The following is a 104,493-nucleotide window of genomic DNA, read 5'->3' on the forward strand; positions in this document are numbered from 1 at the left end:
AAATTTTCATGGATCATCTTGCGAAATATCACAGAATTTCTAGCAAAATATTTCCAGGATTGTGAACTGGAAAATATTTTAAGACATTTTCTGTGTTGCAATGCATTCTCAGGTTTCATGAAGTGTTAGAATTCTTACCGAAGGTGTACTAAATAGTTAAAGCCATCTACTTTACACGTTTTTAGATCAGTAAACGTAAGCCAAATATATCTTTTTTGTGGTTCCAATTTAGAATTAAAATGTGATAATTAATTTCCAAATTTAAAGCAAAGTATTTTTCTTTAGATTTAACTTTTAACAGTAAAACATAATATCAAAATAACTTTTTATCATTTCTAAGATTAGAAGTGGGTATTCTTTGTTCGCCACCATACATTCAGTGCGAATGATCGAGTTTCAAATTAGATTTCGTAAAAAAAGACCTTAAACTGCATAAAAAGAAACTTTAAGGGATAATCTTGCGAAATATCACAGTTTCGCGCAAAATATTTCCAGGCTTGTGAAATGGAAAATATTTTAACGCATTTTCTGTGTTGCAATGCATTCTCAGATTTCATGAAGTGTTAGAATTCTTACGACTGAAGGTTAACTGAATAGTTTAAGCCATCTATTTTTACGTTTTTAGATCAGTAAACGTCAGCCAAATATGTCTTTTTTTGTGGTTCCAATTTAAAATTAAAATGTGAAAATTAATTTCCAAATTTAAAGCAAAGTGTTTTTTTTTTTTCAGATTAAACTTTTAACAGTAAAACATAATCCCACCAAAAACATTCTGTAAAAAACTAGCCAAATCTCGATGGAGCTGCTTGTTTATCTCTAAAAAGTAATGAAATCTAGACAAAGTCATGTCAAGTCGAAGGTTCCTTACTGCGATTTCTTTATTGTTATAGTTAATGTTGTGTGACTTGGCCGTTAAACATTCTTTATACGTTAGTGGGTACAAGTCAATTTTGTTTACACGTTTTCCAAGTGGCAATTTTCCATCGTCAATGGGTAGCGGTTCTGGCGACAGATTGGTGCAATCGCGTCATGGAGCACCTGGTTTTGTACCCTTGTGTACCCTTTAACGGCCAAGTCACACAACATTAACTATAACAATAAAGTAATCGCAGTAAGGAACCTTCGACTTGACATGACTTCGTCTAGATTTCATTACTTTTTAGAGATAAACAAGCAGCTCCATCGAGACTTGGCTAGTTTCTTACAGAATGTTTTTGGTGGGATTTCACTTCTTTTTGTAGAAACATTTAATTTGTGTAATATTCGAGTAGACTAAAGTTAGGCTAAATTAAATTAGAAGATGTGTCCCACTACGCTGGACTTTTGCAATGACAGTCGATTTTTTTATGTACCAATAGTAGACGGGAGCAATACCATATCTCTAATACAGCTGAGGGTTCTTCATTAGATACTTCAGATTTTCGATTTTTGACATCAAATGAAGCGGCCCACCAAGTTGAATATTTTTTGTAAAGGCAGTATGTCGATCTCTAATAGTTTGGTTGGGCTCTTGTGTTTTCTTATCAGGGTCACTCCAGATCTTCGATTAGCCTAGTTTTTATAGTTTTCCCTTTATGTGACCATTAAACTGTAACTCTGTACCAAAGTTCAACTCTCTGAGTTTATGGGAAGTACTAGTTCTATTTTGATGATCATGAGTGAGTGAGTGAGTGAGTGTCATAAATGCGAAACTTTGCTTTCGCTTAACTTCGGAACTAAATGACCTACAGACTTGAAATTTCGGATTTTAAGTATGTGATTATAGCTTACTAGATGACGAAAATTTCTGCGTTCTGGTCTCATCAGAAGGTTCTCAAATAGGAGTCTGAAAATGCGGCGAAATGGTTCCAGTAAAGGATGGTACGGCAGTGTTTGCTTCGCGCTCGACTTGGCGGGGGCACTGCCGTGCCCCCAGATATCAATATATCTTTTTATCATTTCCAAGCTTAGAAGTGGGTGTTCTTTGTTCGCCGCCATACATTCAGTGCAAATGATCCAGTTTCAAACGAATTAGATTTCGTAAAATAAGACCTTAAGCTGCATGAAAAGAAATTTTCATGGATCATCTTGCGAAATATCACAGAATTTCTCGCAAAATATTTCCAGGATTGTGAACTGGAAAATATTTTAACGTATTTTCTGTGTTGCAATGCATTCTCAGGTTTCATGAGGTGTTAGAATTCTTACGACTGAAGGTGAACCGAATAGTTTAAGCCATCAGTAAACGTGAGCCAAATATATCTTTTTTGCGGTTCCAAATTAAAAATAAACGAGCTGATGTGTACATCACATGACTTCCTTTTACTCCAATTTAATGTCATTTCCCCATTATTGGAAGTTTTAACGTGATTCAATAGTTTGCTCTCTAAATATCAATAACAATGGCCAAATTGAAACAAGATTTTTAAAAAAAAGTAAATCGCCAAATTTGTCGCTAAGTTAGCTACCTGACTAGCTAGACTGACGATATATCGCCTAGTGTCCACCAAATTATAACATCACTTGAGTATGCACCGAAATTAACAATGATTTCCCCGCAAAAAAGGTGCAAAAGGCCCCTTTAGACACACCCGAATGCAACCAAAAGGGGAGGTGCAAAACTAGAGCCCACGCGGAGTCTACGTACCAAATTTCAACTTTCTAGGACATACCGTTCTTGAGTTATGCGACACACATACGCACATACATACGTACATACAGACGTCACGAGAAAACTCGTAGTACTTAACTCAGGAATCGTCAAAACGGATATTTCTGGCATCTATACGTTTTTGGGTATGTATGCACGTGTAGTCAGGTCGAAAAAAAAACTCAACATTCATTCGGGGGTGAGTAAAGTGGAAATTAATCTCGATTTTTGAGTGAAAATTTTTTTGCGAATACAACAATTCCTTTTTTAAAACTAGTATGTTGTGGCCATCACAAAACTTTCTTCTATATTTTTCTTTTTTTTTTTTTCTGATCCCTCCCCATGCTTGACGAGGAAGCAATATTCCCAACAAAAACAAAATTACACATGCAAAAGCTTGACGACCATCCCAATGTCTGAATTATTGCAAAAGCAAAGCAAAGAGCGAAAATTGAAAGTTATTTTAAAAGCCTTGCTTGAATTAATTACAAATATTTTATTTGTTAACAAACATAAGATGGCAACAGTTAAAAATTTTAAATCATTGAGATAATATTTCCGATCATTTCCATACAATTAAAATCACGAGAAATACGCAGACGACAATCTTTTACGATTTATCTTTCTTATTGTTGCATTAATAAAAATATTTTTATTCGCAAAAAAAAAAAAAAAAAAAAAAAGAAAAATCAACACCTCTTGGAGCGATCGGCGTCAAAATAGAACCAAAGCCTGTTTACATATGGATTCACATATATTCCAAATTTCAACCAGAATGTAGCATTATTTCTTGAGATAGGGCACTCAAAATGGAAAAAAAAGAACGGGTGATTGCGCTACCCCCTTTTTAGCTGTTGACACAAAAATAAAATCAGTTCTTATACCCACTAAGGGCTACTTGCCGATAAATTTTTCTTTCATTCCGTTCATTATTTCTTGAGATACAGCAGTCACAATTGACGACAAAAAACGTTCTATAGCTCAACCCCCGTTTGAGTTATTGACACCAAAATTGAATCAGCACCTGTTCCTGTTAATACCAACATATGGACCAAATTTTGTTTGATTCCGCCAGTAACTTCTTGAGGAATAGCAAGCACGCGTAACTCGAAAAACGTCCCATTGCTCCACCCCCCTTGGAGGAATTCGCGCCAAAAACTAATGGGCACAAGTTCACATAGGGGCACATATGTGTACTAAATTTCGTTCGATTTCATGCGGTAGTTTTTGTTGTAGAGCGGCCACAAAAAACTGGTCACACACAGACGTGACACACATACATACACACACACACACATACATACATACACACACACAGACAGACAGACATTTTCCAAAAATGGTCGAAATGGACTCAGCACACCTCAAAACGTTCGAATCCGTCAAAATTCGAAAATTTGCACGAATCCAATACTTTCTTCTATATATTAGATATAGAAGAAAGTAAAAAGGAAGTAATGAAATGAGAAAACTAATTTCCAAATTAAAAGCAAAGTATTTTTCTTCAATTTAAACATGTAACAATAAAACATAGTACCAAAATATCTTTTTATCATTTGAGTTTGCAAAAAAGTTTACAAAGTGCATATAAAATTGTTTTTATACGCTTTTAACGATTCGTCGTACACAACCGTAGAAGGCCTGTTTGCGATGTCTTCCTCCATTTCAGGTGCTATTTTTTCATTTGAAACACTTTTATCAGGAACTGGAGACACATCTTTTGTTCTTTTATAAAATCTGGACAATACAATTTTTTCCAATGCCAGAGCTGGAGCTTCGATTACCATATTTACTGCGAAAGCCACCCCGAAGGAGACACAAAGATGTCCGAAAAAAAGCCAGACCTGCAAAAGAAGCAAATCATTAAAGATATTTAATTCGTATAATTTCGACCGCTTTTCAAAGTTATAGCACTAAAAATGTCTTGAAATTTTCCTAATATATAGCAAGAAATGGGTCATCCTTGCGAAAGTGGTTCAAATTGTGTCTGAGAGTTTAAAAATGTTTTAAACCTTTTTTACTTCCTTTTACAAAAAAAAGGAAGTATTGTATACGCAAAAAAAATTTCACTCAAAAATCGACCTTGATTTCCATTTTGCTCACCCCTGAATGAATAATGAAATTTTTTTTCGACTCGACCACACGTGGATAGGTGCCTAAGAAAGTGTTTACAAGTTTTCTCGTGAGGTCTGTATGTATGTATTTATGTGCGTATGTATGTCGCATAACTCACAAGAACGGTATGTCCTAGAAAGTTGAAATTTAGTACGTAGACTCCTAGTGGGGTCTAGTTGTGCATCTCCCCTTTTGGTTGCATACGGGTGTTTCTAAAGGGTTTTTTTTTGCCTTTTTTGGGGGGAAATCATTGGTAATTTCGATTGAAACTCAAGTGGTGTTATAATTTGGCGGACACTTGGCGATACATTGCCAATATTTTGGTTGCCAAGTTTTGTCGCCAATTTGGCGACAAATTTGGTAATTTTGCGATTTTTTTTTTTAAATTTGGTTTCAATTTAGCTACTGTTGTTGATATTTAGAGACTAAATTAATAAACCACATTAAAAAATGCCAATAATCTGGAAATGACATTAAATTGGAGTAAAAGGAAGTCATGTGATGCTCACATCAGCTCGTTATGGATATAGTCAGAGAGAGAGCTTACTTGCACGAAATGGTCCAACTGTATTTGTGTACGTAAATTTCCGACAATAATGATCTGCACTATTGGATGGATGAGAAAGACAATGAATGTCAGTCGACTTAAAGGAACAAATGCTTTCCATGTAAGTATGTAGTTGATTATACCTGAAAATACATACAAAGTTAGTAAATGCTGCGTAGTAGTTGTAGTCAACAGTCATCACATTAACTAAAGTGAATTTACCGTAATTCTTCATTCTGTCAAAAAGATACAAAATAGTTGTAGTTAGAAAAATTTTATGCCTCTCAAAAATCAGTAAGAGAGAGATAAAACAATTTTCATGCGCTCTTTTTGAAACTTCTATCTATCTTCCATTGAAGAGGGTTGGTCCCTTTTTTTTTTCATTTTCTTTTTTAAATTCTCATACGCAAAAGGTTTTCACACATGTTCGAAAAAGTATGCATAAAGATAAATACTTTCTGTTTAGAAATCCCTTTTTTCGTCATTTCATGCGTTATTTATTTTTATTTTATTATTAACATTTCAAATAGTGAAGATCAATCTATTATATCACAAGCGCAGCAAAAAATACCTGCTACTTAAATGGGTGATCTCTTATGACACAGCAAAACGGAAACTTAAAAGTTTCAGCACCATTTTTGTTTTAGTCTACTCTCAAAGCTCATAAATAATGTAAAATAAAAGCATGAAAGACAGTTGTGCAAAGAATTGCACTAATAGGAAACATAAGTCAAAAACATAACAAATAACTTCATAAGAATTTGAAAATAAAAAAGCTAGATTTCGATTTTGAAATGAGGAAATATGTAGCTGTTTATTTGTCCTGTCTAAGAGTTGAGAAGAGAACAATTTGATTCAACCGAAATATTTTCTTTTATGTCGAACGAAAAAATAAAGTTTAAAATACTGGAGCTGGCGAAACGCTTTGTATAAATAAACGTCTTTTATAAATGTTATCTCGAAAACCTATTTCAGTTATTTCATCTTTTATTAATGTGATTTCTTATACAAGTGCAAGCATTATTTTGCTTGCAAAAAAAAAAAAAAATTAATTTGAATTTTGTCATCTTGAATTCAAATTATGTTTTTCGCAATCACGAGTGTGTGTGTATATGTAAGCGTGTGTGTTTGCGTGTGGGGGGTATGTGTGTGTGTGTGTAGGCATGTGTGTTTGTATCTGTGTGTGTAGGCATGTGTGTTTGTGTCTGTGTGCAGGCATGAGTGTGTGGGTAGTTGTGTGTATGTGTGTGTGGGTAGTTGTGTGTATGTGTGTGTGGGGGTATGTGTATGTGTGTGTAGGCATATGTGTTTGTGTCTGTGTGCAGGCATAAGTGTGTGGGTAGTTGTGTGTATGTGAGTGTGTTTGTGTGTTTGTGTATGTGTGTAGGTGTATATATGTATATGTGTGTAGGTGCGTGTATGTATGCGTGTAAGTGTAGGATATTGACGAAACCTGGAGACTGTTTTCGCTAGAGGTGCAGCATCGTGAGGACCCGGTCGACGGTGATGCTGTGGAGGGTGGCGGTGGGAAAAATGATAGGACATCAAAAACAGTCAAATGAAAGCAATAAGCAATCGTGATTGCTCAAAAAAAAACATACATATTTACGTTATAATAAACATACATATTACGTTTATATAAGGAATTAATTAAACGAAAAACAGTAAACATTACATGGTAAAACTTTGATTTTTTCCCTAGTCCTTTAGATTCTGTAAAATTTGGTTTATGTATTAAACTCAAAAAAACACATTGCGTACCGTTTTTAGGAGACGCACACTGAAACAATATCGGCTAGGCTTTCTTTCCGGCTTCTGAAAGTTCATTTTCAAACTCTTCATTGATTTAAATGCCAATAAAACTTCCTTCATTTACCTTTGCTTTTCGTAAAATTTAGAATTTGTTCCTGCGATGCACAAAAAAGCAACTTTTTCAGAGCTTTTTTACAAATATTATCATTTAACTTATGTTTGATGGTACGAAAATGGAACGTTCACAAGTGGTTTGTGAAATATGTTGTCAGCAATGAAATTTTCTCTTAGAGGTAGTTATTTGGAGGTCACTGAATGGGGTGGTTTCCTTCAGTCAAAAGTACTACTTTTAGTCATTGAAATTGATCGAATGAGCAAAAAATAATTACATGGACCCAGAAAATATTTTCAATTTTCCAACAGTTATTTTTTAATTAATTTTTTAAAATGTCCGATTTTTAAACAAGGCGTGCTCTTTATGACGTCACAAATGATGCGTTTTGGCGCATCTTTCTACCACGTTTCCACGTTATGATAACCAACAAGCGAATATATTGCGCTCTACGCTTGCTATCAAGCATATCGTTGCCAATACACGTGAGTAAAGATGCGTATTAAATATTTTGCTCTGTGAATGGGAACACTGAATGGCATTTAATCATTTGTGATGTCATCAGCAAGAAAAAAAAAATTCTTAAATAAATTATTAAAAAAATTTTCAGATCCTATGTTTTTAAACGTGACCTTTCAGAAAAAAATACTTTTAAAATTTTGGAAACGACCCCAGTTTTTAAAAAGTTCGTGAAATTCAGATTGCGAGCAAAGAGGTGCGTAATAAATGAGAGAAATAATTACAGATTCGTTAATTTTAGTCGAATATGCACAAAATGAAAACATACTGTGCAGCGTTATTGGCACAACGGACATAATCAAGTAAATCATAATATAATCAAGTGAGTAGAAGACAAAATTTCAGAACACAAACCTCCATGCCCCGTCACGCAGCACAGAATTATCCAAGCCACACCAAGCGCCCAAGCGACTCTGCTGAAGCCCGCGTAAAGTACTCTACTCCACAACAGTGGTTCCACCCCTTTGTTCCAGTTTGTGATGCCATATAAGACGGAGAAGTTGAGGAAGAAAGCGATGCACCATCCCAACAGCTGGATGGCCTGAGAAATAGATGTAAATAAGTACCGTAAAAAGACCAGTGCAGAATGATTTGATGTTTAACACATTTATCTATATTAACTTATAGAAACAATCAAAATGCACTCCGGACGTACAGGTTCTTGTTCATTTATTATTTTTGCTACACCATGCGTTGAAAGCACAGTAAAAATATTTTCTTTACACAAAATTACTATGTAATAATACCATTAAAGTATAAATGTAGCTTCATTGCTAAAAATTAACCACAAATGCGAACAAGAAGCTCATCATTCTCAGTAATAATACAGTGCTGGTAAACAAAATTGCATCACCCTCGCATTTTCGCAACGATGAAATTAGGTGAGAAGTTTTGGTCGATCTATTAAAGTTGAATGTATGTGAAATTCTGCAAAACTTATGAAATAAACATTTAACCTCAGGAATCCGATCATTGTTTACGTAGATCGGGGCTGTTTCCGGGACGAGGCAAACTGCTGACCCCGTGCTCATTTTTCCATTTCTGAACCTGCGTGTGAGTTTAGAGAGAAAAAATTACTTAACCCCACGTCAATTTAAGTCTAATGGCAGGATAAAGGTTTTTGAATCGCTACTTACCAGTTTTGCCCTATGGCACGGGGCAGAATCATCCTTGAAAATGAGTTTGGAACTGAAGTAAATTGATCCCGGATAGCAGGAAGCAATATCTCCTCCAAAATGCCAATATACACCTGAGCGTTTACTGTTGTTCCTCGCACAAAGTAAAGCCCACCAACTCCTTGATCAGAAATACATCCCCAAATCATTTGGGATACGGAATGCTTGACTGTGTGTTGAATGCAGTCGGGATGATATTCCTCTCCTTTGCGACACGGGTGATGCAATTTTTTTTTTAGCCCTACTGTTTGTGCCACTTTAGAAGAATTGCTTGAAATATGTTTTCCGATTGAGAAACTTATTAGTAATTACTCACAGTGGGTATTTTCAGACTTGGTTTTGCTGCAATGAAATAACCAGTGAGCAATCCGACACAGTAGGGTCCTCCATGAACGATTGGGCTAAAAAAAATCTCAGCCCAGTATTTGTTTCTTTGCCTAAAAATTAAAGGCATACGTGTTATCATTTCATAAAATTAACTATCGAGAATCAGTACATGCAAAAAGTAAATAGTTCAAATTTGTGAGCGAAAAAACTTTTTTTTTAAATTAATTTCTTTGTGACTAATTAACACTCATGAATGGCAACAGTTTTTGAAACATAGTTTGCTATTCTTTGTAAGTTTTTTTCTCTGCAGGGGCGATTCCGTGTTTCTTACTTTGCATGAATTTCAGAATTATTTTAAGTAGTTTTAATTACACCAAAAGTTCATACAAAATGAAGATACATGAATCATATCCTTTCAAATTATGTACAATGATACACGAAGTAATCATAAAAAATGATTGAACTATGTAGTACGAAATATCCACAATTGTAATAATTAATCATAGTTTTTGCTTTGCGATCCCTGAACCTGTGAAATATTATGGCGCAAACCGCATATGCAAACGACAATTTGTTGAAAATATTTTTAAATGTGTCTAGGACTTTTTGTACACGCTTTATTTCAAACAGGAATTTCTTCCTTTTTACTTCCTTTTACGAAAAAGGAAGTATTGAATTCGCGAAAAACTTTCACTGAAAACTCGAACTTAATTTCCATTTTGATCGCTCCCGAATAAATGTTGATTCTTTTTTCGACTCGACACACGTGGATAAGTGACTGAGAACGTATAGACACGCGAAATATCCATTTTGACGGTTTTCAAGTTAATTGCAACGAGTTTTATCGTGACGTCTGTATGTTCGTATGTATGCATGTGCGTATGTGTGTATGTGCGGATGTATGTCGCATAACTTAAGAACGGTATGTCCTAGAAATTTGAAATTTGGTACGTAGACAACTAGTGGTGTCTAGTTGTGCATCTGACCTTTTGGTTGCAATCGGGTGTTTCTTTGGGGGTTTCGGGGGTCTTTTGCCTTTTTTTGGGGGGAAATCATTGTTAATTTCGATGTAAACTGATGTGGTGTCAAAATGTGGCGGACACTTGGCGATATATCGTCAGTCTTTTGGTCGCCAACTTAGTGACAAATTTGGCGATTTTTTTTATGTGCGTTTGTGTGTATGTGCGGATATGCGGATGTATGTCGCATATTTCAAGAACGGTATGTCCTAGAAAGTTGAAATTTATTACGTAGACTTCTAGTGGGGGCTAGTTGTGCACCTCCCCTTTTGGTTGCATTCGGGTGTTTCTAAATGGGTCTTTTGCCCCTTTTTGAGGGGAAATCATTGTTAATTTCGATGTAAACTCAAGTGGTATTATAATTTGGCGGACACTTGGCGATATATCGCCAGTCTTTTGATCGCCAAGTTTTGTCGCCAACTTGGCAAATTTGGCGATTTTTTTTTAAAACCTGGTTTTAATTTGGATACTGTTGGTGATATTTAGAGAGTAACCTATTGAACCACATCAAAACTGCCAATAATGGGAAAATGGCATTAATATGGAGTAAAAGGAAGTCATGTGATGCACACATCAGCTCTTTTTTAGAAAATATTACGCTTCTATTTTATAAATCAGTATATCTTAAATCTAAAACCATCATTATAGCGAAAAAAATCGTCTACTCACTCTTCTTCTGGAAAAGCAGCTAACAAGGTTGGAGGGAGATTTTTCATAAAAGTCAACAGACCGGAATAAACTATCGAGGCCGAAATTCCAAGAACGCACAGAAAGATTCCCAACTTTGGCCACCTAGGAAAGCAAACATTTGTCTGTTGCTCGTTTCAGAAACCAACTCTATGTCTGGATGAGCTGTGGTATTCAGTAGTTGAACAACAGTTTGTTAAGTTAACTAATTAAATTTAATTTACCTTAAAAAAGGAAGCAGTACAAGGAGAGCTGCTGTGTATAGTTGAAAATCTACTGCAAGGTACCAAGTTTGAGGAAGACACTGAAATAAATGTGATTAAAATTGTAATATTGTTTTGATTCAATGGTTTATTTTATTATTACTCTTATTTTACTTTTATTCAAGGGATTTCTTCAGGATTTAAATTGTTACAGAGCTTTCTATAAATATCAGCAAACACATAGCAAAGTTTTTCAAAACAATCCTGAAAATAATTTAAACTCATCGGAAGTTCTTACACAAAAGGCTGTTAGCGAACCTTTTGGCCTAAAAGAGGAAACACGCAGAGAATCTGTATTTATAATAAAAATTTTTGAAAAAAAGTAATAGAACCGACTTTAAAATTGCTCTAAAAAGTGAAAGATAATTTTATTCTTTAAACACCATCGATAATGCTTTTAAACATAATTTTTGATGTTGGCGCAAAAACGATAGATAAAATCAGTCACAGCCATAACTAAAATACAACTATAAATTTAACCAGGCCCAGTTTCTCCACTATCACATACATTATGCATTGATGACAGCATATTTGAATAATGATATAAATGTTTCATTCGTAACTTTGGATGCTTTTCTGAAAAAAATATAAAACGAAGCATGGTTACACTGGATTTCACGTTTTGTTTTTCTGCCAACTTCAAAAATTATGTTTAAAAGCATTATCGATGGTGTTTAAAGAATAAAATTATTTTTCACATTTTATAGCAATTTTGAAGTTGGTTCTATTTTTTTTTTTTTTTTTCAAAAATTTTTATTTCATTCTTTTTAGTGTAAATGTAGGTATTTCAGAAATAGTAAGCAGTTACCATCATGAAACTTCACCTTTTTTTTTTCATAAAAATGCTCCATAGTAAAAAAAAAAAGCTATAAACACGCGTTAAACTTTTAGCGATTGGCACTAAAAACATATCTTTGTTCCTCTCTGGAATTTATGTGTAGTTAATTTAATTATAACCATTTAAGTATTACGTTTTCCCTAACTAATTTACATTTCACAGCATCTAAGTTGCTCATGATGCAACCCTGTATTTTCTTACTTAGCCCCGATCATCTGTTATTGGCATAAATGATAACGAAAGAAATACTACTGTAGTTGAGGCAAACTTAATGGTAGCATTGTGAAGGATAAGCAGATTCTAATCACTGCACCACCTCGCTTCCAGGTTAGGTTTACCCCCACTATAGATCAATGACACTGAAGAAGGGAAGATTTCGATAACTCACATAGGGTTACTATAAATCAGCAGGGTTACCAAAATAAATTATTTACGCCAAAAATGAGACGACAGCGCCAGATTCCCGATTATCGAAATATCCCCCTGAAGCAACTTGATGCTTGCTTCAGAGAAACCTTCATTCAAAATTATCATTACAATTACTATTAATGTTACTGTCGTATGGCACCAAACTTTCATAACAATGAGTTTTATAAATTTAATCATTAAATAGGGAAATTGCATGAAATTTATTGGTTTTTTGCTCATAACTTTTTTCTAAAGGACAAATATGGTCAAACAAAGTAATGGGACCTAAGTTGAGCCATCCCCTATCCATTAAAAAAATAATCATCAAAATGGGTTCATTAGGTGAGACTCTGTGAGTGGACAAAAAAAAAAAAAAACATACATACGGTATGAACTGATAACCGCCTCCTTTTTGAAGTCGGTTAAAAATACAGTCTGGCCTTTTCTTTTAATTCTAGTGTTTTCATATATTCTAATCAACTTTTAAAATCATTAAGTTCTAATCAGTTTTGAAAGTACAAGCAAACTTCATAAAAAATAAATCTTTGTTGTGGTATAAAATTCTAAAATATGACTTCCTTCTCTTAAATCTTTCAGTTTGCGAAAATTTGCTATAAAATTGGAATAAAATCTCTATTTTTTTCTGAAAAGATTCCCCCCCCCCCGTCATCCATGACCCTGTAAAATCGAATGTTTTTGGCTTTCCTAAAAATGGAAAGTCAGATTGACATGTTAGCATATTAATATACGATTGCATTAACATAAATAATATCCTATTAAATACATAGTCATAGTTTTTTTCTAATTTAAAATTTGAATTGAAATTGCGTACCATTCTCTCCGCTTCATAGAAATTGTTAATAAATGCTAAATTCATCCACCAATTATGATTGCAGTCGTCAATGTATCGGTCTACGCTACTGTGCCAGATGGGTCCGGATCCCAGGCAATAAACCAAAAATATTACAACCACTATAACGGAAGCATAAACTGGCACTAATCTGCAAAAAAAACGGAAGTTCAATGAATTATTTTTGAATGTTAAAACAGAACGTTAGTTATTTATTTGTATGGACAATGAAAGCTTTTTCAAAGATTTGAAAAACTTAGGAATAACTTTGCAGGGCACAATTGGGTCGTTTCCAAAATTTTAAAGGTATTTTTTTTTCTGAAGAAGCATGCTTAAAAACATAAGATCTGACAATTTTTTAAATAATTTATTTAAGTTTAATATTTTTAAAAAAATACTTAAATTGGTGCGCTTTCATTGTTTACACTTCTGTCGTGTGACATCACAAATGATGAAATGCGATTCAATGTTGCCATTCACAGAGAAAAATATTTAATTCGCATCTTTACTCACTTGTATTGGCAACGATAGGGTTGATAGCAAGCATAGAGCGCAATATTTAATTCGCTTCTTGATTATCATAACGTGGAAACGTGGTGGAAAGATGTGCCACAAATTGCATCATTTGTGACGTCATAAAGACCACGCCTTGTTTGAAAAATCGGACATTTTAAAAATTAATTAAAAAATAACTGTTGGGAAAATGAAAGTATTTTCAGGGTCAATGTTATTTTTTTACTCAGTCTAACAATTTCACTGACTAAAAGTAGTACTTTTGACTGAAGGAAACAACCCCATTGGCATTCACTTGCTTTAAAATAAAATTATTCGTTTGAATTTGGAGTTTTTTTGCAGCTTAAAAAGAAAGCTATCCTTTTCGCTAACACACACAATCTCGAAAATTAAAATTACTTTATCCGTATAGACATATGAAACTGCGAAACATGCTATAAAAATTCATGCATTTCACTTTACAGATGTATATCAGTTAGTTATCAAAACTAATAAACATAAAAATGCTACAATATTGATAAACTCATGCGAAAGGTACATGTATTTAAAAGACGGGAAAGAGAAACAAAAAACTATTATTATTTCATTATTTGTTTGTTCATTTATTTTATTTATGTATTTTATTTCACATTTAAAAAAAATATATACTAATTTCTTTAATTTTAAATCTTTTGCAAGAACTTTCGATTTTATTTTGTTATGCAATTGTTATTTTGTAAATTTAATTAATTTGTTTTGGCGGATGAAGTTTATTTTATTCATTTCTTCATTTTTTAAATTTTTTGCAATATTTGTTTCTTTTTTTTTTTTTTTCATATTATTGCTACTTGTATTTGTTTTCTGTTTTAAGTGAAAAAATTCATAACACACCTTTTTGACGTGATTAAAAATCGAGCATCTTCCTTACTCATAAACTAAAATATCAATAACTATAAAAAACAAAATAGTATTGATTTAAAAACGAAAGCACGACATTTAAGCATATATAAATTTGAAGAATTTCCAAAATATGAAATTAATCTTCACATGTTTAAAAAGATTCATTTGTTAACTTTTTTTTAACATGGAGCCTAAAACCTTCTCTGTATGGCTAATGAAGTACGAAGTGATTAAAGAAAAGTAGCTGCGCTCGTAATCCCCTTATACTTGCTTTAGTCATTTTGGGAAATTTCATTCATTGTGGGCTCTTGGTGCGATTTTACCAAATTTTCAGGAATCGTTTTGGGATACCTTCGATAAAGCCCCCACTTCTTCCCTTACTTTGTAAAACGATACGTTACTAATTTTCGTTAGAGATATTGTCGCCAGATGCTGAGATATTTTTGGTCACCATAAAATGGCACTTAACAGTTTTGACCGAAATGCTCTCAAAAAGGGTAGTAACATTTGGTGACTGTTTGAAATTGTGCAAAAAGAAAAATTTATGGAAGTGTTTGTGCTGTTTAGAGATTTGTCTAAAATAGTTTCTGGATTATGTTACACATTAAGAGAAGTTTTTTAAAGATTCTTTGATTGGCGATAGTTTGTTTACATGGTGAAAGTTGAGAAACATTATTGCGTAGTCTTTGGTTCAAAAACAGCGACAGTTGGAAAAAACTGCCAAATGCATTAGCTACTGAAATCTTTCTGCAAAAATTTTGGCGATATTTCTGCTGGTTGATTGGATAGTGAGTAAGTGTCCAATAATCATAAAGAACAATAATAATAATAAAACATTAATTACATTAAAGTTCTGTTTAAATGGAAAATGATCAGCCAAATCCATTTATTATTAGCCTATCTTGTGGGAAAACATTACTTTAAGATTTAACTCTCGAACAGTTAGACAAAACGCAAAAATATTCAAAAATGCAACAATTCTAGCTATCAACTAGGAGTTGAGATTATGCAATAAATAATGAATTGGGTTGATGAAAGCCTTCGAACATGGAACAAAAAAGCTCATAAAAAGTTGTTTTGTACAACTTAGAACTTTCTAACAGATGCCATCTTCAGCAGAAAAAATAGCGCTTTCGATGGACACAATTTTAATATGTGCACGTATTTTTTCACCCCAATATTGAGGCATTTATGCGAAAAGTGGGACTTAAATTGGAATAAAAAAGGAACTATCAAATCGGATTTTTTTTTCGAACTGGTCTTTAAACCTTCCCAGAATCAAAAAGAACAAATGGTGAAAGTTTCAGCCAAATCTGCCCGGTAGTTTCTGAGATCTTAGGGAACAAATCCACAAATTTACCAACATCCATTTTAGTACAGTAAAATTAGGCCAAAAAATGGCCAAACCCAAACATCCAAAAAAAAAGTGAAACCTGTTGCAAATTACTTCTTACCCTTCCAGCAAGAAGGGGTAAAAAGTCCCAGCACTTTGCGCGTCGGGTTTTGGGGGGAAGGGGGGGAGACGAAATAATCCTCTATTTAAATAAAAATAATTTCTATTACTTAAAAAAAATTCTGAAACCTCGCAGAAACCACTCTATAATAGTAAAACAATAAACTCTCACATAAAAAAATTCTAATTAACCGGGGTGTACAGGCGGGGGGGGGGGGATGGGGGGGTTGTCCATGGAGCAGCTTTGCGTCATTGGAATTTTTAAGGCAGTTTTTTTAAGAGGTATTTCTTTCTTTATTGAGGACTTTTATTCTTGATGGGTACTACGTCACACTTAAGGGGTGCGCCATCGCTATGAGGGGGGGGGGACCCTGAATTTACATTCCAAAATCACAGTGAGTACACATTTGCAGTGAAGTTCACGAAAAAATTTCCCTGACTTAAACTTTTCCGAAGTACAAAATGAATCACAATGATATGGTAATGTCAGAATGATAATTCTAAAAGATCTAAGCGAGCTCAGTAACCAAATTATTTGTGACTGGAGTTATTAAACTGTTTAGAGCGCTGGAAAAAAAATTCTTGTGCAGCATAAAAAAGGTCCAAATTGACCAAAGTTTCCCTACTTCTTCTTGATTAACTTACTTCAACTTTTCTACAATCTTTTGCCATCACCGCAAGGGTGGGACAAACCGGAATTGCCAATAGTGAGACGGGCAATGTTGCAATTCTGCACCCTCTAAGTCGGTGGGGGTTCTCATTTGCAAACACCAAGCTACCTCTCTTTTACGCAGCTGGTTATGTGAATTATGCTAAATATGCGGACATATACTTGCAACTCTATCTGAAACTTTTGAGTACATTATGCGATAAAAAAAATTTGATCACATCAAACATCAGCTATCCATCGATCTAACGCAGTGACAAATTCAGGTGGTCTAGAACCTGTAGTGATTCAACGATAGAACAAGTCTTGATGAGAGCAATGAGCAATACATCAATAGAATGCTAAATATTTACACCTTTTTGTCTCTCAGTTTGGAAATCTCAATCCGTTTCTAAAGCCCCAGAAGTTTCTTCCCTCTCAAGTTGGTATGGGTATTGCTCGCTGATGATAAGGTGAGTTGCGATAAGACCTTTAACGTTCGGGTAGTAACATCAAATCATATTGAAGTCAAACAATTTTGTGGCATTTCTTTGTAAAGGAGGTAAGCAGTTATGTCTTTAGCTTCTGTTACGAGAGTAGTTACTATCTGTAAAGATGTGTAAGCCCAAACCATCTTTTACACCGAATGGTATGAACAGTAAAGATGGAATAACAAATTGCTAAAATCTTCTGGTACGAGTTATGCGCTGATCCTCCATCAGTATTCGATGAATCTGGTTTCAGAAGGAAAGAAATCCTGTATCGTTAAAGTACTATTATCTGAAGCGAAAGGTTCATCCAAAATCACAGAAAGAACAGCTGGTGTTATATATGAGGCAGTGAGAAGCAAAGGAATGTAAGTGGACATTTTCAAGTTTTGAATAAAACGCGTTTACAGATAAGATCCTAGGTAGACTTTCATTGATTTTTTTTCTAAATCATGCTGTATAGAAGCAACTACCAGGTCTACTAGGACCATTTCTTGCCCCAAGATATAGGAGAGGTTCACCAACCATTTGTACTGGTTATCTCCAAATTTTTAATTTTGCCCTTTGCTTCTCACTGCCTCATATGTAATAGAAGGAAGATACTGGTAATGATATGTAAATTTCAAGGAAATATGCCAGCAATGCAGCGTGTAGGTCACTTGTAAGTATGGGAAAGCTAGTGTCATTTTTGATGGGTGTAAAGAAAGCACCACAGAAATATAAATGAAGTCCTATTACAACAGCCAAGCCTTCTGCTCTAGAAGACTTTCTGCGTCTCAAATCTTGTGCTTGCTCTGAGGGGTTCATTGGATGTAGTGAATGTTTGAAAAGTCTGAAAGTAGACTGAAGTGCTCAATTATATGCACAAACTGTGTTAGACATAGCTGCAACAATAACGATTTTGCTGAGGATCTAGATTCCAAAAAACATCTTGATAACGAAGACTTTTTGTTACAAGCTTAGGAGAAATCATTTGAAAGCAAAAAACAGTTCAGCGTTATTTTTCTGGCCATTTAACCAAATGTGCACCATCAAAGGGGGTGGGGGGGGGAGGAGAATATTTTAGTACATAATTTCGTTTTGGGACGTGAGCTACTGTTCTTCTGGGGTGGACAGTCCTGATTTATGCATTTTAGATTTGCATGAAATAATACTTCTACTTGAAGTAAAAGTTGGGGGGGGGGGGGGGTAAGGATTTATTTTATTTGGCAGAGGGGGAGGGGTGTTGTAGCTTTGAGAGGAGGTGCACCATCGCTCTTGGAAAATGGACACACTTGATTTCTAACAATTTTCTTAGCATAAAATAATGTTTCCATATGAAATGTATGGAGGGGGATTCGGGGGTACTGCTTCGTTTTACGGGGATAGGGGGGCTCTGTAGCATTTGTGGGGTTTGTCATCCCTCTTGGGGGTCAAACACCTTTAATTTTATGCTTTTAAATTTAGTATAACATAATATTCTCACTTTAAATTTATTCTAAAAATCCTGAAAAAATACTCAAAACTGCAATTTTTAGATGCCCCCCCATTCCAAAACCCGACGCACAATGGGGTGGGACTTTTTACCTGTTCTTATTGGGAGGGTAATAAACAATTTGCACCAGGTTTAGCTTTTTTTTTTGGATGTTTGGGTCCGACCCCTATTTTTACTGTACTCCGTCTTGATTTAAGATTTTCGTACTTTAAACTTATGTTATTTTCTATTAAGTGGAAGTTTATTTATTTTGTTACTCAATCATATTCGATTTTGATGCATTTTTTTACGAATTAAATTATGTATTATGACGTACTCACCTAATTAACCTGTGAAATATATGAAGTACGATGTTAAAAGGCTGACCGCCATCTTTCGCTCTTTTGACGATAACGTAGCTCACCAATAAGCCCCTGGAAATATAAAGAAATCCAAACAGAAACATGAAGATGCGGTGAAAAAAAAGACAATCTTGCAAAGAATCCCGTTTCAAAATAAAAGTATTGAAACGCCTTGCTCAATGTTCAGAAGTGTTTATGATGAGAATGGACAGAATTTTCGCTACCCCGAACTTAGTTTTGGATCATCATTACGAATAATAGTAGGGAAATGTGGGACAAAGTGAAATAAAGGGTGTTTTTTTAGAGGAATAGAACTTTAGGTTCAAATAAAACACGGTACAGATGTGATATACCCCCCCCCCCCATTTGGCGACATCCGATTTTTTGTACAAAATTGAAATATTTTTCTCGCCAATGAGGCGATAATTTTTTAAGCATGGCATCACTGGCGAAATTAACCTGTGTTTGGTAACTTGAAGGCAAGCTAGTTAGATCTGTTCAAACTTGTTTACTTGGTTTCACGCAGATACGTGTTGTTTCGTGCAATATACCTTACAGGAAAGCTTATTTTGTGTTTGTTTAAATTCAGTAGTTGTGTTTTGAAATAAAAACATTAGAAAATGCCAGTTTCTTCAAACTTGAACGTTAATTAAAAGTTAACTCCGACGTGGTGTGTATCTGTAACGTGCCATTGTCATATGATGTATTGTTTTAGACTGAGTGTGAAGATTTATACCATTAAAAGGTAAGTTCTTCATGTTAGAATTTTAAAAAAAAATCCCTCTCACTTCCGAAATTCTTTGTGTTTACAAATCCTTGAGGGGTTCTTGTCGTTTTTAACTTTATTTTTGCTGTTTGAAAATTAATTTTTCAAAAATAGTACGGTTATTTTGTTTTGAAAGTTAATTGTTTTTGATGCAACGAATTATTTTGACATTCTATTAACGTGCTTCCTTTAGGTACTGAATTTCTGAAAATAAGTTGACTCCAGCATTCTATAAAAATATGCAGGCGTTATTTTATGTAAAATATAATAGGTATTTTGAAAGCATGTCTGGATAGCAAATAAATGTATGGTATTTTTGTACTGTTTATGTTTAGGATGTTTTGTTAAAACATTTCTACTTTTCATACATCGAAATTTGAGTAACTAAGCACTTTTTGGCTGAAATAGTTATTGATTTTGGGGGTGTTTTCCGCTTTAAACATCGCAATTTGAATCGCTTTGCTCTTTTTTAGCCGAGTATGAGAAAAGTTTTTGTTCGATGAGAAGCATGATGGAAAATAGCTTTTATTTCTATTGGTACATATTTCATTGGTGAGCTGTTATAGTAATTTGTCAATTTAAGCATTTTAAATACTTTCCAGTAATTGTTCTTTGTGTACAAAAACTTTCTAGTTTCTGGTATTTTTGAAGCGTATATTCGTGGTGTTTTTTTGTTGTGGTTTTATGTTGTTTTTATATATATTGTGTGCTTTGATCATATTTTTTATCTGATTTTTTCCTGTTGGCGCTAAAAAAGCATCGCTAAGAACGATGTATGACATACAGTAGCTCCCAAAAGTGTTCGTATACTTACGACTTTCAGCGAAATTGGCCCCTATCCATTGGTTAGAATTAATATTTCGGAACAGGTATTTAATTATAAGATCTAAGATCAATTTTTAACAAAACTACGTGAAAAGTTTTCAAAAAATATTAAAACTTAATTTTTTAAAAATAAAATTTCCGGCACTTTTTGGTTTTTTATCTCACAAAAGTCTTCGTACACTTTAAAAAATATCTATATATTATTGAATAATCTAACTTTTTATTAAGTTATTATTTAGTAGAATGTCATGCAGTATCAACAACACCTTTTAAACGCCTGGAAATAAATTTCATTCTTTTTTCTTTCTTTTTTTTGCGTAATTTCTAAGTAAGTGTTCAACAACACTTTGAGTCTTACTGTTATTAGCTCTATTTTCGTTCTAAAGCCGTATTTTCGTAATCTAGTCACCAAATATCTCTAAATATGTTGCATTAAGTTCAAATCTGGAGATTGAGGGTTTTTTTCTAAACTTTAGGACAATTTTCGAGGTACTAGACGCAAACGTTGGATACCGTGTGCTTCTTATCGTTGTCTTGATAAAAAACAAAGTTGTTTCCAATAACCAAATTTTTGGCTAAGATTTCAAAATTGGGTTTTAAAATATTTAAAGGAACATGATGATTCATTATTTCATCAAAAAATTCCAAACTACCAAGTCCTGATGCTGATATGCACCCTCACACTATAACACCTCCACCGTCTTGATTAACTGATCCAACTAAGTTCTTAAGATTAAGTTCCAAATTTTTTCTTCTACTTACAATTATACAACAATTTAACCAAAAATGTTGAATTCCTTTTTATCTGAAAGTAAGACGTAATTGTAAAACGTTTTTAGCTTATTTATCATTGATTTTGCGACGAAAAACGTAAGCTTTCTGTTTTTTGCTCGACCAAGAAAATTGCAGCGGGAAGAGGTCCCATTTAATCTAGCTAAACAGAGAACTTGGCGAACAATTTTGGGTGAAAATTATATGCAAAATTTTTCATTTAACTCTGCAAAAACATTTACAGCATTCAAATGTGTATTTTTCATAATTTTTTTAACTTTAAATCTTCGATCACGCGTTGTACACTTTGCCAGTTGACCTTTTCTTACCTTGTTTTCGGTCCGATTCTTTTCTTTAAAGCATTTTATCTAACACTTTACTATGGAATGGTATAAATTATCTTATTTTGAGACATTTTAAACCAATTTACCGCTACCGTGCGGAAAAAAAAATCAAATTTCGAATGGTGTTTGTTGTTTTTTACGAATACCAGCCATTTTAAAGTAATAAGCACAATATTAAGGAATAAATAAACAAAAAATTAAAGCCAAATGACTTTTAAGGGTTAACACAATGCAAAAATATTAAATAAACAGCATATGATACTTTTAATCATGAATTTATTCGAAAATGTTTAAGTGTACGATGACTTTTGTGGCGTGTTATTTCTCTGTCTCTTCGTTTTTTGACCCATTTCAAAAAGAAGATCCGTCAATATTTTGAAAAAACTACTGGGTTGTATTTAGAATGACATAGGAATGATGTGAAAAAATATTGGATTTCGAATTCAGTTTTGCGTTATTTTGGTTTTACTATAAAATTTCAAAGTGTACGAACACTTTTGGGAGCCACTGTATGTCGTCATATATCGTTTTCTTGGCGACGCTTTCTTGGCGCCCACAGGAAAAAGTCGCCAAGGGATGATATGATATAAATCGCCATGAATTTTGCTTTATTCGAAAGATGATTCTTTGCCTTTTTTATTTAAATGTGACTTCTGATATATGGTCACTTCGGCTGGCTTGGAGAACGTCTAATCGGGAAGTTCAATTTTCTATCGATTTTGGCAGCAATTGGGGCCGTATGTGAGTGAAATGCTTCGAATGTTCTTGTCCAAGACGTCAATCGTCTGTGCCTTATCTGTGTAGACCTGAGACTTCACACAGCCCCACAAAAAAATAGTCCAGCGTAGTTAAATCTCATGATCTCGCAGGCCAATTCACGGGTCCATTAAGCGAAATTATTCGTTCACCGAAAGTTTCTTTTAATAAATCAATTGTGACACGCGCTGTGTGGCGTGTTGCACCGTCCTGTTGTCTATTCATGGTGAAATGGCAAACCAAACTAAACACAAAACAAGCGACAACTATCAAAATGGCCCACAGATCAAACAGTGTTCCCGACTTAAAGTACTATAACTCTAAAAAAACACCCTTTAGATGAGATAACTTACCTCATTCAAAATAACCAAATTAGAAATTTGTTTTAAATATTACAGCATTAACGAAAAGACGATGTTTTTTATCAACTTCATTTGAAGAATTATTTTCATTTTTAACTGTAAATTTTGTAGCTTAAAAAAAAACTAAATTTTTACTTGAAGTACATGGGGCAAAGTAATTTTTTTCTAATGGAATATATTTTATGTGAGTAACTAGTTGTACTCGACGCGCGTTGCTACGCCAACAAAAAAATACATCATTATACTGATTTTCATGACAATCGGTTGAACGGGACAGAAGTTGCTACTCTGCAGTGCCACCTGGTGGCGAGTGGCTTCAATGAGCATATTATGCACCTTCTCCGTTGAAAAATACATATATATAGCAATTTTCATAATAATCGGTCCAGGTATCAAGTGAGGCCGTGACTATACTCAAATTTTGTACTCACGCAGTTTGCAAGATCAATCAATCGCTAAAAATATCAAATAGAAAAAGTTTTAAATCAACCCGTTGCATGAAAAGCCATAAAACAATAAAGAAAGAATTTATTTGTTCAAACTCAAGAAAAATGGCAACAGCTAACTTCTTATCAATGAGATCTTTCACGCGAATTAATTTCTGCAGCCGATCATTTTATTCGTATTTATCCAATGGATTGTGACTTAAATTGGAATAAAAAAGGAACTATAGATCGGATTTTTTTCAAACTGGTCTATAAACATTCCCAGTACCAAAAATAACAAACGGTAAAGTTTCAGCCAAATCTGCCGGGTAGTTTTTGAGTTCGTGGATGACATACAGACAAACATTCATTTTTATATATATATAGATAATATATTCGTCGAGTAATATCGAGTAATAAATAGTTCGTCAAAGGACGTAATGCATAAATGCATACAAAAACAATAAACAAATAAGTAAGTTAAGTAATCGTTTAGTATCTAATAAAAAAATGTGTAAATAAAAGATTTAAAAAAAAGTGAATAAACAAGCCACACTTTCCCTCTGCACACTCGAATACAACTGCATCAATGCGCCCACGCAATTTTTATTCGCTGTACCTTATTTTTATTACAACAAAACTATTTTTGATAAACCACAATATGTAACAATTGTATTGTTATATATCTAAAAAAAGTAATAAAATTTGACCGTTAAAAGTGAAATCTTTTTCTATCATTTGAATACTGATGTGATACCAATTAATGTACCACCTAATTTTTCTGTCATTTGAATAATATTTAAAATACCACCTATTTCATACCATTAGAATACTAACTATGTAATACCATTACAAATAACACCTTTTTTCTGTCATTTGAATACTGATGCGATACCATTTAAAATACTACAGTGGTGGCAAAAAAATAAATAAATAAATAATGCATCACCCGCGCCGCAAAGAAGAATATCATCCCGACTGCGTTCAACACAAAGTCAAGCATCCCGTATCCCAGATGATTTAGGGATGTATTTCTGATCAAGGAGTTGGTGGGATTCACTTTGAGCAAGGACCAGTAAACGTTCAGGTGTATATTGGCATTTTGGAGGAGACATTGCTTCCTACTATCCGGGATCACTCTAATTCAGTTCCAAACGTCATTTTCCAGGATGATTCTGCTCCGTGCCATAGTGCAAAACTGGTAAGTAACAATTCAAAAACCTTTATCCTGCCATTAGACTTAAATTGACGTGGAGTTAAGTATTTTTTTTTCTCTAAACTCACACACAGATTCAGAAATGGAAAAATGAGCATGGGGTCAGCAGTCTGCCTTGGCCCGGAAACAGCCCCGATCTACGTAAACAATGATCGGATTCCTGGTGTTAAATGTTTATTTCATAAGTTTTGCAGAATTTCACACACATTCATCGTTAATCGGTCGACCAAAACTTCTCACATAATCCCATTGGTGAGAAAATGCGAAGGTGATGCAATTTTTTTTTTTTACCAGACTGTAGGTGACTACATTTCACTTTGTTTCCCATTGCCCCACGTTGCTCTACATTATCATGAAAAAAGTACAAAGCAAATAAAATTTTGGAAATTAATGATTTAAGCCGCATTTTAACAAAGTTTCAAAAAAAAAAACAGTGATTCATATTATAATAGGTTTTATATAAAACTTACCCTATACAGAAAAATGTGTCCGGAGCATAAGAGGCATTGAGAATTGCTTGAAAAGCAAAATCTTTGCAGCATTCTCGAAGTTTTTCCAGGTTCACTGCAGATATAATATTTAAATCACATTTTTTATGGAAAAATACAATACCGTAAAACACATAACCAAAATGATCGTTTGATAGTTTTTTTAATCAAAATCTAAAAAAAGATTTTTAGATAGATTTTTAGATATAGAAATATATGAAACGTCACGTGCGGGACAAAATTACCGTTTTCTGTGGAATAGCCCTATTGTTTGTTTTATACTATTTTGTGAAATTTCACTCGAGTTTGTTTTGTTTCGTTCAAAAATAATTAAAATTATCAGAAAACCAAATTTAAAGCATTAACCTGAGAGGAATTAACCGCCTCCAGTTTGTGACGTCAGACGGGAGCAGCATTCTCCCTCTAGGTGGTACTATCGCTCCTTTTAGTACTATCACCTGCTATCACTCCCTCAATTAGGGTGGTTCGAAAATATCGATTTTTATTTTCTTCTACGAAGTATAGGAAGTATTGTATCCACGAAAAAATTTTGACCCAAAAATAGGCCTTAACTTCTATTTTGCTCGCTCCGAAATAAATGTTGAGTTTTTTTTTTTTTTTTTTTTTTTTTTTTTACCAGACCACACGTGGACATATGCCTAAGAACGTATAGACACCGGAAAAATCCGTTTTGACGATCCCCAAGTTAATTACAACGAGTTTTCTCGTGACGTCTGTATGTAGGTATGCATGTACGTATGTGCGTATGTATCGCGCATAACTCAAAAACGGTATGTCTTAGAAAGTTGAAATTTGGTACGTAGACTCCTAGTTGTGCACCTCTCCGTTTAGTTGCATATGGATGTTCCTAAGGGGTCAAACTCAAGTGGTATTTTAAATAGTCAAACACTTGGCGACATATCGCCAAACTTTTGGTAACCAAGTTTTGTCGCCAACTTGGTGACCAAAAATTTGGCGTTTTTTTATTTGGTTTTATTTTGGCCCCTATTGGAGATATTTAAAGACTTAACAATTGAATCATATTAAAATGTTCAATATTGAGAAAATTAATCTGTAAAAAACGTTTTTTTACTTTGATTCGCAACAAACTTGGGGAAAAAATATTTAAAGTGTTTCTTTTTTCACTCCAAGGCACTACTATTGTCATTTCACCAAGTCATATTTTCGCCAAGTTGGCGACAAAATTTGGCGACCAAAAGACTGGCTATATATCGCCAAGTGTCCGCCAAATTATAACACCATTTGAGTTTACATCAAAATTAACAATGATTTCTCCCCAAAAAGGGGGAAAAGGCCCCTTTAGAAACACCCGAATGCAACCAAAAGAGGAGGTGCACAACTAGATCCCACTAGGCGTCTATGTAACAGATTTCAATTTCTAGGACATACCGTTCTTGAGTTATGCGACATACATACGCACATACGCATATACATACATACACACGGATGTCACGAGTAAAGGCGTTGTAATTAACTCGGGGAATGTCAAAATGGATATTTCGGGTGTTAATACGCGTGTGGTCGGGTTGAAAATAAAACTCACTCAACATTCATTCGGGGGTGAGCAAAATGGAAATTAAGGTCGAATTTTGAGTGAATTTTTTTTTCGCGAATACAATACTTCCTTTTTTGTAAAAGGAAGTATAAATCGATATTTTTCAAACCACCCTACTATATACGCACTGTAAGAAGTACTTAGCAAATATGTTGCTCCAGAGCATACTAAAAACAATAAAGTTCTTCATATTACGAGATGAAAGATGAATACGTACGAAAAGCTTGAGTTGTTATCGTGATGAAGTATGTATTAGCCAGCACGATCCATGCACAGCAGAAAAAACGAATCCCGTGGAGACAGCTTAGGTGCTGAGCATCACTTTTCGTGTTAATAAACTTTCTGAAGTTCGTCATCAAAGAAAAGGTTAATAGAATTCTTACAGCAGCATCTGCAACAGCGAAAAATTGAATAAGTTTTGTAACAGTGCATAAGTGGGGGGGGGGGGGAAATTGCGTAGCCACCATAACCACATCTATCAAATCAACATGCAGGTTATGGCAAAGGATATAATTAAAGAAAGAGCAATAGATTTTGTAATAAAACTTGCAAAGCATTATTTTTTTGAAAATTGCTTTTATTAAAATACTAGTGGTACCAGCACGGCTTTGCCCGTAGTTGAAAAATTAAAAGGTCATTTGATTCGCCTGTATATTTACAAGTAATGTATGATGACTTTCTTGCCAATTTTCTTGTCCATGCTATGGTTCCATGTTATGATAATTTCGAAATTTACTCGTCCATCTTATGAAAATTTTGCTCCGAAAAATGTTCTTAAAATTGAAATAGAAAAAGAACAAAATCGAATTTTGGAAAAATTGCTTCGAGGTGCACACCCCCTGCTACAAACTAACTTTGTGCCAAATTTCATGAAAATTGGCCGAACGGTCTAGGCGCTATGCGCGTCACAGACATTCAGACAGACATTCCGGACATAGACTTTCAGCTTTATTATTAGTAAAGATTTATTGATTTTCAAGGATAATTTCTCCTTGACTGGAAAAGACTACATGTGCTACTACAGAGTTAAAATATTCCCAGATAAGTGGCGCTGGAATCAGAGTAAATATTTCACCATTTCACTTTGCTCCTTTATTTCACTTTGCCCCACATTTCCCTACGTGTATGGATCATTTTAACAAAAATAGTGCAAGTCTTGTCCGTCATTATTGGCTTTGGTTAATCAATGTAGCTAATTTCCGACAATTATTTTTTTTTAACTTAATTCTCCATTTATTTCAAAAATAATTGTACCAGCACGGCTTTGCTTGTGCTATTAAATTTAAAAAAATAAACTCTTGAAGCGTATGTAATTTTCCATTCTCACTCCAAAATGAAAAAAAAAAAAAAAAAAAAGATTCCACCCCGTTAGTTAAAACGTGGACACATAATGTTATCTACGCTGTAAGCGTATTCCATGAAGTAATTAAAAATCTTGTATAATGAGGTCAAACTATCCGTGAAATCTACTACTTTCAGAGAACAAATAGATCTAATTTAAGCTACCTTTAAAATCCTTCAAAACTACCGTAGCTATAAGTTTAAAGTTTAATATATGATAGTAAATTGCAACTATCCAACCCTAAAAAATCGCTATGAAAAGAAGCAAAAAAATATATCATTTAGTTTGAATTTATCTTATAAAAATATTAATAAGTACATGAAAAATAGTAATAATGAAAACAATATTTAAACATGTAAAAAAAAAAAAAAAAAAAAAACAGAAAATATTAAAATTTAAAAAAATAGTTTTTTTTTTTTCAAAAAATAATATTCATTTTTTATGTCAAAAATGTCTTTATTATTTAATAAAGAAATTTTATTTTTCAGATTTTTTTGTTTTGCTTAATATGTTTAGTTCAGTAAAACATACCATGTACACATGTGCCTTTTTTCCTATATTCATATATATAACGTTTGTGTGTTATAAATAAATATCAATTTATGAGATAAAAGCACTGGAATGACACAAAATTACAGATGATGAAATGAAGCAATCAAATATCCTTACTCGAGCAGGTCGTTTTGGTGTAAAATGCGTAAGTGTCAATTAATGATCCAATAACCATTAACAGTCCTAGCAAACTAAAGAAGGATCTAAAATAAATAAAAGTATTAATCAATTAGTATATAACGTCCATGACGAATATTACGAATATTACCCTTTTCTTTCGAGTGAAAGCTCCTGCATAAATTGTACAATAAACTATTGTAATCTAACAAACATTACTGCAGCTGAGATATAATGATAAAGCGATATGTATTCAACCTACACACGTTTTTGAGCCAGATGACTTGGAACAATTTTTACTTCCTTTTACAAAGTGAAAGAAGTATTGTATTCACGAAAAAATTTCACCCAAAAATCGGTCTTAATTTCCATTTTGCTCGCCCGCCAAAGAATATTGAGTTTTTTTTTTTTTTTTTTTTCCCCAACCCGACCACACGTGGATATATGCCTAAGACCGTATAGACATCCGAAATATCCATTTTGACGATCCCCGAGTTAATTATAACGAGTTTTCTCGCGACATCAGTATGTACGTATGTATGTACATGCGTTTATATCTCGCATAACTCAAAAACGGTATGTCCTAGAAAATTGAAATTCAGTACGTAAACTCCTAGTGGGGTATAGTTTTGTATCTCCCTTTTTGGTTGCATTCGGATGTTCCAAAGGGAGTCTGTTATACCTTTTCAGGGGGGAATCATTGTTAATTTCAATGCAAACTCAAGTGGTGTTGTAATTTGGCAAATACTTGCGATAAATCGCCAAGCTTTTGGTTATCAAGTTTTTTTCGCCAACTTTGTGTTAAATTTGGCGGGTCTTTTTTAAATTTGGTTTCATTTTGGTTCAACTATGAGTTCGTTTGTTAGGAATTATGTGAACAAATATTTTGACATTTTTTAATGTCTTCAGTTCTATGCAATTTCGTTACAAATAAGAGTTAAGTCTGCTTATTCAAGGATTTATTTTTGTTTAATACCCATATTTCCCAGATTATCTGCGTTTTGTATCATCCGGATTGTTGGTGGTCACAATTAGTCCGGAAAAACAAAGTTGTACTGTACCACCACAAAAAATATACATGCGTTTTTTATTAAAGTTTTTATTTGTTAAAGTTCCACAAAGAAGAGATCAGATTAAATGGAGTCATAAAAAACCCCGATTCTGACATACCTGGGTCGACTTCATTAGATTTTAAGGGGAAATATTTTCATTTAACATCATTAATAATTTAATATTTTTTAAAATTTATATTTAAGTTGTCTTCTGCTACGACATCTCTTGGGTAGCTTTGTATTTTCTACGGCTTTTTTCTTATTTTTTTTTTTTTTTTTTAATTTGAAGGAGTTAGTTTAAAAAGGTAAAAAAAGTAAAATGGTTCAGAGCGATAAGTCATTGCGCTTTCGCCCTTAAACAAAACTAAGGATTCATTGAACAAAAAATCCTTGTGTTCATTAGTATTTTAAGTATTTCAAGATTACGATTTTACAAAGACAGTGCACATTTAAAAACAAAAAACTTAAACGTTTTATGCAAGTGAGGAATACCAGAAAACAATATATTAAACTATTATGTCTGTTTACAATTTCCTGCGAAAATTGAAACATTTTTTTGAAAGGAGGTTTTAGCTGTCATTGAGGTTTTTTTTTTTTTAATTCTAATCTTCAAAGAGTAAGAAAAAACAAATTAATTTATTGATATTATGAAATCGATCATTTTACTTCGAGAAAAAATTGTTTTTTTAGTTAGTATTCATTTTTCTTCTTACTTAAAAATATTTTAAGAATTACTTACATCACCAAAATAGTCGAAATAGAAAAAGAATTTTCTTCCTTCATTTCACATCTTGATACTGTAGCTTTAAGTGAATATTTCTTAACCGCTGAAAAATGGAAAAATAAGAATGATGAACTTAAAACAAGTTGTAATACATTGCTGTATTTGAAACTTTTCTAGCAAAAGGTTACCCAATAAATAACATTTACCAAAACATAGTACTGACAATTTTATAGAATGAATTTAATATTTATTCTGCATTAACAAATAAATTTTTTCAACATTAGTTGTAAACGATACAAATTTATGCCGTAAAATCACCAGTAGTTGACAAATCTACTACTGGATGACACTGCGCTAATAGTTGACAATGAGGCCGTTTCCAAAATTTAAAAAAAAAAATTCTGAAAGAGCATGTTTAAAAACATAAGCTCTGACCATTTTTGATAAATTTGTTCACGTTTAATATTTTTAAAAAATTACTTGAATCGGATCGCTTTCATTGTTTACGGCTTCTGCCGATGACATCACAAATGATGAAATGCCATTCAGTGTTGTCATTCACAGTGCAAAATATTTAAAACGCATCTTTACTCACGTGTATTGGCAACGATAGGGTTGATAGCAAGCATAGAATGCAATTTTGATTCGCTGTTTGATTATCATAGAGTGGAAACTTAGTAGAAAGATGCGGATAAGTGCATCATTCGTGACGTCAAGATCACGCTTTGTTTGAAAAAATTTAAAAAAAAAAAAAAAACTGTTGGCAAAATGAAAGTATTTTCTGGGTCCATGTTATTTTTTTTTATCATTCTATCCATTTCAAAAACTAAAAGTAGTACTTTTGACGGAAGGAAACCACCCCACTATCTTCTATACATATAATAAAATAAGATGTTTGTGTGTGTATGTGTGGCGTGCTTCCCGGGAAAACGGCAAGGCCTAGAAAGATGAAATTTGGTATACAGGTGCTGTTTTTGCCGAAGATGTGCACTTCGGGCTTTGATTTTTGATATTTTAATTAGAAAAAAAGTTATTTAATGTTTTATGTATTTTTTTGCACTTTTTAGCACGTTTTACCTCGCAGACTCCGAACCAATCGCACCACACAAATGTTTTTTGTACTGTAGTGTAGGAAGTTTAATTTTAAATATGATGAATGAAAAAAATTTGAAGACAGAGCAATTTTTGTACTTTTTACGAATTTTAGAAAAAACCTTTAATTTGAAGTTTTTCCCGGGTTTTATTTTTTTCTAATATCATCCTGCGAGAAGTATCAAAGCCTCATTTCTAAAATTTAAGTTGAAAATAGTAAAAACATTTCGCCCTCTTCAGAAGAAAAAAGTTCTTAAGAATAAGCAATATTTTTTTTTTACAATTTTTTTAAGCTGAACACATCATGTCTTTCCACGCATCGGTCGAAAAAAGGTTCTTCATTCATTTATGCATCTGACGTCACTACTTGGATTTTGATTCAATATTTACGACGGAATCTTAATCGCAAACAATGTTAATCTTTTTTTTTTTTACTATATAGCTTACTTCTACATTTTATGACGTGATGACCACGTGTTTTTCCGGCAGCGCTTGCTTTTTTTCTTTCCTTTTTTGTTTTATTTAGGGATTGCATTTATTTCTTTTTCCATCCCCCCACCCCCAAGCTGGACGTTTTATTATATCTATAAAACGAAACATTTCATAGTTGTGCGCATTTAATTCAATAAAAACAGCGAGATTTTCTTTTCTTTGTCAAACGCTACTTTTTGCACACTACGGAGAATTTTGGAGATAACTTATTTTTGCTCAAATTAAATTAAAAAAACGGTTTTTTTGAGTGATCTTTGTTTTTATTATGAAATGGGCGGGGAGGTTAAAATAAATAGAGGTGGATCGTAAAGGTAGATAGCCGCCGAAGGCGGCAATGTTGCCATTAAAATGTGAATGGCACAAAAAAAGATAGAGATGGATTGATTAATACTGCTGCCAAATTTATTTAAACAGCCGCCGAAGGCGCCAAACGCTAATTAAAAAGGTAAAGTTAGCCAAACAGCCGCCGTAGGTGGCTGCTTGCACAAAAGGCGAATGGCGTAAGAAGTCGAACCAGCTGGTCGCCGCAGGCGGCTAGTAAGGAATAAAAAAGTATAAACTAAGAGGCAAAAATTGCAAATTTAAACACAATTTCATAATTTTCAGTACAATATTGAAGAAATGAATCTTTCGTCTATATCATGGATCTAACGTATAATCGGTCATGTAATCGCTACTGCGAAATTCTTCTATTCGTAAAAGCAGAAAGATTTCGATAATTGGTAACATGGCGTACTTAATTCATTGCCAATAGCTTTCTGTAGTGCCTGAGCGAAAAATGTTTTTCCTTGAAATACGTAAACATAGAATAAGGAAATATCTACCATAAAACAACAAATTTACCAAAATAAAGTTCGCCAAAAAAAATTTGGCGACCGCGCCATGTTCCGAATTATCGAAATATCCCAGCCAAAGCAGAATCGAAGGCGAAAATCGAAAATCATTTAAATTCCGTGCTGAAATTACTTTTAAACATTAGGTTTGTTTTCAAATAGAAGATAGAAACATATAAAAAATGTAAATATCATTGTGATTTTTCCAATTATTTTCCAACAACTTAATCGCGTGAAACGCTTTCCAGAGCAAACGACATTTTAATATGATTTCTATTGTATTAGTTAATATTTTTATTAATATTTTTATTCGAGCAAACGATTGCAAAAACCAGCCCCCCTTAAAACGATTAACGCCAAAATTGAATCAGCACCTGTCAACCTGTTGGTTCACATTTATTTCAAATTTATTTTAAAACATTACTGTTTGAGATATAGCTCTCAAAATGAACAATAAAAAACCGTTTGATTGTACCACCCCTTTTCGAACATTCGATCGGTTCACCTCCCTTGAGAAATGGGCGCCAAAAACTAATGGCCATTAATACACATGGAAGTACATATATGTGTCAAATTTCGTTCGATTTTATGCAGTTGTTACTTTTTATATTTAGAGCGGCCACCAAAAACTGGCACATATACAGACATTTTCCAAAGATTGTCAAAATGGACTCAGCAAACCTCAAAATGTGCAAATTCGTCAAAATACTAAATTCGGATTATTTCACAAACCCAATACCTTTTCCGATACATTAGATACTGAATTATGTAAAAACAATGAGCTTAAATGTGTGTAAACCAAGATTATAGTATATTGCTTGAATTCGCAATGCTTACCTTTCAGCTCATTCTTTATTAGTGACACCTACTAGTGCAGTGTCCATTAAAAGTGCTAATTGCATTGTCAAATATTAGTGGTTTCACCTTATTTGAAACAATTTGTAGCCTAGAGCAAACAAGAGATTTTCGTTTAAAAGAAATTAGATAATTTTCTTCGCATTGTAGTTGAACATCTCTTCTAGACTTTTGTTACAATTCTGCCCTTTTACTTTCATGGCCTTATTAGCATTAATTATTGGAAAAAACTTTTTGAACAGTCATACAAATAAATTTAAAAAAAAAAGGGAATATATTATTTTTGTCTCCTGCTTACCCATTTTAGCCAAGCTATCAATGTCGTCAACTGAGCATCCGGATGGAACACAGACTCCCAATTGCAGATTAAAGAAATAAAACGAATGTGCAACCTTCGCAATTTCACTGACAGCCTGAAAGCAAGAGCATAAAAGTATTATAAGCCGTATACGTCAAAATACAGAAAGCAGTTGCTCTCATAGCTACCTGAGCGTACGATGGAGTAAGGCGTTGGAGGTTTCCCATAGATCGCTTCATTCAAAGCAATATTTACAAGTCTAGTATGTTATTATATGTGTCATATGTTATTATATGTGTCTGTATGTTATTACATGTGAGAAGTTTTGGTCGATCACTTGACGATGAATGTATGTGAAATTCTGCAAAACTTATGAAATAAACATTTAACAGCAGGAATCCGATCGTTGTTTGCGTAGATCGGGACCGCTTCCGTGGCAAGGCAAACTGCTGACCCCATGTTCATTTTTCCATTTCTGAACCTGCACGTGACTTTAGAGAAAGAAAAATAATTTAACCCCATTTCAATTTAAGTCACATATATGTTATTATATGTGAAAGTTGTATGAACGTACTGGCCTCTCATGACCTTCCTCCACACCGTAAGTTCAAAGTGTGCTAGTGACTTAACCAGCACTCATAATAAATATATATTATACTGTCAAACTTTTTATACTGTGACATATTATTTAACACATTTTTAACAGCATACTATGCATCCATACGTTTTATACTGTCGAACTTTTCTGCTGTGTCAGGTTATATAAAACAGTTTCAACAGCATACTATGGATTCATCCATATGGATCTGTCAACAAGTTTCTACAGCTTTTTTCTATAAAATTTTAGGACTGGTACACTCACTGACCAATGAATTATTAATCCAAAATCGATATTTCATTGGACTTCCTTTTGCATGGATAACTGCTCTGATTCGTTTGGGCATCGAGTCTACAAGCGTCTGCAGTGTATCCACACAATACCATGCATTGGCTGGGCAGCTTTTTTGATCTTGTAAATTAGATGGAAGAGAGGAGAGCTGTCGGATGCGTCTTTCCACCATATCCCACACATTTTCTTTGTGGTTAAGAATCACGTTATGCGGTGGTCAGGGAAGGTGTTGGAAGTCAGACTGATGCTCTACGGATCAATTTTCAACCCTCCTGGCAAGATGTATAGTTGGATTTTCGTCCATGAAGTATCCGTAGCCATCAGAATACAGTGCTGGTAATAAAAAAAAATTGCATCACCCTCGCATTTTCACAACAGTGGGATTATGTGAGTAGTTTTGGTCGACTGATTAACGATAGATGTATGTGAAATTCTGAAAACTTATGAAATAAACATTTAACAGCAGAAATCCGATCATTGTTTACGTAGATCGGGGCTGTTTCCGGGCCAAGGCAAACTGCTGGCCCCATCGTCATTTTTCCATTTCTGAACCTGCGTGTGAGTTTAGAGGAAAAAAATTACCTAACCCCACGTCAATTTAAGTCGAATGGCATGGATAAATGTTTTTTAAATTGCTATTCACCAGTTTTGCCCTGTGGCACGGAGCAGAATCATGCTGAAAAATGTTGTTCGGAACTGAAGTAAAGCCCCGGATAGTAGGAAGCAATTTCTCCTCCAAAATGCCAGTATACACCTGAGTGTTTATTGTTCCTTGCACAAAGTGAAGCCCACCAACTCCTTGATCAGAAATACATCCCCAAATCATCTGGGATACGGGATGCTTGACGGTGTGTTGGATGCAGTCGGGATGATATTCCTCTCCTTTGTGGCGCGGATGATGCAATTTTTTTTTACCACCACTATAAAAATGCAACATAGCAGGGTGCGCTCGATCTGCCAGTATATCTAGTTACCGCATGGCTGTTTGTTTACCCTCGAGGAACACCAGGGCACACCCCTTCCATACCAGTAGAACATGCTCCGCATCATGATACTCCCTCCAGACTATAGCTCAGTGTGTAGAAAATGGACTGTAAATAATTAATATACTAGTGATAATATATTAGTAATCGTGTAAGGTCTTGGCCGTTTGTTTAACCTTTTATCTCTTCATTTGGAAACAGACGGGTTTTTCTTACAAAATTGATGGAACAAAGATTTTAGTTTAGTTTTGTCAAATTCATTATGTATGTCGTAAATATAGATGGTTTTTACTTGCAAATGCTTTATTGATGTGTATTAAAGTATTGCGTTTAAATTGCACATGAGTTCTTGATTGAGTTTCAGGACACCGATCCCGAGTAAGAGTTTTTTGATCGGTTTCCAACACAGTGCGATTAAGGCGAGAAGTTTCTCTTTCAAAGGTTTCTAATTCATTCAGTGAGTGTATAAACGCTTGCATAGAAATTATTGTCAATGTGTAGTTGCCACGTTATTACAGACGAAGTAAAAATAAGAAAAATATCCTACCGTTCCACCTTTTGTAAAGTCCTTAAGCTCATCCAAAACCTTATACAGAGTAATGACATCCGGTTTTGGTGGTAAGGGTGGTGATAAATTGACCATGCAGTACTGTCCTCTGAAAGGAGCTTTATCTTCGGGTGTTTTAGATTTTGCTCCGATGTTTAGGCACTCGTCATAGTCGCCAAACGAAGACATCGATCCTAACAGCATCCCATTTACGATTTTTGCGCTTGAATCAATAACTACAAAAATTCAAAAACTAAAATTAAAAAGTCATAAAAATGCCTCTTTAATCAAAACTAGGAAATGGTGTTTGATACTAATCAACAGAGCAGTTTTTTTTTTTTTTTCACCTACAGTAGATTTGTTTGGAACCTTCAATATTTTGATAATTGGGAATCTGGCGTGGTCGTCTCCTTTTTGGCTTAAATAATTTTATTTTGGCAACCCAGCTGATTTATAGTAACCCTATGTGAATTTCTCTTTGTTTAGATTTGCGAAGAAAAATAACTCTCGTGCAGGCGCTGGAGCCAAAAATTGACGCCAATAAGGAAAGGTCGCCAGATTCTTAATTATCGAAATATCCCCTTCAAAATAGTTAGAATTGTACGTACAAGTGTGTTTCAGCTAAAATTGGAAACCTTACTCAGTGCAAGTCAGTAACTAGCTTTTTTTCATTTTATAAATGTTATTACGGCTTTTTTTTATTTTCTGCTGGTTGCAGTTAATTTTTAAACGATAAATCTTTTCGTATCTCTTTGACATCACAGTAAAAAGCACTTAAAAAATCGTGGGACCAAGAAAGGCTGTCACGTGGTTTAATTGTAAAATTGTCTAAAAATCTCAATAATTTAAAACTTATATCTGTTGCCATCTTCCAATTATTAACAGATAAAATGTTTAGTTAAAATAAGCAAGGCTTTTTGAAATGATTTTCAATTTGTGATCTTTGATATTATTTTTGCAGGTACATTTCAGTAATAGGGAAATGACACGGTGGTTATATTTTTGCCTGGGTAATTTTATTTTAGTAGGCCTGTTTTTCATGGTAATCCAATGCAAATTGATATTTCCCTACCCTGTTTTTAAGCATGCAAAAGGAAAGCATTCCTAACAAAAACATTAGGCCAAAAATGAAACCCTGATGAATTGCGATCACAAATTTCCCAAACATCGAAATCTTTCTGCTTTTGCGAATAGCATAATTTTGTAGTTGCGATTATACTAGATCTAAGAAAGCATAAGCTAGACATAGCCCATAGTTTCGAGATGTCCACGACATACTAGTTTGAATTGTTGTCGGAAGTCGTAACTTGTCAGGTGAAGACTTAAACATGTTCCTAAAAAATCTCCGTTTCGGTCAACTTGTAGGAGTAGAATGAGAGGAATAAGTTACGGTAATGCCTTAATTAGCCAGTAAGGAGATTATTAGGCAACTGGCTATGTATATAATACTACGATTTCTTGACGGACAGCTTTTCATAGTTAGGTGACTGGTGTTCAAATGCCGAAGAATTAACGATTACTACTTAGCGTCGTACACACTAACTACGTAGATATCGTCAGTAATTGTTATTCGTACCAGGTGTCGTCCAAGTACTTGTCACGTGACCACAAGGCAGAGAAACTACCAAAATACTCATTCTTTCAACAAAACAACTCAGTGAACAGTTAAAAAACATGAAACATCGACTCAGGGGTAACTACCTGGGGGGGGGGGGTGAACATGACGTAGACTGCGTCATTAAACTTTATAGAAAGGGGTTGTTTTTAGGGTTATTTTTCTCTTTTTTGGGTGTGGCTCTCACTCTTGGGTAGGGGACTCTTCGTGACATTTGGGGGGGGGGGAGTGTGCCTTTGCTCTTGGGGGGCATGGACACTCCTGCCTCGACTTTACGTGAAACTCTGAGCTCTCGTAAAAAGATAGAAATTTCTAATTCGAGGAAGCAACCAGGGTTATTTTGTTTGCCCACCTTAAAGGTACATGGATGTCACAGCTGGTCATGATAAAAACACATTAATACAAGCATAAGGTCCTAACTTACACTTCATCGCCCAGGTCTCGATGCCTTCCTCAGCATTCAACAGTTGCATGCCCTGAAACATACACTGCTCGCTCACGTTGACGGCTGCTAAATTTAACATCATCTGTTGCATTAGCGTCCGAGTAGCACGTTTAACATCATCCTTAACAGCTTTTTCAAGTGTCTGCCATTCTTGAAGGATGGTTTTGTTTTCTTCCTTGTTGAGATCTTTGGAATCAGGAGGAGGAGTTGTCTTCTTTTTCGCTCTGACTGCGAGTGATGAAGTTGCAAAGCATACGAGGATGATTATAGTGCTTTGGTTCATGGTTGGGAATTGTGCTTAGACTGACCGACATTACGTGGTTCGTATTTCGGAGATTTCATTCACTGGCAGCTTCATCATAACAATACTTCGATGTTAATGTAGCATGTTGTGCTTCCAAATGTATTTTGATGTTCTGAAATTAAATAAAATATTTGATGAAATGACAATGTCTGTTTTTATAAAAAATATATATTGTTACGAATTCGCTGTAAATAGTAATTATATTTATGATCAATTTGTTGTAATCTGGCTAAATTTGGCGTTTATTCTATTATTTTTCATTTAAAATTATCTAATTAACGTAACCTGTAAATAGTTTCTTGTAATGTACATGCAGCCCTTTAAAATTCGACTGAAGTATACGGTCCCCCCATTTCTGATTGATCCACTCACTGGCATCTTCATCATAACAATACTTCGATGTTAACGTAGCATGTTGTTTTGCCAAATGTATTTTGGTTTTCTGAAATTAAATAAAATATTTGATAAAATGACAATGTTTGTCTATTTTTATAAAAAAAATATATTGCTACAAATTTTGTCAATAGTAATTATTTTTATAATTAATTTGTTGTAATCTGGCTAAATTTGGAGTTTATTCTATTATTTTTCATCTAAATTTATCTTAGTAACATAACCTGTAAATAGTTTCTTGTAATGTACATATAACCCCCTAACATTCGACTGAAGTATACGGTCCCCCATTTCTGAATGATAAGATTTGTGAATGGAATAAAAAGAAAATATGAGAAATTGGTAGAACATTGTAGGATTTTCTGGATATTTCTTTGCTGGGTATAAAACACTGGGCGTCTTGTGATTGGAGGAGTCAGTCAGTTTGCTTTCTAACTGTGAGGCTCGTTTTCAGCCGTTGCAATGGAAGGTGTATTCCCCTTTGCGCTGCGCTTTTGCGTATTTTTGATGCAAATACCGTTTAGTTTACGGTGTTAATTGATATTTGCTTAATTGCTATGGTTAATTTAGCAGTTGTTAACGATGTTTCTTGTACATAGCTGTAAATAAATCTCCTGTATTTTTCTCAAGAACTGTGTCGTCATTTAAAGAAAGTTGGAAGTTTCACCGGATTCGTAACAATATTTTGCATGGATTATGCATAAAAGTTTATAAAATTAATTTTTTGCATTCACTAGTGCAAAAAATGGCGTAAATGCTCTAAAAAAGGTTAAAGATCTCCTAAATCACAAATGTTTGTAGTTGTTTTATTCCCTTTACTAGTGTCATCCGCACGGCTTTGCTCTCGGTAGAAAATTAAAAGGTCTTTTGGTTTGTCTGTACATTTACAAATAATGTAAGATGAATTTCTCGCCTATTGGCTTGCTCATGTTACGGTTCCACGTTACAATAACTTGGTAATTTACTCGTCCATCTTACGACAATTTTGCGGGGGAAAATATTCTTAAAATTGCAATATAAAAAGAACAAAATTTACGAGGTGCACATCTCCATGCTACAAACTAATTCTGTGCCAAATTTCATGAAAATCGGCCGAACGGTCTAGGCGCTATGCGCGTCACAGAGATCCGGACATTCAGACAGAGATCCGGATAGAGAGAGATCCAGACAATGAGATTTTCAGCTTTATTATTAGTAAAGATGATATTAATTCAATAATGCCTCGCCAGAACATGCCTATGAGCATAAACAACATCTTCATTCAAATACTTGTTGTACACGATTTAAATTTATTATATCTGTCGCAATAATCTTAAAGCCTTAAAGTAATTTGAATTTTTTTTAATCTATCATTTAATTTCTGAAATATATTACACGGGGAGCTTAGTAGTTCAGACATCTTACTTTAGATGACAAATAACAAAACCCTACTATAAATTGTAGAGAAACGTTGAACAAACACAGTAATCGAAATTCTGTTTCCGAAATTTCTTTTTATAATATGTGTCGACTTTGAACTTTGATATTTGATGCAGTACATGAATAGCAAATATTAGATGACAAAGAATCAAAAAATTTAAAACTATTTTAAATGTTTAATTTTCCGGTAAACTGTGATGAAGAGGAAGTTAATAAAAATACAAAACAGCTTAAATCACAATACGTTCATGATCGATGGTTACTTTCAGATGAAGAATTTTTTTTCTTTACTATCAACATTTTTATTATTAACTCTGGATAGATATGAGTCATAAAAGTTATTTTTTAGATCGTTTTTAAGTTTTCACTTTCAATTTCATTGCAAAAATGCAAAATTTTTCAGCATTACAAAACAATTTTACTTGGGGAATTGGGCATCAATTCAATCATTTACCTCAAATGCTGCACCATTAAAAACTTTATACTTAACATTTACCACTTCTGAATTAAAAAAAAAACGAGCTGATGTGTGCATCACATGACTTCCTTTTACTCCAATTTAATGTCATTTCCCCATTATTTGCTATTTTAATGTGATTCAATATTTATTCTCTAAATATCACCAACAATGGCCAAATTGAAACCAAAAAAAAAAAAAAAACTCCGCCAAATTTGTCGCCAAGTTGGCGACAAATTATAACGCCACTTGAGTTTACATCGAAATTAACAATGATTTCCCCCCAAAAAGGTGCAAAAGACCCCCTTAGGAACATCCGAAAGCAACCAAAAGGGGAGGTGCACAACTAGACCCCACTACGAGTCTATGTACCAAATTTCAACTTTCTAGGACATACCATTTTTGAGTTATGCGAGATACATACGCACATACGCACATACATACAGACGTCACGAGAAAAGTCGTTGTAATTACCTCGGTGATGGTCAAAATGGATATTTCGCGTGTCTATACATTCTTAGGCACTTTTCCGCATGTGGTCGAATCGAAAAAAAAACTCAACATTCATTTGGGGGTGAGCAAAATGGAAATTAAGGGCGATTTTTGAGTGAAAATTTTTTCGCGAATACAATACTTCCTTTTTTGTAAAAGGAAGTAAAAATGAAACGGTTTTTTAAAACGTTACAAAAAAATAGAAGATGTCTTGTCATACGTTGATGATAACTCGCAATTGTTACCAGAGTTCACTGGCAGATCATATAAAATACAGTAAAACCTGTGAAGTTGACCACCCTTGTAAGTTGACCACCTCTCTAAGTTGACCGCTGTTTTCAGGCACAGAATTAGATCTTATCATATAATCCAACCTCTATAAGTTGACCACTCAAGTAATGCACCGCGAGTGGTTAACTTACACAGATTTCACCATTCTTCTTCTTCTTCTTCTTCTTATTATTATTATTATTATCGTCATCATCATCATTGTTATCATCATCATTATTTTTATTATCATTATTATCTTGTCATTATTATTATTAGTAGTAGTAGTAGAAGTAGTAGTAGTATTATTATTAGTATTATTAGTATTACTATCATCATCATCATCATTATTGTTATCATCATCATTATTATTTTTATTATCATTATTATCATCGTCATTATTATTATTATTAGTAGTAGTAGTATTAATATTAGTATTGCTAGTATTATTATTGTTAGTATTATTAGTATTATTATTAGTATTATCAGCATTATTATTATTATTAGCATTATTAGTATTATTAGTAGTAGTAGTATTATTAGTATTATTATTATTAGTATTATTATTAGTAGTAGTATTGTTTTTATTATTTGTTACTTTATAGTATCAAGAATCTGTTTCAAAAAGAAAATGTAAAACATGTTCGGGCATTATGGTGTTATTAAAGGATAAAAGAACAAACTTATTTGATGCTTTAAGAGTTAAAAAAACATTCTTAATAAGCGGTTGAAATTAAAACAAATACAAAATTTGCAACTCAAATGTACCTACTTAATAGAAGCAGACTGTGCAATATCTTCAGCATCTGAAAAGTTCTCCGGTGATTTTGGAAAGGAAAAACATTCAGTAGGCTCCTCCCATCCGACCATAAGTGTGCTAAGTAAACTACTTAAGAGAAACAGAAGTGAAGGGAAGGGAGACAATGCCGGTGACGTCATCGAAGAAAGAAAACGACGCAAAATGAATTCGTTTTCTTCCACACTTAGCATATGTGCCAGGTGCTGCACTGATTCTAAATCCGGTGCTAATATACGAAAAGTACGAACATATAATAACTTGACGTAAACTAGAATGGGGTGGTTTCCTTCAGTCAAAAGTACAACTTTTAGTCATTGAAATGTATAGAATAAGCAAAAAAAAATAACATGGACCCGGAAAATACTTTCATTTTCCCAACAGTTTTTTTTTTAATTAATTTTTTAAAATGTCCGATTTTTCAAACAAGGCGTGGTCTTGATGACGTCACAAATGATGATCTTTGGCGAATCTTTCTACCGCGTTTCCACGTTATGATAATCAAGCAGCGAATTAAATATTGCGCTCTACGCTTGCTACCAACCCTGTCGTTGCCAATACATGTAAGTAAAGATGCGAATTAAATATTTTGCACTGTGAAGGGCTACACTGAATGCCATTTTATCATTTGTGACGTCATCGGCAGAAGCCATAAACAATAAAAGCACTCCGATTTAAGTAATTTTTAAAAAATATTAAACGTAAATAAATTTATCAAAAATGGTCAGATCCTATGTTTTTAAACATGCACTTTCAGAAAAAATACTTTTAAAATTTTGGAAACGAACCCATTAAAGGATTTTCGCGCACAAAAACATTATTTAGACAGAATTTAAATGGTCTTGTTAGTGGGTATGAAAAATAGTATTATCTTTACTAATAATAAAGCTGAAAGTCTCTGTCTGTCAGGATATCTGTGACGCGCATAGCACCTAGACCCTTCGGCCGATTTTCATGAAATTTGGCACAAAGTTAGTTTGTAACATGGGTGTGTGTATCTCGAAGCGATTTTTCGAAAATTCAATGTGGTTCTTTTTCTATTCCAATTTTAAGAACAAAATTATCAGAAGATGGACGAGTAAATTACGAAATCATCATAATGTGGAACCGTAACATGGGCACAAGCCAATTGGTGAGAAAATTCAGCTTACATTATTTGTAAATACACAGGCGAACCAGAAGGCCTTTTAATTTTATATTACGGGCAAAGCCGTGCGGGTGCGACTATAATACATAAAACGATATAAACAATGTAAAAAAAGGACTATAGTATTGAAACAAGAATCAAATAAGCAAATCCTTTCCGATTCTTGATTGGCTTCATTAACAACAACAACAGATGCACTTTAATGGCAATAAACAATTTTTTATAACAGCTTTACAGCAATTAAAGAACAGGCTTGACATAATAAATACGTTTAAGTAACGTATACGTTTAATTGCGTTTAAATAACGTATACGTTTAAATACGTTTAAATAACGTATACGTTAAAATACGTTTCAATAACGTATACGTTTAAATACGTTTAAATAACGTATACGTTCAAATACGTTTAAATAACGAATACGTTTAAATGCGTTTAACGTATACTATTAAATACGTTTAAATACGTTTAACGTATACTATTAAATACGTTTAAATACGTTTAACGTATACTATTAAATACGTTTAACGTATACGTTTAAATACGTTTAAAGTATACGTTTAAATACGTTTAAAGTATACGTTTAAATACGTTTAAATAACGTATACGTTTAAATAGCGTATACATTTAAATATGTTTAAATAACGTATACATTTAAATGCGTTTAAATAACGTATACATTTAAATACGTTTAAATAACGTATACATTTAAATTTGTTTAAATAACGTATACATTTAAATACGTTTAAATAACGTATACATTTAAATAGCGTATACATTTAAATACGTCTAAATAACGTATGCGTTTAAATACATTTAAATAACGTATAAGTTTGAATACGTTTAAATAACGCATACGCTTAAATAACGCGTACGTTTAAATACGTTTAACAAATCATGCTATTTATCTTATTTACAAACTTTAAGGCTTGCCGATTCCGTACCATACAATAGATAGTAGTTCAATTGGAAAACATTTCAGTTGATAAAATTCAGGTATGATAATCTTGGTTTTATGAGAGCACTTTTTCGCCAAACTTTTGGAGCATAGTTTTCATTGCCTGTAATGACTTGCGTTAAAAAAGGAAAAAAAAAAAAAAAACTTTTTTTTGAGCAATCACATTGCTTATTGTTCTCACTTGACGGTTTTGATGTCCTATGATTTTATTTTCCCCCCGCCTCCCTGTGCAGCACCACCGTCGACCAGCCCCTTCCAATGCTGCTCCTCTAGCGAAAACAGTCTCCAGGCTACGTTTATATCCTACACACACACGCATACATACACACACCTACACACACGCACACAGACCCCTACACCATACACGCCCCTACACACAAACCTACACGCCTCTACACACACACACACACACACACACACACACACACACGTGATTGCGAAAAACATAATTTGAATTCCAGATGTTAAATTTTTTTTTTTTATGTTTTTAATTTAGTCACAATTGCAGGCAGTATTTTATTCAACTGCGAATAACTTCAAATTTAATTCATCCATTTTTACTCACGGAGTTCCTCAATCGTCTGTGACAAAGCAATGGCTGTGTTCATTCGAATTGTTTCAACTATCTTAAAAGCTTCGAGGTTATACGTTTATTTTATGACGTTCAGTTTTTTTTGCGAGTTTTAAAATACGGTGATAAAGCGCAAACATTTAGAGTATTTTTTATTGTGTGTGCGTGTGCTCGTCTTTGTGTTGTAAATTTCAAAATTTAAAAATATTGTTACCATTTGTAATTATTTGTTTTGCAAAGTCAAGGTACCAAAATGCTTCTTTTACAAAAGCTTGATGTGAACTAGAATTGTATAAATTTTGCCCACAAAAACATACACTGTTTTATTTGTTCATTTTTACGGATACAGAGTTGCGGACGGTAAATTTCATACTGAAAAACAATATGGTATGTAATAACTTGTTTTAGAAATAATTTTACAGAATTTAAGTCCTCTTGCTTCAAAAATCTTGTTTCAGCATTTTTTTTTTTTTTAACCTTGTAGAAAAGCAGACTGACGATAAGAAAAAAGGACTTGTACTCTTGCAATGTTTACAAAAAATCTTTGAAAAAATGGTGAACTCTTAGAATAATAATCGAAGTAAAAAATCTTTTTACTAAAGCAAAAAAAAAAAAACTTTCTGGAGCCATTTATCAAAAAAAAGAGATATTACTAGTTTCGTTTTCACATGTTTTCCAAACTTTTCCTTTTTCCCAAACTTTACGAGAAAATATTTTTGCCAGATCTCCAAGTTAGAAAGCAGATGTTCTTGCCGGGCTGCCATATATTCAGTTCAAATGATCCAGTTTCGAGTAAATTAGATTTTGCCAGATAAGAACTTGAGCTTTGTGAAAAGAACTTTTTCACGGATCATTCTGCGAAATATCAGGGAATTTCCTCTGAAACATATTTGCCAGATTGCGACTGTTTATGTTCGTTTCAAGTTAAGATTTTTCACGTAGCCAGTATAATAAATAATTGTTCAATACAGTATCGTATGTCGTTCTGTCGTTGTAAACATAGTAGAAGGAGCGTTTATTGCGTTAGACATACTGTTGGTTATAACATATTTTTAATCACTTTGCAGCATTTTTACTTCCTTTTACAAAAAAAAAAAGGAAATATTGTATTCGCGAAAAAATTTTCACCCAAAAATCGGCCTTAATTTCCATTTTGCTCGCCCCCGAATGAATATTGATTTTTTTTTTCAACCCGACCACACGTGGATACATGCCTAAGAACATAGACACCTGAAGAATCCATTTTGACGATCCCCGAGTTGATTACAACGAGTTTTCTCGTGACGTACGTATGTATGTGCGTATGTGTGTATGTATCTCGCATAACTTAAGAACGGTATGTCCTAGAAAGTTGAAATTTGGTACGTAGTCTCCTAGTGGGGTCTAGTTGTGCACCTTCGTTTTTGGTTGCATTCGTATGCTCCAAAGGGGGTCTTTTGCTCTTTTTTGGGGGGAAATCATTGTTAATTTCGATGTAAACTCGTTTGGTGTTATAATTTGACGGACACTTGGCGATATATCGCCACTCTTTTGATCGCCAGCTTGGCGACGACTTTGGCGTTTTTTTTTTTTTTTTTTAAATCTGGTTTCAATTTGGTCATATTTAGAGAGTTAACCATTGAATCACATTAAAACTGCCAATATTGGGAGAATTTCTCTGTATAAAAGGTTTTCTTTGCTTCGGTTCGCAACAGACTTGGAATGAAAGAATTTAAAGTGTTTTTTGTTCACTCCTAGGCTCTATTATCTTTAAATTATAGTGAAAGGAAGTCATGTGATGCACAAATCAGCTCGTTTAAAAAATGTTTCAATGAATATCATTTATGAGTTTCTTATTTTTTATGTAGAAGTAATTTATGGTTTGTCTTTTTTATGTAAAAAGTAATTAATACCTTGCCCACAAACTGCTTATTTCATTTAGTTTCAGAGCATAGAAACGCCTTTGGGCATCATAGAAAAAATTCATCTCCTATCGTAACATTGACAAAAGTGGAGGTTTTAAACGTTTATTAAGTTCTTGGATTTTCATATACAAACACGTGAATACTTTTTGGTTAACTCCTCTTTGGAAATAATGTACCCATTTTTATTGTATTTACAAACAACGCAGTAAGGTCCATGAGGTAAAATCAAGTGCTTTTGCAATCAAAAAAAAATGTAGGCAGTTTATTTTTTGCTCTAATTTGATTGCTTGGAGTAGTTTTATTTTGTAGCTAGCCGTCTGCTAAATCATAGTTGTATTCATTAGTTTTGAATGCGAATTCAATTTGTTTCTACTAGTGCATGCACTAGAGACAATTTATGTAGTTTTTAATAGCTTTGTTGGAAATTATCTTTCGATTAGTCTCCCTTTGAAGGTATTGCTTCTTAAAAATATTTATTTGAAAATCATTTCGGAAAACACTTATACAACAACTATTGCCCCTTGAGTATTAAATGTTAATTTTTTATTAACGTTTCAAAAACTATTTTTCTACGATTACGAGTACGTAATCTTAAAGTTCTACTTTGTTTATTCAAATATATTAAATTTTATTGCCAAAAAATAATGTGAAAATTATTTTTAGCTTAGCCTTTCAAAAGCAGAAAGCAAAAATATGTATATTCATTAGGGTCAAATTGTAATTTCTTACGGAAATTTGTTTTTGAATCTCATTTTCATAAATAACTTGCCATGAATGTAGCACAATATATTTTATTACAAATTATGATTTTCTAATTCTTAAATTATTGTTTACTAGCAGTACCCGCACAGCTTTGTCCGTAGTAGAAAACTTGAAAGGTCTTTTGGTTCGCCTGTATATTTACAAATAATGTATGGTGAATTTCTCGCCAATTGGCTTGCGCATGTTACGGTTCCACGTTATGATAACTTGGTCATTTACTCGTCCATCTTATGATAATTTTGCTCAGGAAAATGTTTTTAAAATTTGAATAGAAAAAGAACAAAATCGAATTTTCGAAAAATCGCTGCAAGGTGCGCACCCCAATGCTACAAGCTAACTTTGTGCCAAATTTTATGAAAATCGGCCGAACGGTCTAGGCGCAATTCGACATCCAGACATCCAGAGAGACTTTCAGCTTCATTATTAGTAAAGATTAATTAGTTTTTTAGTTTTTACAGGAAGTAAAAAGGCTTTTTTTCAATGAAATACGAAGCATTTTAGTTTAGAAAGACAGCTATTAAACAAAAAAGAAAAGGCTAGCTAGCACAACTTTCACTTATTGAAATGCAAAATCTACTGAAACAAAATCTACAAAAACCCGACACCAAATCTGATGAACAACGTTTCTTTAGTCAAATACATCTAAAAAAATTTCCTTTGGTAAAGTCAAAAAAAGTTTTAAACCAAACTAGGTTTCATCTCATAAAGAACTCTCCCCAGTTTTACCACAGCCTCGTTCACATTACGCATACTTTTGTTGAGTGATTTGCAACTTTTGCCCCTAAATCTTTAGCAGTGGAACCTGTCTCTAAATTCAGAATTCGCTCATAAAAATTCAAACCTCCAATCAGTTCATCAACAGGGGACTCTATTTCCACCGCTGTATGGCAGCGTCTATCACATCAGCGAATAAAATATGCAGTTTGGATTCTTCCCGGAATTTTAAAAACTGTAGATGTGTTAAAAGAAATTTCAGTTGTCTAACAGAAGCCAAAGCGAACTTTTGAATACTTTAGAATAAAGTTTGCATTCATTTGAAATCTTGTGTCTTGAAGAAGAGGTTTGGTGTTTTGCAAATGTGTCAGAAAAAAAAGTTTTATAAAATAAATAGAAGTAGAGACTAAATGCTTGTGTTGCAAAAGATTTAAAATTGAATTTTATAAAATCAAACCCTGCCACATAACAATTGTTCCTAACTATTTATTTACCTTGCCTGTAAATAAGGTGGGGGAAAAAAATTGAACATGTTAGATATTATTACTGCGTTTTGTAAATTTGTCCTCTGCAGTGCTTCATACACATTTTTTTTTTAATCCGCTGCAATTAACTTTATTTGTGACTAGCGGTATCCGCACGGGCTTGCCCGTAGTAGAAAACTAAAAGGTCATTTGGTTTGCCTGTATGTTTACAAATAATAATTGAAGAATTTCAGCCAATCTGCTATGTTAATTTGCTACTCCGTGTTATGGAAATTTGCTCATCCGTGTTATGATAATTTACTCGTTCAAGGTAATTCGCTTAATAAAATTGTCTTAAAAATGGAATAGTAAAAGAATAAAATCGAATATTCGAAAAATCGTCCGAAGTGCTCACCCTTATTCTACGAACCAATTCTGTGCCAAATTTCATGAAAGTCAGCGAACGGTCTAGGCGCTATATGCGTAACAGAGATCAAGACATCCAGAGGTCTAGACTTACAGCTTTAATATTAGTAAAGATACTTTATGTTGAATATATAGTCTGCGATATACTTTGGTTTTGAAATAGCATCGGGAAAAAGAAACAAAATGAAATGAAAGAGCATCTAGCATTCAGGTTTTTGTATTAATTTAAATTTTGAAACTATTAACTCAAATTATGCTTTTTGCAATCACGAATCGCAATAGGACCCTATTCGTTGGGCTCCTTGCTTATACAAATGGCTCCTATCACAACTATGATTGCAACAAACATAAGGAACGAAGATGAAGAGCTAGAGGATGGTCAGTCCCATGGGAGGTGCTTCTATCTGACACAAAAAAAAGAGCATTAGTGAGATTTCGTTACTCCAGTAGGTCCTTTATCTTAACAAGAAGTTCAGTCTAGAACTAAACGAGCCTACTTTCCCGTATGCCCAGACTACTTTCTAGTACCTGATCAATATTCTGAAAAATAGCTAAAATCGCAAATTGTTTCAAACATATTTTTTAAATATTTTAAGCTGATTTCTAGAAATAAAATATTCCTCACTTATCTTAAAAATTAGATGCGTGAAAAAAAAAAAAAAAAAAAAACTAACAAATGAAATCGCAGCACCTTTTAAACAAAGCAGCTAATACACTTTTTTCCATAAATTTTTTTTTAACTGCTTTCAAAACGTAAGAATAATAAATAAAATTAATAAGCTCATTAAAATAAATACATCATATCAAAAATAAATAAATAAATAAAAATCTTTTCTTTTTCCCCTGCTGCCAAAAATATTTTTTTTAATGAATTAATGCACTTAGCAAAATAAATAAAAATAATAAAATGTCAACTTAAAGAAATAATTTTCATTGTCAAAAAAAAAGAAAAAAAATCGTCTGCGGATATCTTTATGTAGAAACATAAATGACTTCGAGTTTATCTGTCGAAAACTAATTACCTAAATTAAAACTTTAGCGTGAAAATAAAAACAAGTCATATCAATAATAATAATTTCTTAGTTAAAAACCATAGCTGCTGAGTCGGAGTCAATCTCACTTTGGTATAAAGGAGTCGGAGTCGAATATCCAAGAATCGGAGTCAGTCATTTGTCCTCCGTGTATAAATTTTTGCCAAAATTAGGAAGTCAGAGAAGAAGTCGGGGAGTCGGAGTCCGATTAATTGTCGGGCACAGGAGTCGGAGTCAGGTGCTCCTAAATTCTAGGAGTCGGAGTCTGAGTTCGGCGTCAAGAGCTACAGTCGAGTCCCGACTTACGCGAGGGGTGCGTTCCAAGACTCCTCGCGTAAGTTGAAATTTCGCGTTGTGGAAAAATATATGCATAAAATTTTTTTAAAGCATACCAAATACTTTTAGGCACTTATAAACACCCCTCAAACTGCTCTAAAGCATTCCTTAACCATTACAGTTTCTTTCATAAAGAACTGAACTTTTACTGTATTTAAAAAATAAAAAACTGTTATTCAACATGAAATACTTAGGGTGCACAAAATGAATGACTAATGGGAATAAAAGATATAAAATAAAACAACACGGTATGCACTGCATGCAGTAAAATTAAAAGGATGCACAAAATGGTAGTGTACAGTAGATACAGTAGCAATATTTACGAGTTAAAAAATGAGGATACTAGTGATGATTTATGCTCCAAGATCAGATCGTTATTCTTATCTAATACATTTTTAAATACGCTTCACCTTTTACTTAAAACGTTTCAATTTGTGGCTAAATCTCCTCTACCTGATATTTTTATTAATCCACAATGCAAGAGCGCGCGTAGCTTCCATTTTAATAATTTTTACTTTACTCGACTGCTCTGCAAGCTTCAATATTGAAACTAAGTTCTAAACTTTTACGGACATCTTTTTGTTTTGACTTTTAATTGTACATATGGAAGATTCACTAATACTTATAGTCGCGCTACCTTCGACGTTTTGTAATTGTCCAAGCATATGGAGAATCTTAGCCTTTTTAAATTTTTTTATCAGAAACATTCTTTTTCTTCACATTTTCAAACTTTAGATGAAAGTGACACTAAGGTGCCATTATGGTTATTTGATGCACTAGACTAGTTTGGCGTGGGAACTTTGGCTGTCAGTGATGCTCAAAAGGACGTGCGTAATAACATTCACCGAATCAATATTTAGTAGCCAATAACGGAGCTGATACTTCCAAAAAAAAAAAAATTCATGTTGAGGGCGAAAAATTCGCGTTAGCTCTAAGATTCGTTACTCGTGAAAAATTCGCATTATAGCCATTTCGCGCAAGTCGGATCGCGTTGTAGCGAGAGTCGACTGTATATCCAACAAAATTTGTTTGAAGTAAATCCGCCTTCAAGTACGGAATCTACATTGACTTTCAGTTTCCCCGTAGGCGCGAATGTTAAGGGATTTGAACTGTTCAAAATTGAACGGAAAATTGTTCAAATCAAAAGGATATTTTATATACAAGTTTTTCATCAAAAGCTTTTTCCAACAAAGTTCGTTTGAAGCAAATTCGCCTCACAGTTCGGAATTGCCTTGAATTTCCCCGAAGGTGCTAATGTTAAGTTTTTTTGAACTGTTCAAAATTGAACGAAAAATAGTTCAAATTAAAAAAATGAAAAATAGGAATGAGGTGTCCTCGCCGAGATCTTTCGAACAAAAAAAAATTGTTCGCAATCGGACTATTTACTCAAAAGTTATTAGGGGGGACAGACAGACAGACATTTTTCCCCATCTCAATACCCTACTTTCCAATTTTTAATTCTTCGATATTTATTTAATTATTTTATTTATTTTTGACTTTTTTTTATTTTTGCGATATTTTTAAGATGCATTAAGCCTTCTTTCATTTTTTTTTTCTTCTTTTTCTGACTTTTACTGGGAAAGTAGGCTAAAAACAAGACCCAATCTCAACTTTCTGAGTGGAATTTCGAGTTTGTCGAAAAAAATATTTTGGAAATATCTTATTTCTGAGCGCAATGCATTTTTGGTGTTGGATAGTTTTACTAATGCACAAACCATTCATACTTTATACTAAAGGAGAACATATAAAAATTATGTATGATCAGTATGAGTAACTCATAAATATTGATAAGCAAAATTCAAAACTGTTGGAAATGATTTCTGCTATTTCCGTGAAAATGGCCCGATTGTATAGTTCCTTCAGCTGAAAACTCGGCTAAGAAATTAAAGTAAAATAAAAGTTCAATTTTCTACAACTAAAAAAGATTAACTGAAGCTTCTTTTCGTAAGCAAAAATGTTCTTGGTTGAACTTCACATTACTCTTTCTCCATTGGAATATATCCAACAAATAATATATTAGATAATATATTTATTTCTGATTATAACTTTCTGACGTAAACTAACAAAATATTCTCATCCGCGCTCAGTATTAATTGAAGCATTGATTTTCTTTTGGTGGACTACATTAAAAGATGTACGTGCCGTGGAATATAAAATAGCTCTTAACATCGAATCTAAGAGTCTTCAAAACAAATAAGTCATAATAAAATATTAAATCGCCTTTCATAATTAATAAAAGCAAACAGACGTAAGATAAAAAATATGACTATTTTTAAGAATGACTACACCCTTTATTGTCTTTGACAGCTACAAAAATGGAAGAAAGCAGCTTTGAAAATTAGAAGTTATTTAGTTAGAATAGAGATACTGTATACAAGGCGGTGCAAAAGGTACGGAACAAAAGAACCTGATGTTTTCATTTTAAATAAATACTCTCCAAAGTATTGTAATTAATAGAAATAACGTTTTCGTCAAAGACAATTAATAATTGGTAATTAAATTGACGCTTCAGCGATAACGAAAATGAATTTTCTTTATGTTTTTGTTAATATTAAGTAGTTTCGATATCATTTTGTAATTTCGCTTGTATTCATTAATTATATGCTTCATGTAATGAGGATTTTATATTGTTTTTTCTAAACTTCTTCCCTTAAATTACATTTTAATTATTTTAGTTTTATAACAAACAATAGGATGAATGTTGAATTTTTATTATTAATGAAACATTATGAAAAGCAAGTCGTTTTAATTCTAGCAAATACAAAATAATATTTAGTGGATCACTGTGAAGTTTTATTTTATATAATTAGTGTACTTATGAATAAATTAGTGAATTATTTCCTAATATAAAATTAAAAAAATAACTATTTAATATGATTTAAGCTAATGATATACTGCAAAAATAACATCATGTTAAAAGTAATTTATTGCATTTCCTGTAAAAATCAAGAACTTTTCTGTTTTAATGAAATTAATTTTAAAAAGCATTCTATTTTAGAGAAATGTATGGTTATTAATATTTTCTGAAAAGTCATAATTTATGCTTTATACCACTTTTAAAAAAAGGACTTGAATGACATCCTCATATAAATAACAGCCGATAATAAAGTAACCCGCGTGTTTCAACATGAAACTCGCGCCACGACATGATAATTCGAAAATATGTTTTAGTAATGCTTAACATGCATGGAAAGACTTTATTGTGACAATGCTGAACTCGATCCGGCAACTTAACAGTTTTTAGGAAAACGAAGGAACCAAAACAATTCGCAACTCCAATAAACTACAGGGGGCGCTGCAGCCACTGTTTAATGGCGGATGAAAAAGGTAAAACAAGCGAAAGCCGTACGCTTTGTGAATGACAGTAATTTTTCATCGTGTTTGTGGGAAGCTTTCTTTTCTATTTTTCTGAAATTACATTACACCATAAACTGTCTGAAGCCTGTAATTTACCCCAAAGAAAACAATTGGAATGGACTGTGTAACCTTTTTCGTTTGTATTGTTAATCACCGCAAGGTAGCGCATTGGAGCTTTTGAATTGTGAATTGACGCTATTTATTGGAGTTTAGGGTTAATCCACTGGTGTTAGGGTTAAAATTTCAACTATCAAAATATTATCAAACAGACAATTATTCGTTCAAAGGTAGAAACAATTTTCACCCGTCATACCATGACGGACGACTTTCTAGTTTTTAAATAAAGCCCGTGCTATCACTGTGCTTTAAACAAATACCTAAAGTTAAAGGAAATTTGAAGGCATTCATCTTTTGTTAGAACAAACATTAAAACCCCGTCATTTTTTTTTATTAATAAGGAACTCGTATTATCATGATAACAGTCAATCGAAAATATTGTATCTCCTAAAGCATAAAATTTATGCTGTATCATATATCGGTTGTAGTACAAATGGTCTGAACGTTCTTATTATCTACACAAATGTGCATATTTTACGTAGGCTGAATTGAAAATCTGAAAAAATAATAATTTTTGCTGTAATTTGTGTATTCATTTATATTTCATAAGAATTAATCCAGGAATTATAATTTTGTCTACTAAAAGTTGCGAATGGCTGCCTTATGCTGATACTGCGGGATGTAAAACTCCTGTTTTATTTTTAATGTAGTCAACTTAGGCATACATTTTCAAGCAAAAACAAAAATTTTGTTTACAGTATTAAAATATCTAATATTTTTTATGCTTTAAAAAAAAAAAAAAAAAAAAAAAAAAAAAAAAAAAAACCTGCATCATTAAGAGAGAGAAGTAACCTTGTAGGTTTATCTCCCTAATCTATCCTATCTCCCCTATCTATCATAATTAATTTCGGAACATATTAATACGTTATTTATTACCCTACGCAAAAAACTTTTCAAGTTATCGTAAAAATGCGTAACCTTTCCCCGTGGATATTTATGTTAACAGCAGCTTCTTTTTCTCAGGTGCCGATTTCTCGTTTTGCGTGCATGATATTTCGAAAAGTTTCCTATATATTTTCGTAAAACTTTTAATGCATGTTTGTCTGGTTTATTTTTATGATCTGAACCTAAATTTATTTATTTTTTTAAAACTATTTATTTATTTATTTTTTTAATTTTATATGTTAATATGAAAATTTTCCAAAATTTTGAACAAAAATATTTTCTGTTTAATATCAACTTTCATTTTTAGTTAAAATTTAGGTTCAGATAATAAAAATAAACAAGATAAACATGCGTGAAAAGTTTTACGGAAATATATAAGAAACGTTTTGAGATATCACGCACGCAAAACAAGAAACCGGCACCTGAGAAAAATAAGCTTAAACAGTTGCAGTTAACATAAATCTCTATGGAGAAAGTTTATGCATTTTTTACGATAAATATGGTATCTGGCAATAAATATGGTATCAAATTCTTCAGAATTAAACATGCATAACATATATTTTTTTCAGAAAGTCGAAATTTTGAAGGTTAAAGGTCCTTAAAATGGGTTCTGAAAAATGAACAATTGTGCTCATCAAGACGAATAATTAACTATGGAGCCTAAGGTCGCCTACCATTCTCTGCGCACAATTCCTTCATTATTTTAGTACAAATGTTAATAATGTTAATAAATGGTTACAGCTTCGTTTATGTCTTTGTTTATGTCTTCGTTTCCGCGGTTGACAGTTTGATTTGAAAATTGCAATCAGCATTTTTTTTCTTCAACTAATTATAGCATCTGTGTGTATATCAGAGTGCGACTCTGTGGCCCATAGTAAATATAATTTGACCAGATGGACACAATTAATTCTGTCAGTTCCACTAGATAAGTGCGATCACATCTCTTAGTTCGACTTAACGAATGCGATCTCATCTCTTATTTTGACAACATCGTTTAAGCATTATATATTGTACTTTAAGTGCTTTACAGTGGAATTTCATCCATGGAAAATGTGTGGGGAAGTTTTCGGAACTTTTTTGAAGTCTGAGAGTAGAGTAAAATTTAACTAAGATGAACGCATTAGTTTTTCTTTCAAGGAAAAAGAAGTTCTGGATGCTAAGCATCTAAGCAGCATACCGCACGTCGGTAAAAACAAAAAAAAAAAAAAAAAACTCGAATTTGAAAATAAAATCTCTGTCATATATAAAAAATTATTAAATAAAAACAAAAAACCCGACTGCGTAAAAACCAAAAAAACTAAAAAGAAGAATGTATAAACCCAGTAGTTTAGAATGTATTAAGTACTACTGAATAACTACGCCGTTGAAATAGTTTTATAACCGTACACAGATAAGACAAATCATAAATTCAAAAGCAGAATAGAAGGATCAACATTCGGGGCCCGTTCAGGGCCTAATTAAGATATCAAGGGGCCCTAGGCCAAATACTTTTTTGGGGCCCCCTGTATTCAAACTTTATAACTTTATCCATTGGCTGAAACAATTTTAACCATTGACTAAAGTTAATTTCAGCCATTTAGGGGCCTCTAAATATCGGGGGTCCTAGGCCTGGTCCTAGTTGGCCTATTCAGTAATCAGGCCCTGGGCCCGTTCCTTTCTGATTCAAGGAACCTCGTAAAATTTGAATGGGCCCCGACTGTTGATCCTTCTATTCTGCTTTTGAATTTATGATTTGTCTTATCTGTGTACGGTTATAAAACTATTTCAACGGTGTAGTTATTCAGTAGTACTTAATACATTCTAAACTACCGGGTTTATACATTTTTCTTTTTAGTTTTTTTGGTTTTTACGCAGTCGGATTTTTTGTTTTACATTTTTTAGTTAGTTTTTATTGACTTAGTTATTATGATTACAAGACGGTACACTTCGCAACCTTGTCATTTCTTTGAGAGAGTTTGTTTGTATCGTGAGGTTTATTAAGTAACTTGCGGTGGTCTAAACTACTGATAATTAGTCCCTCTAGGGACCTAACTCGGCTTAAAGCTACATGTGCTTGACCTTCGGCAAAAATGCGCGAACATAAGTCAACCACAGCACAGCTATATAAACACCCTGTATAACTCATGATGACGCGAAATCGGAAACCTCCCGTCTGTCAAATCTTTCTCGCAAAACTAAAAAAGCCTCTCAAGAAAGTACACGTCGCGAAACTCAGTCCCTTGAATCAAGGCAAAAACAAATGCAACATGTTAGAGTTGAAAATCGAATTAGTAGACTTTCTTTCTTTTGGTGGTTATTGCAGGGGTTTATTTTGATGAGGACTACAATCTGAGTGGCTTGCCTTCGTTACGCATATATTTTTTATTACAGTACAAAATACATATGAAGAACACATGAAAGAATTTTCATCAGAAAGAGGGGAAAAGTACGTCCGGAGCGAGGGTGTCTTGACCCACCGCCTCTAGTGGGAGAAGCAATCGCTTAGACCACTCGGCCACTGAGACCCTCAATTAGTAGACTTAGTAAACAAAAAATTCAGGCAGTGAAAACTACCTACATTTGTCGCACGCAGGTAGCGTGCGACACAGTGTGCTACACCCAGCGCGCGCCGATCTCAACTGACAAAATGGCAACTGTTTTTTTTTTGAAATGGTACTTTTGATTACTGTCATGTGTTTAGTGACACTCCCAAGGTTAAGAAAAATCGATTGACGTAAGAATTACCAAAATTGGCCAAGGCTTTTAGCCTGTAGAACGCCACATAGGAACAGACATACATACATAGACTGATAAACACATTACCCTCCTTTGCGTCTTGCACGCACAGTCGGGTAAAAATAAAACTAACAGACCTTTTTTACTCTAATTTTACGTGGAAATGAATACTAAATCTAAGTGATTTAATCAAGTGTCTGCTAGAGCAAGTATTCTAAAATGTTCCACGGTTAGAACAAAAATTTTAACGCAAAGAATCCTCAGATGGCAACCATCTTGTAATTTAGGTGTCAAACTTAGACAAACTTTTCGGGGCCGGAGGGGCTCGGGTTCGATCCCCGCTGGTCGAAGACCCACCGTCGTCATTAAAGGGGACTGGGCGACGTTAAATATGCTCGTGGTCTCAATGTCCTCCAAGTGAAACGATACCTCTGGGGGTGCTAGTATCAGGTAGCTATTAGCTCTTGAACTACTTCTAAATTCTCATTAACTGTTCGATCCGGTGATGGTGCTGCCATCTATCGGTATATAAAATAATGGAGGCAAGGCACTTAGTATGCAGTCCTCGACATAAATACAGTTGAAGTCAGTTGTGACTCTTGAATAGAATAGAATAGAATAGACAAACTTTGAAATCTTGTGGTACTGTTTATAGAACACGTTGGAGCTGTTTTTGTAGCAGGTAAGTTTAGCCTGCTGCATAAACAGCTCATACAGGACACTAAAAATACGTTTACAGCCAAAATCATGTTTACTCAGGTAAGTATTTGACCGTTCAATCGTTCTATATGCAGTATGTCTGATGTTTCAATCAACACGAAATTTTCATTACATTAGGGGATTTATTTTATTGGTATCGGAAAATTGATAGATCCCCTATCAATATTTGTTTCACCACAATTTAAACATCTCAGATTTCTAAATGCTATGGCATAAATTTAATATTTTCCATGCAACTTTATAGAATCGTTTCGTGTATCGTATCATGGTATTGATCATTTTTATACATTTTTCATAATATTGCTTACGTAGAATGTTGACATATTGAATGCAACTAATTAATAATCAACTAAAATGTCACAAATTTAGCACAAAACAACTATTTTTATTATGCAGCATTGTAAAAATAGTTATTTTGCGTACCATAACATTTTCTTATGTTTGCATCATTGATGTAGTATAGAAAAAAACACCTCCTTGTTATCATTCTTGGTGACAAACACGGCATTCTAGAGTACGTTGTAACGTTAGAAAATGTGTGCTAGTTTTATGTATATCTTTTTTTTTTAGTCCTTTAAGTATTTACAGTTAAGCAGTGTTATAGTGTCGCTAAAACGGGGAAAATTCACTTTTTAACTATGCAAATGAACAATTCAGCTAAAATTTTGGATATCGCTGTGAAACTTTATCCTTATTAATTTATCAATCACATAAAATTTTATCTCAGATCATGTGCTTTTTAAATGACATGTTTTTTGAGCAGTCACATTGCTTATTGTTCTCATTTAACTGTTTTGAATTCCTATGATTTATTCTCCCCCCCCCCGGCCCGCCCCTGCAGCACTACCGTCCCCTCCCGATGCTGCTCCTCTAGCGAAAATCTTCTACAGGTTGCTCCCATAACCTACACACACATGCATACATACATACACCTACACACACAAATACACATACACACACTTACACACATGCCTGCACACAGACACAAACTTCTACATACACACACCTAAACACACAAACACACAAAAATACACATTCACACATGCCTGCACACAGGCACAAACACACACGCCTAAATACACACACATACTCGTAATTGCGAAAAACATAATTTGAACTCCAGCTGTACAAATTCAAATTAATTTTTATTTTTTTTTTCTTTTGAGTTAATTTACACTTTTATGCATCAAAGGCGCTGAATTCGATGGTGGGGTCTACTTTTTCGCATTTTACATTTTACACGCGATTGAAATATAGCATATAATGGTATGCTTCAATGGCGTAAGTCTCGATGTTTCGGATAGGATCTGGAAATTTTTCATGCACCTTTAAGACAAATTACAGCTAACATTAAATTTTACGACTATTTTTGTAAAAGTATGGAGCCTGTTGATAATCCTAGTATGGATAGTAATTTATGCAGTGCTAGTATTCTTTGGTACGGAGATTATGACTTGGAATTTGTTGGTAATCCTAGTTTGTTATTAATTTATGTGGTACGAGTATGCTTTGGTACTGGGTTGAATATGTTTGTCCCATCGAGAGTAATAAAGTTTTAATTGGTTATTTCAAGAGAAGTTTTGATACACCGTTTCCGAATTGTTTCATGTCGTACCTGGAGTTTCTGGTATATGGGATGGGTCGTGGATGCTGAATTTCTCATCCTTTGCCAAACCTTATCCAAATGCTCTCTTGTGGACCACTACGGGGAGAAGAGAGGCTCTTTGGGATCTTTTGCCTTCCGCAACAGCTACTTTTCTTATTCTTTATTCTTATTGAGCAATCACGATTGCTTATTGCTTTCATTTGACTGTTTTTGGCGTCCTATCATTTTATTTTCCCACCGCCACCCTCCGCACCATCACCGTCGACCGGCTCCTCACGATGCTGCTCCTTTAGCGAAAACCGTCTCCAGGTTGCATCCATGTCTTACACACGCACGCGCATACATACACAGTTACAAACACATACACATACACACACATGCACCTACACACACAAACACACACGCATATATACAGACACACATACACACAACTACCCACACAATTATGTCAGCACACAGACACAAACACACATGCCTACACACATATACACATACCCCCTACACATAGACACACATACCCCTAACACACAAACACACACGCCTACATACACACACTCGTGATTGCGAAAAACATAATTTGAATTCAAGAGGTCAAAATTCAAATTAATTTTTCTTTTTTTTTAAATTAATTTATTTATTTTGTTTTTTGCTCGTTCTCCAGGCAAGTGTTTGTGTCTGTTGCTACAGCTGTCTTTCAATCTTGCAATTACAATTTTAAAAATTATTAAATAAATGAATAAATTCAGTAAGTTAACGCCCTATAGCCGGGGCTAAGGCAGACATACATAAAATACACCGCCAGTTCAGTCAATTCCAGCCGAGGACTGCAGTTTCGGGCTTATTAGCACTCATCAGCCTGGCGTAGGAAGTGACTGAGCTGGAGGTGGAAAACCTCTTAAGGAAGCCAAGAGTGCCAAACAAACTGGTATCTAATATAGAATTAGCACTGACCAGATTCAATTGAATTTTTATTAATTCTATATTAGCTACCAATTTGTTTGGCGCTCTTAGCTTCCTTAAGAGTTTTTCCACCTCTAGCTCAGTCACTTCCTATGCCAGGCTGATGAGTGCTAATAAGCACAAAACTGCAGTCCTCGGCTGGAATGACTGAGCTGGCGATGTATTTCAAGTAAATGGAAAAAATATTTTCATTAAGTTGTAACATGGCTGAATGAAGCAATAAAAAATAAATAAATAATACAGAAATTTATTATCTATATACATGGCATTATTAATATGCATAGGTTTATATGTATATATATTTTTTTATTTAGAGTCCACATATGACTGCATCAATTTATGACCGGCCAGGTGAAAAAATGTTCTGTCTTAAAACAAAAATTATCGTTTACTTTCCTCAGAAGCCAAATGTTTTACCCATTCCACTGTTCCCAAGACATTCGAAACATTCAAACGAACATTTTCAACCGTCGAAACAATTGTTATTTATTTATTTGCAGGAGAAAATTTTTACCACCCGACTCATAATGTCTTTTGAAAATTGAAGAGCGTCCCAAAAGTTTAATAGGCAAAGTTTATTTGCATTTCCTCGACATTCCTTTTAAATAAATGACTGACATTTGCATGCGAAATTCGATAAAATCAGAATATTACCAAGTAACGAAATCAGCGGAATGGAATAAACGGAATGGTTCAATCTCTTGTCCTCTCCTCAAAGTGGTCCTCGAGCAAAGAATGTGATAATCTTTAATAAGATCTGGTGAAGTTCGTCTCTCTCTCTTTCTTTTTTTTTCTGCTGGAAGAAGATGAGACGAAACGCAGAGAGCGAGTTGGTCGGATGAAAGTTGTCAGACATTTAGGTCACGTGCCCTTTAAAAAAGAAGTCTTCGTTTTCCGAAGGGGGTGAGCTGCAAATTGAAGGATGGGACTTGAAGATTCGAACAGGGGGTTTATATAGTGAATTCAAATGAATGTAATTTTTTTAGTTGGATTCAAAAACTTACTTTTTAATCAAACGGCATGTCAAAAGTCTCGGACATGTATGAAAAAACTGACGCGGTACTTTGATACAAATAAATTACATTTGAAAACTTTTCATTGAAAAAAGGCCCTCGTCTCTGCTTTGATCTGCACCCAAAAGAAATGTCTTCACGCAAATAATTTTCTGGAAAACAAACCGGAAAAAAATGGTGTGCTTAAATAACGTTAATGTATTCAGATTTCAAGCTAAGCTTGACCACATTTCCTTTTATTTGATAAAACAATGTGGTCAAAATGCTAATTAGTTTTAATATAAGGTTGTTTTTTTCTTAACGATGTTTGCTAATTATGTATGAAACAAAAAAATCTTCTAAAAACCATGTTTCAAACAATAAAAAAGTTCTACAACTAATGTAAATGTTTTAATAATTATTAGAAATGAAAAAAAAAGACAAAAACAATTAGTGTCTGTCGGCTATTTAAAAGGAATTATTGGGTATTGACCTTCTTTTTTTTTTTTTACGTTTCTCAAAATAATAGAAAAACAGAATTTAAGTTACGATATTTCATAATCAAAGTAATGTAAATTTCAAAACAGTTAATAGTAAGATGACAACCGTTTTTTTAAGCATGTTTACACCTGATGGTACATTTTTTTTTAATTTCCATTTGTTGATTTTTGGGCTGAGGTTGAACTGCATGATTGATATGCATTGTAAATAATATTTTACTTTTTTAATACAGCCGGCTAAAAATACGTAACAAAACACACAATATAAAACACATTAGTAGAAAATGAGCAAAGTTCTCTCGCTTCCCGTAGCTGCGCATAGAATAGCAAGAAGCTACAAACGGATAAGTTACTGTGTCGCAAATCGTTGCTCAGGTTGTACCACGTGGAGGTGAATTCCTCCCCAATCAATAGGGAAGTTTTTGATTTTTCAATTTTATTTTTATATGATAGAGTAACATGTATGAACATCATAGGTGAAAAAAATTTTGCGATACGATAAGTAGTTTTTTTTAAATTAATTTTTTAAGTTAAAGCGCTTGTGACGTCAAATGGCATAGGAAGTGACGTCATGCGCTCTTCCGGTAGGGGAGAAGCCGAAGGTCACGCATTCGACTTCGAAGACGAAACGTAGAAGGCTTATCTCCTCGCGTTTAACTCCTCGCGTTTCTGGAACATTAAACCTCTCATCCTCTCGGAAATATTGGAATATCATCATTGATGTTACATGAGGAAGATTAGATTGTGCTTTAACGAATCCGGCCTCCATAGTATGTTCAAAAGGATTATTGAATTTCTAAAAAATATGAATATCAGCGTGCTCAAAATGTCCCTAGCGAAAACAAGGGATCTTCGGCGGAAGGCTGCCCATTCGCGCCCTGTGACGTAGGCTGTGATTTTTTTTAAATGTCTCCTTTACTTTGGTTAATCAAATGAAGATTTAGTATTTTGTAAAATTAAAAGGTTAATTGAAAAGAATCTTTATTTTTTACTCTAATGTCTTTTTCTTTAATACTTATATGTTTTGTAATGAAGTAGTTAATATTTGTTTAGTATATATTTAGCGACCAAGGCAAAAAAAATCTCCTATACCACCTGTGAGTAAAAACACAAATCAGTAACTTAGTATAAATTCCCTAAGTAACTATTTGTCAATGTTTACAAACATAACTATTTTTAGTACTTTCAAGTATACCTCGAGAACAAGGTATTTCAAACTACCAGTTATAGAACAAATGAAGAGGAAATTGCCCATACGTATCCGGTTGCCAGCACTTCTGTTTATTTCAGAAGCAATTAATGCATCCACCAACAACGCGGGCCACGTGCTTTTTGAAGAAAAAAGTCTGCCGTGTTGGCGTGGAGTATTTTGGCAGACGATCAGGGGCGGGAGGAGAGGCGTTATGGAAGCAAAATCCAAGCCCGCGACAGATTTATTCCTTGAGGATATTCTTGCTCACTTAAGTGAGGGATTTTTGTCGTCCCATAAAGATACCGTCATGTGAAGGTAAGTTGAATATATTTGTGTTTTCTAGATGATAATTGTGTCTGACAAGTAATATTTCGCTTAGGGCATTCATTTTAGTTAATGTTTACCAAGAAAACTTCATCTGTTTCTTTTCCCTTTTGTTAAATTTATTTCGTTGCCATTAAAAAAACAATAGATAGCGCAGCCGATAATTAAATAAAATAATAAAAATAATTACAAAGCATTGCAGGCGATAATTTAATTCTCAACTCCAATAAACTATAGGGGGCGCTGCAGTTACTGTCTAATGGCGGATGAAAAGGTACAACAAACAAATGCCGCAACTTATAACTTGCTTTGACGCTTAATGAAGGGCCGGAATTTTTCATCGTGTTTGTGGGACGCTTTCTTTGCTATTCTTCTGAAACTACGTTGCACCATAAACTGTCTGAAGTCTGTAATTTAGTCCAAAGGAAACACGTGGAATGGAATGTTTTACCTTTTTCTTTAGTATTGTTAATCACCGCAAGGTAGCGTATTCGAGCTCTGGAGTTGCAAGTTATACAATAACAATAAATTTAAAACATCGCAGAAGATAATTAAATAAAAAAAAAATAGGTATAAAACATTGCAGACGATCAATTTACAAAAAAAAACAGTATTAGTATCTTTTTTTAGCAATATTATTTTAATTTCCATTAATTTTGAAACTTCTTCATACATTGTACAACGAATTACTCTAATCTAGCAAGCATCGCTTATTTGCCCCAATTCTTTATTAAGATATGTTGAAAATTATCTTTATATTTTCTATTGTCTTGTAAAAAGATCAATGTAATTCCATAAGAGAAAAATGCTATGAGACATTTGTTACTTTATGTAAGCTGACGACTCCAGATTTTCTATAAGTGCTTTTTCCTAGTATTTGGTCCACAACTCCTCCCAAAGTTTAGTTTAAAACATTATCTCTTTCTCTCTCTTTCTCTCCTTTTCTGTTTTCTAAAGAGTAATTCTAGTAAACTCTCATTTGTGGTTGATAGTTATGAAAACTGAAATTAACAGGATTTATAAGTGACAAAAAAAATTACTATTTATCAGATTGATTATTAAGACAAAGTTGCAAAGTACAAAGTCACAAAATTAGAATACACCTCCTAAAACATGCGAGTTCGTTGCTACTTTTTATATTTCTCGCGCTTTAAGCCAACATATATAATTTTCTGACATGAGAAAGCCACTTTCGATTTGCAGGCTAAACTAAAATGTATGCTTATGAAACTTTAACAAACGAAGTTTAGCAAGCAAAGCGAGCAGTGGGCGAAGGACCCTAATAAGTAAAAAAAATGAATTTAAATCGTATTTCCTTTCTCAAAAACCTTTCCTCATTTCAGAATCTAAACCAGAAGATAAATGCCATGTAATATCCCATGACGAGCAATTCGAAGCTAAAACTTCCTTGAATCTGGTAATACTTTAAAGAGATCTAAGAAGGGCAGAATTTGTGCTTCGATTGCTGCTTTGAGTTCTACAATCAACAGAAGAAAAAGGTGAGTCTTATTCTTTTTTTGAGCAATCACGATTGCTTATTGTTCTCACTTGACTGTTTTTGGCGTCCTATCATTTTATTTTCCCACCGCCACCCTCTGCAGCATCACCGGCGACCGGCTCCTCACGATGCTGCTTCTTAAGCGAAAGCCGTCTCCAGGTTGCGTCCATATCCTATACACACGCGCATACATACACAACTACACACACACGCACATATACACACACGCACATATACACACACGCACATATACACACACACGCACATATACACACGCACATATACACACACACGCACATATACACACACACGCACATATACACACACACGCACACACACATACACACACACGCACACACACAAACACATACACACACATACATAAACACGTATACACACACAAACCACATACACACACACGCATACATACAGACACCTACACATACACACACACAAAAACATACACACACATACACACAACTACCCACACATTCATGCTTGCACACAGACACAAACACATATGCCTACATACACATACACATACACCGCCTCTACACACACGAACACTCAAACACACAACTACCCACACCCTCATGCCTACACACACATACCCCCACACACACCCACGCCTACATACTCACACTCGTGATGGCGAAAAACATAATTTGAATTCAAGATGACAAAATTCAAATTATTATTTTTTATTTTTTTTATTTATTTATTTATTTTTTTAGCAATCACGGTTGCTTATTGTTTTCATTTGACCGTCCTTGATGCCCGGTTCCTTTTTCAACCCCACCCCCCTCTACAGGCGTGACTCCTCCCGGTATCCGCTGCTTATGGTCGGTGGCGTCCATGTCTCAGACACACGCACGCTCATCACACTCACACACATACACACACGCGCCTTTACACACATACACACACGCCAACGTACATGCACACATGTCTACGCACACACGCAAGCCTACAGCAAGCGAGTGGAGTAGTGACCAATGAGTAGGGTCCTGTCGCAACTCGTGATTGCGAAAAACATAATTTGAATTCAAAATTTCAAAATTCAAATTAGTTTTGAAAATTCGAAAGTTTTTTTTTTTTTTCTCAGCTACTATTACTAGTCAGTTCTGTTGCATTTGTATTAAGGATGCAAGTGTTTCTTTTCTTGGAACTGCAGACTGAATAACAGCTTTAGATTTCATTAATTTGAATTTTGAATTCAAAATTTCAAAATTCAAATTAATTTTGAAAATTCGAAAGTTTTTTTGTTTTTTTTTTTTTTTTCCTCAGCTACTATTACTAGTCAGTTCTGTTGCATTTGTATTAAGAATGCAAGGGTTTCTTTTCTTGGAACTGCAGACTGAATAACATCTTTAGCTTCATCATTTTAGTTTGCGATAGTTCTGTAATTGTAACCTTTCTCAACAACTAGAATGATTTGTATAGGCTTATTTGTCCACTTCCTGTGAAATGAAATAGTCAAAATATTTAAAACCTCTTTGCAAATAAATCAGTTATGTACAAGCCAGTGATACTTTATGATACACAAAAAAAGGGGGAAGTCAGTGGATGATAAATATGATTAGATGACGGAAATCAAGAAATTGATAAAAGAAATTCAAACTGGTCGGATATGATCTGTACTAGTTTTGATGGTTCCCACTTTTTTATTCCGTGGACCCCCCATCTAGGGCTAGTTTCAAAACTATCAAGGCAGTAAAATATTTACATTTGAAAGTTTCAAAACAGAGTGGAAGTAAAGATGATTGTTTACCTCAATGTGTTCTAAATCATCAGATAAAAGCAAAATGTATGGAAAAACCACTGGACAAATAAAATTTTACCCTTCAATGCGAAAGTTTACATTTATATGAAGAGTTTTAGATTACACTTAATATTGAATTTTTTAACGATTAACTTCAAACACATTTTGGACAATTGGCGTCATCGGGCAGGAGCCCAATGGTGCTGAATGCCACACCGAGTACACTCCAAGTACGTGCTTAAAGAATACATGGGTTCGAAAGTCCCAGGGTTGGTCACTAGAAAAGATCTCGGATGCAGGGTACTGGAGACCGTTCCTCCTCTTCAATAATATGCCGAAATGATGAAGGTCTCCAGTGATCCAGTTACCACGATTTACGACGGCTGGCTTAACCCCAATAAACCAATTAAAATTTTATGTGTAGGGGTCTCTTAAGTATAAAGTCGCGTTTGGATATTACAAAATTGAAAGCATTAGTTGATTGGTTATCTTTCAGGTAACCCCAACCTTAAATCTTCTCAATCATCATTGCAAACATTATGCCCACAAAATGGCATATAATGGCTCAAATGGGGATACGTGATCGAATTGAATGTAGAAAAAAACCGAAACGATTTTTCTTCTGCAAAAAGACAGAAAATAAAAACCCCTTTATTTTCCCAACTTTAAAACACAATTTTAAACCAAATTTTGGCGGAGTTTGCCTTTCTGTAAAGTCAAATCGTCTACTCTTGTTTGTAGTCAAGTATTATATTAGTAGTAGAACACATAGTTTGAAACAATGTTAGGTTTACTATAGCAGTTATAGAATGCTTAATTCTTGTATAACTTGCTTAAATTATATTTAAACTAATGGACCTTTAACTGCATCTCATTCACACGCAAATTTTTTCTTTCATTGATATGGACCCCTTGGAAGTTGACGTTGACACATGGACCATGGTGGTTCATGTGGGTCACTTTAGAATCTACTGGTTTAGAAGAGGCCATTGCATTCATAGCATGTTTATATTGATAAAAATCATTTTTCGTTTCAGGTCGTTTGGAAGACCAATCCCATGCAATATCCCATGACGACCCATTCGAAGCTAAAACCTACCAATTCAGATGGATAACAGAAGAGTCTCCTTCCACCACAAGTCCCTCACCAGCAAGATCCTCGACGGACAGCATGACGATGAGGACATCGCCCCTTCCAAAAGGAAAGGCAGGCCCCCCCTGGAGAAGCAATACTCCAGATCCTCCCTCCGAAGAGCGTCCATGGTCGGCAATCGCAAGGGAAGTGCGTCCATTAGGAAACTGTCCACGCACACCATAGCCTCCCGAGGGAATTGGGGGTCAAAGTGGGAGTTCTTGCTCTCCTGTGTTGGACTCTCCGTCGGCATCGGAAATGTCTGGAGGTTTCCATATTTGGCGTATGAGCATGGTGGAGGTAATTTTCCTTTCTGAAGTCTTACCTTTAAGAGTGAAAACACATATGTTGCTACTTAAAATACACCACCAGCTCAGTTATTCCATCCGAGGACTGCAGTTTCGTGCTTTTTAGCACTCAGCAACCCGGAATAGGAAACACATGAGTTGGTGCCGAAAATCATGTTAAGGGAGCCAAGAGAGCCAAACAAACTGGTAGCTAATGTAGAATTAGCACACCAGATGAGTGACCGCAGCAATGGTGCGGTTCAACTCAAAGATTGATGGCAAGGCATGGTATTTTGTAGTAAGTTACCGCCCTAAGCCAGGGCTAAGGCAGAAATACTTAATTTACACCACCAGCTCAGTTAGGTGAGTGCTAAAAAGCACGAAACTGCAGTCCTCGGATGGAATAACTGAGCTGGTGGTTTATTTTAAGTATTTCTGCCTTAGCCGTGGCTTAGGGCGGTAACTAACTACAAAATACATATGTTGCTATGTTGTAAAACTAGTGGTACCCGCGAGGCTTCGCCCGTAGTAGAAAATTAAAAGTTCATTTGAGGTACTGAGAAGCAAAGGGATGCAAATGGCAAAATCAAAAATTTGGAGATACACATGGTAGGTGAACCTGTCTAGAGATAAGAGATGGTACTAGTAGCCCTGGTAGGTGCTGCTGTACAGCATGATTTAGAAACAAAAATCAGTGAAAGCCTACCTAGGATCTGATCTTTAAACGCGTTTTACTCGAAACTTAAAATAGTCCACTTGCATCCCTTTGCTTCTCACTGCCTCATTTGGTTCACCTGTATATTTACAAATAATGGATGGTGAATTTGTCGCCAATTTGCTATGCTTACCCATGTTATGATTCCACGTTATGGTAATTTCGTAATTTACTGTTCCATGTTATGATAATTTGCTGGGTAAAATGTTCTTAAAATTGGAATAGAAAAAGAACAAATTCGAATTTTCGAAAAATCGCTTTGAATTTCACACCCCCATGCTACAAACTAATTTTGTGCCAAAATTTCATGAAAATCGGCCGAACGGTCTAGGCGCTATGCGCGTTACAGACATCCTACAGACATGCAGACAGAGAGACTTTCCGCTTTATTATTAGTAAGTAAAGATTACGTACATATTCAAAAATGTCACTTTTATTCACAAGTGTTTCCATTATTTTGATAACTACCTGTACATATTTCTTTTTATTAATGGATCTAATGTTTTGAATTTTTACTTTCTTCTATATCTAATATATAGAAGAAAGTATTGGATTCGTGCAAATTTTCGAATTTCGAATTTTGGCGGATTCGAACGTTTTGAGGTGTGCTGAGTCCATTTCGACTATTTTTGGAAAATGTCTGTCTGTCTGTGTGTATGTGTGTCACGTCTGTGTGTGACCAGTTTTTTGTGGCCGCTCTACAGCAAAAACTACCGCATGAAATCAAACGAAACTTGGTACACATATGTGCCCCTGTGTGAACTTGTGGCCATTGGTTTTTGGCGCGAATTCCTCCGAGGGGGGTGGAGCAATGGGACGTTTTTTGAGTTTTGCTCGATTGCTATTCCCCAGGAAGTAAATGGCGGAATCAGACAAAATTTGGTCCATATGTTGTCCCTAACAGGTACAGATCCTGATTCAATTTTGGTGTCAATAGCTCAAACGGGGGTTGAGCTATAGAACGTTTTTTGCCGTCAATTGTGACTGCTGTATCTCAAAGGGTATAAGAAATGATTCTATTTTGGTGTCAACAGCTAAAAAGGGAGTGGCGCAATCGAACGTTCTTTTTTTTTCATTGTGAGTGCCCTATCTCAAGAAGTAATGCTACGTTCTGGATGAAATTTGGAATAATTATGAATCCATATGTAAACAGGCGTTAGTTTAATTTTGGCGCCAATCGCTCCTGGGGGGGGGGGCTGATTTTTTTTTTATTTGTGTGAATAAAAATAGCTTTTTAATTGCAACAATAAGAAAGATAAATCGTAACAGACTGTCGTCTGCGTTCAGCTCGTGCTTTTAATTGCATGGAAACGATCCGAAATATTATCTCAATGATTTAAAATTTTTAACTGTTGCCATCTTGATTTTGTTAACAGATAAATGTTTGTAATTATTTTCAGCAAGGCTTTAAAAATAATTTTCAATTTTCATTCTTTGCTTTGCTTTTGAGATAAATCAGGAATTGGGATGGTCATCAAGTTTTGGCATGTGTAATTTTGTTTTCGTTGGGAATATTGCTTCCTCGTTAGGCATGGGGAGGGATCAGAATTATAAGAAAGATATAGAAGAAAGTTTCGTGATAGCCACAACATACTAGTTAAGATTGTAGTTGATAATGTTGAAATAATTATTGTAGGTGCTTTCCTGATACCGTACTTGCTGATGCTGCTACTAGCAGGGAAACCATTGTACTTCATGGAACTAGCTTTCGGACAATTCGGAGGTTTGGGTCCACTAGCTATATGGAACTGTTTGCCCATTGCTAAAGGTAAAACAAAGTCACATTTCATTTTCTGCTGTGTGTGCAAATCTTTTTAAAGCAAAAACAGTAATAAATTTTAGTGCTTGATTTAAAATGTGCTCTTTTAATTAAAGCTTTAATAATGTGCTCATGAGCAACAATATTGTTTCGCATTTTAAGCCGTATTTAATTAGTTTGTTTTTATCTATTTTTCAATTAATAGAAAGCAGCAATATTTTATTTCTTTTTTTTCCTTGCCATTAAAGAAATAATAAGAAAAGTGAAATACACCGCCAGCTCAGTCATTTCCAGCCTAGGACTGCAGTTTCGTGCTTATTAGCACTCATCAGCCCGGCATAGGAAAGTGACTGAGCTGGAGATGGAAAAACCTCTTAAGGAAGCCAAGAGTGCCAAACAAACTGGTAGCTAATACAGAATTAGCCAGGGCTAAGGCAGAAATACGTGAAATACACCGCCAGCTCAGTCATTTAGGACGGTAACTTACTGAATATACCTGCCTTGCCTTCAATCTTCAAGTTGAACCGAACCATTGTTTCGGTCACTCTTCTGGTCAGTGTTAATTCTGTATTAGATACCAGTTTGTTTGGCACTCTTGGCTTCCTTAAGAGGTTTTTCCATCTCCAGCTCAGTCACGTCCCTCTGCCGGGCTGATGAGTGCTAATTAGAACGAAACTGCAGTCCTCGGCTGGATTTGACTGAGCTGGCGGTGTATTTCATGTATTTCTGCCTTAGCCCTGGCTATAGGACGGTAACTTACTAAATAAGAAAAGTGTACATGCAATTTCCAGAAGAGTTAATTCAACTAACCGCCTCCCGTTTAGGCGACTTAATGGGGTCGTTTCTAGTATTTTAAAAGTATTTTTTCTGAAAGAGCATGCTTAAAAACATAGGATCTGAGCATTTTTTAAATAATTTGTTTAAATTTAATATTTTTAAAAAATTACTTAAATCGGCAGGCTTTCGTTGTTTATGCTTCTGTCCGATGACCTCACAAATGATGAAATGCCATTCTGTGTTGCCATTCACAGAGCAAAATATTTAATTCGCATCTTTACTCACGTGTATTGGCAACGATACGGTTGATAGCAAGCGTAGAACGCAATTTTAATTTGCTCCTTGATTACCATAGCGTGGAAACGTAGTAGAAAGATGCGGATAAGTGCATCATTTGTGACGTCATCAAGACCACGCCTTGTTTGAAAACAATTTAAATGAGAAATATATTGGCAAAATAAAAGTATTTTCTGGGTCCATGTTTTTTTTTTCCTTTTTTTTTTTATTATTCTATCCATTTCAGTGACTAAAAGTAGTACTTTTGACGGAAGGAAACCATCCCATTACACAGAATAAAAAAGAATGAACTAAAAGGCAAAAATTGCAAATTTAAACACAATTTCATAATTTTCACTACAATATTGAAGAAATGAATCTTTCGTCTATATCATGGATCTAACGTATAATCGGTCATGTAATCGCTACTGCGAAATTCTGCTATTCGTAAAAGCGAAAAGATGCTCAATCGTGGAAGAAAGATGCGCCAAAATGCATCATTTGTGACGTCATCAAGACCACGCCTTGTTTGGAAATCGGACATTTCAAAAAAATAATTAAAAAATAACTGTTGAAAAAGTTATAACTGTGAATGAAAGTATTTTCTGGGTCCATGTTATGTTTTTTCCTTATTCTATAAATTTCAGTGACAAAAAGTACTACTTTTGACTGAAGGAAAGAACCCCATTTGCAAAACAAATTGTCCTATTTTGATGCATTCAGTAGTGAACGTAGGCCGCTTAACACGCCACTTTAAAGCTGTGAGAGGATTTATCATCAACAAGAAGATACATCAAAATGAACGTTAGAATAAATACCGGGAACAAAAAACCGAGAAAAAAAATTTTGTTGAAAAACATAATAAATAAATATGATGTAGATTTTTTTTTTCGTCTTAAGTCACAGTACCTTTCAAATATTTTTTTTAAATTTAAGTACATTTTATATTTCATTGAAATCATAACATGCATACTTATTTCTTAATCAATAATTTATTTTCAAAATTTAAAAATATTGTCTACTTTTTTTTAAAAATTCAAAAAGTTGAGGAAAATTTCATTTTTTAAAATAACTAAAGCTTTTTTATTTTTCACTAATTTAAAAAAAGATTTTTGCTAAACGATCACTATAATCATCTCTAAAAATCTGTGCATTCATTCGCTTGTGAGTTTATTAGAAAGTTTTCTGTGATTAATTATGTAAAAAAGTTTTTTTTTTTTAAATTGGTTTTTAAAGGTGGGTCATTCCATAGAAATGTCAACCTCATCCTCAGAAATTTTTTTTCCACAAAGCCTTAATTGTGACCTATAATTTCATTCAACATACTTTCTTGTATATAAATGCAGTAACAGTTTGCAAAAATTTCCTTCGGTGTTTGTCTTCTGGCTCTAAACGAGCGAGGTTGTAGAAAAGTCTTAGCATGTGCAAAAAACATGCGTCTACGTTTTCTTGTGTAATGTAAAAATTTTTGCAAATTTTTAAAAGAACTATGTTTATTCTAAATTATTAGATGTTGACCCAATAAAATTGACTGTTCTTTTTGCGTACATTATAAGATAAGTATTTTAATTAGTTTGGTTATTTTGCTGAAAATATTTACGTTACGTTAGTCACGAAAATGTACTATTTTCTGCTTAAAAACGAAACCAGATGATTGAACCAAACAGCACTTTTTATTTTCTTACATCAGTGTCATATCTACTTAAAAAGTGCATAATATTTATTTTAGTATTAGTAGATATAAAATAATTAGTGTGACTAATGTAACATTTGAGCTGTGACTAACGTAACAGTTTGCATGTGACTAACGTAACATTTTAAAAATGACTGCTAATATGTAAATCTTATTTAATTTTATGTGCATTTTCATGAACAGTTTTGAATATGTAGGCATTCTATATTGATTAAAAATTTAATGGGTGAAAAATATCAGTAATATTTCATTGTAGATCTTCTGTTTACTTAGAAAAATACTTTTTAAAAGTCTTTAAAAAGATACTTCCAATTTAAAGAATTATTATTAAAAAAAATCTGAGTAAATCAAAATGGGTACTTTGCTGAATGTGCATTCAACACAAGAATCCAAGCTTAAAAATTAAGATAATAGAAATACAGTCTTAACAAAGGAGAACGTCTCTATTTTTTAGAAAATACATCTCCACCTATTAAAATGAAGTAATGGCTGCTTGTTGGGAAACATTTGAAGATGTTACATGATACAGTGACAATAAGCGCTGCTGCCATATATTTCACAAAATGCAAGAATGATCATTTAGAAATTCAAGCATTTGCGGTGATATCTGGAATTAAAATGCATTCTGAAAAAACGTTCGAATATTTTTTTTTTCAATATTACATTTTAATTCAAAAGGATGTACAACACTATTCGTTCGATGATTCAGTAAACTCTTAAAATTAATATGCCATTGAGAAGTACTAGGAGTTTCTTATGTCGATAACTAGTATATCTGCAGAATACAAGAATTCGATGAAACTATCAACTTGTATAAAGTTAATTTTTTAAAAGAGAGATATTTAAGATTTAATTAGTCCAAAATGATGTTATTCAGTTTGTAAAAGCAGTTTTTTTTATTTGTTTACTTTTTTTGCACATTCAAATTGAGTTAATTGAACTGAATCCTTCCATTCAATTTCTTACACTAATATAGAAAAAAAAGTAAAAAAAGAACCATAATGCAACCCAAAGAAGTTTCCTAAAAAGTGTAAAAGTAATATAAGAGCAAGAGATTAATTACAAAATGTTTTTTATATGCATTCATTGCTTGTTATTCGATGGTTACGTTAGTCACGTTACGTTAGTCACACACAGTTTTTCGTAAAAGTACCATTAAGGGCCAAAAAAGCTTCATCTGTAATAAATCTGTAGTACATTTTAAAAAATAGATTGTTTCGCTCTTACAAATATATCGGCCAATTTTAAATGCCTGCGTAAGTTTCAGAAAATTTTGCCTCGTAACATAAGCATTGTTTCTCAGGGTTGCAAAAATGTTACGTTAGTCACGATGCCTTTTTTGGTGAAAAAACACCTGCCAGCGCTTATTTTGCTCAAATTCTTGGTAGAAATGTAAAATAGTCACCTTGTACATTTTAAATCTGCATATTAAACCAAAACACATTTATTTTTACTCCCGGTGTAAATAAAAAGAGTTTGAAAATCTGCTGCGAATGTTACGTTAGTCACTATGGAATGACCCAGGTTTAATATGCTCTAAACATTTGAGTAATTTATAAGATGCTTATCCAATGCACAGTTTTGTCATATATGTTATCCCAATTGCAAATGTATTACTTTAAAGCTGTATAGTTAATAGAAAAAAATCCTTAGGGATTCTAATGACATGAAAACACAAAAAAGCATCATCGAGAAAAAGCAATTTAAAGTTTTTCTTTTGCATAAGAACACATAGCGAGCATGGCCTAAAACCACGCATAACTTTTTAAATATTTCAACTAAAGCAATGAAACTTTTCCCATGTGTTCAGAATAGTTTTTAGTTTTGAAATAAGCGATAATTTTTTTTTTATCCTTTCATCATTTTTGAGTATTGTAACCCCTTGAGCACGCCATTTAAAAAATAGTTTTCAGGATAGCTTTTGCTTCTAATGGTTAAGACTTTGTTTTGAGAAAAAAAAATATATTCCCTTTGAATAATGTTTTTTTACTGCATTTACAGGAATCGGTTACGCAATGGTAACCATATCCCTCATCATTTGTATATACTACAATGTCATTGTGTGTTATACTGTGTTTTATATGGCGTCCACATTTCAGACAACAGTTCCTTGGGCCGTGTGCCCGTCATATCCATTGAATTTAACGAAATGCCATGTGAGAAATCAACAGGTATGTATATTTGCAACCTTGAGCCGAAATAAAGCATTTTATCTTATATCTTTAAACGAGCAATTCTTGTGGGTATGCATATATATTTATATTTCGTATCTCGGAAACGGCTATAACGATTTGGATGAAATTTGGATTTAATTGTAGTTTAGCATTCTAAGTTCATCGACATCAGTGTTTTTTCTGTAAAAACGCGATTTTTTTACAAAAAAGAGTTTTTTAATATAAAGTCTAATTGAGTTCAGCCCTGAAAAAAATTGTGAATTGACACATAAGGCAGACGATTTGCAACCGTAACAATGAAAATCTGTCTCTTCTCGCTTTAAAATTTTAAACTTGCTTAGGGTTGCCAGGCTTGGCTGATATTAGCCACTTTGGCTAATTTCAATCACACTTGGCTAAAACCCCTCCCCCTGGCGAACCCCTCCCATAGGTCTTGTTTTTTTCCCCGATTGATTACGGTTCTATGTATTTTGTACGTAAAATATTACCAAACAAAGATAACAATAATTTCAGTTCTAATTAATGGAAAAATAAAATCGTTATGCTGAAAGATTTTCAAAAATATTGTGCACTTTTCCTACAACAAATGACCTAAAAGAAGTAGAATGGTGATTATAAATGAACACACTATAATAACGATGTTTTTAGTTTTGTATTTGTAGATTAAAATGAGAGTCTATGAACGTCTATAACCATATGCTGCTTCTACAACGATGAATTTGCTTTGCTGAATACATTTCTTAACTATAAGAAATGTAAAAGCGTAAAATTATTTTGCTTTCTGGTAATTTGTTTAAGTATGTTTCATTACAAAATGCTAATTATTTATTCAATAGTTTATTTTTCACTGTTTTCCGTTCTCGCGAATCGACAGAATCAAGTCAATATGTTTGACGACGTATTGGGGTATAATATGAAAATGAGGCTTTCGATCTCGGACCCTCCCTTTGCAAAATTCCTGTGTGCGCCACTGAGCCAAAAATAAAACATTTTATTTAATACTAGTGGTACCCGCACGGCTTTGCCCGTAGTAGAAAATTAAAAGGTCATTTGGTTCACCTGTATATTTACAAATAATGGATGATGAATTTATCGCCAATTGGCTATGTTCATTCTCTCTCCCATTCCACGTCATGATAATTTCGTAATTTACTCCTCCATCTTATGATAATCTTGCTCCGGGAAATGTTCTTAAAATTGAAATAGAAAAAGAAAAAAATCGAATTTCCGAAAACTCGCTTCGAGGTGCACACCCCCATGCTACAAACTAACTTAGTGCCAAATTTCATGAAAATCGGTCGAACGGTCTAGGCGCTATGCGCGTCACAGACATCCTGACAGAGAGACTTTGAGCTTTATTATTAGTAAAGAATCTTTAAGTAGCGCGAAAGCGTTTTCTTTTTTCATCTGTATTATTATAACGTATGTTTTTCATTTACATTTTCTATATACTAGCAATTTGCTCGGTGCTGCCTGGATCATTATTAAGTGTAAAAACAGTAGTTCCTCTTTTTTTCTGCACTCTCAATATTGCAGTATGCTGCTGTAAATTTTCCAGCTTGCTTTTTCAAACAGTGCGGAGAGTATTACTGTCTGTTTCTCTTAGCCGATTCCTAGCGCCAATTTGCGCATGCGTCAAGTCTGCTCTTACTTTATTAAAATAGGAAGGGAAATCTGGAAGTAAAACGTGCAAAATTAGATGCTCAGCATTTCTATGAGTGGTAGTCTTCGTCTTCAAGAACGGGCAGTACAGCGCACGGCTTTGCATGAACTAAAGATATATTATTAGATTTTTTTCCTCCGTTACGTATGACAGTACCAATTTTATTGATTTAAATAAACAACTCAAAGAAGGAAAACTTCATTCTGAGTGAGGGTACGAGTCGAACCCGTCATCCCAAGTGCCCTAAGCCATCATTCGGACCACTCTGCCACTCAGGCCACGTGACCGCACATGACATCTTCAGTATGTATTTACGTACGTCGTTGTCATTGCCACTTGGACGCGGACAAATTTGTTAGCATCTTTGCTATTGGTTACATAGCTCACGTGGTGAAAAAGGTTGATTTCACAGCATGACGTTTTGTCATATAAGGTTACTGCTGCGTTGATTAAATAAATTCAGAAAAAGTTGCTGCAAAAATTCCAGAGTTGTTTCACAATGAGTGTGTATAAAAAGACTCGAAACTTAACGTACTGATGTAGACTCCATTAGTTCATATAAAATGAAAGCAATATTGTTGAGGAAGTAAATATATTTGTTAGCAAACAAAACATGACATTAAAGTTCTTACGAAGTAGAAGGATTGTGAAAATACATATAACAGCGGAGCTAAATTGCTTAAAATTATTGAAGGTTCTTTTTCAATACAGCAGCTAACGTTTTCCCATTTTGCTCTCGAACCAGATTTTTTTTTAGGTTGTTGGTCACAACCATGCAATTTTGAAGAATACTGTCCATAAAAAACAGTTTTTACAAGAATATTTTACGTATGAGAAAAATACTTTTTGGCATAGGGTCATTCTCCAGAAAACGTGGCTTTTGAATGCAAATATTTTTCAATTTCGAAACCTTTTGTTTTCTTTTTTTTATTCTTACATGGAAGATTTACCTTCTAGAAATAACCATAAACAATGGCAAAGCTAAGTTCCAATTATTTTACTCTTAAATTTAAAAAAAAAAAAATTAAAAAAAAGGCCTTGTTCACGAAAAAAAAAAATAATAAACTTTTAATGTTTAAAAATTGAGGCCGATTTAATATCAAAGTAGTAATTTTGTTAATTGTGCAAACAATCAGCTATTTTAATCATTAGTGGGACTATTATATTAAGCTCTCTTAAAGTACGGCTCAACTAGTAGTTTCAAATGTATGTTAAAAAATAGTATTTAGTAAATTTCAGGATATATTGGCAATCTATAATTTTGGTAGAATACCTATTATTGATGTATTTCCCCTCCATTAGTTATTTTTACCTCAGAAATAATGACGTTGATAAGCTCTGTCACGGAGGTGAGGATCTTTCCATTAATATAGGCGTAATACATACATTTTTCATGAAAATTATTTTTCTTCGTTGCTACAATCTGCACATGTTAAGCATATGAAAACATGTTCACTTCTTTTTTTACATTAATTTACATCCCTGAAATTCTAGTTCACAGAGGTGGGAAGTCAGAATAACCGCACTAAGTTTTTAAAGCAAAATCTATCTTCTTGTTTTTCGACAAAAATCTCACAACTTCAACTATGGCTGAAAATAAACAAGGGGGCTCCCTTGTATCACGGAAAATAAAATTTGATGTCATTACTGCCACGTGTTAACGAGGAATGGCATTTTGTGTTTACGTAACGGAGGTGAGAATTTATCGTGTGACATGAATCCTTGTTCTTCTAAAACGAACTAAAACACGAAATTAAAAAAATTAAATGTATTTAAACAACTAGTATTTGAAACGCTTGTGAAAGGATTAATAAATAAATAAGTATATACTTTTAACCAATAAAGTTATTAAGCGACATAAACAGCCACACAAGGTGTGTGACATGCCACGGAAGTGATAATTTACATGTTGTGAACCAAAATTGTACTGAAATAAAAATTATTAGTAAAAGATTGTTTGCAGTTTTAAATGGATATATTTTTGATGAAATTAAAAATCATAGTTAAATGAATTGCTCCTTAAAGTTTTTATTGTAAAAGGTGTGTGACAGAAAAATTACGCTTTTTTAAGTATGACTCATAAGTGTCTAACGCTGTTGAGAAAAAAATTGTCTAATCACAAATTAGCATTGAAATATTTAATAGTGTTTAAGGTTAATATTTTCGCATTTATTATAAAACATTTTTCTTCCCTTAGGATGATATAAATCATACTGGCTCAAAACTTTCCAGTGAGATTTATTGGAGGTAAGTAGTCACTTCAGCTTTAAATACATTTTTATCCCTCATTTCCGCTATCGGTATCAAATTTCTCTCTTTTTTTAAACTTTGGTTGAGTGGTTTGTGTGATAAGAAAAAAAATAGAATACCATCAAAAAATATATGTGAGCTTATGAAAGAAAAGGAATTACAAAAAAATTTTAGACATTTAAAAATATTTCTGCAGTTTTGACGTAGTTTTCACGGTGGTATACTTTACATAAAACCAGCCTATTTCGTGCTTTATTTTAACCCTTTGCCTTCTGTTATACATACAAAATTTCCTTGAATTTGTTTGCTAGACTATACGCTGAACGTTTTCTAATAAACAAGTAAATGCTTTTTTTAAGTTTATTTGTTGTTAATATTGTTTGTAGTTTGTAATTTTGTCAAATGATGAACATAAGATTGGCTTATCTTTTTGTCAATTATTTTCGGTCTTTAGCCTGTATATTGCTAATGCAAAGTTTCATATTCACAGAATATTTTCACTTTGAATGTAATGACCACAAAATTTATCATCCAAGCTATTGTCATAAAAACAGTCTGTTTGCTTTAAAGCGAAAAAAAAATATTTTGTTGAAACTCATAAACCAAAATTTTCCTGTCCGTGAAATTTATTTTTCTTGTGAACAAGTAACCGTTATAAAATAATAATACAAAAAGTTTATCTGTACCAATATATTTTATTATATGCTGTTTCATCAAGTGGTAGGTAACTGTGTTTGTCAATACAAATTACACAACTTTCGGTCGTTAGCTTGCCTGCTGCTAAAACGAAATTTTTATATTCACAAGGAATTTTACCTTTTTGTAAAATGATCTCCAGATCTATTACCCAAGCTATCGTCTGCAAAAGATTTTTTTTTTTTTTTGCTTTAAAACAAAAAAAAAAGTGAATATTTTTTTGAAATTCAGAAACCAAACTTTTTCTATCCGTGAAATTTATTTTTCTTGTGAACAAGTAACCGTTATAAAATAATAATACAAAAAGTTTATTCGTACCAATATGTTTTATTACACGCTGTTTCCTCAAGTTATATATGTGTTCGTCAACACAAATTACACAACTTTCGGTCATTAGCCCGTCTGCTGCTCAAAACGAAATTCTTATATTCACAAAGAATTTTCCCTTTTTGTAAAATGATCGCGAGATTTATCATCCAAGCTGTCATCTGCAAAAGAATTTTTTGCTTTAAAACGAAAAAAAAAAGAATATTTTGTTGAAATTCAGAAACTAAATTTCCTATCCGTAAAAATTTCTAAATAAAGTATATCATCAAGTAAATGCGCTCGCAAAATGTTTCTAACTTTAGCTACTGACGTTATTTCAAAATTGGCTGTATGTCATCTTCCTCTACTCTGGAAACGTTGATACGTTTTTTTCCCTCGAAAATCTCATTTTTATTTACGAAGGCGGGAAAAACTCGTTCTACTCAAAGTCCTGTAACTCGAAAGAAGGCATCCAACAAAAAATTCTGCAGATATGAATGTTTAACCTTACATTCTGCCAACTAAAGGGCGTCGATGGCTGAGCGCCAAAAGTATTGGCATTTGCCGGTTGGATTCCTTGCGTGTTAAAAATACAAATTCATTTTTTCTTTCGTACCTAGAATAGAGCCTTATTTTTTGCGCATAATAACCTTTATGTATTTAAAGACAGAAGGACTCCCGTCTTATCTGAAAGTCAATTTTCCTCGAAAAATGTTTATATGCTCCAGAGATTTAAATGCTTGGAGGAAAGAGGGAAAAAAATTCAAAACTCCTGGAACAATCTAAACTAGGAGAGATAAAGGGATTTACTGGTTATGTTGTGCCTGTATCATAGAATATAGAGGCATAAAAATACCGTTTTTGGATTGAATTCTGTTCTCAACAAATATGTTTAGAAACGCGAAATAGTTTGGAAAATTGCAATCACCAAAAACGAAATTATTTACTGGATATGCTGGGAAATTTTTGCTTATATACATAACGTACAGAGTACTAAAATCAGACTTCATTTACATACATCTATGTTCATCGAATATTTATTTCTGATTGGTTGTTCAGTAGATGTTAAATCAGGTCATCACTACCACGTGACACTGAGTGAGGTGCCACAGACAGCCAGTTTTCGTTCTAGAAATTAATTGTTCAATAAGCAAAAATTGTCCACTTTTAAAAGAGTAATGAAATAAATTACTGAATAAGTGTATCGGGAAATATTTTAAGTTTCGTAAAAACAAATTAGAGGTCATGTGATCTCTTACATAAAAAGGATACCGCTTTTACAAATGTTTACTACACATTTAAATATAAAACCAATTCGCTCGACAAAATTCGTCTATTTATCAACTCCAGATGCAAAAGAAGGAGCTTATAAATTTAACTTGTGTGTCTGTCGCCATCGTAGTTCCTATACACACATGAACCAATTTTAATTTAGTCATTTCGTTTTTTAAACTTTATTTGAACGAGTGTGTAAAGTGTGTAGTAATAAAGTTTGACTAAAAAAATAAAAAGATGAAAACATGCCTGCCTACTTGTAAACGGAATGCCAGAAACTTGAAACAGTCCCAACTTTTTTACTTCTTGAAGTACAAGGATGTTCCTAAAATGCACTCTGTATTTAAAACTGCAGAGTACTTGGTACTAAAAGACTTACTCCAGATTTCTGATCAAAATTTTAAATGAGTATGAGATCAGTTTTTCATCTTATGTGAGTAAAATATATATTTATTGAAAAATAAATTAAATCTACATATTTTTAGAGTAAATGCTTCTAATAAGAGACTTTCTGTTTAAAATTAAAATAAGTGCACAACATGAATATATATATATATATATATATATATATATATATATATATATATATATATTATTTTTCATAACATAGCTATCGTCTGTGTAGACAATTGAAGATCTAAATGCAGAAAAACCTTTGTGCAACAAAGTAACAGTAGGAAGCACAACGCTATAAAATCAGAAATTATTAATTTGTTATTAACAGACGTGTTTCGAGGTTACCCTTTATAATAAACCTTTCTTTCAGTGGAGAAAAGTATGAGTTTTTCTCGGATGATATTACAGCCAAACGCTCCTTTTTTTTTTTCCTCGTGGAAACCCCGATGCACGGAAGTCACAAACGCTACAATATTAGCTCAAAAAATAGAACTGCTGACAAATTTGAGTTACATTTCCACTGTGTCTTTAGCTGTAGTCCCTTGATGAGAATATGTATTATTTTATTGCACCTAAGGATTCGCTTAAAAACCCAAACATAATAAAATAATAGTTTAAAAAACTAGAAAAGCACGCTTTCGTAGCAAAATGAACTAAAAAGTGAAAAATAATCTTTGAATGATAGTAGTTGACCAATCACCTAATTTTAATGTAATTCAAAAAAAAAAAAAAAACGTGGGGTGCTGTCTATTTACATTTTTGCATGGACAACAAATGAAAGAAATTCAAGACAACTGATAAGAAGCCCCCCCCCCCCCACGCTTTTTTGTATTACATTAAAATTAAGTGATTGGTCAACTACTATCATCCAAAGATTATTTTTCACTTTTTAGTTCATTTTGCTACGAAAGCGTGCTTTTTTAGTTTTTTAAACAATTATTTTATTTTCTTCTTTTTAGTTTAACTTGTTTTACGAAAAAATATTCATTTCAATATTGTTCAAAATCTTTTATATTCATGAAATTTGCCCAAAAAAAGCGACTAAAGGTCTCGGGTGGCATTCGAAACGTGGTCTCTTGAACTCCAAAAAGAGCAACTGTACCCCTTAAAGTGTAATAGCCGAGCTCTAAAAACATTCAACTTCGCTGATAAATTGCCTGTGGAGTATTGTCTAATCCATCTCAGTCATCGATGTATGTGTGCGGAAATCATATCTACATTATTTGAAAATTTGAGATGCATTTGAATAAAAGTTTTGTTCAACAATGGTCTGATCAGCAATGAATTTCCAATGGAAGGCTCACCTAAATTTTGGCATGAAATTAGTTAAAAACAATTATATTTCATGTTCTAATTACCTTGGAACATTGGAACAAATTTTGTCTGATTTAGAAAAATGAAAGGTTTTTGTAGAAATTTTTAAATAATTTTTGCGAGCATTTTTTAATGTATTTTTTTATTTTTTTCCTTTTTCACATTGTTGGATTTATGCCAAAATATTGAATAAAATTGGAGGAAACTAACAATTAAAAGAGTTAATTAATTAATTTGATGATAGAATATTGCATTGTCATCGGGTCTGAGGTCGCGTGCCAAATTTCAAAAGAATCCGATCGCAGGAAGCGGGCGAAATTTGAGCTGCAAGATTCCGTTACAAGATACATACATACATACAGGTGAAGCTAATAAAAGCGTGTTAAAAAAACTACCTGAAGAATCTTCGGAGTTTTAACTTAGTCAATTAAAGCTCTAAAATAGTTTCCTAAAGCATCGAATTAGCAATAATGACCCAAGTAGTGCTCATCACGGGTTAAGTGTTTGCTCACCTGAAATTCATCCAGAACTCCGCATCACGACTCGTTGAAAGTGATGCTGTCATGATGAAACGTTGCATTCTATTAAGTTACAACTATTTATCTTCTGTGACAGTAAGATTGTCATTTTATGTATTTTTCAATTAATCTTCAAACCTTACGAGCTTCAAACATTGAAAAGCAAATCAAAGCTTTTTCGTCTGCAGTGTGAAAGCTATGTCGTCATGACGAACGGCCAATTGTTTTTTTCATTACAGGGAAACATGTCAAGCAGAATTCATTCCAATTTTGACGATACATGTTGTCAGGAGGAAAGTTTTCTTTTGTGTCTATGGAAACTGAACGAATTTATTTAATGTAAAAATAACATTTTTACTTTAATATATATAAAATTTAGTAGTTGATCTTGTCACAAGTACAAAACGTCGATACAGTTGATTACAACCAAAAGAAAAGCTGCAATGGTCAAATAAAAAAAATGTATGCTTTCATTAAACAAAAATAAGAAGTCCCAGAGCATGCCTGTATGTGTGTATGCTTTGTGAAAAAAAAAGAACTGTATGGTATCAAAAAACAAAATGACGAGATCGAATTATAATAAAAAGTAGCAAAAGAAAAAAAAAACTTTTCAAAATTTAATTTAAAGAAAAAATGCTGCTGTAGAAAAATTCATCTGTTGCAGTAAACTCCTTTGCTAAAACTGAATAAAGAGGATAAATTATAATGATTACGTTTTTTTTTTTTTTTTAATGCAAATATATATAGGAAGTGAAAGAAATATGGGGTTTTCCTCATAAGTTTATGCACTTGGAAAACCACGTTGTGGTTTACATCCCGTGAAAATAGATACTAAAAAATAAAACATTCAGAAACTAAAATACCTTATGAATGAAAGTATCTTTATTTCTTCAATATTTGTACGATCTTTCTGCATTTTTAATTTTCAATGTATTTTAAGTTCATACAGACTATACATCTCATTCGGATATATACCGCAATTTTCCTCTGCCTTAATACAAAGCCATTCCTCGAAAATATTTCATCAAAAAGTAAATTTGCGAAATCAAGATAAGCTCTCACGTCCTTTTTTTTTTTTTTTTCTTTTTTCTTTCTTTTTTTTTTTTTTTTTGAATTTAAAAACAGATGGAAAGACAAAGATGACAGCTTCTGCTTTGCAAATATCTAATAAGTAGATTGTTTATTTTATTTACTAGTTATAAAACGAACTTATTAACAAAGGAACAAAAATTTGGAGTTTTATGCATAAGCATTTTCATGTTTACATGAAATACACCACCAGCTCAGTCAATTCAACTTACTGAAATTTTCATGATTAATTCATTGTTTTTATTGTTTGTCACTAATTTTGAAAAATAAATGATGGATGCGTGGAGTTTAAATAGACTCATTCAAACACAATTTTTCTGTAATCCAGGAATTTCCCTCTGCTGACTCTATGCTTTTGTCCAGACCTCACGTAATGCTAAGATATTAAAGTCGCATTTTTTTTTTTAATTGCATTTAATTGTTTAGTAAAATTTTCGAGTTATACTGATTTCAGGTCTATTCTGTCAGTAATTCATCTTTACTTTGGCAAAGCAACTTTAAACTAGGTTCAGCTATGAGTAAAATAACGTTAGAAGTTTTTGAGATTTTAACGTCGTCCAGCAGCGTATTTTAATGTTTGTTACTAATTTTGACAGTTGCCAATCACAAATGACAAGATTTATTCATGCGTGGACTTCAAATCGACTTATTCGAACAAAATATTACCGTTATCCAGGATTTTTTACCTTTGAGTTTATACTTTTATCCAGATTTTACGAAATGATAAAATATTAAAGTCGCACTTTTTTTTTTAAATTGCATTTAATTGTTTAGTAAAATTTATGAGTTATACTGATTTCAGGTCTATTCTGTCAGTAATTCATCTTTACTTTGGCAAAGCAACTTTAAACTAGGTTCAGCTATGAGTAAAATAACGTTAGAAGTTTTTGAGATTTTAACGTCGTCCCGCAGTGTATTTTAATATTTGTTACTAATTTTGACAGTTGCCAATCACAAATAACAAGATTTATTCATGCGTTGACTTCAAATCGACTTATTCGAACAAAATATTACCGTTATCCAGGATTTTTTACCTTTGAGTTTATACTTTTATCCCGATTTTACGAAATGATAAAATATTTAAGTTGCACTTTTTTTTTAATTACGTTGATTTTTAATTTGATTGATTGGTCATTCAGAATTTAGAACGATTTTCTCAATGATTCATGTTTATTTCACTGAAAAAAGTTAAACTGAGTTAAGTTATGATTGAAACAAAATCAAAAAACGTTAAGGCTTATTTTGTCCACCACTGTAGATATAGACAGTTTGGTTGATATAGATATAGATAAATCGGATTTAAATAAACTAACAAATGAAAATTCCAGACAAAGTGCACATCGAGAATTTACAAAAGAACTCTTCCTTCTCGAACAGTCAACTGCTTTTCTAATATCCCAGATACATAGATATATAATGTTTGACGATGACATTTAATACCCACACCACGACGTTAAGAAAACTCTTCACATACACTCAGCAAGAACAAACGAATGTCTCACAGAACTGTGTCCACAGCTTGCAGTCGGCAAACTTCTCATGCCAGGAAGAATCTAAGCCGCCATGACTTACAAAACAACAGTTAACAGCCAATCAAATCCCTTTTAATGCCTTTTCAGCCATTAATGCGTGTTTCGTATTTACATAGATTCGAATTCTCTCTTCAAAGCCTTTTGTACATACACTTGTTTCACTTTGGGCTCATAAAAGTGTCATAAAATTTCAAGCAAATAGGTGAATTTATAGAGCTATAAATTATGTTGTGACACTTTATGCTCGGTTTTGAGTGGATAACAAGTATTTGTGACACGCGAAGATGATAAAGTAAAAAGTTTTATGTGGTTCCCTAAATTAAAGCAATGGTTGCGTATTAAAAAAAGCAATAATGTTCTTCGAAAATCTCTTAAAAGAGCTTTTTGATTTGACTGAGTCGCAGACGAAAAACCAATATAATTTCAAAGGATTTGGAATAAACACATTTATTAGCTTTTGACACTCTCGAGTTAAGCACCAAACTTACAATCATAACTTGTAACTATCTTATGCGATTGATAAATAATATGGTTTTTATGTAATCGAAATGAGAAACTTGTAGTCTTATTTGACCTTTCCTTTAGATTTTCAAAGTTATTGGTTTAGATTGTTTCTATGACGTCAAACCGAATATTATTTTCAAATATTTAGAATGAATACATTTATCATTTTTTGACACTCATAAGTTAAGCATCTAACTTAAAATCATGTCCTGTAATTGTCATATGCAATTTTCAAACAATGTGGTTTTTATGTAATCGAAATGAGAACTTGTGGTCTTATTTGACCTTTCCTTTAGATTTTCAAAGTAATTGGTTTAGATTGTTTTTATGGTTTAGATTGTTTTTATTTGACTGAGTTGCTGACGTCAAACCCAATATTATTTTGAAATATTTGGAATGAATACATTTATCAATTTCACTCACAAGTTAAGCATCTAACTTAAAATCATGCCCTGTAGATGTCAATGCGATTGTCAAGCAATATGATTTTTATGTAATCGAAGTGAGAAACTTGTGGTCTTATTTGACCTTTCCTTTAGATTTTCAAAGTTATTGGTTTAGATTGTTTTTATGGTTTAGATTGTTTTTATTTGACTGAGTTGCTGACGTCAAACCCAATATTATTTTGAAATATTTGGTGAAGCCGCCTGGCTTCAGGGGGAAAAACTAATTTTCCAGCAGTGGACTGTATATTGAGAATGTTGACTGCATTGATGAGTCGTGGTTAAAACAACAACAATTAAATTTATTTGCAATTAGAGTATGAGCATAACATTAAAGTAAGACTAGGATACGCATGTATCCTTGCAAGGGATTTGGGAGCGAGAGCCCTATGGCTGCATCCGCTAGCTACAACGTTGGAAGTGCATCTCCGAGGGGTGGTTTCCCACGCTCCTCTCACAATGGGGGCTTTAGGGTTGCTTGGCGAAGAAAAGAGCCAAGACCCCAAGCGTTGCTCCTTATCGCTCGGGGGCCCGCGCAAAGGCGTTAACATTTGGAATGAATACATTTATCAATTTCACTCACAAGTTAAGCATCTAACTTAAAATCATGCCCTGTAGTTGTCAATGCGATTGTCAAGCAATATGATTTTTATGTAATCGAAGTGAGAAACTTGTGGTCTTATTTGACCTTTCCTTTAGATTTTCAAAGTTATTGGTTTAGATTGTTTTTATGGTTTAGATTGTTTTTATTTGATTGAGTTGCTGACGACAGAACCAATATTATTTTGAAATATTTGGAATGAATACATTTATCAATTTTTGTCACTCACAAGTTAAGAATCTAACTTAAAATCATGTCCTGTAGTTGTCATAGGCGATTATCAAACAATATGATTTTTATGTAATCGAAATGAGAAACTTGTGGTCTTATTTGACCTTTCCTTTAGATTTTCAAAGTTATTGGTTTAGATTGTTTTTATGGTTTAGATTGTTTTTATTTGATTGAGTTGCTGACGTCAAACCCAATATTATTTTGAAATACTTGGAATGAATACATTTATCAATTTTTGTCACTCACAAGTTAAGCATCTAACTCAAAATCATGTCCTGTAATTGTCATATGGGATTGTCAAACAATGTGGTTTTCATGTTATCGAAATAAGAAACCTGTGGTCTCATTTGACATAACATTTTAGTTTTTTGTAATTTTTTTTTTGGGGGGGGGGCAGTTTTTTCCTATAGTTACTAACAAAATGCTTTAAGTCTTAAAAGCTAACAAGACTTCGCTCATTACAACAGTAAAAATTTCAAACCTAAGTTGAACTACATTATAAAATGAGCGTGGAACGTTTTTGAGCAATCACGATTGCTTATTATTCTCATTTGACTGTTTTGATGTGATATGATTTTATTTTCCCCTCGCCTTCCTCTGCAGCACCACCATTTACCGGCCTCACGATGCTGTTCCTCTTGCGAAAACCGTCTCCATGTTGCGTCCATATCCTACACACACACACACACGCACGCATACATACACACACCTACAAATGCACACACATACACACACTCCTACACACACACACACACTCATGCCTGCACACAGACACAAACACACACACGAACGCCTACACGCCCACGCGCGTACACACACACACAGCACTGCATACACAACACGCACACACACACACACATGCGCCTACACAAAAACACACGCGCATACCTACACACACACGCTCGTGATTGCGAAAAACATAATTTTAATTTAAGATGCCAAAAATTCAAATTAATATAATTTTCATTGAATTATAATCAGTTTTAGGGGAAGAGGTATAAGCAGCGCAACTTATTTTAAGAAAGTTGGTTAAACGGACTGAGAAATCAGTATTAGTGACCAAGAATTTTGTATTTTCTGCTGAGGATCTGAAAGAATCATTTCGTTTCTAAGTGTTGTCTAAAAAGAGAGAAGGAGATATCGAACTACTGAATTACCCTCCCCCCTTTTCGCCGACATTTAAAATTTCCTTCCCCCTTAAATACTAGGATAAGGTTGAAACTGAAAGGGGGGGGGGATTTCCTGTCGGTGAAAAGTAGGGGACACCTAACCACCAACCTGTATGTGTAAGGGGGAGGGGGGGACTTTTACTCATGTTGCTAAAATGAACGTCACTGAAATTGAAGAATATTACTGATTGGACAATTTGGGGGAGCAGCTATTTTTTGTTCACAAAACGAACCGCGAGTGAAATCTGTGCCCTACATTTGGCACTATGGGGTCTTTCCAAAGTTTTAAAAGTATTTTTTTCTGAAAGAGCATGCTTAAAAATATAGGATCTGACCATTTTTTAAGTAATTTGTTTAAGTTTAATATTTTTAAAAAAATTACTTTTATCGGTGCACTTTCATTGTTTACGCTTCTGCCGATGACATCACAAATGATGAAATGCCATTCAGTGTTGCCACCCACAGAGTGCAATATTTAATTCGCATCTTTACTTCACGTGTACTGGCAACGATAGGGTTGATAGCAAGCGTAGAGCGCAATATTTAATTCGCTTCTTCATTATCATAACGTGGAATCACGGCAGACAGATGCGCCATAAGTACATCATCTGTGACCTCTTAAAGACCACGCCTTGTTTGAAAAATCGGACGTTTAAAAAAATTAATAAAAAAATAATTGTTGGGAAAATGAAAATATTTTCTGGGTCTATGTTTTTTGCTTATTCTACCAATTTTAGTGACTAAAAGTATTACTTTTGACTGAAAGGAATAACCCCATTCTGCCAAATGGTGGGCACACTTAAATTGTGCGGGGCTCAAAGAGTCGGTTATGTTTGCGATTTCTGTAAATATTTTTTTCCGTGCAATAAATAAGTTCTTTACCATTTTGTGTACTTTTAATCTGTTTTTAAACTATTTTTGGTGATTTTTTTGAAGGGTGCCCATATTTACAACCCATTTTTTCTTGTGCTGTTTTTAAAGCTTTTTGTAAATCGCTGTTTTGGAAATGAAATCATTTATATTAACCATTATTACGCCTTCTCGCATATAAGATACTTTCTGTAGTTGTTAATAAAAGACAAAAAATCTAGATGTTTTCGAATTAAAAGTAACTTTAAATCAAAAACAAAAGAGGGTACCCATATTTACTACTTTTCTTCTAATATTTTTTTTTTATTTTTTTCTCTTAAATTTTACTAAACTGTTTACTATCATTTTTTATTTAATGGGAACGTAAAAATTAGCCCTATTCATTATGCACCCCGGAAGTTTAAACGGTTTCAACTCGATCATGTGATAAATTGGACACCTTATTGGTAAATTGGATGTGGTTTCGTTTACATGACTGATGTAAAATGACATTAAAAAACTCTACAGGTACGACAATCGCCCTGCATGACTTTTATAATACGATTCAGTTTGGAAAGGAAAATTCTTTAAACCCACACTCATTTCAGCGAGAGTAAAAAAAACACTGATCTTACTTAAATAACTGACTTCCAGATATTTAAATATCTTTTTTGAAATCAAGCCAAAGCCAGAAATGCGAGTTATTCTTGATCAGCTATAATTGACTAAATGAGAACCAAAAAATAAAGAGTAAAACTTTTTACTTCCTTTTCAAAAAAGGAAATATTGTATTCGCGAAAAAAATTTCACTCAAAAATCGACCTTAATTTCCATTTTTCTCACCCTTGAATGACTGTTGAGCTTTTTTTTCGACCGGACCACACGTGGATATATGCCTAGTAACGTACAGACACCTGAAATATCCATTTTGACGACCCCTGAGTTAATTACAACGAATTTTCTCGTGACGTACGTATGTATGTGCGTATGTGTGTATGTATCGCGCATAACTCAAAAACGGTATGTCGTAGAAATTTGGTACGTAGATTCCTAGTGGGGTCTAGTTGTGCACCTTCTCTTTTGGTTGCATTCGGATGTTCCTAAGGGGGTCTTTTGCTACTTTTTGGGGGGAAATCATTGTTAATTTCGATGTAAACTCAAGTGCTGTTATAATTTGTCGGACACTTGGCGATATATCGCCAGTCTTTTGGTCGCCAAATTGGTGACAAATTTGGCGATTAAAAAAAAAATTAATTTGGTTTTAATTTGGCCACTGTTGGTGATATTTAGAGAGTTAATGACTGAATCACATTAAAATTGCCAATAATGGGAAAGTAACATTAAATTGGGGTAAAAGGAAGTCATGTGATGCACACATCAGTTCGTTTAAAGAACGATTTTAGAATCTGAGCTATATCAGCTTAATAATATTTTATTTAGTAAATTTTTGGTGCAAATCTCCTGGAAGTATGCCTCATTGTAGTTTTTCAAAGGTGTAATTGCGTATCTGTTAGGAAAAAATCCGTGAAAACTGCTATAACGTGTCAAAACAACCATCTGACTCCGCGCCAAATACCGTACGGTATCTTCAGATTTTAAATGTATCCATTTAATTATTTCATTATTGCATCTTTCTTCTGCATCTTTTTTGCGTGGTTTAGAATTAAAAAATCATTGTTCATTACATAATTTATGTTACCTGATTTTTGCTACCGAAGCACGTGTCGGAGGTGGCAAATGATCACGCTTAGACTGACAGGGTCAAATCCGAAAAAACATTCATAATTATTTTCAAAAATACTTCGTGAGATCATCAAAGTAGAACTCAAATTATCCAACATCCGACTTGCCGAATCGCTTTTAGAATTCAAAAAAAAAAAAATACGGCTTATGCGCTCGTATTGCCATTCTTCAAAATAATGATTCTGCCTTCCTGCACTCCACTCTAGTCAAAGGGCTTACTTTGAAGCATGTAATTGAAGCAAAAAGCAATGACTTACATTTGCAGCACTGTATGTGTACATAGTACACAGCGTACTGATGTACAGCACTCGTAAGTATACTTAGCATGATGAAGTGTTACCTTCCCATTTTATTAATTTAAAAAATTATTTCTTAAAATCTAGTTTTTTTCGCTCATTTTCAACATACATTCAGTAATTGATCAAAAAAAACCCTTTTTTCGGAAGAATCCAGTTATCCGAATTTTTGATTATCCGAATGGGGCTCGGTCCCAATTGATTCGGATAATTGAAGTTCTACTGAGCTTATAATGTGAAAATTCCATGAATCCTAGAACTCAAAGACCAATAGAGCACACACACTTCGAGTCCACTAACTTTTCAAGCCTAATTCCCTTTGTAAATAAGTATATGTGTGTGCATATAAGTGTATAGATGTATATATATGTGCATGTGTATATGTTAGGTATGGGTATGTATATGTACCTCATCGTCATTTTCTCTTCCGTTTCTTTTTTTTTCCTCCCCTATAACTGCCATGATACCCTCACCCGGTTAAGCTAGAAATGGCAGAAACAGAGGTATCATTAGTTTAAAAAAATAAAATAAAATAAAACCTTTTTTTCCAGTATCATAGCAACACTTTGAATTCAAAAAAATGAAATCTAAAAAAGGAGTTGTTTTTCATTTCTTGGAAGATAAAAAACGACCACTGATGGACTGCTTAAAAACTCATTTCCTCTTTAAAAGTTCTCAGCAACGTTAAAAACTGTAGCATTTTTTGTGCGTCTCTGAGAGTATATGTTAACATTATTTTTAACTGGGAGAGTTTTCTCAGTCCTGTGTATCTTTTTATTTTGTGTGTGTGGGGGGGAAGGGGGATAAAAATGGCAAAAGTATTACAGCCTAGTAAATGAACACATGTAGCCAGTGGACAAACATGTTCTCTAGTCAGTAAATTACCGCCCAATACCCAGGGCTAAAGCAGAAATACATGAAATACACCGCCAGCTCAGTCATTTGAATATACCATACCTTGCCTTCAATCTTCGAGTTGAACCGAACCATTGCTTCGGTCACTCGTCTGGTTTGCGCTAATTCTATATTAGCTACCAGTTTGTTTGGCACTCTAGGCTTCCTTAAGAGGTTTTCCATCTCCAGCTCAGTCACTTTCCTATGCCGGGCTGATGAGTGCTAATAAGCACGAAACTGCAGTCCTAGGCTGGAAATGACTGAGCTGGCGATGTATTTCATGTACGTTCTCTAGTCTTTCTTCTTAAATGCAAAGAAGGAAACCACTTCTGCCAATGCGTGCAAGAAACATCTTTCACTTCTTCTTTTTTCCTTTTTAATTACGAGCTATTCATTTAGGACGGGGGGGGGGGGGGGGAGCTAACCCCTTTTCGGTAGGTCTACCCTACTTACCCAAGATTTACTTTTTATTGGATATTCAGAATCAAACTCTGTTTGGAAATACTTTACAACTGATATTTGAAGCATTGTGCATAATTAAAACAGCACGAATTTGTTCCTTGAAACCAATAAGTTACAATCCTCCATTGCTTCCTTATCTCGACCCTTGAATATAAATTTTTATCGACGCGAGTGAAAACATATCCCTGATTCCCGAAAGCAAAGCATTTGCTCTGGCTAATTCTCAACGCATCCTTTTCTTCCAGACAATACGTGCTGGATCTTTCGGACGGCATTGAAGATCCCGGCGGGGTTAAATGGGATTTGTGTCTCTGCCTGCTCTTCAGCTGGATCGTAGTGATTGCATGTTTGCTTAAAGGAATAAAAACATCGGGGAAGGTAATTATGTTTATTTTAGTGGCGACTGATTCTTTTCCTCGCTCGAATCTTAACGCGTTGATTAAAAGAATAGTTAGATATTGTTGTCTCGCAGATTCTTTTCAATGGTGTTTATGCTCGAGATAAAAACGGCTCTTTGGCATGCCATTGAAATGTTACACTAAATTATTTTTATCTTTAAAATGATCAGTTATCCAACGTTTTATAGTGCAAAAAATGCCAGTTGAAGTAAATTGCATTTTTTGTGCTTCAAAACGTTGGACAACTGATTATTTTAAAGGGTTACAGTACCTCAAAAATGATGAAACGATCAAAAAATTTTATTGCTTATTTAAAAACTATTCTGAACACAGGGGAAAAGTTTCATTGCTTTAGTTCAAATATTTAACACTAGAACGACTGACATTTTCTGTATACCTAGAAAGACTGAAGGGGCCAGTGTGGCCCCTACCCATTTTTGGAGTGAATTCTTTGAAAAATTCTTCTTGAGGGAGTCCATATGCCTGATACACCTTCTTTCATGACTAAATAAAAACTTAGTACTTAATTATTTTTAGTTTTTCTCTCTATACTGGGCAAAAGGTTGAATTAGTTTTCCTTTCTAAGAGCAATGGCCACCGTTAGGATAGTAAGCAGTCGGTACTGTTTATAGCATTTGGATATCCAATCGGCTGCATAAAGAGGAAGTTACAGGTTAAACTAGAATGAATGGCATTTTTTTATGCTACAACAATTAGGAGAAAGGAAAAAAATTAATTTTTTAATTGTCAAAATGCTTAGGGGCCACTGTGGCCCCTCCCGTCTTTCTAGGTATAAGGATCAATATTAACAGTACTATGGGGCGAATGATTAAATGATTAAACAAGCATTCAAATAGTGTCATATAATGAAAAGTCAGAAAATTCCATTAAGTTCCGTTAGATATTATCCGTGTTATTAAACAACAAACTGCAGCGAAGGGCCACACAGGCCCCTCCGTCTTTCTAGTGTTAAAAAGTTATGAGTGGTTTTAGGCCATGCTCCCTATGTGTTCTTATGCAAAAGAAAAACTTCAAATCACTTTTTCTCGATGATGTTTTTTTTTTGTGTTTTCATGTCATTAGAAACCCTAAGGATTTTTTTCTATTAAAGATACAGCTTTAAAGTAATACTTTTTGCAATTGGGATAACCTATTTGACAAAACTGTGCATTGGATAAGCATTTTATAAATTATTCTAATGTTTAGAGCATGTTAAACCTTTAAAAACCATTTTTTTTTAACTTTGATTTTTTACATAATTAATCACAGAACACTTTCTAATGAACTCATAAGCAAATGAATGCACAGATTTTTAGAGATGATTATAGTGATCGTTTTTCAAAAAACTTTTTTTAAATTAGTGAAAAAATAAAAAAGCCTTAGGGATTTCAAAAAACTGAAGTTTTCCTCAATTTTTTGAATTTTCAAAAAAAGTAGGCAATATTTTTAAATTTTGAAAATAAATTATTGATTACGAAATAAGTATGCATGTTATGGTTTCAAAGATATATAAAATTTACTTAAATTTTTAAAAAATACTTGAAAGGTACTGTGACCCCTTAATTTTCAGCACAAAGGTATTTAAGGTTTTTTCCTATATTTATTTGATATTGGACTAATTTGAGGTAAGGCATTTTCAACATAAATTATTTCCCTTGTTCGAATCTTAGTACATTGATAAAAGGTAGCGTTCAACATTACCAGGGGTAGAAGTGATCGATTTGTCACATATAGGACATTTTCCACAAAAAACATAGGACAAATATAGGACACATTATATGAATAGTTTCGCTATGAAAAAAGAAATAATACATGCATATTATTTGTTTATTCTTATCAATGATTCTGTTTTTTAAAAAAACCTTCAAACAAAATTATAACTTACACCTGAAATGACTTTCCTGTAGTTGAAAGAATAATTTTTGAAAAAAGTGTACTTTGTACACACACACACACAAAAAAAAAAAGAACAAAGTGAAATTTATTGATAATTAACACAGCAACTCACAATTTTTGCGGGGATAGAAGTGTCACAAACATAGCTTATATAAATAAATAAAAAGTCTTTGTGTTGAGAACTAACAGGAAATAACCAATGCTTTGTAGCACAAACATACAGATATTTTGTTCTATAAAATTCCACAAAAAGAAAAGTTGCAAAAAGACTATTATAACATTCCGATCAGAAAATGCACTGAACACAAAAATATACCCGCGAAAACAAAAACCAAAAACAAAAAAAAAAAAAAAAACCACGAAAACAAAACCAAAAAAAACCACGCTGGAAAACAAAACAAACTGCTGTTGCCAAACGCAAAATTCTAAAACCAACTTCAGAATTCGTTTTCGAAACTCCACCCACTACAGTGACGTCATATTGCTGTGGCCAATGAGAGAAGATGCCTGTTGCAGGATTTAGTGAGTTGTGTTTTTTAATTTGCAAATTCGTTTGCACACGTACTTTCGACGAAAAATCCGAAGTCAGATAGTTTGTTTACTGTTGCTTTAAAGAAATAAATTGGATAAAAAACAGGAATATAGGAAATATAGGACATTTTCCAAAAATATGGGAAATATAGGACGATTTTCATACTTTTTTGAAAATATAGGAAATATAGGATATATAGGACCACTTCGACCCCTGCATTACTGAATGAGAAATTCTTTAAAAAAGCATTTTCTTCTACGTTTAAAGGAAAAAAAACTTATTTAACATTTCTTAAAATGATGTGCTAAACTAAAATGATGTGGTAATACATGAAATACACCGCCAGCTCAGTCCTTCCAGCCGAGGACTGCAGTTTCGTGCTTATTAGCACTCATCAGCCCGGCATAGGAAGTGACTGAACTGGAGGTGGAAAACCTCTTAAGGAAGCCAAGAGTGCCAAACAAACTGGTAGCTAATTTAAAATTGGCACTGACCAGACGAGTGAGTGAAACAATGGTTCGGTTCAACTCGAAGATTGAAGGCAAGGCATGGTAATTTCAGTAAGTTACCACCCTATATGTAGGCAAGGCATTATAATTTTAGTAAGTTACCGTCCTATAACTTACTGAATTTATGTGGTAATATATTTCAATATTTATTTGAGATAGGAATTTTTTGCTCTAGTGGCATTTCTGACACATAAATTTTCTTGAATAGTTTGTTCTAGTTACGCGCATGAAACACATTATTTCTCTTATTCGAATCTTAGTATATTGATGAAAAGAAGAGTTCAAAATTATTGCTTTAAGAACTCTTTAAAAATATATTTTTTGCTAGATTTAAAAAAAAAAAAAACTTTTTTGACATTTATTGAAATGAAGTGCTAAACTGAAATGATATGCTAATGTGTTTCTATCTTTATTTGAGATAAGAATAATTAATTTTTGTGCCAATGTTAAATTATTCGGTTCCTTGTTAGAATCTTGAGGCATTGGTTAAAAGAATTGTTTCACATTGTTGCAGATTTGTTGCATTCGTTTTAAATTGTGTTCTCTGTTCGAGATAAAAACCGCATTGACATCCATTGAAATGATACGGTAAAGTATTACTATCTTTACTTGAGATGGGAATACATTATTTTAATGAAATTGCTAATTTATTTTGTCCTCTGTTCGTATGTTAATACGCTGACTAAAAGAAACGTTTGACGGTGTTGCATCCCAGATTCTCTATAAAATTTATTTTCAGCTCGAGATAGAAAAAAAAAAAGAAAAAAAAATTAATTTGAATTTTGTCATCTTGAATTCAAATTATGTTTTCGCAATCACAAGTGTGTGTGTGTGTGTGTGTGTGTGTGTATGTAGGCGTGTGTGTGTGTGTGTATGTAGGCGTGTGTGTTTGTGTGTGGAGGTATGTGTGTTTGTGTGTGGAGGTATGTGTGTTTGTGTGTGGAGGTATGTGTGTTTGTGTGTAGGGGTATGTGTATGTGTGTGTTTGTTTGTGTGTGTATGTGAGTGTGTAGGTGTGAGTGTGTGTGTGTGTATGTGAGTGTGTAGGTGTGTGTTTGTGTGTGTATGTGTGTGTATGTTTTTGTGTATGTGTGTAGGTGTATGTATGTGTGTGTATGTGTTTGTATGTGTGTAGGTGTATGTATGTGTGTGTATGTGTTTGTATGTGTGTGTAGGTATGTATGAGTGTGTATGTGTTTGTATGTGTGTGTAGGTATGTATATGTGTGTGTGTAGGGTAGGTGCTTGTATGGGGGTATGCGTGTAAGGATATGGACGCAACCTGGAGATGACTTTCGCTAGAGGAGCAGCAGCGTGAGGAGCCGGTCGACGGTGATGCTGCAGAGGGTGCTGGCGAGAAAATAAAATCATAGCACATCAAAACAGTCAAGTGAGAGCAATAAGCAATCGTGATTGCTCAAAAATTACATCCATTGAAATGATGTACTAAATTATCTCTATTTTTGCCTTATATGGGAACACTAGTTAGCAACGCTTAACTATTTATTACCTTGTTCTAATCTTGAGACATTGATAAAAAAATAATAATAACTCAACGACGCTGCAGTATAGATTCCTTTAAAATGTATTTTCTGCTCGAAATAAACACCGTATATACTAGATATCCATTGAAATGATATGCTGCATCATTCCTATCGTTATCCGATGCAAAAATTTCAACTAATCTAATCTTTATTTTGTTGAAAACTCACCCTTGTTTAATGTATATTTGTATTTACGGTTTATAATTACCTTCATTTTTCATCATTCTAAAAGAGACTGCACGTTGCAGGTCGTTGATTTGTTGATCTGTTAATCGTGGAGAACAAAAGTCCTGCTGGTTTGTTGATCGCAATGATTAAAAGACTTCCCAAAGCAATATAAACATAGTTGGAACTAATTATATTTATTTTAGGAAAATCGCTAACTTAGTTTTGCCCTTGTTAGAATCTTAAGACATTTATTAAAAGAATGGTTTGAAACGGTTACAGTTAAATTATTTAAAATACACTTCATGTTTGAAGTAAAAGCCGCGTTTTAACATACATTGAAGTGAAATGCTTAATTATTCTTATTTTTATCCTATTGCAGTCTCTAAAAACACCCATTTTAAAGAGAAAAACATCATCATAATGACGTGAACAGCTTCTTTAATGATATCCATAGCAATTTAAGACCCGATTCCCTATAAATGGACAATTATCTCCAAACACTTTTTCCGAAAATCGGCAAAAAAGAGCATCAAGTAAGTTGTTTGCGAATACTTACCAGTTGAGTTAAAGATCAATCAAAAAAAAAAAAAAAAATGGATTGTTTTTAAACACACCAAGATTTTAATGCCTCAAAGTCACCCTAGGTGAAAATTTAAAAGAAATTGCCTGCCGCTGTCCTAAAACAGAATAAAAATCAGTCGAGCATAAATTTGAAAACGAATTCCATTTTTTTTTAAAATAAATCCAGTAAAATGAGCATGAATCTTTACTAATAATAAAGCTGAAAGTCTCTCTGTCTGTCAGGATCTCTGTGACGCGCATAGCGCCTAGACCGTTCGGCCGATTTTCATGAAATTTGGCACAAAGTTAGTTTGTAGCTTGGGGGTGTGCACCTCGAAGCGATTTTTCGAAAATTTGATGTGGTTCTTTTTCTATTCCAATTTTAAGAACAAAATTATCATAAGATGGACGATTAAATTACGAAATTATCATAATGTGGAACCGTAACATGGGTACAAGCCAATTGGCGAGAAAATTCACCATACATTATTTGCAAATATACAGGCTAACCAAAAGACCTTTTAATTTTTCTATTACGGGCAAAGCCGTGCGGGTACCACTAATACGTAATGAAATTCTCAATAATCTTCTTTAGAATAAGGACCAAAACCTCTAAAACTCTTTAGACTGAAGACAACAATCATGCAAAATGAACAGTTCATTTTTAATTTTATAATCTATTCATTTAGAAACTTAATTTCTATGAATTTCAATCATACCAGGCATGAAGTTAGAAAACTCATCGGTAAATGAAGACAACAATTTGAAAACCAGTTAATTATTGCCCTTGTTTATTCACGCAGCAAAAATAATAATAATAATAATAATTTACCAAAAAAAAAAGATAACTTGATCTTTGTTGCAGATATTTTACACCCCTTAATGTTCATCGGTCAAAAATAAAATAGCGTTTTAATAATTTTCATAAGTTTCAAGATTTAAATTTTAGCTTTTATAACATAAATGATGCATCGCTCAATTCTATCATAACCTATTAACATTCAAAGTCACGTAAAAAATTAATAAGAATTTGCACTCAATTGTTTGGCAACGCTATTTAAAACAACGATAAAACGAAAGCGGGGCGAATTTCCATATGTTGTGTTTAATTGTATCATAATTCAATTAATGCGCATAAAAAATAGTATTTAATTTGCGAAATCATAGCAAAAGGAAAATTAATGCATATGAATTTTTTCTCAAAAAAGATGTAATTCTTATTCGTGGGACTCGGTTTGGAAATTAATTTTTATTGAGTTTGAAATTAAAATAATAAGCAGAACATTCATGAATAAATTTTGGCAATTGTTAAGATAAAATATTCATTAACAAAAATGAGTGAAAAATCTGTCATATTTGTTTTGGCAAAATACGTGTAATTAAAACAGAGTTTACATTTGCGTAGCTGCGTGAAGGAAAAGTAATTTAATTTGCACTTTTTGGAGCTGCCACTTTGGTTTGGAAAAAGTTCTTTCAATTTAGGAAAATTTTATTAAAAGAAAGATTTTATTGAGTTGGAAATGTTGTGGGAAATTGAAGTATATGGGCAGATGTCGAATCAAACTTATGAAATGCCTGTGATAATATTTTTTTTCTTTTTTCGTAAATGTAGGAGTGTAAAGCAAAAATTGTTTTGAAATCAATAAAAATATCTTCAAAGTGAATATTATAAAAGCAAAACGAAAATTTGTATTCATCGTGTTTTTTTTTTTTTTTTTTCAAAGCTATGTTTCAAACGTGATGGATTTTATGCTACTTCCTTCATACATCCCATTCATATCAAACAAAAAAAAAAAAATAGAATAAGGCAGGAGTTAATACACAAAGGCGCGTTATTTGCAACCAATTAACCAATTGCTTTGAAACTTGACAGATTTACGTTTGATGAAAAAAAATATATTATCTTTTATGATATGCTATTTGTATTTTAAAAAGAAAAAAATGCAAAATTGTTGCAATAATCACAATTGTTTCGTTTCATATTTATTCTGCTGCAGGGTTCGTTGATTTAAATCAGCTTAATTTAAATCGTGATTAAAATCATGATTTAAATCAAGTGATTTTAAAAAATCATTGATTTAAATCAATTGATTTGAATTAGGTGATTTTTTTTAACAAAATCATTAATTAAAATCCGTTGATTTTACTTTTATAAATTAATTTTGCATTTTTAGCATGTATTGCTCTAAATTTAACTACACTGCATTGTACTATCTTAATTCAACAAGCAAAACCACATAGATCCCTCTTTCTGTGTGTGTAACAGATTTTCACTCTATTGCTTCTACTCCAAAACAACAGTTTAGACTAAAATAAAAATTCGGAGTTTTTCTTATACACCATGACTGATATAGTTCAGAAAAGTAATTGTTCAACATATTATTTTACACTAAAAACATACATGATAATGGAAACCTTATGTTTAAGCAAAGCATTAAAAAAATAACATCTTATCTAAGCATTATAATGTATTTATAAATCTTAAAATATTACTGAATAGTTAGAGAACTTATCTTAATTTTAAAAGTAAGTTGAAAGGATTTATCTATTGTATGAAATATGTTATGCTTATAAATGTAAAGTAATTAATATCTACAAATTTTGGAACATTTTTTAAAAAAAATAAAAAATATATATGATTTAAATTTTAAAAAATCCAATTTAAATTTAAAAAATCCGACTTTTTTGATTTTTTTTTTTTTAATCAAAAAAATCACGAACTTTGTTTTGCTGTAGGCAGGTTAACAACAGTATCTGCAGAAATGGTTTTTCGAGATATTTGAAGGAACGTGTTTTGAATTCAATACTAACACTAGAGATATGTTGGAATTGGACGTTTTTTCGCGCTTTTTTTTCTAAGGAAAACAAATAAGTAAACTTGTACAATAAGGCTAAAGTACAATAGATGACAAAACTGCAAAAAGGAAAAAAAGGAAAAAGGAAAAATCCGCAGTTACAGCCTTTTATCAACCCACGACAGTATTGTGCACGGTAAATGTAATTTACAATGCAACGCATTTTAGAAATATTTTTATAATGTGACACTTTAGTGCAATGTAAAAAGATTGGTTTGTACAAATATTTTTCTCTTAGCGTTTTTAATTATATTAAATGGGTTTATGTGTTCACAAAGAGTAATTTTTACTTTCAGGTTGTATATTTTGCCGCTACTTTCCCTTATTTTGTACTGCTGGTCCTTTTAGTAACTGGTTTACTACAAGAAGGAGCCATCAACGGAATTTTATATTTCATATCACCAAATTGGAGGAAACTTCTCGATATTAAGGTACATGTTTTGAACATAACCACTGATATTAATTCCCTAAAATTCAATAAGATGATTTTTATGCCCTTTAAAGTTAAATTTAAGCAGTTATTCATTTCGTTTTAAATAAATGACAACTAAAACTCAATAGGGAAGTTGCAACCTATTAAATGTTCATATTTTGGCTGTTGGATATTGTTAATTGACCCTCAAAACTAAAAAATTCACCATCGGCGAATTTTAAAACACCGTGGTTGATTTTTAATTAATTTTTAAAAATCCACGCGCAAAAGTGCGCTCTTCTGAAACGTCACGAGCCTACGTCACAGGGCGCGAATGGGCATCCTTCCGCCGAAGATCCCTTGTTTTCGCTAGGGACATTTTGAGCGCGCTGATATTTTTATTTTTTAGAAATTCAATAATCCTTTTGAACACACTACGGAGACCGGATTCGTTAAAGCACAATCTGAATAATCTTGCTCATGTAACATCAATGATGATATTCGAATATTTCCGAGAGGTTTAATGTTCCAGAAACGCGAGGAGATAAGCCTTTTACGTTTCGTCTTCGAAGTCGAATACGTGACCCTCGGCTTCTCCCCTATCGGAAGAGCGCATGACGTCACTTCCTATGCCATTTGACGTCACAAGCGCTTGAACTTTAAAAACTAATTTAAAAAAAACTACTTATCGTATCGCAAAAATTTTTTCACCTATGATGTTCATACATGTTACTCTATCATATAAAAATAAAATTGAAAAATCGAAAACTTCCCTATTAGTAGAATGTCGGTAAGCAAATGCCAAATCTTCAAAAGCATTCAATGGTGTAACGGCAAAGTGTGGTTCTGATAAGGTGATCTGTAATCTTGACAGTGTTTACTTATTTTTAGGGTAACTGCCAAGGTTACTTATCACTGAGATGAGTTGAGTTACTTTCGTTGAAGTTTTACCAAAGTATCCCAACTCAAATGGCCACCAATACCAAGTACTTTTTTCAATCTCCCCCAAAATAAATATACGTTGTCAAGGTCGTGATCCAACTTATCAGAGAGACATATATTGAGACATTTTTTGACCAAAAATAATGTGCCTTCGTCGAGACATAGG

The 104,493-nt window shown here is 33.4% G+C and overlaps 2 protein-coding genes across 2 annotated transcripts in view; one reads left to right on the forward strand and one right to left on the reverse strand.

Moving 5' to 3' along the window:
- Positions 1 to 4,171: 4,171 nt before the first annotated feature.
- LOC129220517 (nose resistant to fluoxetine protein 6-like) lies at positions 4,172 to 38,810 on the reverse strand. Its single transcript, XM_054854948.1, has 15 exons — positions 38,380 to 38,810; positions 36,341 to 36,576; positions 33,922 to 34,036; positions 30,367 to 30,454; positions 28,576 to 28,661; positions 26,782 to 26,955; positions 24,971 to 25,064; positions 19,015 to 19,107; positions 13,224 to 13,392; positions 11,107 to 11,186; positions 10,865 to 10,987; positions 9,166 to 9,286; positions 8,029 to 8,215; positions 5,292 to 5,434; positions 4,172 to 4,473 (listed from the first exon to the last, which is right to left on the reverse strand). The coding sequence occupies exons 1-15, from the start codon at positions 38,681 to 38,683 to the stop codon at positions 4,204 to 4,206; spliced, it is 2,283 nt and encodes a 760-aa protein (XP_054710923.1). The 5' UTR covers positions 38,684 to 38,810; the 3' UTR covers positions 4,172 to 4,203.
- A 26,749-nt stretch (positions 38,811 to 65,559) lies between these two features.
- LOC129227390 (sodium-dependent proline transporter-like) overlaps positions 65,560 to 104,493 on the forward strand; it is a gene marked incomplete in the record, with an annotated part of 96,150 nt that continues 57,216 nt past the window's right edge. Inside the window, 7 exon segments of the mRNA XM_054861944.1 lie at positions 65,560 to 65,706; positions 68,505 to 68,899; positions 71,238 to 71,369; positions 76,108 to 76,277; positions 80,141 to 80,190; positions 94,757 to 94,889; positions 103,270 to 103,404. Coding sequence (XP_054717919.1) covers positions 68,575 to 68,899; positions 71,238 to 71,369; positions 76,108 to 76,277; positions 80,141 to 80,190; positions 94,757 to 94,889; positions 103,270 to 103,404 — 945 coding nt within the window.

Source organism: Uloborus diversus, chromosome 1 (genome assembly GCF_026930045.1).
Source record: "Uloborus diversus isolate 005 chromosome 1, Udiv.v.3.1, whole genome shotgun sequence".
In the NCBI taxonomy this organism is placed as follows: Eukaryota; Metazoa; Arthropoda; class Arachnida; order Araneae; family Uloboridae; genus Uloborus; species Uloborus diversus.

What these genes read in the sequence shown, in the direction of transcription:
- LOC129220517 (XM_054854948.1), bottom strand. Translation starts at nt 38,683, where the DNA reads ATGAACCAAAGCACTATAATCATCCTCGTATGCTTTGCAACTTCATCA. An exon ending in ATTTCGACTATTTTGGTGAT is followed by an intron (nt 28,662 to 30,366) that starts GTAAGTAATTCT and finishes TATTTATTTTAG; the next exon opens with ATCCTTCTTTAGTTTGCTAG. An exon ending in TCTATGAAGCGGAGAGAATG is followed by an intron (nt 11,187 to 13,223) that starts GTACGCAATTTC and finishes CATTTATTTCAG; the next exon opens with TGTCTTCCTCAAACTTGGTA.